General features: G+C 43.2%; 2 protein-coding genes and 2 long non-coding RNA genes across 6 annotated transcripts; 1 reads left to right on the forward strand and 3 right to left on the reverse strand.

Annotated features, from left to right (window-relative positions):
• Positions 1 to 1525: 1525 nt before the first annotated feature.
• On the reverse strand, positions 1526 to 44427 carry ZCCHC4 (zinc finger CCHC-type containing 4). 2 transcript variants are annotated; one of them, XM_084799535.1, is made up of 13 exons: positions 44127 to 44423; positions 43019 to 43137; positions 41534 to 41616; positions 29826 to 30101; positions 29178 to 29255; positions 21684 to 21756; positions 18838 to 18988; positions 17317 to 17417; positions 10000 to 10121; positions 9707 to 9782; positions 7289 to 7340; positions 6685 to 6829; positions 1526 to 2604 (listed from the first exon to the last, which is right to left on the reverse strand). In XM_084799535.1, the coding sequence occupies exons 1-13, from the start codon at positions 44248 to 44250 to the stop codon at positions 2535 to 2537; spliced, it is 1470 nt and encodes a 489-aa protein (XP_084655661.1). In that variant the 5' UTR covers positions 44251 to 44423; the 3' UTR covers positions 1526 to 2534. The 2 variants fall into 2 exon arrangements, with proteins under 2 accessions (XP_084655661.1, XP_084655662.1); XM_084799536.1 differs by lacking the exon at positions 1526 to 2604 and adding an exon at positions 2619 to 4329 and having other exon boundaries at positions 44127 to 44427.
• A 7253-nt stretch (positions 44428 to 51680) lies between these two features.
• PI4K2B (phosphatidylinositol 4-kinase type 2 beta) lies at positions 51681 to 83286 on the reverse strand. The gene is made up of 10 exons (XM_084799539.1): positions 82895 to 83286; positions 74770 to 74906; positions 71689 to 71889; positions 71001 to 71132; positions 69522 to 69675; positions 68078 to 68145; positions 64947 to 65046; positions 62117 to 62250; positions 59860 to 59919; positions 51681 to 53961 (listed from the first exon to the last, which is right to left on the reverse strand). The coding sequence occupies exons 1-10, from the start codon at positions 83142 to 83144 to the stop codon at positions 53788 to 53790; spliced, it is 1410 nt and encodes a 469-aa protein (XP_084655665.1). The 5' UTR covers positions 83145 to 83286; the 3' UTR covers positions 51681 to 53787.
• LOC311607633 lies at positions 75956 to 82696 on the reverse strand. The gene is made up of 3 exons (XR_014782673.1): positions 81948 to 82696; positions 77936 to 81502; positions 75956 to 77764 (listed from the first exon to the last, which is right to left on the reverse strand). It is a non-coding gene; the product is annotated as an uncharacterized lncRNA (long non-coding RNA).
• Positions 82708 to 110198, forward strand: LOC311607634. Of its 2 annotated transcripts, none has more exons than XR_014782674.1 (6): positions 82708 to 82822; positions 87581 to 87695; positions 100055 to 100159; positions 105891 to 105985; positions 109433 to 109569; positions 110142 to 110198. It is a non-coding gene; the product is annotated as an uncharacterized lncRNA (long non-coding RNA). The 2 variants fall into 2 exon arrangements; XR_014782675.1 differs by lacking the exon at positions 82708 to 82822 and adding an exon at positions 83385 to 83475.
• The last annotated feature ends 17202 nt before the right edge of the window (positions 110199 to 127400 follow it).

A 127400-nucleotide genomic window follows, 5' to 3' on the forward strand; every position in this document is an offset into this window, starting at 1 on the left:
AGCCTCTAGAAGAGCCAGGTGGGAGGGCTAACCCACAACACCCGGCTGAATGATGCATTTCATGACTGATAATATCTTAAAATTAAGGAGTATGGAGCTAGAAATGACTACTGGCCATCAAGGACCCAACTCTTCAGTGGTCATGGTCCCTGAAGTGCCTGGGTTTCAGAGAACTCAGTAGAGTTGACCATTGTTAGGTAGACACAGTAAAAATCTGACAGTGTCCCTACCCAGGCTGGAAACAGAGAGGGGAGGGAAGTGATCCATCCAGGTCATGTCTTAGACCCACCCCTTCCATCATCACAGCCATCTGTGTAACAAATGACAGGATAGGCCTGGCGATGAAGCACAGGGATATTCACTGTGTGTGTGTGTGTGTGTGTGTGTGTGTGTGTGTGTGTGTGTGTGTGTACATGTATGTGCATGTACACCTGGCAGCAGGGGAGCGTGTGCCACAAATATTTATGTAAGTCCTCTCCTTTCACCGTGTCTTGAATCGGGAGGGTCTCTCTTATTTCTGCTACCGCACAGGTAGCTTATGAGCTTCTGGCAATTCTTCTGTCTCTGCCTCCCATATTGCTATAGGAGTGATGGATTACATATTGGCCTTTTACATGGGTTTCAGGGATGGAGAACACTTTTGACCACTGAACCATCGACCTGTCTTTTGACGTCACCTGATGTTTACCGTTGTCCTTTTGATCTGTGCCATGCTTAAACATCTCACATCAAGCATCCAACAGGCCTGGCTTACAGGGAGTAGGTACAGTACTCAGAGGGCTCCAGGAACACCAAGCCAAGAGGCTTTGCAATGAGCTCCAGAGCAGCTGTTTAGAAACTGGAGAAAAAGTCATTATGCAAATTAAGCCATTTAGAACTATTCAGTCTTAAAGAGATAAAGGCAGGTAGCTGCCAGAGAAATGGAGCAATGAACTGCTTGTTCTAGATGGAACCACTCTCTTCAGTGCTAGGCAACTGGGCCAAAAGATGATGACCATCTGGCCTCTGCAGTTACACAGCTCACTTACCACAGAGAACTGAGAGCCGGGCATGTGTCTTGTTTAACCACAAACCAAATCTGACAGATATGAGATGCTCCCACAGCCATACTGAAGACACAGAGGCTTATAGAAGGGACCTGACCAAGGACACACAACCAGGAAGTTCAAGAAGAAGGGGTTAACCACTACCCTGCCTTTTGCTCCCTACTCCTTTCACACAGAGAGAAACTTAGAGCACAGGTTAGGACACTGAAATGTCAGCAGTCACAACCCTGAACACGCATCTGACATCTGAGTGATTCCATAGCATTGGAGGACAGCTGTGGTCTGGTGAGGTGGGAAAAGGCACATGGCCATCAAGCCTGCCAGCCTCAGGTCAATCCCTGGAACCCATATGGTGGCGAGGACAGACTCTCACAAGTTGTCCTCTCACTTGCACATGAGTGCTGTGGGACACACGGGTACACATGGGCACACACACAATAAATCAATTGTATAATAATGATGATGACAATGGGAAGAGGTACTAAAAAAATAAAAATTTAATAATAAGACAACAATTACAACATTTTTATCTTTCCAGCGCTTCAATAACAATTTCCCCCATCATCTTCAGATCCAATCAAATAATTATGTATCACACTTTTTGTTGAAAGAGTCTGGGCGTGTCCAACTTTTTGACATTGCAACATGATATCATCTACAAAGTTTCCACTCAAGGACTGTGCAATCAAGTTATGAAAAAGTCACACAAAAGTCTTTTACTGTGGGCTGGAGAGATGGTTCAGCGGTTAAGAGCCCTAGTAGCTCTTTCAGAAGCCCTTGGTTCAAATCCCAGCACCCACATGGCAACTCGCACAACTGTCTGTAACTCCAGTTCCAGGGGATTTGATACCCTCACACAAGACATACATGCAGGCAAAATACCAATGCACACAAAACTAAATAAAATCATTATTTTAAAAAAAAGTCTCATACTGTTTTTAAGTGTGCTTACGATTCTGTGTCAGGCCACACTCATAGCTATTCTGAGGCACATGTGGACAGTGGGCCACAGGCTGGATGTACCTTACTGTATTTCTTGGTCATTTAGCAAAATAGTTTCATATGTAAATTAAGAGCTCGATGTAAGGAAGACTATAGATCATTCGTATTTCTATCTGGTATCATATGTCAACGTATGCTGTATGCCCATTTTTCAGACAAAAGAAGCCAAAGTAGACTGGTAGAGATTTAAAGAGTGGGAAAAGCATAGACAGAGAGCCAGGGAACTGGCTGAATACTGAAGGCTCCCAGGTCTGCAGAGGCAGCTGAGGGGACTCAGCCAGCAAATGCCACCTGCCTTGTACAGGGCTTAGGAAGGGGCACACCTTTGAAAGCAGCTGGATTTAAGTCCAGTGTGGCACTTGGAGAAAATGGCATCAAAGGTTGGACTATAAATCTTCCTTATTCTCAAGTCACCGGACATTTAAGAGCGGGGATATTGATGGGCCTTTCCCCTCCTGTTCTTTCTTCTTGGAGCAGATGTGTGATTCATGGAGTGTCCTTTAGTGGCTCCGCTCTTATCTTATTACTTTTTCTTTGCTTCTGCTTTCTGACAGCTCTGAAAAGCAAGGTGCTAAATTATTTTATGGAATGAGCACAGTGAATTATGAAATTATGTTGCAGTTTAATTAGCTGGCTAACCAAATAGGAAAATAGAAGACACACAAGAATTTACTGTGTAGTAAGCATAAATCCCCGGTGTCCTAACCATGACAACAAGGAAACAGAAGAGGCCTGATCAAGCAAAATGTTTCCGAAGACATTTCTTTAAAAGATGGTTACTACAGATTTAGAAAAGCTATTCAGGACAGACACGCCACAGAAGTGAGCAGCCACACCAACGGGCTTGTCTCTCTGCCACATTTATACTGCTCAACTCAGCACTTCCATTTCCAAATCCCTGAATTACATTTTTTTTTTAGAAAGGGATTAATACATGCGGCAGTCAGCAGGGGCAGAAAAATGAAACAGCACAACAGGAAGAGAAAAACTGACCACATTAAAGAGGGCTCATTCCCTAAAGCGTCAAAGCTGAGCTTCCTTTCCCTCACAGGTGTGAGAGTGTCAGCAAGCACCTCAAGGGATGGCCGGATTTTGCATCCCAAGCTTCTTGAAAACAAGCTTCTAGCCCACCAGGCTGGCACGGCTCCTCTACAACACAACACGGGAGACAGAACGGATCCTCCGCCCTGCAGGTCTCTGAACAAGATACAGGAGGCAGGCCGCCTGTGGAGGCAAGAAACCCCCGCCAGCTTGCTCACTTCTCCACACTAGCGGAGCCAAGCCCCCTGGCGAGGGTTGGCTGGTACTCACAGCATGGGGCACACCTGGAAGTGGCCCAGGGTACCTAGCAGCATCAGTTGCTGAGAGTCGGAAGCCATGACTCCCGTAAGCCATGAGAGGCTGGGCCCTTCTTGGTCTTCCGAGGACAAAACCTGGGTAAAGGGCTCCATGAACAGCAGACTCTTCCCTGTCAGTCAAACCTAGGCCGCATTTCTCCTTCACTCAGCATGGTTTGTATCAGAAGTGGGGAGCACAAAGATGAGCGGGCTTAGTCTTGAAATTCAAGGACCTAGGAAACTGAGCTAGGGAGAGGTTTCTTTTTCCCTTAAAAAAAATTTTTTTTTCAGGTAAAAGATTTGAGGCTTTGAAGTGCTCGAATCATCCAAGGGCAGGGCCAGCCTGACTCTAGAATCTGTGGTCCCACTTGCCCAGCTGTGTCTGCTCAACTGGTAAATCCCGGCCCGCAGGATAACTGATAGACACTAGCTATTAGCAGTTTCACCTGGTGCCTTGGCAGACCTCTACCTGACTTCTGTACGATGGGCTGAGAAAACCTACCAGCCCCAAATAAAACTCACTTTATACTGTTTCTTTGCATGTTACATAAACCTCTTTCCTTAAAGTAGGATAATTTCCTGATAAGTAAGGACTTAGCAAATTTAATGAAGTAAAGTATAATCTCTAATAGGAAAGTCAATGAAGCCATGTGTCTCTATTCAAACTTTAAATTTCTCTTTGGTTCATCTATTCATAAGCAGGATTAACAACGAACCGGATTTCACTAGGGATAAGCAGAAGGAAAGAACTAAAGCATTCACTTGAAAAGTAAATAAAACCTTCAAGAGCTAAGTGAACTGCGGTGTGCTGGCAGTAAATTTGTCATTTCAGTTTGCCTTAAAAATCCCACTGACCTAGTATTTGTCCTCTAACCCTCAGGATTTATGTAGCTGACAGATGAGCTTTCACCACAAGAGGGAGCCAGCATCATTCCAGTTCACAGCTAAAGGAAAAATTCACCATGAGAAAACAAAATACAAAAGACAGCTGTAAAGTGCACAGGACTGAAAGACACTGCACGCCGTGGAATGCTCAAATGCACGGTGAACGCATTCCTATTTATAAGGAAAGGGCATTGCGTTTGCGGCTGGAGAAGAGGCTGGATGGGTACGAGGACTTGATGCTTTTGCAGAGGACCCAGGTTTGATTCCCAGCACCCATGTGGCAGCTGTAACCATCTGTGACTCTGGTTCTAAGGCGTCTTCTGGCCTCTGCAGACACCAGGCAGGCACATGGTTCACACAACTATGTGCAGGGAAAGCATATACACAAAGTAAGAATAAGCTCCCTTTCTTTTTTCTTTCTTTCTTTTCTTTTTGTTTTTTGAGACAGGGTTTCTCTCTGTAGCCCTGGCTGTCCTAGACTCACATTGTAGACCTGGCTGGCCTTGAACTCACAGAAATCCACCTGATTCTGCCTCTCGAGTACTGGGATTACAGGTGTGTGCCACCACACTCTGCCAAAAGTTCATTTCTTTAAAATAGTCAATTTCATTATTTGGTGGTTTTGGTTGCAGGGGTGGGGTGTCAAGTCTAGAAGAGTTCTCTGACTGAAGAAAGCAGCTCTACCCAAGGATCACCAGCTACACTGCACCCCAAAGGATTTGCTCTTTGAATCCAATACTGAAAGAGTGATTCCCCCACCCCCCAAAGGAGACAGAATGTTACTAAACACTCCAACAAAAAGACAAGGTTGTTGTTTTTGTTCTGTTTTTAACTTTTACAGGCAGGATCTTACTATGTAGCTCTGGCTGGCCTGGAACCCTGCCTGCCACTGCTTCCCCAGTGCTGTGATTCAAGGCATGCACACTATGTCAGTATAGAGCATGTAATATCAGTAAATGTTGCTCCAGTATGTAGCAGGGCCTGGAAGCCCCGCACCTGAGCCATACAGCAAAATTGCCTCAAAATCAAAACTCATAGCAAAATGAAATTTCACAGAATTAAAGGCTAAGCATACTAATGCCTGATTGTACCCAAAATTACACTGTAAATGATGCAACCATCCTGGAGTAACAGGGGGATAGCTTGTGTTTTATTACTGAAGGCTTCTAAGGGGGAAAATATATAATTCTTTTAATTAATTAAAAAATATTCTTCTACCTTGAACTACTCAGTAGAAATAATTACTGTAAATTTATTGTAGTAAATTTATAAAAATGACAGTCTAAATGGCTGCAGCTGAATGGGAAAAAAGTCCCACTGGGTATAAACAAACAAATAAATAAGAAAGAAAAGAACTATATATAATCATAGTAACTGAAGCCTCAAATACTTTTCATATTATCTGTTTGTTTCATCACAAATAATGATAGGGAACTTTTTTTTTTTGCCATAATCTTGATTTTTACATAATATTAAATTTAGCTATTTAGCAGTTTGTAGGTATTGTGTAACAAAGTTCTGTTTTTGAGGACCCAGGTTCACTTCCCAGCACCTACATGGGAGCTCACAATGTCTGTAACTCCAGCTCCAGGGGATCTGATGCCCTCTTCTGACCTCCTCAGGCACCAGGAGCTCACGTGGTGCGCAGACATACATTGCAGCAAACCACTCGATCACAGTTAAAATAAGAATATAGCTTTGGGTTGGGGCACACTTGCATTAGCCCAGTTGGTAGTTTTTCTAAACATGCCATAATCACCGGAATAATTTTAATCTGAGTTATCAATGCCAAATGTTGGTGGGAGACATGGAAAAAAAATCATGGAAAAAATGACATTTTAAGTATCTAAGTAAAAAGCATGTATGAATGTCCTTAAGAGCCGACAGAACTCAAGATCAAGATCAAGACGCAGTGTTTGTATCCAACATAAACCAATAACTCTTTTCTGTTATAATGCAACAAATTCAGCCCTTCTCTGCTTTGGAATTCACACTTTTCTGCTATGAAATGGCGAGCTCCTTCCATTTGAAATGCCTTCACTGTCTCCTCCTGCCACCAGGTGTCTGTATCCGACTGTCCCACAGACCTCGGCCTGAGCAGCATTTCCTTTAGTGAAGTCTGAACTTTCACCCTAAATTTATAATTTGGTATGAACCATAGGAGATGTAAGGTGCTGCGCTTCCTCTTTGGATTCTTTTGTCTAACCTGTCAAGGCGAAGCTCCTTGGAGCGCACTCTTTCCTTGCCTTACTGCCTTCCCCAGCAATCCAGCAATCCACGAAAATAATACATAATGGTGAGCCTAACGATTTAGCACTCCTGAGTCCTCTGAAAGCTTTGTGCTTTTGTAGATTGCACCTAGAAAGCTTGACACCAGCAATCTTTTTTCCAGAAGGTGAAAGAATTCAACTAACTTGTTAGCTCTCTTAGAGGTGCCGATGTTGGGACAATTGCTGCGTTTGTGATCCAGTGAACCACATATAAAGCAGCCATCTTTAGGGCCGGAGCAGGAGTGATCTGGCAGTGCACAGCGATTGCAGATGCTGCAATGGAGCCACGCTGTAAAAGAAATAAAAGAGGTTCATTTAACATGATTTTTCATTTTATTAACTTCTGAGGTAGGCTATATGAATAGTGTTTACTTCAAACATAGTGGCTGGTTTGCTTAGCTCATTTTAATTTCGCTAAAGAGATCACAGTGCGGTGTCTGAACCCCACCGAAACTGGCGACTTCTGTTCTGATATGATTTCAGCCCTTGCCCAGCATGTCATGACCTGACAGCTGCTGCCACAGTAGAGGCTGTCTGAGAGGCAAACAGCCCAACTGAAGTAAAGGAGCCGAATGCCACACTGACATGGGGTAGCACCTAGCTCTTCCTACAAAAGGCATGTGTTGGTAACTATAAAAGTCAATGTCGGTCTCTACATTATTTTATGAATATAACAAAAAATACTATTTAAATGAGCAGAATTCAAAAGTCTTTTCTCAGGATCTCAAACATCCAGGCAAACACTTACAAGGCTTCACACACTTTTTGCAGAGAAAGCAATGGTTCCATTTCCTTCCGTCCTACAAAAACAAATTTTAAAATGTTCAATTTGTTGTAAAAGCCAAGTTGCACAATTAAAAATTAAAATGTCTTATTAAAATATGTGTAAATTATTCATTCCCTATTTCTCCTTTTCCTGGGCTTCACAATTAAATACTTTGATTTTAATTTATGCATTTCTCCACTTAACTCAAATGCCTCCTTGATGGGCCTCAATTTCCTTAACTATGAAACTAGATTTATCCAAATGATCTTGAAACTGCACTCCGCTTCAAGCCATCCAATCTTCACAAAGAAGGACGCAAGTGAAAATTTCAAGAGAATTAATGATTCCATAATTTTATGTTATCTATACGACATAGTCCTTAATGAAATTCATATTTGAGAGCTCGTGTAATTTAGAGAGATGGATTACAGGTTACTAGGAGTAATTTTTTTAATGTGAAATAAAACATACCCAGAAAAGTACATTCAATACATGTGTGCACTTTCAAATATCAAAGCCACTGCTGGTCAAGATTTGAGGCCCCTTGCACCCCTAGAGACCTCACAGCACGGCCTCTCAGCGCAGCACTCCTTCCCATTGGGCAGTGCCTGCTCTGATGTTTGTGACCTTCCATTTCCCTGTTCTTGTTTAATTTTTACCGTCCACGTGGACATTTCTAAATAAGCTTTGTTTCAATTTTAACCTTCCTACAACCTGGGCATCACACAGAGCATTTCTAAACCAACAGTTACATGAACATAAACTTTTCTTTGGAAAAACAATTTGAGCTGTTTAGCCAAACTAAACTCGGTATGTTCTTTCTGACCACTAGACTTACTAAAACTGAGCAAAGTGCCTGGAAGGCCATCCTAGCGTCCTAAAAAGTAAGCAGGCAGCTTATCTGTAGCTGCCCAAAGCTGGAAGCATACAAGATGCCCTTCAGTGGCTGAATGGTTGCACACTGAGATACAGCCAGACAGCGGCAAGTCGTTAACAGGAGCGAGCCATTTAGGCGCAGAAAGACAGACAGCAGCTCTAAATGTACTTTCAAGTGGGAGAAGCCATCTGAATAGCAGTTATACGTGCTGTGTGACTCCAATATTATGACTCTCCGGAAAAGGTAAAACTCTAGAGATAGTAAGATCAGTTGTCTGAGGTTGGGGAAGGGAAGGGGGACCAAACAGTGCATAGAGGATTTCCAGGGAGCACAGTGAAGTCACTCTGCATGACCCTACAGTGGCAGAAGCAGGTCATTATAGCCAATCCAAAGACCACGCAGCACCAAAAGTGAACCGCGGAGTAAAATGGACTCAGGGGGTAAGGATTAGTGGGTACATCCACTGTCACACAAGGTACTTTCCAGTCCCAGGCACTGATGGGAGAAGGCTGTGCGCAGGAGTGGGGGTAGGAAGCATTCTCTCAGTACCTTCTGCTTCACCGTGCTGCAAATCTAAAACACTTTCAAAACCAAAGGCTCTTAAGAAAAACACAAGCGCTAAAGCCATCAACAGGAGACAGGGTTCGTGTGCTGCGGCAGCTGTAAAAGAGCAGAGAATAACCACCCCTACCTCAGGGGCTATTTTGAGGACTAAATGTGTTTGTTAACCCGTGCAAAGCTCTTAGGAACAAGCTTAGCACATAAAACGTGCACAGTACATGCTACTAATCATTACTTCATCAGAACAGCAATGGTATCTAATGGTCCAAAGCCTGATTTGAAACATCGTAATTTTACCCTTAACAGACATATAAATTCAGTACTTAGTGACTTATTTGAAACACTCTTGGCAAGTACCATATGAAAATGATTGAAATAGCTATTTACGATGATGAAAGAAATTAAGTACTTTAAAAAGCCTGTTTTAGGGCTGGAGTGATGGCTCAGTGGTAAAGGCATTCGTCAGCAAGCCTGCCGACCTGAGTTTGAGTCACGAAACCCACATGGTGGAGGGAAAGAACGGTCTCCTGCAAGCTGTCCTCTGACCTCCACCTATGTGCCGCAGCACTCCACACTCCACACACAAAAGGAAGACTTTTTTAAAGCCTCTTGAGTCTACAATTAGAAATAAGGAAAGCCAGGCCTGGTGGTGCACACCTGTAATTCCAGCACTCCGGGAGGCAGAGGTAGGTGGATCTCTGTGAGTTCGAGCCTGATCCAGGACAGATAGAGACACACTGTCACAAACAAACAAACAAACAAACAAACAACCCAAAAAAACCCAAAAGCCAAAACCAAGAAAAGATGAAAGAAAAAGAAATAAGGTGTTACTGTACTGAGGCATAGGAGGTGATACTTCATAGGAATGCAAGTGTCAATGAAATGTCCTAAAAGTAATAAAACTATCATACTAACATATAACAGTTGCTTATATAAAAATGAACTACAGAAGAGAACTATACCTTGGACGTGCAAGAATCACAATGCTCGCAATGCTGATTCTCAAGGGAAACGTATCTCTGACAGAGGGAGCAAAATCTAGGGAGAAACAGGGAAATGAGCTGCTCGTGTCCATTGGGATTCAGAACCGACAGAAGCGAGCAAGGAAAAATTGGAGGTGATTCAATTCAGTATGAAATTATGGACCACATCTGAGAATAATACAAGACCCACATAATTCAATATTGAAGCATTTTACTGTTAGGTGCACAGAACTGCACTTTCAGGTGACCTGTGAAGCTCGCAGTGGCCTTACCTGTACCCTTCTTCTGGAGGAAGGACTATTTTGTTGGGTGGAATGTTGGTGAAAATCCGCACAGGAGACTGTTTTCGACCTGTCTTTCCATGTTTATAAAGTGCGTGATTATCATAATCTACCTAGAAAGTAAAAAGAAAATTCACTCGAACGAGTCAACATTCACTAAGCTCCTTTAACCAATAAACAAACAAACCTAAAGGCAAGTTTCCTCATAGCCAACCTCATGAGGCCCACGGCAGAAGCATTTCATTACGAAAAGGGAAAGATGCGCTACTCCCATTCCTGTTGGTGCATCCTGAGAATGGCACTAACTTCATCTAAAATGCTCCATAAAAAAGTCTATTTTGTGAGCCGGGTGTGGTGATGCATGCCTTTAATTCCAGCACTCGGGAGACAGAGGCAGGAGGATCTCTGTGAGTTCGAGGCCAGCCTGGTCTACAAAGAGAGATCAGGACAACCAGGGCTCTGTATAACAAAGAAACCCTGTCTCAAACAAACAAACAAACAAAAGTCTATTTTGTAACTAAGAGCTTTATTTCTGATGCTAAACACAAGGCCATACTTTGAAGATGTATGCTGGAGTCCCTGAGATGCTCTACTTCCTTGGAGGAAAGTCAAGTGCGCCCTCTACTCTGTCTGTCCTCTCCCTCTCAGATGCTCAGATGCAACACAGACGTAGGGATCAGACCATGGCTGTCGCTTGCTGGTTAGATGACCTTAGAAAGCTTTTAAAAGGAGGTCATGGATCCTGACCTTGAGAGTTGCTGTGAGGGTCAACACACAGTGCAGAGTCTGGCATAAGGCAGGCAGATGGCGATGAAGAAGAGTCCATTCATGGTTCCAGTTGCCATGGCGACTCACTCAAACACTGACCTCCCTCAACACCCCAGCTGTGATGTCGGTGACTATCTTGAAGTGAGGCCAAGGAGCACTGTTTTACACTCCTGGGTTCCCCGTGCTCCTTCAGCAGTCACCCACGCGTGTTCTCAGTCTGGCTTCTGGTCTGTTGTGAATCCACCTGGTTACTAAACCCTTTAGATCAATAATACTCAAAGTGTTCCAGCGACACCACCATTACCAGGATGGATCCTGTTAGAAACGCAAATTCTTCCCCAACCGCATCTACTGTATGAGAAACTGTGGAAGTGGGGCCCAGCCGTTTGTCTTAGCAAGCCCGTGTGAGATGCACTGACTCGGATTATGCTCAAGAACACCATGAGGCTGATATGAGCTCAGGACGGATGGATCCCAACTTCCATGTAAAGAGTCATGAACAAAATATTTTGATGAAAAACAAGGATATACTAAGGAAGCTGGAACCAACCAGGATTGTAATCTGGCTATTAAATAAGGGAGGCCCAAGCAAGTAGAGAAACCATGACAGGGTGACAGAGAGACAGGCTTTTCTCTCTTTCTTTGGTTTTTTGAGACAGGGTTTCTCTGTGTAGCCTTGGCTGCCCTGGACTTACTTTGTAGACTAGGCTGGCCTCGAACTCATAGAGATCTGCCTACCTGAGTGCTGGGAATAAAGGCCTGTGCTATTGTGCTATCGAAACAGGCTTTTCTTAAAAATAAATTTTAAAATGTATAAATGTATCTTGATCATATCCTACCCACACTGCCTTCCCCACTCCTCTGACCCCATCCCAGTGTTTCCTCTTTTAACTTTCATGTCCTTTAAAAAAGACGTGTGTGTGTGTATATATACATATATACATATACATATATATATATACACACACACACACATACATGTCCTCTGAGTCCAGTTAGAGCTACCGGCATGTGCATGGGTGGGGGTGGGGCATTCAGCACGGACAACCTACCAGCAACTACACCCTAGAAGAAAACTGACTCCCCCTTCCCAGCAGCCATCAGTTGCCAACAGGCGCTCAGCTAGGGGCAGGTGCTCACAAGCCACCCTCCCATCCTCGGTGGCCATTGACAGGTAATCATAACTGCTGTGAGTGTGTGAATGCTTTCGTTGGGTCATGTCCAGATAACAGCATTTCCCAGCACTCCTCCCCACCCTGACTCTTATGTTCTTTTTACTCCTTCCGTGATGTTTCCTGAGCCTTGAGTACACTGATATAAATATCCCACTTCGCGCGAGTTAGGAAAAAGGTACAGGAGGGGTTATGATCCAAATACATCGTATATGTGTACGAGATCCTCAAGAATACATAAAAAATATTATATAAGAAAGTTCTATTTGGGGCTGAATACTCAACAGTCACTTATTCTCTACACTTTGACAAAATGTTAAGAGTCAGGCTTTCTGGTTTAACCCAATGCTACCAGATGTACAAGTAAATGCATTCACTGTGCTCATGAAAGAGCTTCAGCAGTGAGGAAAAGCTAAGTCGATGAGATGAGGGAAGGCAAAGGGCATGTGAAAAGCCCCAAGGGTTTCTGACTGGCTGCCAGCAGGGGCGTCCTCACTCATGCATGCCTGGACTGTGGTCCACGTATGCAGGCTGGAGGCCTCTACACATATGCAGTATCCCAACAAGGGAAGACTGGTAGATCCCGTTTGCAGCCCTGTGTTCAGTCCCCACATCTTAAGGATACTGACGGAGCATCATAAGGACTAGAAATCAGACTTATCCTTTATTGCCTTGGAGAATAGAACCAAGAGCGATGGTTAGAAGTTAATGGGGAGCATATTTTATCTCAATATGAGAAAATTCTCTAACGATTAGAGCTATTAAATAAGTTGAGTTGCCTTGTAAGGCTGTAGGACTGTGTGCCCTGAAAGCATCTGAGTGACGCTGGATGAGGGCTGTCATTAATTCAGCAGAGGATTATTACACTGGGAAGTCAGCCCAGGTTACCTCTACGTCTCTTTCCAACTTTCAAAATCCTATGAATTTATGTTACCTATTAGAGGCAAGACACAAAAATAGATTTTACTTAAAAAAAAATATCAACCTAAAATAGTAGTCTAAGTTGTTTTCTTTGAAAGGGATTTAAATTTACAGTTTCCCTAGTGCACTCCTTTGTGGAGTGGAATATATGTAGTACTTATTAAATTCAAAAAGATATTTTGCATGTAAACTTACAAGTGTCATAAGAAAAACCATTCTTCCCAAAGGGATGTGATGAAAACTTTGGAACGCTGGAGAGTTATAGTGTGGGAAGACTTGTACCGCGTGGGACACTGTGTGCACTACAACAGCAGATGGAGGGGGCAGTTTCTTTATGGTTTCCCAAGGAGCTGGAGAATGCATATGTCAGGAAGGTGGCTGATTGCTCGATTTTGCATAACCTAATTGAGATTATTATTATTTTTAAATGCGGGTTTGTTGTGCTAATTAACTATAAACATATGGTATGTAAAACGCATGCTGCTAGAGTAAATTAATGTACCTCTAACATACATCCATATTTCATAGCTTCCTCCATACAAATAAACCTCCCGTGGAAGTGCTGGAAAGCAAACACAATTTTGCAAATTGCCTAGCGCTAGCGCTAGCGCTGATCCACCATGTTCCCGTCATTATCCCTGACATCTCACTCACAATGATGATGAGAGGCATTTTCAAACAGAAAACTTCTCCCACGGAACTGATTAATGTGATGAAGTACTGTATAGGAATGAGGGGAAGCACACAATCTCTGCAATTCCCAACTTTTAATTTGAGCCCTACGCAAATGTCTTCTGCAACATGAGACTGAAACTAGTTATATGGAACACGGAGGCATCAGAGCACTAATTGTGTCCCTACTATGTTCCAGGCAAACATGCCAGGCCACACTAGCATTTGCACAACTCCCTGGGGACTATGGTCTGTGTAGTCTCACTAAGGTCTCAAGACCTTACCTCGGCTTCACCAACCACCTCCCACCACCACCACCACCACAGTTAGCCTCACATCCTTCACAACTTGACTAAAAATTCCCACGTGGACCACACCCATTCTTTACTCAACACTTATTAAGTCTTTATTGTATACTGAGTTTCAAGAATTTGGTTGTCATCTTTGAATATTCAATAATTTCCCAAAATTTCTATCGAAGTGTCTTTTTTTCTACTATAAAAATTAAGCTAAAAAAATGTTTCCTACACAGGCGGGTTATTAAAAAAAAATAATAGCTTTGACAAAGCAAACAGCTCTACTTTCAACTCGCAAGATATGTCCCATGTTAAGACATGAAGACACAAGAGAGCATTGCGGGAGGGTGAGGTGTGAAACCATCTGACGGGGGTGTGGTAACCTCATCCCTGCTCCCAGTCCCTCGTCCTATGGCAGGCATCACTCACGGATATATAAGTTTGCCAGGTGAGCCTGGCATACTCTGAACAAGTCTTCTATGATGTCACTCCTGAGTGATTCTCAGGCTCAGTACTGCGAGGAAAGCCTCTGGCATCCCCTTGCTCTTCCAAGCATTTGCTTTATAGGTAAGGCAACCACCTATCAGCTGGAAAGGCCGCTGATTCTCCAAGTCACATAACTCTAAAGGCAGGGTTAGGACTCAGACTTATAGCTCAAAATTGGAATTCCCCTCCTTCCTAATCTGCCCTTAATAAAGCCGCAGCTGGATGTCTATTTTATTGCCTGCATATCAAGCATGTTATTGCTTTAGTCTACATGGTTTGTGTCTCATGAAGCTTTGCAGCATCTGAACCTCCCTCTTATCTGAACAGGACCCTCCCTATCCCTACAAAAAAAAAATTCAGTGATTATGGTATTTTAAAATTTTTTTACTATACTATGACTTGAAGTCTTTTTTTTTTTTTTTTTTGGTTTTTCGAGACAGGGTTTCTCTGTATAGCCTTGGCTGCCCTGAATGCCCTTTGTAGACCAGGCTGAGCCTCGAACTCACATCGATCCACCTGCCTCTGCCTCCCGAATGCTGGGATTAAAGGCCTGCGCCACTACCACCCAGTAGGCTGGAGTCTTACTGTGGCTTTGGTGCTAGTCCAGGCAGGGGCTGGAGCTATGCAAAAAGATGTAAAGTGGAGGAGAAGGGGAAGCAGTTTTGCTTTATTTTGTCTGTGGTGCTGGGGATTGAACCTGAGGCCTCAGGCAGGCTAGTTTTGTCTCACGGATCTTACTCTTATTCTTCTCAGCAGCTGGCTTTTGCTTTGCTCCCGGACAGACACACATGATATAACCTGAGCATTTTTTTTAATAGTGAATTGTACAATTATTTCCAGTAAGCTTGGGCTGTCTACTGTTCCCCAAAGTTCTTTCCTAATGACACAGGTAGGTTAAGAAAGTGACATGTAAAAGTGCCAACTCTACATTAACATCATTGGCCTGCCCTATAAAAGAGCACTGACTTCCAGGAAACGTGTGCTAGCTAATCTTTTTTTTTTTTTTTTTTTTTTTGAGACAAGGTTTCTCTGTGTAGCCTTGGCTGTCCTGGACTCGCTTTGTAGACCAGGCTGGCCTCGAACTCACAGCGATCCGCCTGCCTCTGCCTCCTGAGTGCTGGGATTAAAGGCATGCGCCACCACGCCTGGCTGTGCTAGCTAATCTTAAGGTCTCAGATGTAGAAAAAAAAAGACTGAGAAAATGTTCTGCACTGTCTTGGAACTTCCTGAATGATGATCATGCTGAAAACAACAGCCTGGACTCTACAAGTGTCGTGTGTCAAGGACTGGGCTACACCTTTCCATATATTACCCCATGAGACATATCTGTCACCATTGCTACTGTCATTACTATGATTATCGTCATCGTATTATTAAAGATAAGACTAGCTTTTAGAGGTGGAACAGCTGAGCCAACACTAAAACCCAGAACATCTTACCGCTAGAGTTAGTGCTCACTTTCATTCAGTTCCTTTGAAATATAGGGACACCTACTGTGTGCTGACCATCACATGAGGGCACCACGTCCTCCAAAGGCAGCAGGTGCCGCTGGAGACAGGAGCCAGTTTAGTTAGCTAACGTCCTCTGAGAAGTCAGCTGCATCTGCATTGCAAATGCCAACTCTAGAAGCAGCCCTCCCTCAAGAAAGGCACAAAACCCTGCAAGCTTGGAAGGGAGGGTGGGCAGCTGTGGAGGAATCGTGGTGTGGGCTGTATTCTACCTAGAAGTCAAGGCTCACATGGCTTACACTACACGCTTTTGGAAAGGACACTGTTAGTATAGCTTAACGTCATAGAAACACCCATCACACCTGAGAAAATAAGCCCAGTTTTCAAAATCTAAACCGTGCATTAGAAATGCTTACAGCAGATTCATTTAAAGTACCTTAGAGGCAGAGGAAACATAAGACAGCACAGCCAGTTAAGGAAGTAAATTGAAATTATTAAAAGATTATGTAGCCACCTCTAAAAAGTATGTACTTATAGAAAACAGAGAAGAATTCAAAAGAGTCTTTTTAAACTGGCTGGAAATGTTTGATTCTGAAAACAAAGTGAAAATTTCAACTTGTAGTGTCTGCTTTCTGTGGCGGCACTGCAGGTGCATCTTCCCTTACGCTGGGTAACTATCATCGAGTCAACATATTCTTCGTGATGGCATATGCCTTTGAGAGAAGACAGATGACAGCAAGTGCTAGTTTGCAACAGCTGGTAAAGATGTTTACAATTTGAGGCCCAGAAAACTTCAATTATCCAAAAACAAAAGGGAAAAATGTCTTTGCAAAAAGAAGAAACAGTACTGACTTGGTGGCCACATCTAGTAATGGTGATAACAGGGTTAACTTTAGAACTCAAGGAAAGAATTAAGTTGCAGGGCAGAGTGGAAGTCCTAGGCTTTGGTGGGTATTTCATCTACGGCAGTGCCAGGAAGAAGTTCACACCAATGGGCCAGCACACTCACACACAGCCATCTGTCTCTTTAGACACACCACAGCTGGTAGCATGCCCCTTTAAAACTCTTAGCATCCTTGAGTGACACACAGAAAAGGACACATGACTTTCCGCTAGCCAGAAAAGGCTATTTAGTTTCCTTACCCTGTCAACGGAACAAAGCACAGTTCACACTGACGGTGCTGGCAGCTGGTGCTGGTGAAAGACTAGATGGGTTGACCTAAAACCCTTGCTGCACCCTGCAATCACCTGGGGCACTGTAGAAAGTATTTTCTCTTGGGGATTTACTCTCTGATTTTGTTTGACATGAGTGGTGGTGTTTGCTTTTTGTTTTGAGTGCGTATACTCAAAAATCTATTTTTAGCAAGTACCCTAGAAGTTGCAGACATTGAGCCAGGGACTAGCCTATACACAGTAGTATAATATAATATATGTTGATACAGTTTAAAGCGCTTTAATTTACTAAAATGAAAGGCTAGTCTTTTCAGAATATTTCAGCACCATACCCACTCCCCAACCACACCAGAAGACAGGCTGTTACTATACCTGGTAATCCAGCATGCAGAAGCTTGGGAAAAACTGAATAATCCGTGGCTCAAAAAAATAGGGGAAAATCCAGAAAATGGGCAGTTCTTTGTGACTGTCATCTAAGGGACCACACAGGAAACAAACAAACAAGCAAACAAACAAACAGATATATAGATAAATAAGAAAAAGAAATAAAGTGAAAACAAAATTAAAATTTTCAGTAGAAATTTCAGCTGTTCAACACATGTGTCTGTCATACAGATAGAAAATACAACAGAGCACTGCCCTTTTCCAAAGGTAATGGAAATGTTACATATCTAAAACACAGACTTTATTTGTTCTGATTAGTGATTGATTGATTGATTGGTTGGTTGGTTTTTCGAGACAAGCTGGCCTCAAACTCACATCGATTCACCTACTTCTGCCTCCAGAGTGCTGGGATTAAAGTCATGTGCTACCACACCCTGGCCTGGTTAATGATTTTTTTTTCAAAGATTTATTGTGTATAACATTCTGCCTGCAGGTGAACCAACAGGCCAGAAGAGGGCACTAGACCTCATTATAGATGGTTATGAGCCACTATGTGGTTGCTGGGAAATAAATTCAAGACCTTAGGAAGAACCAGCGAGTGTTCTTAACCTCTGAGCCATCTCTCCAGAACTCCTGATTAGTGGTCTTAAGAGCAGCAAATAAGTAATATTTAACAATGAGTCATGTTTCAAAATTCCTCTAAATTCTGTGCCTTGAAGCACACTGCTTGCATAGCTCAGCGGAGAAGTTTGACCACCCCTGGACAGGTGTCATTTATCAGCTCACAGGCCAGAAACTGTATCTAAAAGTGAATGTGCCGAATAATGGGGTTACTCTAGGAAACACTTGGAAGTCTCAAGCCACTTCAAATGAGCAAATGTCTCCAAATTATGGCCAATGGGACTGATGTGGGAGGGCTCAGCCCATTGTAGGTACTGCCGCTCCTGGACTGGTGGTCCTGAGCTGTATAAGAAAGCAGCTGCGCAAGCCATGGGGAGCAAGCCAGTAAGCAGCACTCATCCATGGCCTCCGCATTAGCTCCTGCCTCCAGGTTCCTGCCTTGGCGTCCCTCAGTGGACTGTGATTCAGGACAGATAAGCCAAATCAACCTTTCCTGCCCAAGGTGCTTTTGGTCGTGGACTTTATCACAGCAACAGAAAGACTTTCGGGGCAGGAAACATCAGGGCTACTGAGCTCACTTGTCTACTCTTAGCATCTAAATAACACCTGCACACAGCAGCCACTCGTCGAGTATTTTCTGAACAAACAACAACAGTTTACTGTTGTGCTTCGTAATGCGCCATAATCCTACAACCTCGTTACTGAGAAGCCATTTTAAAAACATGACTAGGATAAGAAGAAGTGTCCCACAATCACAGCAAATCAAACATGCTTTTAAAAAGAGCCGGAGAGCTGCATCTTCCACCAGTGCTGGATGTGGCTAGTATAAACAGAAAACAGATACATAAACATACACTCATTTGCAGTAATTAAAAAAGAAAAGGGCACCTTGGCTTTGACCTTCTTTCCACATAGCCATTAACTTCTTGAATGTAATAGCCAGAGGTTCAACCAAGCCACCAAAAGGAGGGTCTGTCACCATAATCACGCCTTCACCTCCCTCTTCCTGTAAGAATGCCTTGCACACTTCAAGGGCAGCCTGTAACAAGTAAAACGTCATTTCTGAATTAGAACCAGAGAGAGGCCCTCTATCCTACTGGGAGAAAGCATTAAGCTTGGTCTCACTCAGGACTGGAAACGTCACCAAGTCCCCCTGCCCCTGCAGAGTCCCTCCGGTGACATCCAAAGTCTCTCTTAGTGACTCACGTCAGATTTTATCTTTGGGCTCCTTGATAAGCAGGTTTTTAAATTGCAAATTCAAATACCATCACTATCAGACAACGACACATTTCAAATAGTTAAATCAAAAAACTAAATTTAGTAACCCAAAAAAAGAAAAAGCCATCACCCGTGAAAAACAACCTACACATTCAATCCAACAAACAGGAGCAGAGGAGGTGTCCTGAGGACACCGGAGGAACCGGCTGCAGTGTTTGCTGTCTGTCTTGTTGGTTGCCACTGCCGCAAGTCAGCGGGTTAGGCACGCACACACTTTGGAGCAGTAGGTAAGCAGCAGACATATTTGCGCATGCACAGCAAGTAAATAAAGGAAACCTACAAATGGCAAGACCCATCTGGTCCTGGAAACTGTGCCAGTAACACCCTTTCCCACCAGGCTGCCAGTGTTTCCGGTAGCTGCCAAACTGACAACGGCTAGGCTATTTATCAGCTTCTGCTTTGAGTGCAGTAAACAGGAGGCACAGCTACCGTAGTAGCACTAGTCTACTGACTTGGAAGTAGTTGGCAAAACAACACCTTCAGTATTAAAAAAAAAAAAACCCCACAAGATTTGAAGTTCAGTAGAACTTTGGCCTTTACTCAGGCCACTAACGCAACAGAAGCAGGGATGCAAACCCACTTCTTTACTCATTGCTGTAGCCACACACCTCCATGCACCCCAGTTTCAAATGGCCTTTGCAACCACTCCGCACCGCAGCCCACCAGCCACACCAACACAGCATCTCTAGACCTCGCTCCTGGCCCTGCCCTCCATTCCTCAGAGCGAGTTGACTTGACTTGTCCCTGGCATGGCTGCAGAGTCACCCCCTGCCTCATTCCTTCCAGTAGCCTGTGAAATGCCTTGTCTGCTGTCAGGTGACTTCAGCTCTCATCCTCCTCCACATGGACCCAATCGGTTCTCAAATGCAGTGACACCAAAGGAGGCCCTTTGGGGAACGGTGGCACGCACCTGACTCCAACTGTTGCTCATCTCAGTCCTTGATTTTGATGGTTCTCATGGCTGAGATACATGCATCTCAATGGCAAACTGATTCCAATGGAGGGAAAACTGTTTGCTCCAAGCCTCATTTTTCAGCCCTAACCAATAATTTAGTATTTGTATTCATTTCCTGAAAGCTCTGCCTTGTTTGGTTTTCATTCCATCATTAGCGAATATCTTGAAGGATATTACAAGGTTAAGCATGGGTCACAGTTTTTATGCATGCACCTCTGAGTAGGCCTCACTCCATTCTTGATAGTTTCCCAACGCCTCTGATAACCCTCCCTGTCAGCTGTGACCACTTGGCTAGTTAGATTTGACTCAAGGACTAAAAAGCCTCAGCCCGGAACACACATGTACATGCTCCGATCCATTTCTCCTCACTGACATTGTTAACATCACCTTGAAAGCTGCTTCTTCCCCGCCCCCTCAAACAATTTTCCTCTTTGTTAAAGAGTTTGTTTAAATTTATTTACTTATTTTGGTTTGTAGTCTTGGTTGCCTGGAACTTGCTATGTTAGCAGTCTGGTTTCAAACTCAGAGATCTGCCTGCCTCTGCCTCCTGAGTGCTAGGATTAAAGGTGTGAGCCACCACACCCAGCTCTTACTTATTAAAACAAAATAAAAACCCTTCAAGTTCAAGGAAAAGGAAGGGTAAGGTATAGATTTCACCTACAGCTCCTGCCCTAAAATATGCATTTTAACATAGGGGAGGCTGGAGGAAGTGATTTGGGACAGAGCTCTGAAAGTTATCAAAGCAAAGAAGCCAGGGGACCAGCAAGGCAAAGAAAGGCCCCGTGGTGCGGGTCACTGGTCTAAGCTGAAGGTGCAGGCTGTGCATCCTGAACACAAACAGGAAGGTGCAGAGCAAAGACAGATGAGGCAGGAAAGGCTCACAGAGGCCAGGCCACATGGAGCCCTATGAGCCCTGAGAAGTGTGGGACATTCACGTACAATTCTAAGGTGGAGACAGGAAGATCTCCATAAGGTCCAGGCCAAGCTGGCCTATTATATATAGTGAACTCCAGGCTGGGCCGGTCTCCCTGGATAGTGAGACTCCGTCTGAAGCAAAGACCAAAAGGGGAACAAGGATTCCCTTCTAGTTACTCAATAAACAGCCAGTGGAGGAGGTGGATGTAACTCAGTTGCAGAGCACTTGCCTAGCACACATAAGGCCCTAAATCCAACCCCCAGTACCATTAAACAAACAAACAAACAAACAAATGGAAAATTAAATACTGAAAAAATGATTTAAAAACAACAACAGCTGGGCATGATGGTGCACACCTTTAATCCCAGCACTTGGGAGGCAGAGGCAGGTGGATCTCTATGAGTTGGAGGCCAGCCTGGTCTACAGAGTGAGTCCAGGATAGTCAGGGCTACACAGAGAAACCCTGTCTCAAAAAACAGGAAAAAAAAAAAATCCAACCCAAACCAAAAAATAAAAACAAAAAAGATACTCTTGAATTTGTTAATCAACAATAACAGAAGAAAGAGATGATAGTCAAAAACCTACCTTTCCGTCAAAGAAATGATGGTTGAACATGTTATAGCGACAAAAGCTTTCTTCTAGGTAAAACTGTGAATATCTGTAAAATAATTCATTATCAGTGACATGCCCAGGCATACACATTCAGTACATAAACAAACACTAAACTGTATTTTTAAACTCCAACATCTCATTTTGATGAAATAAATTTTATCATCCTTTGGGTTTTTAAAAATAAAAAAATACTTTAAAACAATCACTTAAGTGAATCCATAGCAGTACATATTGAATTTATTTTCTCAAGTAGGCCAGTGGCAAACCCAAAGAACAATCATACATAAAAGATACAGTTTCCAAGTGGGCTGGTGGTACCACACTGTAAGCCCAGGTATTTGGGAGGTTGAGAAGGGAGTGCAAGGTCAAAGCCAGCCTAGGCTACAGAGTGAGTTCAAAAGCCACATGGTGAGACCGTGAGTCAAGTAAAAAGTAAGGGCTAAGAATATAGCTCAGTGATAGATAGAGCACGACCTAGTTAATACTCCCTAGGTCCTACGTTCACCTCTCTGAACTACAAACTGCAAACCAAAGACACATGAACATAAATTGGGCTACAGACATAGTGTGCAATTTAAGTTTGCAGAGTGTTTACAATGAAAATGTCTCTTCAGGTTACTATTTCTTATGATCTTATTTTTATTTTTGATTATGTATATATATGTGTGTCTATGTGTGGGTTTGTATATATCAGTGGAAAGTGCCTACAGGGTGTCTAGACTCTGTAGCTAAAATTATAGGTGTTTGTGAGGCACGTGATCTGGGTGCTGGGAACCACTCAGTCCCCTGCAAGCAGTAGTGTTCTCCTAAGCTGTCTCTCCAGCCCTGCAGGGTTAGTAATTTTAGGGAAATATTAAGCCAACATTTCTGCTCAACAGCTGTTATTTCTCCTGTGATTAAAGCACACGCGCGCGCACACACACACACACTCTTAGTGTAAAAGTTTTCGTTGCCTAATGCAAATTAGTTTAATAAGATATATTTCTCAATATAATACTGAAAGAAGCATAAGCATTTAGTGTTTTATGAATTTGTGCCAAGAGAGAGGACTATTTATTTACTGACTGAATTATTCTATTCTAACTACTACTTTAAAATGCCATCAAAAATGAATCAGAGTGTCAGCTTCGGAAATTAACATTTTATAATTTTTTTCTTTTACTAATTTGCTACGGAACACTCCTACCACATAATGGCTTAAGTCTGTAGTTACTTGAGTAGGAGACTGAGTCCTCTGTTTCCCAGATGAGCTATCTGTTTTCTCCTCTGTGCGCTGTGTCTTGCTGTCTTCATTACTGTGTTTCCTGCATTTTTCTTTTTTCTTTTTTTCCCTGTATTTTTCACACAGAAACTTTTGGTACTTCAAAAAAATCTTAAGCTTTGTCTGTCTTATAAATAATTCACATATGGACCATGCCACCCTATTGGAAAGGCTGAAAAAAATAAAAGTAAAAAAAAAAAAATCCGGAACACAGGCTTACTTCTCCAGCCTCTTGGAAAGACCACGAGGGTGACACTGTAGCGCAGTTCCCTCACTGTGAGTAATGACGTGGCTGTCCAGAGCCCTGGTTTAGTGTCTTCTCACTACACTGTGGTAAGAGTGGAGGCTCCGTGGTCTGAGGATCTGGTCCAAACTCTGGGACCCTTGTGTACTATGTAACCTTCAGAAGTAAAGCAGTCAACCTTTCTTCATCAACAAAATGGGAAAACCAAGTTTCCTGGGACTTCACAGAGTGAGACAATGGCAGCTACATAGCACACATTCAAGTGTGTGTTTATCTTAATGCATATTAGCCATGAAGACTTATGTCTTAACGCCACCAATACTAGACAGTTATGTTTTTATTCACCACATCATAATCTACACCCATTTCTTCTTGTTCTGTGAAGAGGGAAGAACAGCTGCTCACCAGTCCTTAATGGTATTTAAGACGCAGTCTACACGTCTCATAAAATATTAATTTGTACTGAGAAAGTAAAGAAAGGTTTGGGTACCTTAGGACAGCCAAACCACACAGCGAGCTGAGCGGCCATTCCCAGACTGTAGGGTGAGGGCGGGTGCTGTCAGTAAGCAAAACGGATCTTCCAATCTAACTATATTTCAAGGTTCCCTGCCCACCAAACGTCTTGTTTGTTGTTTGTTTGTTTGTTTTCATTTTCTGAGACATAGTAAGGTTCTGTAGCTCAGACTGCCCTGGAGCTCACTGTATAGCCCAGGCTAGCCCTGAACAGTGCTCTTCCTGCTTCAGGATCCTAAGGGAAAAGGTTGCACGGATGCTCCACTGTGTCCCACTTCTTTGTTTGTTAAGCAATACTGGTGCAGACAGCTGTTGGTCCACTACCATTTGAGGGTGTCCCATCTTTTAAAAAGGGAAAATACAATCCCCTTTTAATTCCATCTCTCTTTTTCATTGCTTCACGAAGGCAAAGCCACTTTTAAAAATGAAAGAGAGAATTTGATTCGCATAACCTCTGGCACAGCACACCTGGGCAGGGCATTCTGGGCAGCAGCGTGAGAGCCAGCGAGGGGAAAGGCCAAGATTTCATTCCAGGTTTCCAGCACACACAAACAAGGGAACATAATTATTCATATTTTAAATTATACAAAAAAAAATCACCCAACACTGCCCTCTTAAAATGAAATTGGCCACAAAGAATTATCCTCTCCACTGAACAAGGCAAACAAAACCAATCAGAAAAGTACGCACTTGAAAGCCGCTCAAAAGGACATTCGCTTAATTTGGCCATTCATTCTCTTTAAATGAGAGTCAGTCACCAAGTGTGAAGCACGCTCTTCACAGGAAATGTAATCAAGAGCTGAATAAAATTACTTCATAAATGAACCTAAGAAATGCATTTTTTGCTCTAACTTTATTTGGATAATAGTTTGCCAAATAGAGCCTCCCATCTTTCATGCTAAAATTAGAGCATATAGAAACTATCTTAGCAAATGGTAACTTCACATCGCTCAGCCCCACTATCTGTAGCCCACGAACAGAGAACTGCTGTTGAGGTACTTGGACAGCCTTAGACAGGCCTTCATGGGGCAAAAGGAAACTAGAGCACCTTGAATTTGTAGCAATCCCCCTGACTCAGGCTCCTAGGTGGTAGGATTACAGGTGTGAGCCACCAGGCCGGGCTTCTTGTGGGAGCTTCCAATGTGACCCATGAGAATTACCTTCCAGGTGGTTACCCTCCCATCAAGAGCATCCCATTAGGTCCCAACTAACCCTAAATGTTCTACAACACAACTGGGGGACACTGGGAAGCAAGCCTTTAACACATGGGCCACTGGAGGCAATATGGTATAAATAAAACATGGCATAATCCACTCATTGGAATATTACTCATCCATGAAAAAGAACTGTGCTGGTCCATGCTCCCGCATGGATGGACCCTGAAAGGCTGCCTACTCTATGACCCCATGCACAGGCAATCCATGAAGAAGACAGAAAGTGGTGGCCAAAGGCTGTCGACAGGAAGCAAATGCTCATTGGGAGAATATTTCTTTTTAAAGGTGAAAAGATGTTCTGGAATTAGTGATGTGGTATCACAATCTTAACGAGCATTGTTTTTGTGTGTATGAAATACATCTTTGTGTGTGTTTGTGTGTGTGTGTGTGTGTGTGTGTGTGAGAGAGAGAGAGAGAGAGAGAGAGAGAGAGAGAGAGAGAGAGAGAGAGAGACATCTTAATTAAAAAGAAACACACCAGCTGGACATGGTGGTGCACGCCTTTAATCCCAGCACTTAGGTAGGTGGATCCCTGTGAGTTCAAGGACAGCCTGGTCTACAAAGTGAGTCCAGGACAGCCAGGGATACACACTGACAAACCTTGTTTTAGGGAAAGAAAGAAAGAAAAAGAAAGACAGACAGACAGACACCTGAAATATAGGAAATTGAGGGGGGGGGACCACTATTGTGAACCTTTTTTTTTTAATGTTTTTAAAAAATTGGAAAAGCCAAAAATCTGGACTTGGGGAGGCAGCATCTACAACCCTTTCCTTTACAAAACAAGCCTAAGATCCTTGCCCTCTGAGTTCTCCAGGTGACACAGGGTGAATATTCCAGTTCTTTCTACCTACATCATCCCACAGCTACCTTCACAGCCGCTTCTCTTGGACGAAGTCAGAGTCTTATATGACAATGCAAACGCAAGGACGCCCCCGCCATTAAGAGCGGCACCATTCCTGCGGAGGGAAAACTCACCCAGGAAGGAACCCCTCTCTCTGCCTCGGTCTTAAATGCTTCCATTACAGACATCAGCTTCTCCTCTCTGGCACTTCTATCTCCCCTTCTCAGTCACGTTTCCATCCTGTACAGAGCATGCTCCATCTGCCTAGTCAGGGGCTGCCCACAGTGTCAGCTTCTAGAATGGGGATTGGCCCATGACTTCAAGCCAATCAGAGCACTCTCTGGAGTTATGCCGCCTTGGCTCTCAGGAAAGCCCACTTCCTTCTACCGTTGGGCAAGCCAGGGGGAAAATAAGCTTAACTCTGCTACCCACAAAGTCCACAGCAGGGGAAAGGCAGCTAAAGGAGCATCTGAGGATAAAAGGCAAGGCCAGCAGAGAGATGGAGGCCTCCCACCACGGAGTGCGGCCCAGACAGTGACTGGAACAAAGCTGGCACAGTGTCCTGGACTCTAGTAACTTAGAGCAAGAAATGCTTCCACATGAACTCATGCTGCGGCACCAATGAAGTACTTGCATCCAATTGGAGTGCCTTATTCTGAATATATAATTAACTTGGCAAAAGTCACTGGTTGCCAGGAAAACCTTCAGACAGGAGGAACCAAGACAGGGAATGCTGGGAAATGAAGCAGGAGCGGCCCAAGGAAGGCTCATCTACAGAGTCGAGAGGACAGTGTTTCCACTTGGAGGTAAGATGGCCTGGCTTTGGATTCTGGCTTGGTCACTTACAAGCTATGTAAGTACCTCAGCCTTTTCATCTTGAAAACAAGGATGAGTGCAGCACCTATTGTATACAGCTATTATGGGGAATGAGCTATACAGAACTTGACACTTGTCAAGAGTGCGAAAAAATACTAGGCACTGTTGATACATGATAAAAACCCTAACGTTAAGCTTTTACATATAAAACGATGCATTTGTATTGACAGAATACCTTAGAAAACAAGCCAGAAGCCAGGCACGGTGATGCATGCCTGTAATTCCAGCACTCCGGGAGGCAGAGGCAGGCGGATCTTTGTGAGTTCGAGGCTAGCCTGGTCTACAATCGAGTCCAGGACAGCCAAGGCTACACAGAGAAACTGTCTTAAAAAACCAAAAAGAAGAACCCCCCTCCAAAACAAAAAACCAAAACTAACCAAACAAACAAAAAACAAAAACAAGCCAGAAATGGTGGCTTACGCCTATAATTCCAACACTCAGGAGACAGAGGCAGGTGGATCTCTGTGAGTTCGAGGCCAGCCTGGTCTACAGAGTAAATCCAGGACAGCCAAGGCTACACAGAGAAACTCTGTCTCAACAACAACAACAACAACAAAAAAGAGGAAATGATCTGAGAGTGGACAGTGGTCTGTCTGCACAACCTACTGAACGCACATGCAAAATTAGTCAGACACACACACTTAAAACTGGTAAATGAGAATTACAACTCAATTTAAAAATACAGCTGAGGGCTGGAGAGATGGCTCAGAGGTTCTGAGCACATGCTGCTCTAGTGGAAAACCCATGTTCAGCTCCTAGGACCCACATCAGTGGCTCACGACCACCTGTGAGGCCAGCTCTGAGAGATCTGATGGCTTCTTTGGGCCTCTGAGGGCACCTGCACTTACATGCGCATACCCACACAGAGACACATAATTTTAAATAAATCTTTATAAAAGATATCTGTATTATCACTTTGGGAAGGATCACTTCTGTTAAACGCAGACAAGTTCTGTCAACAGGGATACATGACTAAGAGGCCAGTCCTGTTCCTAACGGCTAGAAAGTGGAGTAAGGAAGTAGGAACCGCTTGCTGCAGACAGTATAAAGTTAACTTGGAAGTGTAGAGAGGCACACATTGTAGAATCTATACATCTGGAAGTGACAGGTGTGCGGGTGTGTGAGGAAGTTCCTCAACCATTTCTCCACTTTATTTTTTTTTTTAAGATAGAGTCTCTACCTCAATCTGGTGTTCACGTTTCAGTGAGGCTGGCTACTCAGCGAGCCCTTGGGTGCTGCCATCGGCCTCACCAAGCCCTTGGGTGCTGCCATTGGCCTCACCGAGCCCTTGGGTGCTGCCATCGGCCTCACCGAGTCAGGGTTAACAGTTCATTCTGCCACACGCACCTCTGACCTGAACACAGGTCCTTGTGCTCACACCCTTCCCTCCCCCATGTCCCAGGCTTTACCCCTGAACCACCTTCCCAGCCCCTACACTATGCTGTTGCACGTGACATTTTGCTCTTTAAAACTCTGCTGTGGGGCGGCACAGATGCGAGTGTTTAAGAACCCTTGCTGCACCAACAGAAGACCTCCATTCAGTTCCCAGCATCTACATGGTGGCTCACAACCATCTTAACTCCGATGGGAATCCGATGCCCTCTTCTGACCTTCTCAGGCACCAGGCACCAGGCACACATATAACACGTAGGTAAACACATACAGACAAAATAATTTTTCCAAACCCTGCCTTATTTGCAGGTAGAGAAGGCATATTTAATGTCTCATATTCTAACAAATACTGTAGCACTGGTCAACAGACACTATCAGATCGAAATGAGTGATACAAAGCCTAGTTCTTTTAATATAGTCAGTAATATGTAGAAGTTTCCCAAAATAATTGTCTTATAAAGTTTCTATGAGGTAACTGCAAGCCATTATAGAAACTAAGGAGCAATTCGACTATGCCCACACAGGCAGAGATGGACGCTTTACCACGGATGCCACAAGCCAGCACTGCAGGAACATGCCACGGGAAGTGCCATCCAGTTCTCACACCAAGTCAGCGCCCACAAACATACCTGCTTTCTACCCTCAGCCCAACCCCTGCCTATCCCAAGTCAGCACCCCCTCTGCCCCTGCTACACCTGGGAAGCGGGGTGCATGTCATCTGGAAATATGGTATTTTAAAAACGCTGTATCACATGACCAGGACTTGAAGATGAAATGAAGGCCCCAAACTCTAGCCACAAATGAGGCGGTTCGGTTTACCTCGAAGCATTAGTACATAGAGAAGACTGCACTTAGTAGGACTCATCTCTAGTTCTAAGCCACAGACAAGAAGGCACACTCACAGAGGGGCATCTGCAATGCACAGTAGCACTAAAGAGAAATCAACTGCCAGCTTACTTGAAACCCCAAAGGTTGTGTGTTGACTTTGCATGCCCGACGAGGCACTCATAACCTGCGACTGCTCCTGAATGTTAGTTAATGAGTATGACAGGTTATGAACAGTTAAGAAGAGAAAAACACAGAAAGAAATCAGATAACGAAGAAGAAATATGATATTATAAACCTACCGAAAATCAATATCCAATAGAAGGCTTTTCATGTTGGACACCTCACCTGGAGCTGCCAGCCTGATCTGCTCATGTAGCCTGAAGCCAGGAATGAAAGCAAATTTAATAAGAAACTACAAATGCCACAGACAATCAGCAAACAAAACGTGCTGCTACTCTTCTCCTATCTCGGATAGTTCAATGAACACTGCAGAGAATCTGGCATGCTTTAGTTTTGCAGATATTTTTTCCAAAGGGCAGACCTTAACGGAGAAATTAACATAAAAAATTTCAATCTCAGCCGGGCGTGGTGGTGGACACCTTTAATCCCAGCACTGGGGAGGCAGAGGCAGGCAGATCTCTGAGTTCGAGGCCAGCCTGGTCTACAAAGTGAGTCCGGGACAGCCACGCCTACACAGAGAAACCCTGTTTCAAAAAAACAAAACAAAACAAAAAAAAATTCAATCTCCAATCAGAAAGCATCCACTATACATCAAAGGTTCCCTCAGACGGGCTAGGGACTGCAAACTCTTTGAGGAGCCACACTTTCCACTTCTTCTTACCTCTAGTGCTTGACACTCACTCCGCATACAGCACACAACTACTTCATGGAAATGTTCGTTTGCATAAGCTGATGCTGAGAGGAGAGCTTTTGACAGTGGACCGTACCTCGGTGTTCCAACACACAGCACTCTTCTGAACCCGAGGGTCGTAAGGAGGCCTGCCAGAAACCGGCAGCTCCTATCAGCAAACAAGTACTGGGCATGTGTCTTCTTGTTCTCCAGTGGGTAGAGCAGCTGACTGGGCCTGCGGAGCTGGGTGATGGAGACGTCAGCCAACAGCTGATGCTCGCCGTGCTCCCTCCAATCCTCGGGTAACAGCAACTTCTGGCAACTCTGACAGAACTTTCTTTGGGTCAAGGGCAACTGAATGAAACTTAGGTACCTTCAAGATACAATGAAAGACAAGGGAGTGTGTTTGAACTTTGCTGGGTTTTTTCTCTTTTTTCCCCCCATTTTTAAAGACAATGAACTTTTGCTATTTTTAGTATCCACAAAGCATTCTTACTTCCCAAAGAGTATTGCATAAAGAAGCGAAAATGAGAAAAAGGGATCTGTGGCATGTTGGTGAGAATTTATGTCAGGCTGTATACCTACAAAGTGGAAAAGAGTCAGCAATTTCATAGGAACTGAGATGCTCCAATTTAGTCACTGAATGAAGATCAATATCCATTTAAAATGTGAATATAATATATTACTCAAACAATTTAGTAGTAATGGCACCTACTAGCACATTTAAATTTATTGACAACCCATGTGCTCTAACTTTGACATGTTAAGCAGTCTGGTTCAGTTGGCAGTCACTTTAAAGTGAGAAATCAAGATCATTCTTCAAGTTCTTATGACATATTTAGCAAGAAAAATTACCTCCTATGAGGGGAGACGCTCCTACAGAGCTCTCTGCTCTTAGCAGTACTGACACAGGCTGTCAGCAATGCCTCCCCAAGCCAGCAGCGCAGTACTGGAAGCCTTTAAAAAGACTATTTCAAGCCAGGTGTGGCAGCACACGTGTCTGCAAGCCCAGCACACATAAACTGAAACAGGAGGATCATGTCCAGGCCCACCTGAGCTACACAGAAAAACAGTCTCAGAAGCACAAACCGGGGTATATTGGATACTCCATTTGTTTGCTTTCAAATCTGATTTCAGAGCTGTCCTGGTCTCGCTTTGTAGACCAGGCTGGCCTCACACTCAGAGATCTGCCTGCCTCTGCCTCCCAAGTGTTGGGATTAAAGGTGTGCGCCACAACGCCCGACTTCAACTTTTCTTTTTGCATTTTATTAAAGATTATTGGAGAAAGAAAATAGTCATTATGTTTTAAAACAGCAATTCTCAACCTATGGGGTCGTGACCCCTTGGGGGGGTCACATGACTCTTCTGCAGGGTTCACCTAAGAACACCAGAAAACACAGATATTTGCATTATGATTCATAACAGCAAAATTGTGGTTATGAAGTAGCAACAAAAATAATTTTATGGTTGGGGTCACGACAACATGAGAAACTGTATATATTAAAGGGTCAAAGCATTAGGAGATTGAGAACCACTTTCTTAAAGGCTGATAACTTTTATATATGTGGCACCAGTTACGAAATCAGAGTAAGGAACAAAAGGAAAAGAAATGAGCCCATTGAGGACAGACAGGAGCGGAGGTGTGTAAATGCAAGCACGGCACATGGCGCTGCCCTCCAGGACTCCTGCGGTCTGGCAAGTCAACAGCTCAGCTAATGTCAGGAGTCGCACAGTGGATGCTGTAAAGAGGCGTCCAGAGAGCATTAGAACGTTTGCTAAGTAATTTCACTTCAAAGGCCCCAAGGCGGTGACAAACACGCTAAACCATCACAGCAAGAAATCAGCAAGCTGCCTGGATGCACCTGAAACGTCTCTGGCCCCATGATGAGCGCCCCTCTGACAGCTTTATTCATGCCTACAGAGAAAAGAGGAGGAAATGAGGGAACTTCAGAGTGAAACGCAGTAAGATCAGCAAGGAAGGGCCCCAGGCACAGATGGCCAATGGGAAGACCCCAGTGCCTTCAGCAGCACTGACGGCCAATCACCACGGCTGCCTCTCCCCCACTGAGTGCTAAGTGTGCCTGGTTCCCACATCACATCCACGATGGACTCACTGAGTCCAGACTAGCCATCTGACCCTCAAAAAACCTGACAAAACATACGAACTACATCTTCAGATACCACCCAACTGCACACTCCAAACAGTGACCAGAGGGAGCAGAGGGAGTGGGCAGCTGGTCGCACACCTCCTGGAAGGAGCGAGTGTATCATGAATGAAGCATCCAGAAGAGATGTGTACCAAAACCAGAGCAGGAAAGCATCGCATATGCAAATCCCGGGGAGGGGGCAGCACTCTGAGAGGGCCTGTCTCAGGAGTGTGAGGGCTGGAAAGATGGCTCAACAGGTATCAGTGCATGTTCTGCAAGCAAGGTGGCGATTCAAATCCCTAGCACCTATGTGAAAAGCTGACCACTATTAACTCTAGCACTGGGGGGTGGAGAGGGGTTCAGGGGGAGGGCAAGACAGGCAGAGCCCTTCCAAAAACCAAAAGAAGGAATAAATTTCCACAGCCTTATAAAGCTTATCTAAGAAAACCTCAAGGCTGATATCTTACTGAGCAATGACTCAGTGTCTTCACCCCAAGCTTGAAGCAAGCTAATCTCACCCTTCCTTTCTACTCGGCATCTGCTAAGAGTTTCTCAGCCAGGTGTGGCGGCACACACCTTTAATCCCAGCACTCGGGAGGCAGAGGAAGGTGAATCTCTGTGAGTTCAAGGCCAGCCTAGTCTACAAGGTAAGTCTAGGTCAGCCAAGGATACACAGAGAAACCCTGTCTCGAAAAAACAGAAAGAAAAAAAAAGTTTCTTGTCAAGCTAATTAGACAAAATAATGGGCACAGATGGGACAGGGAACATTAAAATGTCTTTAACCTCAGTCAATATAGTCATATACGTATAAGGTTCTAAGAAAATCTTCAGAAAGGCTGCTAAAAGCAAGCTTAGCAGTGTTTGCTAAAAGCAAGCTTAGCAGGGTTGCGAAGCAAAAGCTAATGTAGAAAGTCAATTGTACCATTACAGACTACAGGGCTGTGAGGTTGGTCTCCAGGGCAGCCAAGGAGGAGAAAAATTAAAAACAGATCTTGATTTTTTTCCCCATATGAGCTACAACAAGGCTGCCCAGTGTGGATCCCACAGCGTTCTTTACAGAACTACAACTCCCACCTGCGTCTGTCACCCTTCCTAAGCACGAGGCAATGGTCATCGCTAAAAGCACCAGATGAAAGGCTGGTAGGAGATGTTATATAGGTTAACTAATATCAATCTAAATACCATAAAAAGGGAACAACTAACCAATATCTACGTCACGGTATATAAAAAGAAGAGAAAGTAGGAAGGCGTGGAGGTTTGAACAGGTATAGCCCCCATAGATTCATGGCTTTGAATGCTTGGCCATAGGGCGTGGCACTAACAGGAGATGTGGCCTTGTAAGACGTGTGTCACTATGGGGGCAGGGGCTTTGATGCTCAAGCTATGCCCAGTGTGGCACACAGTCGCCCTTCTGTGGATCAAGATACAGAGAACTCTCCCAGGACTACAGAGTGATTCCAGGACAACCAGGGCTACACACGGAGAACCCGTCTCAAAAACCAAACAAGCAAAAGACACAGAGAGCTCTCAACTCCTTCTCCAGCACCATGTCTGCTGGACACTGCCATGCTACCCTACCTGATGATAATGGCTGTAAGCCAGCCGCAGTTAAATGGTTGCCTTTATAAGAGTTCCCTTGGGCAAGGTTGTCTATTCACAGCAATAAAACCCGAATTAAGACAGAAGGTTAAATCTAAAAGTGCAGTGGGAGAGGGCAGTTCTTTTCGAAGCCCCGGGGCTATCTGCTTCCACTGCCTCAGACACATCTTTTAAATTGAGATGTAATTCACTGGCTGCAGTGTACACGTCACTGGTGCATAGGGTGGTCACAAGAGTGCAGCACGTTGCCACAGCTTAATCCCTAATCATTTTTTTTATTACCATAAAAAGAAACCTCGCCCTACTGACAGTTGCTCCCACTTTCCCCACTCCCAGCTTTGGCTACCACTAATCGGCCTCTAGTCTCCAGGAATTTGCCTACTCTAGACATGTAAAATAAATGGAATCACAGAGTAGCCACACACAGATTCTTTTTTTAATTTAATTTTAAATTTTCATTTGTTCACTTTACATCCTAATTGTAGTGCTCTCCCTCATCACCTCCCAATCCCACCCTCCCTCTCTCCCCTAGTCCTCCCCTAACAGCTGACCTCAGCCTATCAGGTCTCATCTGGACTACCTGTAACCTCTTCCTCTGTGGCCTGGTAAGGCCGCCCCACCATGGGGAAGATCGCACCCTCCCAAGTAGTCCACACCAGTGAGGAATGGGGTAGAATTTGCACCCTGACTATAAAAAACCACTGGTTTGTGCCAAACTGCAATCTGAACATCAGCTGTGTGTGTGCGAGCTGCTTCGGCCGGCATGCATTGCGGAGGAAGAACTGCAGAACTGCCCGCTTTCAAGCCCCGGAGTATCTTGGCCTCATTAATGTAGGGCTGGGGGCTTGTTCTCCAATCACTCTATCAAAGAAAGTGCATCACTCTGGGTCAAAGCAAAGTCCAGACCGTAATTTCATCACTGCCGAGAAGCACATGTGTTCACATTTGATTTTCAGCACATATGCTGTGGAGGTTGAATGGAAAACTGCTGCCCGCAGAGGTGGGGCTCAACCGCATGCTCATATGAAAGCGTGGTCCCGGTTCCCAATGCCATCTCTTATTAAAGTCAGCACTACACATATCTAGAATCCCTACGAAGAGCTGTCTGCCATCAAGCCACAGCTCAGCATGGAAGCACACGCTGGGCACATTTGGTATTGGAGATGAACACGCTTGTTGGCCACAAGGAACAACAGGCTTTCTAAGACCCAAAGAAAACAAGGAAGAAACCCGAGACAGCCATGACATCAACTTGATGGCACCAGCAATCAAGGCAACAAGCCGCCAGGTGGAGCTGAGGAGGTTACCTTGATTAGGTTAACTCAGATGGGCAACATCTTTCCCACGGCTGCTGTCCTGTGCGGCACACAAAGGAGGCTACTGAGCACCAGCATTTGGCACTGTTTCCTGATACAGACGTCCATGACCAGCTGCCTGAAGCCCTGGCTTCCACAATATCCTTGTCGAGATAGGCCACGCCCTCAAGCTGTGGGCTAAATGAAGACCTTTCTCCTTTAAGTTGCTTTTGTCTGGGTATTTTACCACAGCAACAGGAAGAGTAAAACGTCCACACGCAGTGCAATCTATTCTGATACTCAAGTGGTCAACCTGACTAACAAACACAAAGGAACAGCCAGCCGAAGGCAGAAGCTGTGGACTCTCTAGGACGGTAAGTGTGGTGGTTTGAGCGAGATGCTCTCCATAAGTATCTGAATACTTGGTACCCACTCGGCAGCTGCTTGGGGAGGAGTAGGTGTGGCCTTGCTGGAGGAAGTGTGCCACTGGGGGCCAGCTTTGAGGTTACAAAAGCCTCATGCCAGTTCCGGTTGGCACCCTCCCTCTAGTTCCTGCTTGTGGTTTAAGATGTGAACTTTTGGCTGTTCCTGCCACCATTGCTTTGGTCTGGTATCATGGACTCTGAGTCTCTAGAGCATAAGCTCAGTTAAATGTTTTCTATTATAAAGTCACCTTGGTAGCGGTGTTTTATCCCAACAAGAGAAAAGCAGCGACACGAGGATACGGCGAGCAACAGCGGGCAGGAGAGTAACTGCTATCAAAAGGAGGGAGGACGGCTACTGTGTGAGCCCGATGACCTCCTTCAAGGCCCCCCACACCGCTGTCAGAGGGCTCTGTCGCCAGCTCCTTACACCGCACGGTAGAAGATAACCTGAGATCTTAGGTTCAGCCCATACCTCACGGTCACAGCCACAGCAGTCACCTATACTGCCTTAAATGTAGCATCCACACAGGCCTTTCCAGCTGAGGGAAGAAGGGACAGGAGACGGCAGCGCTCAGGATTACTCAGCTCCTGCCTCCTGTTTACTGCACATGCCCTGAGGGAGAGGAAATTTCATTCTGCCGCATGGCTCAGCGTGATTCACAAATTGCAGGCTAGCATTTTGAAATGTCATTTTTATTGATCTCCATTTGATGTTCCATTTGCCTTTCCTGGAGTACACAAATTATGTTTATGGCATTTGTCTAACAGCAGACCCTGAAAATCTAAGTTTAAATGAGTTCTGGGGGAAAAAACATAACCAAATGAAATATCAACCAAACAAAATTATCTGGATGCACATAAATTAACACTGATCTCCACATTCAAATTTATCTTCCCCTCAGCCTTCATAGGTCACAATAAGGATGGAAGCACAGCATATAATAGAATATTAACACATTTTAAAGCATAACAGGCAGCAAAAACTATGAGGAAAAGCAAATCTCAGGCACAAAATGTAAATCTGTCAGCTGAGCATCTATGAAATATAACACAATTCAAAGACTGTGTTAGAAAAAAAATGCTTATCAATCCCGTTCCATAAACCAGAAATCTGTGCAACATTCCCAGGCCCATAACTGGGTAACAAAGATCTATTAATCTTACCGCCATCAGTCTGTCCTAACAATTTCAAAGCAACACGAGCCAGCTGGCAATCATGGCTCATGTTATAAGCCTAGCTCTTGGGAGGTTGAGGCAGGAAGAATGCAAGCTCAAGGCTAACCTGGGCTACATACCAAGACCTTCTCTTAAAGCAAAACAAGGCAAAAACAAAACAAAAACAAACAAAAAAACAAACAACAACAAAAAAAACCCCAAACAGTAGAAAGCTCTTCCTACTTAAAATGAGACCACGTTTGCTTTCTATACTACATATCAAGTTTAAATACAATTTATACTTGCAATAGAGTTCTTTAAAAATATAACTTATAGATGAGTTGACAGAATTAAATTACCCCAATTGAAAAACTATTACATGCTGAGTGCGGTGGCACAAGCCTGTAATCCCAGTACTCTGGGAGACAGATATCTCTGTGAGTTCAAGGTCAGCCTGGTCTACAAAGTGAGTCCAGGACAGCCAAGGCCACCCAGAGAAACTTTGTCTCAAAAAACCAAAAAAGAAACCAATTATAATCTCAAGAATATATCATCTTTAGGTTCATTCACACACAAGAATGAACTCCTAATCTCAACACAAAGGCACTTAGGGAACAGCCAGCCCCTCAGCACTGACTTTTAAAACACCAAGATCTCAACATGATTTATGCTGGGGTCAATTTTAGAAGAATGACCTACCTAGACTTTTACTCCACATAGCATATAACAAAACGTAGGCGCACTGACTAGGAAGCAACGCAGTGAAATCAGTTCAGCCTCTATGAATGTCCCAAAGCCTGCTAGACTCTTAAGACATCTTGGCACGTATTCATGTTCAAGCACACACACACACGGGCTCCAAAGCTAGCGTTTGTATTCTCTTTGAACTCTCAACCAAATCCTGCTGTGTGAACAAATGATTGGAGGGATGCATGTTTCTGGCAATAAAACCTAAGGTCATGGTTTATGAGATTAAAGATAATTTTATCAAAACACACTCTCAAGAGATCAGCATAAGATGGATGAAGTTACTGTTCCACCCAAAAATAAGCCTTTTGAAAATTCAATATCTCAAATTTTAGCCAGTTTTATATATTAATTATACATTTAAAAATTATTTAACAGCTGGGTGTGGTGCTGCATGCCTTTAACCCCAGCACTCCAGAGGCAGAAGCAGGTGGATCTTTCTGAGTTTGAGACCAGCTTGGTCTAAAAGCGAGCCCAGGACAGCCAAGGCTATACACAAAGACCCTGTCTCAAAACCTGAATGAAAAAAATTATTTAATAGGGGCTGGGAGATGGCTCGAGGGTAAGGTTGCTGTTACAGAGGACCAGGCTTTGGCTCCCAATACTCAAACAGTGGCTCACAATCATCCGTAATCCCAGTTCCAAGAGATCTAACACTGTCCTCTGGCCTGCCTGGGCATTAGGGACCCACATGGTGAATATACATACATTCAGGCAAAAGACACACATAAAAGAAAATAAAACTAAAAACAGATTTTAAAAATGTCTCTATCAGCTGAGTGTGGTGGCACACTCTTTAATCCCAGCACTTGGGAGGCAGAAGCAAGTGGATCTCTGTAAGTTCAAGTCTAGCCTGGTCTACAAAGTAAGTTCTAGGACAGTCAGGGCTATGACACAGAAAAGGCCTGTCTTGAAAAACCTAAATAAATAAATAAATAAATAAATAAATAAATAAATATTCTTTATCATGTCTGGAATCATATTTAAATGGTGGGTGCTTGCCTTGAATACACAAGGCATGTGTAGAAAATTACTCCCACACTTTGGCAGTACGGGGACAAGTACAGTACTCCACTCCCAGACTAGAAGTTTATTATGCAGAGAAAAGAATCACTTACTCTTATAGTCTAACTGTATCACCAATATCCTTATGTGACATGAAAACACATTTATCAGATAAAAATTGTGACAGAGGCGGAGTGCAAAACCAAGTACATAGTCTGACTACAACTCCACAAAACAAGCAACTTTTTGTTAAAGTTTATTATGTATACAATGGTCTCCTACATGTACACCTGCAGGCCAGAAGAGGGCGCCAGATCTCATTATAGATGGTTGGGAGCTGCCATGCAGTTGCTGGAAATTGAACTCAGGATCTTTGGAAGAGCAGGCAGTGCTCTTAACCTCTGAGCCATCTCTCCAGCCCCCAAACAAGCAAATTTTAAAGTCAGTTCCAACAAGGCCTCCCCAAATGGCTGTGCTGGTGACAATGTCCTAAACAGAGGAACTTTGGGTAAGCAGAAGGCTTGTTCCTGGGTAAACAGGGCTAAAGGTGGGGTTCTGCTTACTAGGAGCCTCCCTTAAACTACCCCCTTCATCTGCCCCCAAGGTCAGCTCCCTTGGGCAAAGGCATCCAGTCCTGGTCAGTCAGGCCCAAGACCCCACCTGCCCACTATCAAACAATTCTCTTGCTTTTCTGCCGTTTTGCTCTTCTCTCTTGCCCCAGCCCCACAGACAGCCTTGGCAGTTTGATCTCCGATAAACCTTTCTTTCTACTCATGGAGTGGTCCAGTTCAGTGGACTCGCTGTGCCCTCACTTACATTTAGCAGAGAAGAAGCCGGCACCAAATCCTACATGGCTGCAAAGGAGACGGGCTGTGGTGCAGAAGGAGCACAGGGCATGGTTTTCTATTTCCCAAACCATCAATACTCGGTTTCCTCAGCTGTGATAACCATATCCTAATATAGTTTTATCCCTACCTACATACAGTATATCAGAATAGATCTCTAATTATCTGCTTTCATGGCCAAAATGATACTTTGAATCAGACAGGCAGAAAGCATGCAGTCGCTGGAGCAGGATGAACTGCAAGCTCCTTCACTGCTCCAGGCCTCCATTTCCCAGCTAAGCTGGCCACCCTGCAGGACTGTCATCCCAGGTGAGATACCCTGCACAGCGCAGTCCCCCAGGAGTGCTCACTCACATGCACTCCCCTCTCTGCAGTTCTCGTTGTCGATTGCATTTCTCTACAGGCTAAGTACAGCATTCCTCTGGTTAAGTACAGAAGTGAAGGGACCATCCAGTTCTATTTAGAAAAGCACCCTCTATCATAAGCCTTCAAGTCTAAGAAAGTCCAGGCAAGACGTTTTATTTACTTATTCACTTACTGTAGTTTGGCTTGAGTTTGTTTGCTTGAGGCAGGAGCCTTCTCTGCTTAGCTCTGGCTGGCCTGGAATTCCCTAAAGAAACCAAGCTGGTCTGAAACTCAGAGTATCACCCATCTAGACTCCCAGAGCTGAGATTGAAGGGGTTCACAGCCACCCCCAGCCTCGGGCAAGACATTTTAAACAGGCTCCAGCACTCCTTTTCACTTGGCCAGAACAAGGTCCCACAGCACTGAACGCTGAAGCCCGGGCAGCAGAAAGAGGCACCATAAACGAGAAGCTGTCTGTCAGCAGCTGTCAGCCTCACGGGGCTTCTTAGGGGGCTTCCCCTGGCACCTGGCGCGCCCCACCTAAGAGTCAGGGCAGGAACGAACCTGTGTCACTGGCTTCCCATGGAACCGAATCTATGAATTCTAATGTACCCAGTGACATTTCAATAATGCGGGTCTTTAGGATGGTCACAGCCTTAAAACGATTTCACCTATAATCCTGCACCTGAGAGGCACAAGCACAAGGATTGTGAGATCAAATCTAGCCAGAGCTATATAGTTCAATCCTACCTTAAAAAAACGAACAAACAGACAAACAAAAGGGGGGGATGGAAAGAAAGACGACTCATCCATTAAGAACAACTACTGCTCTTCCGGTGGACTTGGGTCCAGTTCTCAGCATGAATGTGATGGCTGACAATCATTTCTAATTCCAGTTCCAAAGAACACAATGCCCTTTTCTGGCTTCCACAGGCACCAGGCATGAACATGGCACACAAACACACAGGAAGCCAAAACAGTCATAAAATGAAATCAAATAAATGAATCTCCATTTTTTGTTTTTAAGCCCAGGGCTAAACATAGCTTTGTAACATAGCTATGGAGGTGCTCAAGGTCTCAAGGACAAGAGGGCACTTAAGTTCATTAAGAAGAAGAAGAGGGGGGCGAGCAAGGTGGTGCATGCCTTTAATCCCAGCACTCGGGAGGCAGAGGCAGGCAGGTCACTGTGAGTTCGAGGCCAGCCTCATCTACAAAGTGAGTTCAGGACAGCCAAGGCTACACAGAGAAATCTTGTCTTGAAACCAAAAAAAAAAAAAAAAAAAAAAAAAAAAAAAAAAGAAAGAAAGAAAAGAAAAGAAAAGAAAAAGAACATAGAGAAGCTCTATCCGTTGCTGACAGGAATATTACAGTGTTTTCATCTACTGCATAAGTTTGGCAGTTCCTCAGAAACATGTAGTCACCATATGGCCAAGCAAAGCCCCATGTCTACCAGATGGAGGTGAAAACTCATGTTCAAACAGGTACTTGTATGCCTGTGTTCACTGCAGCATTATTCACAACAGTCAAAAGGTACAAGCAAACCCAGTGGCCATCAAAGATGGATGGATTTTTAGAATATGTTTCATACACACAATGAAATATTAGTAAAAAAAAAAATAAGAAAACTATTGTCATATACTGTAATATGGATGCGCTTTGGAAACATGATCAATGTAAAAATCACACATATCAAGAATAAATAATATATGAGTCCACTCACACACGCCCAGAATAATCAAATTCATAGCAGCAAAAAGCAGGTTAAGAGGCCACACCCAGGTTAGGGGGAAGTGGAATGGGAGCATATTATTACTTCATGATGGAAGAGTTTCTGTCTGACCAGATAAGAATGTTTAGGAAATAGCAGTAATGGTTACACACATTGCGACTGTAATCAAAGCCAGTAAATTATACACTGACAAATGATTAAAATGAAAGGCCTTGTATTAAAAATAAATATGAACTGGGCCAAATAAATATGAGCCAGGCCACCGTGGTGCACGCCTTTAATCCCAGCACTCCAGAGGCAGAGGCAGGTGGACGGATGTGAGTTTGAGGCCAGCCTGATCTACAAAGCGAATCCAGGACAGTCAAGGCTACACAGAGAAATCCTGTCTCAAAAAAAATTTTTTTTAATTAAAAAAAAAATAAATAGGAAAGTAAGCTTAAAGGAACAGAAAGGGGGGGGGGGAAGCAAATTACTGCCAAAATAATAAAGAAAAGGAAGCCATCACACCAGTACCTTTCTATGCACTGTGTTCGGGAGAGAGGAGGCTGGCATCTTTGGTTGTGAAGTTCTCGGGCAGCAAGTCTAGCTTCTGACAACTGGAAGACAGGACAAACACATGCACTTATTTATTTATCATCAGGAGAGCAGAACACACCACTAACACCACCCCAGCATGGGGCTTCCCAGTCTCCAGAACTCTTGAGAAATTAATGATTGTTGATATTCTTGTTACAAAGCAGAAGTAGAGAGACCCTGTCTCGAAAAACCAAAACCAAACAAACAAAATAAAGCAAAGTAGAAGCTGCCAGGAATGATGACACACTGTTTTCATCCCAGCACTTGGGAGGCAGAGACAGGTGAATCTCTGTGAGTTCCAGGCCAGTCTGATCTATATAGTAACCAGGACAGCCAGAGCTACATAGTAAGACAACAAAAATAAACCAAAAAGAACCAATAAATAAATAATTTGAAATTAATACACATAAATTGACTACCCAATACTAACACATCACATCTTATAGGTAACTAATTTTCTTTTGAGACAGTATCTGTATATATAGAAGACAGTATCTCGCATCAAAAATTTTGATAGGAGATGTCTGTATCAAAGTTCAGAGCTAAATATTAACTCTAATCTCCATAATTAAAAATATCCAAAGCATGGAAATTTTTTTGTTTTTGTTTTTGTTTTGTTTTTTTGAGACAGGGTCTCTCTCTGTGTTAGCCTTGGCCATCCGGACTTGCATTATAGATCAGGCTGGTCTTGAACTCACAGTGATCCGCCTGCCTCTGCCTCCCGCATGCTGGGATTAAAGGTGTGTGCCACCACGCCCGGCTCAGAGCATGGAATTTTCATCGCTCTTACAGTATTTATCTTGAGACTAGAGAGATGGCTCAGCAGCTGAGATCAAATACTACCCTGAAACCCAACCTTATTGGAAACACATACATCAGGAGGCTCATAATCTCAAGACCTCTCTGACATCACAGGCACTTGCACTTATACATACCCATAAACTGGTACACATACGTACAAACAATTAAAAATAAATCTTAAAGCCAGGCAACGGAGGAGGTGGTGGTGCACACCTTTAATGCCAGAATTTGGGAGGCAGAGGCAGGGAGATCTCTAGATTTTAAGGCCAGCCTGGTCTACAGAGTGAGTTCCAGGACAGGCAAAGTTATAGAGAGAAATCTTGTTTCAGAAAAAACAATCAATCAATAAATCTTAAAGCTGGGCAGCACTGAGGCACGCCTTTAATCCCAGCATTCAGAAGTCAGACAAAGCTCTGTTTGAGGCAAGCCTGGTCTAAAAAGCAAGTTCTAGGACAACCAGGGCTACACAGAGAAAACCTCTTGAAAAACAAAACAAAGAAAGGACAAGTCTTTTAAAAGCAGCAATGCATTAAAATACTTTTTAAAAGATAACATTTTATATATTTAAATTGTATGTTTATTGTTTCATTATCAATAGAACTGGCCAAAATGTTACCATACCTTTTCATCTTCCCATTGAAAAAAATTACAGTCTTTTCTATCTCTACAGGCTGAACAGGCATAAAACTTCCGTGTTTCTTCCTTCCCTTGGCTCACTTTTACAAAGAGAAGAGTGGGCCCTAGTTCCAGAATAGGGAAAAAAAAAATGTCAAGCAGTAGTCAACACCAGGTTATTTTGCTTTCTCTGCCTTAAATAAAACTTATCTAGGCATTTTGCATAATTTATAACTCAATGCATTATTCTCTTTGATAAACTTTACTTTCTTCCGTTGCAACACTGATACAATAGAGCATTAGAAATATTTTTCTTTTATATATATGTATATATTATTAATTTACTCATATTACATCTCAGTGGTTATCCCATCCCTTGTATCCTCCCATTTTCCCCTTACTCCCCTCCCCTATGACTGTGACTGAGGGGGACTTCCTCCCCCTGTATATGCTCATAGGGTATCAAGTCTCTTCTTGGTAGAAATAACTTTTAAAACTGCTCTCTCTAGAAGGAAAATGCTTGCTGTCTACGTTATTAAAGTCACCTACTTGAGTCCATAATGAAAGTAAGCTTAAAGTTACCTACTTGGGTAAAACAAAGGGAAAGGCCCAAAGAACTGATTTGGGGGTTGACTTTTTGATGAAAACATGGACTTTACGTTGAAGAATACCTCTTTCTCCAAGAGGGAAATTTAATTAGACTTAAAGGAATTTTGTTGTTATTGTTCATTCTAACGTAAAAACAAACTACACTCACACAAAAGCAGCAAATCAACAAATTCCCCTAAGAACTTGTTAACAGGAATCCCCCACTTCCTACCCTATCACCCAAAGCAGAGATGTTAACAGATCTGGAGCCAAAGCTCCAACAGTCAGGACTTCTTTAGGGATTTCTTTTTCTTTCTTTTTTAATGGCCGTAGACATCTAGAGGCTTCTTGAATACAGTTAAAGACACTTTCTGAAAACGGGTGGTATTCAAGCATCACACAAGGTGAAGAACAGGGTCAGAGAAAAGCTTTCTCTTTCAGAGACAAATCCTAAAAGCCCCGAGCATCCAGCCCAAGCCTTGCCATCGTCCCCAGCCGGCCAGGCTAGGCGCAGACGCCCACCCACCGTGTGGACACAGCGGGGCGGGAGCCGCGGGGTCCGAGGGCAGCGCCACCTCCATCCCGGACGCCCTGCGCCCCGCGCCGCCTTCACTCTCCAGAGACTCCAAACAGTCCATGGGCGCCGCCATCTTTCCGCCAAGGTCCCAATAGCCTTAGGCCCAACCAACGAGGCTAAGAGAGAGAGAGAGAGAGAGCCGCCGTGCCGTGCGGAGCACACAGCGCCCCGCGTGTCCGGGAGGAGCCACGCCGTCAGACTCAAAGCGAAGAGAGTGAGCGGGTCCCCAGAGGTGAGGCGGAAAGACCAGTGCCAAGAGCTCACCTATAACCAGAAGAGATGAATCTTTAGAACAAAGGTCTGATTCTGTTAGAGCTCCAAAAGAGCAACAAAGGGCTAAAACAATAGCTGAACTAGCTAACTGCTCAGCACCTCTGCTGGGTTTATAAAGCCACAGTACTGGCTAGACTCTTGTTTTGTTTGTTTTGCTTTGCTTTGCTTTGCTTTGCTTTTTGCTTTGCTTTGCTTTGCTTTGCTTTTTGCTTTGCTTTGCTTTGCTTTGTTTTGTTTGTAGCGTGTTCTCATGTACTCCAGGCTAGCCTCCAAATCCCTAGTAGCAGAGTGTGACCTTGAACTCACGATCTTCTGCCTCCACCTACCAAATGCTGGGATTACAAGCATGCACCACCATGCCTGGAGCTCACCTAACATTTACAGTTGTACATGATTAGTGGATTCCCATTGTCGTTTGTCCATCAGTAAAGGAGTGTCCCCGTTTGCTAGTGACAATTGTCTATGTAGAAAATACCAAAGAATGTACACTTTTTTAAAAAAAAAAAGCTTCTAGTTTAACTTGAGTTTCGCAAAGTTGAAGAATATGAGACTAATAGACAAAACAAAGATAACAATTTTAAAAATCAGTCAAGTTTCTGTATGCTAGCAGTGACCACCTAAACATAAAATTTAGAATACTGCTTAGAATTCCCAAATAAAAGAAACATGTATAAGTCTAATGTGCATAGGTCTCATGAGCAGAGAACTAGAAAATGTTGCTGAAAAAAATCAAGAAAGATCTAAATACATGTGGAAGCATAGTCTGTTCATTATGTGGGAAACGAACCACAGTAAAGATGCCAGCTCCTTCCAGGTTTACTGCAGACAGATTTAGTGCAATTTCTAGCGAAAAACCTCAGCCGGATATACAAAGTATTATTCTGAATTTTATAGGAAAAGGCAAAGAAATGGCTAGAGTAGTTTTGAAAGACAGTAACAGAGTGGGAGAAACCAGGCCATCCAATTCCAAGCATGGTGGTAGGCGTAATGAAGACCCATCCATGCACACACCTGACTATTGATGAAACTGCCAAACGTGTCATTGTAGCATCCCTAACACACACACACACACACACACACACACACACACACACACACACACACACACTGTTCATATGAATAAAGTAAATGAGGATGCACTGCATAATTATGAAGATAAAGCAGGCTTCAAAACTAATGCAATTTTCTCTTTCCTGAGGAAAGACTTCAGTGAGAGAAAAAACCCATGCCTTAGGTTTAGGTACACAGTTACTGGTTCACGATAGGCAGGTGTTCTAGAAAAGGTGGCACTAGAGAATTTTGTTAAACATTAGAATAGACTCACCCAACTAGGAAAGCTACAATGTCCTGAAGGTCCTAATCTTCTGGGAACACTGTTGTGTACATAGCCCACCGGTGATCGGAATGTCCCTATGAGGTGTTAACTATGGTTAATAGACTATTTTCTGAGAAGGGTATGATGATCATCGGTAACTTATGAGTGTTTTTTTGTTTTTGTTTTGTTTTGTTCTGTTTTGTTTTTTGCCTAATAGTGTCTTTTGTTCATACTGGGAAATCCTGGATGCCGAGACACACTGAAAGCCTTTGGGGGGATTCTGATGGAAACTGAAAGTAGACCTGAGCACTAGGATGGACTCTGGTCACATGGTCCTATGACTCAGAGCTTGTTCCTAATGCTAAGACCCAATGACTTCAGAAAGTCTTCCCACAGAGGCTCTGGACAAAGCAGTGAACGCCTACAAGCACCAGGAAGTCCATCCCTTTGTCCTCAGAGAACACCAATCCCCAACTTGCCTTCAGAGAATCTGAATGAAACCAAATCGTTCCGTAGAGGATGTCTTACTATTGTCCTTACCTTCTGGTAGTCTCCTAAAGCCTGTTGAGGAAGCTTGGTCCTGTCACTCACAACCAACAATGACGACGAACACTGCAGTCACGGTGGAGCTGTGTAGCCACTACTATGGCATCCTTGTCAAGACCCAAGCCCTGCCCTGCATTCTCTGCCACAGGTAGCTTCCCCCAAATCTTCCTGGTTCTTGGTAGAAAGTGACCCCAACAGCCTTTGCTTTACTACTTCAGTCTCGGATCTGGATTCTGATGCCCGCTCCCTGACCATAGATGCCCGCCCGCCCTCTCCCTCCCTCCCTCCTTCCCTTCCTCCCTCCCTCTCTCTCTCTCTCTCTCTCTCTCTCTCTCTCTCTCTCTCTCTCTCTCCCTCTCCCCCTCCGTCTCTCTCTCTCTCCCCTCCATCCCCAAGTTCTGAAAATCCCCAAGAATGAAAACTTGGCTGGGAAAGCATGGGGGCCACAGGAACTATGGGAGAGTTCTGGGATCTTAAAAAAAACAAAACAAAACAAAACAAAAAACAGTGAGAACACTGCAGGGCTATACACCCTGGAACTGCCACCCTCTTATGAGCTATTGAGGCTCATTGAACTTTTCTTTTTTTTGATTGTTTTTGTTTTTAGAGACAAGGTCTCACTGTGTAGCACTGGCTGGCCTGGAATTCACTGCTGGCTTCAAACTTGTGGCCATCTTCTCGCTTCAGCCTCTAAAGTAGTGGGATTACAGATGTGTGCTATCACATCTGGCTTTTACCTTAATAGGTCTGATGTACTAGGCAAAAAATGCCACAGAGTAGGTCTATAGAAAGCCAGAACAGCCCTGAACGCAAGGGTATGGTTCAGTGGCAGAATGATTGCTGGTGTGCAGGAGACCCTGGCTCCCACAAAGCGAAGGGAAAACCAGTCCTGCAGATATGGAAGTTGCCAAGAGGCCTTTCATCAACTAACATATATGTTATAAAGTACATAAATTTCAGGCAGTTATTCTAACTGCTCTGGGGTTTTTCTGGGTGTATAGAGGATGACGCACAGCTCTCCTCAAGAATCAAATGACATCACCTGTGTGGCATGCAAGACTCTCGCTGCAATCAGAAGACACAAAGTGAGGTACTGAGGGAGGTTTCGTTGAAGGGCTATTTTCTAAATTTTTTTAAAAGATTTATTTATTTATTATTATGTATACAGTGCTCTGCCTGCATGTACACCTTCAGGCCAGAAGAGGGCACCAGATATCATTATAGATGGTTGTGAGTCACCATGTGGTTGCTGGGAATTGAACTCAGGACCTCTGGAAGAGTAGCCAGTGCTCTTAACCTCTGAGTCATCTCTCTAGCCCTCTGTTTTCTAAATTAGTGGTAAACTAAACAACCAAGGAGCCTGATTGTCCTTGGGTTTGGTGACAGCCTGTGTTCTTTCTTTCTGGTTTTACATATGTTAATCCCACAGGATAAGAATGAGACTTTTTTTTTTAGTCAATTTTGAAGTAAACTTTATTAAATACTGGGCAGGACCATGGATACTGGGCAGGACCATACACAGAATTCCCAGAGTATGGTGCTAAACATATTAGACAGGAACTTATAAAGACAAAACCTACAAGGCTATGTACTTCCCACCTTCATCCAATCAGGGACAAGCACACACTCGCATGTACTTCCTGTCTCTGTGTGATCAAACACACATCCTGTGCAACTGGTACAATATTGATGCTGACAATTGAGCCTGCACTGTGGACTTTAGCGATTTGACAAGAAGGCCATTTAACCTGCTATGCAGAAAGTGAAGCAGACATTGTCCCGAGGAGATAAGAGCATTTTAGCTAGGGATCTGAACCAGCAATGCTCCTTCATCTCCTCCAAGGGAGCAAAGAGCAAGAGTGGCCAGATGCTACTCTGGCCTGAACCAGCATGTAGTTTCAGTGTGCACGTCCCATGATTCCAAGTGTTAGAGAATGTTCCCTAAACCACAGGAAGATAAAAGGCAGTGTTACTCACCCTAGTGGCATCAGGCACCCACGTCTGGTTAGACTAGTTCCCTCGCCTTGTTCCCTTGATGTTTATGTAACCCTCTCACCCAGGGGAAACTGCCTGCTGCTACCGCCTGGAGCTCTGAAGCTCAAGTGGGATTTCTCCAGGTGTCAAAGGGAGAGTACCTCTTCACCCACAGGGATTAGCTACTGTTTATTGACATCGTGCGCTCTCAATGTTCGGATCTTAAAAACTAGCCAGAGATCTCCCAGGAGCCACAGCCACTGCCACCACCGCCAGCTCGGGCTAGTTTTTCACAGACCAGACCCAGGCACAAGGAACCTGAACCAACACCTTCTGAAATGTCACATCTTTCCTGAAGGAGTCAAGTCTGGATAAAGCTCTTTCCAGTGACCACAGAGGCAGGGGCCTTCCCCCCCCCCCCCGGCCCCCCCCCAGACCAAAAAAAAAAATCCCAGGTTAACTCTCTGTTTCCTTTTATGAAATAACCCAAATCTTTTTTTTTTTTTTTTTTTCCGAGACAGGGCTTCTCTGTGTAGCCTTGGCTGTCCTGGAGTCACTTTTCTAGACCAGGCTGGCCTCGAACTCACAGCGATCCACCAGCCTCTGCCTCCCGAGTGCTGGGATTAAAGGCGTGCGCCGCCGCCACCACCACGACTGGCATAACCCAAATCTTAAACACAGATGCATCCCTGCCCTGATTTCTTTCAGAGATGGACTGTGATGTGGACATGTAAAATGAAATAAGCCTTTTCCTCATCAATTTGTGTTTGGTAATATTTTTATCACTGCAATAGAAACCCTAAAATGGTCAACAAGATCTCCTATTTGCTTCTAGAACTTTCAGTTCTCTTTTGTTGGTGGAGAAGGAGTGCAGGCTGGCCACTGAATTTGTAATCCCCTGCCTCTGGCTCACAAGTGCTGGGATTACAGGACTGTTCCCCTGTGCCTGGCCTTGACGTACTCTGGCAGGTCTACATATGAGGTGAAGGGCACCTGGGTGCTGATGTGTGTGTCCCTCTGGTATCTGGTTACTACTGTGTGGATCCTTTGTTGAAGAGGCTTTTTCCATGCTGAAGTACCCTAAAAACCAGCTTACCACATGGCTAGGATTGCCTTCTGAATTCTCTGAGAAATCAGATCTATCTTTCTGTCAGCACCAAAGTTTGAGACCCAAAAAATTACTTCCAACAACCATTCTTCTCCGGTTATTTTGACCAAAACATTTTCACATGCACTTTGGAACTACCTTTTCAATGTTGACCAAATATTCACAGTAGTTTGTGTTCAGAGGATATATTTGGGAAGTAGCTTTTAGGCCCTCTGTTCACGTGAGTATATCTTGCGTGATACTGAGAACCGAATGTAGAGACTTGAGTATGCAAGGCAAAGCTCTGGCACTGGCCTATAATCAACCCCCAAATTCTCCTTATTTTCAGTACTCTTTGGTAGCCTGGTGTGGAAATCTAGTACATCTTCAGGTGGATTTATTCCTAAGATCTAATGTGTCTTGATACTAATTGACAAAGTGTTTTAAATTTTTTTATTTTTCTTATTCTGCTTATAGATAAGTCTTTTAAAATTACTTAAAAATTTAGTTTTTAATCCTAACAGTTATCTGTGTAGATTGTTGACTTTTCTAATGCCTAATTAAATAATCTGCAAATCCCTGTATTTCTTCTCTGATCTTTACTCTTCCAAATGATCTGGGTTTGACAGCCAGAACAACATGGTAGCTCACAACTGTCTGTAACTTCAGTATGAGTGGATCCAATGGTGTCTTCTCTTCCACAGGATCTTGCACACAAGTGGAGCACATAAACGCACATAGCACACGTAAATACACATAAAAATAAAACATAGCATTCTGAATAGGAAAGGGACTAAGGATGTAGCTCAGTGGCAAAATGCGTTAGCATGCATAAGGACCTGGGTTCAGTCAGCACTAAAGGGGGTGGGAGGGAGACAGTGGCTCAGTAGGTAAAGCGCCTGCATGTAAAAAGCTGGGCATGGTGGGATATGCTAAGAATACACAAAGGCAGAGACAGGAGAATACCTGGAGTTAGCCAGCCAACTAGTTTTGCCCAGTGGGTGAGCTCCAGTTTCAGTGAGATGTTCCAGGTCAAAAACAAAGGCAGAGAGAGAGAGCATATGCATACATGTGTACATGTACCTGCATGCGCGCGCACACACACACACACAGAACACTAGTCTATCTAGGTGGGCCCTACATAATCACATGGTCTTTGAAAGTGAATTGTGCTGGCTATAGAGCCACACTCTTGCACTCGAGCTACTAAGACTCAAACAAAAGGGGTAATAAATGTAAGGTGCCTGGGCTATGACAAGATGGGCAACTCAGATCCTGTGAATTAAATAAAATCAGAAGGGCACTGGAGACGTAGCTCATGGAAGAGAACTTCCTCAGTACGTATGAGGCCCTGGGTTCAAGTCTGATGCCACAAAAACAGTAAAGGACAGTGACAGACCACAGCTAAGGAATGAGTGGCCTGAAGGAAAAGGAAATGGGTGCGTGCTCTGAGCCTCGACACAGGAACACGGAGGGCTGCCATTGCACTGCAACCTGACAAGACTTGCAGGCTGGAAATGGATAGCTGATAATCTAGATATTTCAACACTCACTATGATGGTTTTGCTCTGGCCTTTTGTGTTGTCTTATTCGTGTTCTATTTTACTTTGAAACATGTTTTTTTTTAATCGCTGTTCATTTCTATTTTATTTCTGAAATATATTTTTAGCTCTAGTATTTCCTTTGAGCTCTGTCAGCACTCATGTATTGAGAGCTTGCCTCTGTGGCTTACCCACTTCCTTTAGATCTGATTTTAATGTGATGGTGCTCTGTCTTTGCTTCTTATAATTCCTCTATCATGTTTTTAGACATCATATTGGCATGTACACCTGGGAGGCTGAAGGGATCACTGAGCGCACAAGGTCGAGACCAACCTGGGCAGCATGGTAACACTCCTGTCTGCTGTGCTTCACTGGTCAATCTCCGCGGTGTTTGCACTGCGGGTTTGTTATCAGATTATTACCTTGTGTTTTTGAGACCATGCTGGAAGTTATAGTCATGTTAACTGTCTGTTAAACATGTCAACTCCTGTTTTGTTTTATTTTTCAGGCTCCCCGTGCAGAGGGTGAGTGTGGGCCAGGCCCGGTTCTTGGCTGCGTGTTTTTGAGCTCTCTCCTCTATTTGCTGCAGGGCTTCCTCACTGTGGGTGCAGTGTGACCAAACCCCTCACCTCCCTGCCCCACGCCATCCCCACAGTGACGGACTGTATCCCCTTGAACAGTAAGTGAAAACGAGCCCTTTCTCCCTTGCTTACTTCTTGTTTATAAGCGTAAGTAGAAACAGTCTAAACAGTAATCCACAGGAGCAGTGTAGCCTCAAGACAATGATTTTTATTCCTTTCGCTTATCACATTTGACAATATAAATATGCTCATTAATAACCCTACAATATTTAAATAAGAATCAGGTTCATGAGTGTTTACAAAACAGAGCCTAAGTACTTTCACTTGTAATGTTTAAATTCCTCAACTAATCTAACATGGTCAGACATTTAAAAATAGTTTTGAACTATTTTAGACTATAAACCAGTAGCAATTTACTAGGTTGTTATAAAAACTAATCTAGCAATTCTCAAAATACTGAAAAAAAAAATCGTTTGTGAAAGCCGTACCCACAGCAGAGGCAACTATGACCACTCCTGCAGGAGACATCTCGAAAGGCACATCTCAGTGACTAGTGTTCAGCAACAGGCGGTGGTCTAATCGATGCTCCAGTCAGGTTTCCATTATCTCAAACCTGAGCTAATGGAAGGTCAGAAGAGGTAGGAGGACACAGGTTTCCAGCTGACTCCTCAGGGCAGTGCTGTGTTCATTCTTTACATCCAAGACGAAGGTAAACATGTGAGAAAGAGCATGTGTCTGCCACACGCTAACTTAACCATGTGGATACAAAAATAGCTCATTAAAAAAATCATAAGACAGCAAACTTAAAACTGAACGGTGAGCCCAACCAGCCACTGCCCAGGTGTTCCGAGCACGGGTGTTACTGGTTTTGAGCCCTAAGCAAGACATCAATGCTTTCTTCTCTGCAGTCTTGTTTTTCTTTTCGGCTCATTTCTGTTTACATCTGTTGGTGACTAACAGTGCTACAGATTCCAAAGAGCACACAGATGCTCAAGATGCAACAAAGAACAACAGTTTAAAGCCAGCATGGATGGTCTGAGTGATGTTTCCTTTCTGATTCAGAGCGGGTCTTCTTTTCCAAGGCTTCATGACTCAAGATCCCAAACTGAGGTCAGTACGCATGTCAGGGTATGGTTTACCTTGCAGTGTTGTTTAACACTAACTGCAGTACTAAACTGATTAAAGTTAGTGTTCGGAAGTACTAATTTCCAATTATTTGATTCCCATATGAGAAACAAACAGTAATTTTGGGGGCAATGTTGTAATTTTAAAATACTGGAGCTCTACCTTAATTAAATATTATTCCATTCAATTCCCAGTTATTTCCTTTTTTTAAAAAAAAAAAAAGAGAGAGGAAGGCCAGGTAGTGGTGGATTTGGCAGAAGGAGGAGGATCTCTGTGAGTTTGAGGCCAGCCTGGTTTACAGAGTGAGTTTCAGGTCAGCCAGGGCTATTAGACAGAGAAACTCCATCTCAAAAGCCAAAAGAGCACTGGATCCCAGCACTCGGGAGGCAGAGGCAGGCAGATCACCATGAGTTTGAGGCCAGCCTGGTCTACAAAGGAAGTCTGGGACTACCAAGATAACACAGAGAAACCCTGTCTCAAAAAGAAAAGAAAAATGGAGGGAGGACCAGAGATGTCATATTTTTCTCCCTCACTAAAACAGAATAATTCATCAACAATATACTAAAGTACAAAAATTAAAATGGTCATCTGTCATTTAGGCAAAATTTAACTTTCAGGTTCCCAGTGACAACCACCTTCGGCCACTTGATTCCAGTTTTAAAACAGCAGCTTTTTAAGTTAAGGTAAAGTTGCTTTATCCTTCCTGCCTGCCCTATCTACTGGCAACTCTACAAAAGCCGTTTCCGTCTTGGCCACCTTCAAAAGGTCTTTTGGAATGAATGCAAGAAGATTCTTCTCATGTTTAAAAAGTATATACAATGCTACTATAGTCAAAGACAACATTTCTCTTCTAGTTGTAATTCCATAGAATTACAGCCATGCTAGCATGTGTAAACCATAAAATTACTTTTTAAAGTAATAACATAAAATACAATTTGTTTATAAAAACACAATATAGGCGATATATCACTTCCCTGAAATAGAAATTTAATATTTGGACAAAAAATCGTAAACTTCTGATTACATTCAAAATATAGTATTATTTTCTATATATTTAAAGACTTGAATTATTTGAGGTTTTGGCAACTGGTGCTCTCAGCAGCAGAGTTACATTATTGTAATATTTTATCAGCACAGGAACACCACACAGCTGTTCCCCTTACATCTGCTACCAGCAAGAAAAGAACGGCTTCCTGCAGTGGACCGTCTGAGTGAAGGAACTGCCTAGGTGCACAACCCGCCCCCGCCCACCACTTTTACTGCACTCCACGATCACACACGGCATCTGCACCAGCTGCACAGGACTCTTCCCATCTCTCAGTGCCTGAGTGAGGTTTAAAATCTGTGGAAAGACAGAGACCCTCGTCAGGCTGGAGTAAGTACTATAAATACGGGCCATACGTATATACATTTGAATACACATATATACAAGATTAGAATTAGATGGCTTTTGCCACTTGGAACTTTAAACTACTGCAGAATGTACCAACATCCAGCAGCAGTGAAATCGGAGACTAAAGACATCAAAAGGTTGTATACACATTATAGAACTCAATGGCGTCTTCAATGTTTGACTTACTACTCACTCAACAAATAAAGGTACTGCCTTTCCAGTCTCCCAAGGCTTTCCTTCTGTGTGCTGGGACAGGACTACTGACATGAACACACATAATTTATGCCTTTATTTTAGCAGGGGACAAGGGTCAGCAGCATTAACAGGTAAGCTGTGTGTGATAAGGGGAGAACACGAAGCAGCCCCAGAGTAGAGGGGAGAAGCTAGGAAGTCATCCACTTAAAATGTAGCTTTTAAAGCCCTACTTTCAAATGGGGAAAACAAAACCAGTAAAAGTAACATATAAGTATATAGTACATGTATATAATATGCGTGTAATAATTTTATGTATATAATATATATTATTTTTACTGGTTCTGTTTACTGTGGCATCATGTCCCACATTATAGATACGACTGTAACAACTTATTTACTCTCTCCCCTGCACAGCTAAGTAGAAGAATGTTATGTATTCTGTGCTCTCGGCATGTCATTACCTCCTCTTCAGGGATCTGAACACATGTGATATGCACATGCCATGCATTTCTCTGGTTCTTAGGAAAGAAGTGATAAGCAGTAAGCTTCAACAGACAGACACACAAGCGAGCAAACTTCATAGGCCCTTGAATAGCATAAATCATGTGTTTCTAGATCAAACTATTTCAGCTATTTTATCAGGGAAATAAATCATTACTAGTAATTGTAGTTAGACTGTATTTTACAATCTCTTTAAAAGTTTCTAGGCTATTATGTAACAACTTACAAAGTTTAACTTTATAAGCACTGTCTGTACCAAGAACTTAAAAATGTAGACCACTATGACTACAAAAAGTAGAGTTCTGACTAGTTTCTTCTAATTAATTTGGATTAAAAAATTCTATTTCAAACTCAGCCTTTAATCCCAGCACTCAGGAGTCAGAGGCAGGCAGATCACTGTGAGTTCAAGGCCAGCCTGGTCTACAAAGCGAGTCTAGGACAGCCAAGGCTACATAGAGAAACCCTGTCTCGAAAAACAAAAACAAAAACAAAAAACCCCAAAACAAAACAACAACAAAAAACAAAAAACAATACAGCAAAAATCTATTCCAAACATGTTAATCCAAATGTAAATATACCATTTTAAGTAATGCATGATATTGCTGGACTCTATAAACAATATGTGATCGTTACAGAGAACCTGGGAGACAAAAAGATACAAGAAAATGAAAATAACATGATACCAATTTTCAGATCATTGTACAGCAGTGGACAGATTAATCCTCATCTGTCTTGACTATTAGTATTCTCTGGGAGTTCAGAAGACACAGGAAAGTCTTGCTTTATTACTAGAGAAACCTTTACAGAGCAGCCCCCCACCTGTGTTGGGAGAGGAACTGAACAGGAGGGAAAACCATGTGCACTCTAGAAGAACTCACAACCGAGAAACAAATGGCCATGTGAGCAAATGACGGCAACGCAGAGTGGCACACACCACTTCCAGGGAACAGTGCCCCCAGCCTCCCTTCCAACCCAGTCTCACCCTGACACACCGCTTGCTCTTTTCACTGCTCAAATGGTATGCAAATTTATATTATATGCATAAATCCAAGAGAATTATTTGAAAAACATCCATGTATTTTGTGTGTGTGTCACACATGTGGAAAGCAGACGACAACCTGAAGAAGTTGGTCCTCCCCTCTCCTTCCACCATACAGGTACTAGAACTCAGGTCAGCAGGCTGGCAGAAAGCACCATTACTCCTGAGCCATCTCAGCAGCCCAATAGGTCTCAGTCATGGCGGAGGCTGACTGCAAGGACCGCATTCCACAGATGCTCACAGTTCAGCTAACAAGGTTACTATGCTGCTTCTGCTTAACAGCACCCTGCTCAGCATGTTCATTTAAAAACCAAGTTTAATTTTTACAATTTCATTAATTTATCACATGTGTACTACTGCCAGAATGCACTGGATGTCAGAGGACAACTTGTAGAAGTCAGTTGTCTCATTTTAGCATGTGGGACGAGGGGAGTGACCAGATATGAGAGGGCTTGGCACTAAGCGTTTTACATGCGGAGCTGTCTTGCTAGCCCTTTAAGGAAAATTGACAAGAGTGTATTCGCAGAGAGCACTGTGGAGTCAAAACAAGTCCCTGGTAAAGAAACTGCCGAAAACCCAAGTCGCCCTCTAAGAGAAGCATGCACCAGGGCATCTCTGGGAAGCAAGGAGGAAGAGCACTGAGATGCTAAACTCGGAAAGAGCAAGGGGATTGGGTGCAGTCAAGCTGCCAGTGGCCTCGTTGGCTACCTCAGCAGCCTGGGAGTCAGCCATAACAGGGGAGTGAACCAGAACTCTCTTTATTTATTTATTTTTGGTTTTTTGAGACAGGGTTTCTCTGTATAGCCTCAGTTGTCCTGGACTCACTTTATAGACCAGGCTGGCCTCAAACTCACAGTGATCCGATCCGCCTGCCTCTGTCTCCTGAGTGCTGGGATTAAAGGTGTGCGCCACCACACCCAGTGCCCCAAATTTCACAGCCCCTGAGTTAAGCTTCTCCCACAGAAAATGCAGGTATGCTGTGAAAAGTTGATGAACATAAACACATCCAGTGAAGGGTCAAGTATTAAGAAGGAACTAAAGTTTTAGCTTTCCCTTTCCCTTCTCTTTTCTCTCTCTTTCTTTCCTGGAACTTGTTTGTGTACACCAGCCAAGCTGGCCTCAAACTCGCAGAGATCTGTCTGCCTGCTTCTGCTAGGAATAAAGAAGCATGCCACCACACATGTCCCTCCGCCATGCCTGGTTTTGCTATGTGATTTTCTACACCACTTTGCCGTAGTTCATAGAGACCGAGGCAGGTGGATCCCCTACAGACTCAAGGCCAGTCTGGTGTAAATAATGAGTTACAAGACAATCAGGGCTACACAGAAAGTCTGTGGCAAAAAAACCCCTCCCACCGAAAGACAAATGAACAAAGCCAAAAGCACTAGAGAGGGAATGAGATGCCAGAAACAACACAAACGTCTCGACTTGGGGAAGTGACAGAAGTCAGGGTACTGTTGTTTGGCATATACAAAACCACTGTCATTTTGCTGTTATTGCTGAGTCCCATTCCCACATGCAAACTTAGTTTAAAAGAAAGAATAATTCGTTTTTAGGATAGTTTGAAAAAAAAAAAAGCTAAAATCAGAGAGCCCCACAACTAGCTCTGTGGTCAAGGTATATTATGTTTTTTGGCTATCAGAAAGGTCAAAATTAAATTAAAAGTAGAAAACTGAGTCTGGGAGATGGCTCACTGGCCATGCAAGCATGAGGACCAGACAGATCCTGGATTCCCAGAATCTACAGAAAGCAGGTTAGGCTTGTAGTCCACCTGCACGGGCAAGAAAAGCAGAGGCAGCAGTGCCCCAAAGCAAGCTGGCTAGCCAGACCAGGCAAGCAAGCTCTGGGCTCAAGAAGAGACTCTATCTCACTGTGTAAGGAAAAAAGCAACCGAAGAAGATACCCATTGTCTACCTCTGGCTTCCACATGCATGTACATACATGTGCATGTGTGCACACACCAACATACATACATGTACACAAACCATATATATTGAAAAAACTAAATAAAATTAGAATATCAAATGAAGTTACATAATTGAGGTACTACCATTTTGCTCCTTTCTCTCTTCAGATCTTGACCTGTCATGTACTTTTTTCTCTCTTTCTCTTTTGGAGACAAGATCCTGCTCTACAGCCCATACTGATTTGAACTGAGTATGCTTTTGCCTCAGCCTACACAGTACTGGAATTATGAATGTACATTATCAAGCCCAGCTCTGCTGTACTTATTTGTGTCAGACATAACTCCTCTGTGGAGAGGCTATGAATAAATGAACTCAGGATAGCAGACACCACCTGGCATGTCTTATCTAACTTCAGAGTTCAATGTTATCATGTAGCTTTTATAGTTTTTGTTTTTTAATTCTTTGTGTGTGAACTTAAATGCATAAATGAATCTTACAACATTGTTCATAATAAAATGGCATCTCTAAGATAAACATATAAGAGTTCCCTCTTATCTATGGGTTTCAGTTACCTATCATAGTTAACCTCAGTTTGAAAAATTTAAAAGAAAAATTTAAAAAGCAAGCAATTTGCAAGTTTCAGTATATTATAATGATTTAGTTTTCTTACTGGCATTGCTAATCAAATTTTGTCATAGGTTATTTGCCTACACTGCTTAGTTTCAGGTGGCTGCTTGAGAACTTGGGACGGATCTCCAGAGGATAACAGCAGACTAGTCTACACGCACAGGGACAAAAGTCCAGAAGATGAACCATACTCATCTGCTGAGTTAATTTGTTGGGAGCAAAAAGTCAAATTGGGCCTTAGTTCTTTCTACCTAAACATGTAGTTCAAAATTGTATACATAATAAATCAATCTAAAGAACAAGAAAAAACCATGTAGTTCAAATCCATCTGGGGATGGCAACACTGTGCTTTGTGAGAATAACCACTGCTCCCTAATCCCCCCTACTTGCATGGCAGCTCCTAGCTGGGCTCCCGGTCCTGACTCATCTGTGAAGCGCATCAGCAAGACGTCCTTCACTTCACAGCGTCGTTGCTATTAGGAATCCTGTTGCTGAGACTAAGTCTTACCTGCCCCTCACTCAGCACACACACAGACACAAAACCTTACACACGGTTTCAGAGAGTGCACCAAAGCAGCCCACAGTAGTTCTCCCTTAAATTACTTCCATCCTGTCACAACTTTTCTCCAATGCTACACTCCTAACTTCTGTGACCCTTCCATGTGGATTTCATACTCTAGCTCTTAAGAACCTCTGCAGTCTAGCTCTATCTAACTAGTTATCTCTGTAAATATTTGATGAATTAATGAGTATCTGATTTCATTGTATTTACCATTATGCCACTGTATGTAATAGTGCAAAAACTAGACTCATCTTTGACACAACACAGTATCAAACAGCTGTATTATATTAAATATATTCTTTTAGAATGAGGCATTGGTTTGGAGTCACTAAGGCCAGTTTTTATCTCAAGTCTTTTCTTCTGGAACATAGGTGAAGCAAATGTTATATGGCTGGTAAGTGAGCATGACCTTTAGGCTCACAACAGACCTAGGGCCTTTATCTCACCAGGTGCTAAGGAGGAAAGAATAAAAGGACTGAGCTGAAATGATGTAGTTCTCTCACAGTCAGCACTCAACCTTGCTGATGTAACTGCTCTAGAAAAGCCAAGTGTGTTCCAGATGGAAAATTACCTACTGGCAAAAGAATCTGCTAGGGAAATGTTTGTACAAGTGTATCTGAGGAAGAGGAAGCAAAAGGTAGGCAGAATCACTCATAAAATAAGCATCAAAATGGGCACACATGAGACTGAGGATGTAGTTCAGTGGAAGACTGTTTGCCTACATGCACTGTGCAACCTGGATTTCATGTGGAGTACTTAAAGGGGCAGGAGGCAAGAAATTCTGCTGAGCAAACAACTGGCTAAACAAACAACACCTAAGGGGGGAAAAAACCAGCTAAGTTATAGGGCAATAGAGGTGAAATACTACTTAAATCAAAGTCATATATAGTCATCTGAGCTGTCTCAGTTCCACATCACAGGCAGCATTAGAGCCACACTTCCCTCACAGAGGGGGAAGTCAGTAACTGTCTCAAGGAGACATTCTTCTTAACAAACAGTACCAAACAGTGACCTACCTGGCCTCTCATCACAGACATCTGGCTCTCAAAAGTAGCTTTGTCAAATCCTTTGTCAATCTGTTATAGAAAGGGGGAGGCAGTTAATATAATTCACAACACCAACACCTTTAAAACAAACACCAAATTTTAAAACAAGTCTCTCTATGTAGCAAATAAAAGCTTTCCAATTGAAAACATAGTGAAAAAAACCGTTTTAATCTAGTGTACTTTTGAAAAGTCCCCAACTTGTTCCAGAAAGGATTTAATATGAGCCAATAAGTTTAGGCTTTTTATATGAATTAAGTCTTATCGGATCATAAAACATACATTACAATTAAAAGAGTAATTTTGTATACTAGGGAAGCAGAGGCAGGCGGATCTCTGTGAGTTCCAGGCTAGCCTGGTCTACAAAGAGAGTTCCAGGACAGCTAGGGATATTACACAGAGAAACCCTGTCTCGAAAAACCAAAAAGAAGAAGAAGAAGAAGAAGAAGAAGAAGAAGAAGAAGAAGAAGAAGAAGAAGAAGAAGAAGAAGAAGAAGAAGAAGAAGAAGAAGAAAAGAGTAATTTTGTAAAAAATTCAATGAACAAGGTCTTGTAAATATAACTTTTAAAATGTATGTATTAGAAAAACAAAGTTGTGGGGGCTGGAGAGATGGCTCAGAGGTTAAGAGCACTGACTGCTCTTCCAGAGGTCCTGAGTTCAATTCCCAGCAACCACATAGTGGCTCACAACCATCTATAATGAGGTCTGGAGCCCTCTTCTGGTGGTATACATACAGAGAGAGCATTCATCTACAATAAACAAACAAACAAACAAATAAAATCTTAAAAAAAAAAAGAAAAACAAAGTTGTTAATTCTTCTCTGTTGTGCCAGGCTATGCTGTAAGCACAAGTATCTGCAAATGAGGCTTAATGTCATATTTTTTGTTTTTTAAGATTTATTTATTTATTTTATGTAAATGAGTGCTGGGAATTGAACTCAGGACCTCTGGAAGAGGAGACAGTGTTCTTAACTGCTGATCCATCTCTCCATCCTGAATGTGGCCTTTTTTTTTTTTTTCTTTTTGGTTTTTTTTGAGACAAGGTTTCTCTGCGTAGCCTTGGCTGTCCTGGACTAACTTTGTAGACCAGGCTGGCCTCAAACTTACAGCGATCTGCCTGCATCTGCCTCCTGAGTGCTGGGATTAAAGGCGTGCACCACCACTGCCCAGCTAATGTAGCCTATTTTTAAAGACTACATTTTCTTTGGTAATCAAAACTAAATATTTTTAAATATTTTAAAATTAGCATATGGACAAATGTTTACTTAATTTTTCATCCCTAAAAACTATGCAAACATCTACCCATCTGCAGCCAAGAGTAAGCTATTGGCACTCAATGAAAGTCATGCTAGGCTGGAGAGATGACTTGGTGGGCAAGAGCACTGTTCGTGCTTCCTACCATCAGCATGGCTGTTCACAACCCCGTATAACCCCAATCCCAGGGGATGCAACACCCTCTTCTGGCCTCTTCCACTCTCTGTGGGCAACACACACACACACACACACACACACACGACACAGATTTACATGCAGACCAAACACCCATATACACACACACACACAAAAAGAATATTTTTAAAATGCTGATATAATACAGATCTATGTTTACATTCCAAATCTGGGCAATAAGCTTGACTTTTCTCAACATTAATTTCACCAATAGATGATAAAAATAGTACTTCAGGGATACGTTTAAAGTTAAATATAAATAAGAAAGCCTGGGTTTATTATGGCAAGAAGGCGTACGCATCCCAGTGTGATGACTCATCTCTGATGTTATGCCATTGGACATGAGGTCTCTGAGCAGCAATCACATCATGATGGTGGACCTCCCAGGAATGGGGTTAGTTCCCTTAGAAGCAGCCTCCCCAGAGCTAACCTGCTCTCTTAAGCATTTGAGGATGTAATGAGAAGTCAAGGAATGCAAGCTGGAAGAAAGCTGCCCAGAAGCTGTTCATGCCCCCACCATGACCTCAGACTACTAGCGCCCCTAAGCCATGAGGAAGATATGGGCACTGCATTGAGTGGGCCAGCCATAGTCCTAACCGCCATTTGAAACAATTCTGGGGCTGAAGATACAGCTCAGTGGTCAAATCCTTGTACAGCAAGCAGAAGGCCCTCAGTTCAACCCTTAGCACCACAGAAATAAAAATGAAAAGTAAAATTTAACATGGAAAACAAATGTATAGCTGTAAAGCTAAAACACCACCAAAATTAAATGTCTGTTTACCTTAAAAAGTTCATAAAGATCTTCACACAAATCTTGTACAAAGTTCATGTCAGAAATATAGGGTAGAATCAAGTTTCGGGTCTCTTCAGAAAAAGGAACTTTAGCTTGAGGAAGCCAAGCCCAGCGAAACGGATCTAGTGGGAGAATAGATGTTACTGAGCAGTGAGTGATGGCTTATTCAGCCTACATTTATCCACTTCTCTCCTTAAATTCCCAGCTTCTCCCAAATAAAGGAAAGGAAAAAGAAAGTCTCAGAACACAGTCTTCCTTTATAGTACAGGCTTCTCAGACCCTAGGCTCAGAGGGCCAGTCAGGATGCCAACACACAGGAAGGTCTTGTCTGAAGTTGTTCTGTTTCTGAGCTTTACACAGTAAAGAGGCAGGATTTGATAGTGAGTCTAATTCAAACAGCCCTATCTCAAAAAAACATATCAGAACACATCACATTTGGGGTTAAGATATTGATGGAAACCTACAGTCATTTACACACCCAGATCTAGTCCCATGGATGACATCTCCTATCTTCCATAGCTACACATGGTCAGGAATTGAGGAACTTATAAAGGAAGCTCCAATACTTTAAATAAGTAAATATAAGGCTTTAAAGGATTAAAAAAAAAATCATTCATGAGCCTAGAACTGGAAGTAGCTTAGCAATAGACTACAAGATTAGTGGATCAGTGGACTCTTCTAGAAAGTGAGGAGACAGGTAGATTGATTCCAGAACCATCTAGATAACTCTACTTGTTATAGTTTGAATGTGATACAGCCCTCACAACATCATGTGTTTGAACTCCTGGTATGTGGTGATGTTTGGAAAGCTGTGGAACCTTCTGGGCATGGGGCCTGAGCAGCAAATGTAGGGCTACAGAGTGGAGTTAGGGAATTAGAGTCTAGTTAAATGGTTAAAATGTGAAGCAGCTGCCTCAGCTTCCGTTCCCCTCCCCCACAGTGGTTTCTTGCTATAGCCCTACCTAGCCTGGAACATGTCATACAGATCAGGCTGGCCTTGGCCTTGGAGATCTGCTTGCTTCTGCCTGTAGAACGCAGGCTACAGGAGCACCGCCATGTAGGCACAGGCCCACTTCCTGCTTTCCTTTCCCTATTACAGGTGGACTGTATCCCCTTAGCCATGAGACAGAAGAAATCCCTCCTCCCTTAAGCTGCTTCCACAAGGCATCTGCTCACAGAATGAGGAAAGCCAAGCGCCCTTAGATCCATCCCTTAGCTCTATCCATCTCTGCACAGTGTGAGACTTGCACTGTGTGTTTTACAGGTATGGCCCACATTTCTCTGAGCTATTTCCTCTCTTCATTTCCTTAACAGTCTCATTTTAAAAGCTCTTATTCTTTGTCTCTGCTCCTATCCATGCCCTTCAGCTACTCTCACCATCCGCCACCTCCCGCACCCCCAGCCTGCCTGCGGACCTCTCATAGCCCAGGCGACTTAACCCTAGTCATGTGCCGTGCTCCACCCCTTTTATGACTTTCTTCCACTGTGGCTTTGTGAGTGCCACTCTCTCTCTCTAAGTTTTCTGTCTTGTCTGCTGGCTTTCTCTCCTCTCTTTTAATGTTACTGTTCCCTAAGTCTCTATTAGTCCTCTTTTCCCTTCATTCATTGGGCACTCATCAAACTTTTATTGTGTATTTATGTTCCTGGCACTGTATTAGGCAATGGTGTTTGTTCTCTATGACTTCCCTGGATGACAGTAAACAAAGCCATGGCTTTCACTATAAAGACAGCAGCTAAAACATCCTTACACCCTTAATACCAATTCTTCTGTAAGTTCCAGACCCTAGATCCCCAACCACATGTTTGACAAAACTTCCCAGATGTTTTATAGGATGTTTATAAACCTACCACTTGAAAAAAAGCAATTTGCATAAAGGTTTCAAATAATTAGTGAAAAAAATAAAATGCAAGCACAAGACAATTCAAATCCGTTCCATAGAAAAGAGAAGGAGGCAAATTAGAATTTATGGTAAATTTTAAAAAATAGGTAAGTTCAAAAGCTACCTATTAAAAGACTAAGACTGGCCGGGCATGGTGGCGCACGCCTTTAATCCCAGCACTTGGGAGGCAGAGGCAGGCGGATCGCTGTGAGTTCGAGGCCAGCCTGGTCTACAAAGGGAGCCCAGGACAGCCAAGGCTACACAGAGAAACTCTGTCTCAAAAAACCAAAAAAAAAAAAAAAAAAAAAAAAAAAAAGACTAAGACTGGGTTAAAAGAAATCAGCTGTTGTTTTATGTTGCATACCTACAACAAAATGGTGGAAGTTAAATATGTCTCAGGAAAAAAGAGAGAGAGAGAGGAGAGAGAGGAAGAAGGGGGGAGGAAGAGGACTCGGTAGACAGAGGCAGGTGGATCTCTGAGTTAGAGGCCAGCCTGGTCCACAGAGTGAATTCCAGATAGTCAGGGATACACATAGAAACCCTGTTTTGAAAAACAGAACAAGAAAACAAAAACATCCCCAAACTGGCCCCAAATGTATCAAAAACAATTACCTGGCCCAGGAGAGTCAGGAAGGGTAACTAACGCATCGTGAAGAAGCATGGGAGGTCTGAATCTTGCTAAAGGAGTGGAGCCCAAAACATCACATACATAAAACCTTAAAAATTAGAATTACCAAACCTATTTCCAAGACTAAAACCAAACAATGTCATCCAAAAGTACACAAACAATATGTGGCAAGACCCAAGTCACTCGTCCCTTCAAAGCCCCAGGGCTGGAATTGAGCCCTAATGAGTGATCACACTGGATCCAGTTTCCTTTGCTATTCCCATCTGTCAGTTCTGTACCCTTCCCATCTGAGAGAACTCTAAATACTTACATGTTCTCCACTCATCAGGGTGTTTAAAGGGAAACGCTAGCCCATTATCAATTGCAGCTACTTTAATGAGCAATTCTTTATTATTAATCCAGTTTGATTCCTAAAGGGGAGAAAAATGATCTATTGATACATTCTATAAAAAATTTTCAAAGGGATCAATTGCAATAATTACTGAGGTTTAAGGGCATGCTCTCTTGAAAATGTATAAAATTAGAATTAGGTTTCCAGAAAGAATAAAAAAAAAATCACACAAGAAAGAAGAGACAATCTTTATAAACAGTGAACATTTCATAATTGCTATTTTTTCAATGATTTATTTATTTATTATATATACAATGTTCTACTTGCATGTGTGCCTACACACCAGAAGAAGGTACCAGATCTCATTATAGATATATTTTCTGTGGTTGCTGGGAATTGAACTCAGGACCTTTGGAAGAGCAGCCAGTGCTCTTAACCTCTGAGGCAGTTTTCCAGGCCCTGTTACTTTTCTTAAAATAATTATTTGATTTTATGTATAGAGGTGTTTTGCTTCCATGTACTCATGGTACAAGCAAGGACCAGAAGAGGGCGACATAGTTCCTGGAACTAGAGTTACAGAGCCGGCTGTGAGGCACCTTGTGGGTGCTGGGAATTGAACCCAGGTTATCTGGAAAAGCAGCTAGTGATCTTAACCACTGAGCCATCTCTCCAGCCTCCATCACAGTTTCTTTTGCTAAGCAAATTTTTAAGTTACTTTATGATTAAAGTTTGTTTTTTGATACAGCTAAGTGCTATGCATACCAATTTTCAAATTTCCTGGATAACTACTTAAAAGTACAAACATCTCAAAGTGATGCAACAGCTTAAGTGGTAACTTGAGAACAGAGTGTAAATATTGAAGAAATTATTTTAAAGGTTCTACAAAATATATATTGTTCTAAACTTTAAAACCGTGCTAAAAGTGTTTTTTTTTTTTAAATGTAAACTATCTAAAATCTAAGCTTGTGAATGAGAATGATCCCCCACAGCTCACATGTTCGAATACCTTGTCCCCAGTTGGCGGAACTGTTTGGAAATGATTGGATGAGGTTTTGTTGGAGGAGGTGTGTCAGTGGGGTTGGCTCCAAGTTTCAAAAGTCCATGACATTCCCAGTTAGCTCTTTGCCTTGAACTCTCAGCTACTGCTCCGGCAGCACGCCTGCCTACCCACTGGCATGCTCCCTGCTGCGACACTCACAGATTCCAATCCTCTGAAAGCCCCAATAAACTTTTCCTTTCTGTAAGTTGCTTTGTCTTGGTGTCTTTTCACAGCAATACAAAAGTAACGGTACCCAAAATTGATAGCAACGAATCTGAAATCTGTAATTCTGATAACGTAAAACATCTATACAGTCTATTATTTCAGTTTAAGCCAGTTTGTTATAGGTAGAAGTATTTTCTAGAAAGTTCAGAGGAGAGTTTAGAGAGATTTTTCAGAGGTTAAGAGCATTGTCTGTTCTTCCAAAGGCCCTGAGTTCAATTCCCAAAAACCACAAGGTGTCCCACAACTATTTGTAGTGAAATCTGGTGCCCTCTTCTGGCGTGCAGACACACATATGGGCAGAATACTGTATAAATAAATAAATAATAAATAAATAAGTAAATCTAAAAAAGTTCAGAGGATATGATTCACAAGTAAAACACGTATTCCATTTTGTTATGTAATGTTGTTATTACCTAACACTAAATTAAAACACTCAGAAAAGAAACAGAATCTGGAAATACAAACATGTCCCTAGATATCAGAAGCCATTATTGCATAAAAGGTAAAGATGGTGTGTCTAAAAATGTCAAAAGGCTTACAAAAGTACTGAAGGAATACCATACGTGGTCGCCAATACACATAGAAAAGAGACAGGAGCCGGGCGGTGGTGGTGCACACCTTTAATCCCAGCACTTGGGAGGCAGAGGTAGGCAGATCTCTGTGAGTTCGAGGCCATCCTGGTCCACAAAGTGAGTCCAGGATAGCCAAGGCTACACAGAGAGACCCTGTCTCAAAAAAGAAGAAGAAGGAGGAGGAGGAGGAGGAAGAGGAGGAGGAGGAGGAGGAGGAGGAGGAGGAGAAGAAGAAGAAGAAGGAAGAGGAGGAGGAAGAAGAGGAGGAGGAGAAGGAAGGAAGGGAAAAAGGAGGGGGGTGCATTGTTCCAGAAGTGGCTTTGTTGGTAAAATGCTTTGCAGCACAAAACCAAGACCCCGAGTTTTATACCCACGACCCTTGTAAAAATCCAGGTATGGCAGTGCACACCTGTAATGCTAGTGCCAAGAAGACAGAGAGAGATCGATTCCAGGAACTCAATAGCCAGGCAGCCTAGCTTACTTGCCAAGCTTCAATGAAATATCATGTCTCAAAAACAAGGGGGATGGCCTCTGAGGAATGACACCCAAAGTTGACCCCTGGCCTTCACATATAGTTAGTTGCTCATAAGCATCCAACTCGAAACACACATATAAAATGCAATGTGAACAAAGTGATAGAAGAAAAAAAAAAACAGAGAGAAAGGATCAGAAACCATGAATCTATCTGGGTGGGCAGTGTACACATGTAATCCAGCATTTGGGAAAAAGAATTAAGAATTGAAGGTCAACTATAGCTATAGAGCAAGTTTGAGGCCAGCCTGGGCTATGTGAGACCCTGAGATAAAAAAGTAAAAAATAAAACCAAGCCGGGCAATGTGACACACACCTATAATCTCAGCACTCAGGAGGCAGAGGCAGACCTCTGTGAGTTTGAGGACAGCCTGGTCTACAAAGTGAGCCCAGGACAGCCAAGGCTACACAGAGAAACCCTGTCTTGAAAAACCAAAATAAATAAAGAAATAATAAATAACCAAAAAACAAAAATAAGCCCCCATTACCAGCAGCAACAAGGTAAAGAACTTAAATAAATTTGTTTTGTTTAGTTTTTTTAAGTTTTTTGAAACAGGGTTTCTCTGTGTAGCCTTGGCTGTCCTAGAACTCACTTTGTAGACCAGGCTGGCCTTGAACTCACAGAGATCCATCTGCCTCTGCCTCCCAAGTGCTGGGATTAAAGGTGTGCGCCACCCACGGCCCAGCCAAGAAATTTGTTATATAAACTGAATATATACTTTTACTCACTAAACTTTCCTTACCTCACTTTCAATTTTCTTCGCATATTTCATGTTTTCATATTTGACAAGCCAATTATCATTTCCCCTGTCTTTCAAAAGAAACAAGTCTGTTAGTTGATATTTGCAGATAAGTGTGGCTTCATACTAAGGGGCGAAATCTAATCCCCTAGTTTTTGAGATTTTTGTTGGTTTTCTGTAGCACAGATTTGGTATGAATATGGTGACTAGTCTTATGTCAAACTGTTATCTGAAAGGAAGGAACCTTAATTGAGAAAAATGCCTCCATAAAATCTGGCTGTAAGGCATTTCATTAATTAGTGGTTGTTAGGGGAGGGACCAGCCTATTGTGGGTGGTCCTGGGTTCTATAAGAAAGCAGCTGAACAAGCCATGGGAAGCAAGCCAGTAAGCAGCACCCCTCCATAGCCTCTGCATCAGCTCCTCCCTCCGGGTTCCTACCCTGTTTGAGTCCCTGTCCTGACTTCATGTGATGATGAACAGCAATTTGGAAGTATAAGCCAAATAAACCCTTTCCGCCCTAATTTGCCTTTTGGCCATGGTGTTTCATCACAGCAATAAAAACCCTAGCTAAGACAACAGAAAAGTTATGATTTAACACAACTTTAAAAACATGGTCAGTATAAGCTGATTTTTACTAAACTTTCCTCTGTGCTAGATTATTGTCTTAAGTGCTTCCCCTGTATTAACTGATTTGACCCTCAGAACCACCCTGTAAAGTAAGGGCGATGGCTAGGTCAGGGTTAATTTACTTGAGGAAGAAAGCACATTCACCCTGGCTGGTAGGCACACTCAAAGTTAGCCTCACCCAATGTCAACATTCGAGTACTCTGGACCAGTTTTAATATTAACCTAAGACCATTTAATTAAGAAAGTCAATTGAGAAAATTATATGATGCCTTTCAGAAGCTAATATAACGAAAAACAAACTTAAAAGAAGTGGTTCCCAAGCTGTAGGCCACTCAGGAATCACAGGGGGCCTTGTGAAGCAAAGGCCTGGCCCTGACCTGTAATTTCCGCAGAGGGTGGTATTTGAGAAGATGCGTATTGAGTAAGTTCTCCTGAAATACTGACGTGAGAGTCCAGGGAGCCAGTTTTGACCTATCTACACCATTGCTCCTCACAGTACAGCACAAACAGAAAGCTTAATGTTTCACAGTCAAAATAATAGTTACCAACATCAAAATAAGAATTTTCTCATGTACGCAGATAGCATGTCTAGTCTCTGGCATTGTCCTGCTTTTAGGCAACTCCACCTGAGGGGACAGGAAGTGTTCTCTGTGCCCTAATATCAATCAGGCCCTCGGCACAGGATTACCTGGCCAGGAGGGTCAGTGCTGCCTCTGTTCTCCAAGATGGAAGAGGACTGGGCCTTGCGGTTCTCTTGAACCAACACTTATGGCTTTGGTTTACAACAGAAGGGACTGAACAAACGAGAGAAGTCAATACCTGTGTTTCTGATGACGTAATCCAAAATCACTAATCTTTCAAATTGCGACTGAAACTGTTTTCTAATATTTTCAGGCAGAGGCTCAGCTTCAAACCTCCTAAGCCAATACTCAGCCTCCTTGTAATCTTTCATAAACAGCTGAAAGGAACCGACCTGTAATTTCAAGAACTATAGTTAGAGAGGAAAGCACAAGCATAAGGCGCTGGCACACGCCTTCAATGCCAGCACCAAGGCAGCAGAGAGAGGTGGATCGCTGTGAGTTCAAGGCCAGCCTAGTACACAAAGAGAATCCAGGACAGCCAAGGATACACAGAGAAACCCAGTCTCAAAAAACCAAAACCAAACAAACAAAACCCCAAAACAAAACACCAACAAAAAGAATGCAACTTCATAAAAATAGGCATCAAAGTGACATTAACTGAGAGGCCAAACTGTACACTGTCTTGGTTATTCCATGACACTGTAATTTTCTCACCGAAGCAGCGTTTCTGTATTTATTTCATAACATCAGGTAAAAGAATAAAATAAAATTTAAAATACAATGGATTCTTTAGGCAGGTCAAAGCTCGTGTTATAAATTTTAAAAATTTAATTGACTGACTGTAGCCTTTCTAATGGATTTTAAAAGTCTTTTCCTTGAATATATGCCTATTTGAAGATGCATTTTTATTATTAAAATTACAAGTTAAATACATTGATATCAGAATACAAATTTCATCAGCAGATGACATACAGTAATGAGTGACCTACTCTGTCTCATAAACGTAAACAAATAAATCACCACAAAGAAGCTTGCTGCCCAGCTTAACATTTTAAATGCTTGTTAGAAATTTTAGCTTCCTTTAGTCACACTTATTTTAGCACATCCAAGAAAATAGTAAAAAAGTTCAAAATAACTGCCTGGAATACAATTAAACAGAAAAATAGGTAGTAAATTTTTACTCAATTCTTTAGACACTTGCACAGCAACAATAAAATTATAAGTGAAATGTATTTTAAAAATATGCTAGATATTTTTCTGGGATGCCTTTTTCATTAGTTTAGCCAGGTACCAAAAGATCCTCGGGTTTATTTGAAAATGGTAAATAATAAACCTGGCTGGTAGAGAACACACACAGTGATTTTCCTGAGTCTATGCTACTTGCCAACTACCTGATGTGAAGGTCTTCAGTATCCTAGCAACCTGAAAGGCAGCTGTTGTTTTCATCTCACTTTATAAAAACTAAGATTGGAACCTAGTTCTAACTCTAAGTCTAGACCTGTGCTTTTCACAGCAACTTTACAAAGCCTTTCACACCACTTCTTGACTCGTCCTAATTCAGTAAGCTCCCCTTCCAGAAAAGAACTGAGTACAGAGCATGCCCGCCAAGTGCTGGCACCCACACTGTCTGGGCATCCTTTTTCTATCCCCTCAGAACTCCTTAGGAAATACATATCCCGCTGCAAAGCTGAAAGCAAAGCTCATTAGAGTGGCTTACCTTAGGAGGAAGTCCTATCCGATGGAACTTTCTACCTACTTTTGGCACTTTCTCTAAGGCATACTTTTTGCCTCTTGATTTTGCACGGTCGATAGCACTGTAGTTAAATGTCTCACTGACAAGCCAGACCACCTGGAAAAATGGTTAGAGTTGGGATCAAAGTGTTTCTGTTCACATAGACCATCAGATTCACTCTAAAGCTGTAAAGGAGCAAGGTCTAATCCTGTAACAAAGCTCACAAAGGTCAGAGAATTTTAAATGGCATATATTTCTTTCAAAAAAGGTATAAAAAGACAGTTGAAAGTTTTCAATGGAAAAAAAAATAAGAGCCTTGAAATACAGAACTTAGAAAGAAACATTTTGAAGAAGGTGTCAAATGAAATTACATAAAGGCCCCAAAGAACACAAGGGCAGTATTATGGTACCAAGAGGTCTCTAGAGCTATCTCTGACTCTTTTCTGCTTTCTAAATACTAGCCCTTTCCCCTTTTTTGTTAGCATCCTGTGAGCTCACAGAAACAAGAGATATCTCCCTTGGCTACTGTAGGGATCTATACCAGAGGGCAGGCTACCAGCTGCTCCAGACTTCTGAATTACCACAAAGGGAACTCCACTTTAGGCGCTATCACTGGGAATTATCACTCAAGTGTCCACAAGTAAGTAAGCTCTAAAGGCCAATTCTCCTTTACCTTTGTCTTAGGCACAATGCCCAGCCGAAGCTTGGCATCCACCAGGTAGGCACCAGCTTCAGACAGGTAGCCCTGGTTAGGAAGCAGGCAGCTTCGGCCAAAGCAGCAGGGACAGCAAACCTTATGGAAGTACTTGGTCCACTTTGGGTTCAGCTGGCTGTAAGGCTCTTCTGATTTGGGTTTAAACACACCAATAATATTCTATGGGGGCGGGGGTAAAGGCAGAAATCCCATTAGACTTTTAAGGACAGGTGGTTAACAATTACCAAATGCATGGCAATAAATAAGATTCACGCATAACTCAAAAGTACTAAGAAGACTGATTCCAATCACACTGTAAGAATTAACTGGAGTTTAAATTCAATAATCCCTAGTATCAGTGTTTTTCAAACTTTGCTCTAACAAACTTTAGAGGCCTCATGCCATTTAATCAGATTAATTTCATGTGTTTTGTATTACTGTATTTACAAAATAACATTGGATATGCCCCCCTTTCTCCACTCACCTGACCCCCTGGCTAACTGATTTCAAACTCACAATCTTAAGAGGTTCTCCTGCCTCAGGCTGCTTTTTATAACAGTGTTGTATATTACTTATGATCTGCTAAATATCCAATTATACACTCACTCGCTATGCCTGCTCTGCTAAATATTCTAAAAAGAGGAGTCCATTATAGTTTATCTCCAGTACTCAGAATAGAACTGTAGACCAGGCTGGCCTTCAACTCTGCCTCCCAGAGTGCTGGGATTACTAGTGTGCGCCACCACGCCCAACTCAAGTAATTCTTAAAAACTGACTTAAAAATAACAAACTGAACATCTATACAATCAGCAGCCTTTACCTAAGATTTCTCCCGTTATGTTTTTCAGGAACCTACCTTAAGTCTCTCACGGCAAGAAAATCTTTGGCCATGGGTGTTGTCACACACTCGTAATCCCAGCACTTAGTGGATTAGCTAAGGCAGGAGCACAGTGAGTTCTGGGATGGCCAGAAACATGTAACAACATTCTTTTTTTGCTTTTTCTTTTTAAAATGTATTTATTTACCACATAAACAGTGTTCTGCCTGTACGTATGCCTGCACACCAGAAGAAGGCACCAAATCTCATTATAGATGATTATGAGCCACCATGTGGTTGCTGGGACTTGAACTCAGGACCTTTGGAAGAGCAGTCAGTGCTCTTAACCTCTGAGCCATCTCTCTTGCCCCAAAATTCTTGTTGCAGAATAAAAAATAAAGAATAAAAAAATCTTTATAGGTGTCCAAAAGTTTCTACAATTGTTAGTACTAATCTAATAAAATATATTCATTAAATTCAAGGCTCAACTATCTCAGACAAATAAAAATACAAGCTGGGTGTAGTGGAGCACACCTTTATCCCCATACTCAGGAGGTAGAGGCAGATGGATCTCTGTGAGTTTGAGGCTAGCCTGGTCTACAAAGTAAGTTCAGGACAGCCAAGGCTACACAAAGAAACCCTGTCTTGAAAATAATAAAAATAAAAATTTAAACATAGTTTCTTTATAGTGCAGTAAATTCTAAAAACTTTAAAAAAAAAAAAAGCAAATTAAAAACCCAAGCCAGCTCCATACCTATAACCCTTAGCACTTGAGAGGCTGAGACAAGATGAATGCAGCTATACAATGACCTCTAAGCCAGCATGAGCAGCAAAGGAAGATTGTCTCAAAACGAAAAACCATCATCAACAACAATACACTTGAAAGTAAGACAGTGCCTATGCTGGGCGTGGTGGCACATGCCTTTAACTCCAGCACTCAGGAGGCAGAGGCAGGCAGATTGCTGTGAGTTTGAGGCCAACCTGGTCTATAAAGCGAGTCCAGGACAGCCAAGATAACATAGAGAAAGCCTGTCTCGAAAAGCCAAAACCAACCAACCAAAACCAAAATACAAACAAACAAAAAACCCCAAAACAACAACAACAAAAAGGTCAGTGTGCAAATGACAAATAAGTTTTTTTTTTTTTTTAAGAAATGGGCAGGGGAGCCAGGCGTGGTGGCGCATGCCTTTAATCCCAGCACTCAGGAGGCAGAGGCAGGCAGATCTCTGAGAGTTCAAGGTCAGCCTGGTCTACAAATTGAGTCCAGGACAGCCAAGGCTACACAGAGAGACTCTGTCTCGAAAAAACAAACAAACAAACAAAAAATGGGAGGGGGGCTGGTTTGGATGTGACCCAGCTGGTAGAGGCTTGCCTGGCACGCCTTGGCTTCTAGCACCAGAACCACATAAACCCAGGCAATACACACCTGTAAGCCCAGCACTCACAGGCAGGCAGAGCAGGTGTTCACCAGCCTGCGACACATAAGATCCTGTCTCTAAAATTCCTACTCCCCTATAAAAGAAATGTGTGTCTGACCATGGCACATAAACCCAGGTATTTGTTGTTGTTAACAAATAGGATTATGTTTTTAAAAATCACTTTTAAAATATAACTTCAATTATTGGAAGTGGGGTTGAAATGAGAACCCTTCTCCCTCATGAAGAAGGACTGTAGGTTATGTACCACATGAAGCTTTTAGGAAAGAGCACCATCTCTGAAAAACACTGGACTCAGTGGAAGGAAGTGCCTATCCACTTCTCTTGTCCACTCCAGAGTCAGAGCGCACTTGTGGTTGCTGCACTCCAATGCCTCTTTTCCTTGGCATTCTGCTAGGAAATTATTCCTGGGGCATAAACTATACCTTAAAAAAATAAGCCAAGCACTGGGAAATGGCAATAGACAGGATTTGAAAGTTCCAATTTCCACTGTACTTGGTTAATATGGTATTATGGGCTATAAAGAAGGGACTGTGAATACGAATTTAACAAATCCAAAAGTAAAAATGGGTATAAAATTAAATGCTTGAAATCAAACAGAAAATATCAGAATAGCAGACTACAATGCAAACTATCAGTTCCATTTCTATATTATTGAGTGTTTAGTAAAACAACAGAAACCACTGACCTTTATTTTGGAAAAGAGAGAACAAACAGATGTAATAGGAAAATAGTTTTAGAAACTCAGACATTTCACATTTAAAGCAGTGTCTTCCAAGATTTATATAACACATGTGAAGTTCTCACCATTTTAGAATCCTTCACAAAGTAACTTCCACTTGACCCTTGAGAGATTCTTTCTGGTAAAACTCCAACGTCTATTGCTTGCTCTGCTCTCAGTATAAGATCAGCAAATTCTGGATCTCCCACGAATGAATTTATTTCTGAAATAACATCAATCACTGCATTAGACTAGCTGTATGCATATACATCCTATGGACTTGTGTGAGTGGCTTCAGGATGTAAGTAAGGTACAGATAGTCAGCTTTGATTCTCTTGGCTGACTGTGTGTGTGTGTTTTCTCTTGTGTGTTTTCACCCCAGGGGTGCATCTGTGTGCATTTGGGTATACACACATGGAGGCCAAAGGACAAACTTGGATGTTCCTCCTTTTAAAAATATTTAGATGTTTTTCTTTTCTCTCTTCTTTCTCTCTTGATGTCTGTGGGCATTTGGCAGCACATATGTCTGTGCCTGGTACCCTGGGAGGCTAGACATGCTCAACAGACAGCCTGCAACTGGAGTTACACAATCCATGTCTTCTGGAAGGTCAGTCAGGGTTCCAATCCATCTCTTGAGTTCCTTCTCCTTAAACACCCATTCGTTTACTCCTTTACTGTTTGGTATGTGTTCATGTTTTCATGCATGGAAGCCAGAGGACAACTTTGGGAATCTTTTCTGTTTGCACCACATGGGTCCTGAGGATCAAACTCTGGTGGTCAGGTGTGGCAGCAAGCATCCTTACCTCCCTGAACCCAGCTTTTTTGGGAGAATGGACAGGGTCTCTCTTTGGGAACTGGGGCCTGCCAATTAGCCGAGGCTGGCTCCAGGGATCACAAGAGCATTTACCTCAAGGCCCCACCCCTCTCCACAGCCTCCCCACCTCCCACCCCCAGTTCATGCTGCCCTGTTTTCCTTTATCAACACTCACTACCCAGCTTCCACCCTGAACCCCCACTACTGTACCCAACCTCTTTTCTTGGCTGCTGAAAGATAGCTCAAGATTCACTCCCCTCAAAACTCAATTCCCTATCTCTACCACCTCTCCCAAACACAGCCACGCTGCCCTTCTCCGGGTGGTGGTGATGCTATATCTTCAAGTTGTCTGGGCCAAAAACCTTGGATTCAACAATGATCTGACTCTCACTTTCCACATCTGACCTATCAACAAGCTGTAAGTATCCAAAAACACAAACTCATAACCTCTACTCCTACAATGACATCACCCCATCAACTCCTTCCTAAATTGTATCAACCCAATTCACAGTCATATCACTCCTTTGTATCCACCAAAGTTACAAAGGATTTCCCATTTCACTCTAAGCCTCTACCCTCCCTGGCCCAACTCCTGATAATCTCCACTTTATCTGAGCATATCTCCTGATTTGTTTTGTGCTCTGAGCACACAAGAATTTCTTTTACTGTTGTGTCCCCAGAACTTGTAGTTCCCAGAACATAATAAGCAGTCAACAATCACCTGTTGATAAATTAATAAGGAATCATTTAGGATGCAAAGACAAGCCGAAAGCAACTTCCACCTTAATTTGGAAGGTACTTCAATTTCCTATATACATTATTATGAAAATTCAAAACATAATCTACTTTCTTTAATTCAGACAGAAATAAAAATGTCAACTATTTTTTTTTAAGTCTTTGCTGACAAAAAAAATTACAAAAAAAGACTATTTGGACATATTTTGCCTACTCAAGAGAATAAGCAAAATAGTTTAATCATGTCTATACAAGCAAGATGCTCATTCCAAACAATCCTTAAGAACGAAGCGATGAACCTTGGTGACTCTGGAGAGGGATCAATGTGTAGTGGGCATCGTATTTATTTGAATAATACAGGCACCAGTAACCATTAGTCAAATGATGTATCTTACACATCAGAAATTTACAGGTTCCTTAAAAAATATTTATAATCCCTGTGCATGAGAGTTTTACTGCATGTATGTATGTGCAACATGTGCACACGTGGCACCTGACAGGGCAGAAGACAGTGCTGGATCCCCTTCAGTTGGAACTGGTTGCAAACAGCCGTGTGGGTGCTGGGAACTGAACGCATCCTCTCGTGAGCAGAGCCATCTCTTCAGCCCCAGTGGATGGCTTCTTAACAGAAGAAGAATCTTGAAAAGTTATTTACTTCAATCTTATTCCTAGTGCTAGGGTGCCTTTCAAAATATATCCCCAGCAAGTGATCATGAGAGGAAATGTACACAAAATGGTTTCAAAGAACTATCATTCCTTTTTCTTACTGATTTTTTTTTTATGCGTGAAAACAAACGCAAACCTCTTTTTCCAGAAATGAAGTCTCTCGCAGCTTCACCCTCTACCCTAGACCTCCCATCTGGAGCAAACCCAAAGTCTACTTCCCCCTTCTTGTGCCAGCTCTTCACCCCATGTTCCCCCAAGTCTCTCACTCTTCACTTCCACCTCAAAGTGTTCAGGCTTTCCATGGCCTAGTTTCCTACCTAGTTCATGACTCCATTTTTCTTTTCTTTGAGATTAAAAAAAAAAAAAGCTGTATTTATTTTTATTTTACATGTATTGCTTGCATATCTGTATGTGCACCAAGTGCCTGCTGCCTGCGGAGGCCAAGGAGGGCTTGGAGCCTCTGGCCCAGGAGTTACAGACGGCAGTGAGTTTGACATGTACTGATCTTACACACTGAGCCGTCTCTCCAGGCCCATGCTTTAGTTTTCCACGGCTTCTCCGTAAGACAGGGCTTCCAGAACCAAGAAACCCACTGCAGAAGAGAGAGACGCTCTAGTCTTGATAGCAACTCAAAACAAGAGGCCTTAGGATGCTGCCGTGCACTGCCAGTTTATATTAAAGTGGTCAACCCTCAGACCACCGTGGTCCCTCCATCTTCAACAGACCCTTTGCATCCTACACGTACACAGTTACTATTATATGTTACTTAACTGGCACGTGGGTTACACTTCAGAGTTTATCATAACAGATTCTCCTCTGTGCTGTCAAGGAACTCACAACCACTCTCTAAATATTTAGTAATTCAGCTTCAAACACGTGTGGCGCACGCCTTTAATCCCAGCACTCGGGAAGCAGAGGCAGGTGGATCACTGTGAGTTCGAGGCCAGCCTGGTCTACAAAGCAAGTCTAGGACAGCCAAGGCCACACAGAGAAACCCTGTCTCGAAAAAACAAAAACAAAAACAAAAACAAACAAACAAACAAACAAACAAAAGATAAGCCAAGAGGGATTTCTGCCCAATAAGCCAGGATATTCTCAGCCTCTTAATGAAACAGTATCCTTCCCACTGGAAATGGCCATTCTCTTATTTGAAGATGCCCTGGATTTACCAACACAATCTACAAAGGTATTTATATGTTAAAAACAAACAACAACAAAAAACCCAACCAACCAACCAAACAAACAAACAGACCTGGTCCTTCTTTTATTATCATGAGAAAAGGCTACTTCTCAACTATTTTCAAATCAAAGCAATTGGTTTTCAGTAGCTAATTTTTCACTAACTGTGTCCTTGGCAATTACATCCTACAGCTCCTCATATTTTGGTGATTTAAGTACACATCAATAGTTTTGTTTAACTTGAAGAACACCCACAGATATCACATTGCTTTGTGCCTGATGTGCTATGGATAATCTGGTTGGAGTGTCAGTAGTAGAAGACATAGTTAATTGTATTTTCTTTTTGGGAAGGGCTATGTAAGGAACTACACTTAAGAGTCCCTTGAGTACCACATACCACTATAGTACACTCCTGGCTCTTCTTGATGAAATTATGTTCATACTTTTTGTTTGTTTTTGTTTTCCAAGACAGGGTTTCTCTATGTAGCCTTGGCTGTCCTGGACTCCCTTTGTAGACCAGACTGGCCTTGAACTCACAGCAATCTGCCTGCCTCTGCCTCCTCAGTGCTGGGATTAAAGGCTTATGTTCATACTTTTAAGGAATAAACTTATTTTGATTTGTGTCCACATTAGAAAATTTTCAATTTTTTCTTTCTTCTTTTAAAAAGGATTTTTAATTAAGAGTATGTGTGCAGGGTGTGTGTGTGTGTGTGTGTGTGTGTGTGTGTGTGTGTGTGCGCGCGTGTCCACAAGAAGGCACTAGACCCCTAGTGTTGTGAACTGCCCTACCTGGGTTTCAGGAACTGAACTTTACTTGGGTCCACTACAAGAGCAGTGAGCCTTCTTAACTGCTCCAGTCATCACTTTGGTCCTCAAAAATACTTTCTAAGGAGAACCTCAATTTTATCTTTTCAACACCATTTGGGTCACCTCTGAGAGGTGCTGGCCTCGTAGTCAAGTTCCAGCCTTTCTCGGGTTTCTGATTTTCAAAGGCATCCATCCAGCTTACTGGTTGACTTGTCTTTACTGTTCCCACAGAAAAGCAAGCTTCCCACAAACTCCCATTCACTGTGCAGTAAAAACTGTAACAAAATGACCTAAAATCTGGGAAAGCACAGAACTTTGTTCTGATTTCTGATGTGTTACATGAACAGACCTCAATAAATCAGTCTAAAAAGTTAACAAAGTGTCCATATGACCACACCAAAGGCTATTGTGGGTGCTCTGGAAAGTTCAGACCCTAAGAAGCTCTTGCGTTACCTTTTACAGTGAGAGGACGTCAGCAGGCATGGTAACAACATGGTTTCATTCAAATACGGCAACAAGAACTCATCCATCCCTGAAGATTAAACTACATCTTACCGACTAGTTAGAATTTCTTCTAGAAAAAATGCTAATGAGTTCTGTGGTTAAACAAGCCTCAAAGGTTCCATCTGATGCCACTCCCCTGGTCCTCTCCTCTAAGACCTGTGTCCCAGGCCTCCCAGGAACCTTCAGCTTTTCCCTGTCAGGTCCCATACGCAGCCCATCAGAATTGTGCTAATGACCATTACCTCCACTGGGCTACAGAGCTGTGTTGGGACACAGATAACCACAGGCCACCATTTGATACAGGTCACTATTGTTTCCTCAGGGCCTGCATTCTACTGGCACCCAATAAATAATCAAATATTTGAGAACGGTGTCCAATGGATAAGAACAGCCACAAATTTTGTTTTGTTTTGTAGATAAGGCCAGGCTGGCCTTGATCAGCATGTACCCAAGACTGGCCTTAAACCCACGCTGGATTCTCCTTGCCTCAGCTGTCTCTGCGCTAGAATTACAGGAGGGAGTCAGTATATTCAGCTTGTAATAACTGTATTTTAAGCACTGGCTGAGCAATAAACTTTATTACCATAATTGCTTGCTTTCAAAGCTCAGTAATGGTGGACTGTCAAGACACAGGAAACACGTATCCTTATAAAACTTTCCCTAAAATAGTTAAGGCCTCTTGATCCTTGACCAGGCAACACAGCTATCACCAGTTATCAGAATTCCTTCCTCTGAAATGGGCTTCAGGAAAGTATATTTCTGCCTTTTTATATTTATTTATTTCATCTTATGGTATGAATGCTTTGCCTTTGTGTATGTGTATCATGCGCATGCCCGGTGTCATGGAGATCAGAGACTGCATCCAGAGATGCCAAGGAAGAACTGGAGTAACAAAAGCTGTGAACCACCATGTGGATACTGAGTCCTCTGTTAACTGCCAGGCCCTCTCTCTAACCTCTGCTTCTTTCTAAATCCCTTTATTTTTACCTTTTCTTTCTTTCTTTTTGAAAGGGTGAGTGAGTGAGTGAGTGAGTGAGTGAGTGAGTGAGTGGGACTATCTTGCTATGCGACCCTGGCCAGCACGGTACTTACCGTATACAGCCCAGGTTAGCCTTGAACTCATGACTGTCCTGTTGTCCCCACCTAACTACTGAGATTACAGGTATGTACCACCAAGCCAAGCTATGATCTATTATTACACGTGATGTGCAGAGCACTATGCCCAGCATGCACAATCAGCACACAGGTATTAACTACCATCTTTATTACAATCTGATTCACTGACATGGACTACTGAACACTGACTTAACACTACACTTTATTCGACTTCTAGACTTTGCCAACTACACTGTTAATATAAAGTTAATAGATGCATGACATTCTCCGCTGGCTCAAGAACACAAAGCTCAGCTGGGCACGGTGGCGTATGCCTTTAATCCCAGCACTTGGGAGGCAGAGGCAGGCGGATCGCTGTGAGTTTGAGGCCAGCCTGGTCTACAAAGCGAGACCACGATAGCCATTAAAGGTGGTTTTCATGACAACTGAATAGTGGGTAGGTAAACAGACAAAAAAAAAAACTTTTCAAATAATTAAACTTAAAAATCTAGTTAAATTATTCAATCATAAACCCTTTAAAAGTCTTAAACAGTTTGATTAGTTTTTAAGTTTAAAACTATTTTAATATCCTATGAAAACTAAAAACATATATAACACACCAAAGTAGCAGTTATTTTATAACACAAAGTTCTACAGCAAAATGGGCAAAGTTCAGGACCTGGGGGGGGTAGGGGGAGGAAGAGGTAGGCTGTCTTAGTTTTACCACTTCCTGGATATCTGACTTTGTACAAACTATTTACTGTTTAAGTTCTACCCAGTCATTACAATTTTATTAATTTTCAGCTCTCACAACAACTAGCCTACTGTGTGCTGCTGTGAGAACTGATGTAATGTCAAAAACGCACCTTAACAAACAGTGAACTGTGATATAAATATCACCACTGGGAAGCTAGGAATTCTGATAATCCATTTGCATTCTAACTACTATATTCTTACCCTCTTTTGACTTTTTCAAGCCTTACTAGTATTTACAACAAACAACAGGAGGGGGGAAAGTCCTGTCAAACAATAAAAGTGCTTTTAAGACCTTAGGCTTTATTTAAATCTAACACACAAGGTAACTCTGGGGCAAGAAAAGGCTAGTAGCAGCCATATGAATCTCAGCTACCTCACAGACTGGACTCTACATCATATATGGCCAGGTGTCCACTGCAGCTGGCTGAACAGAGGTTCATTTGTAAACGCAGAAAACTTCTCATGGCTTTGCTCTGTTAGTCTGTCCATCTGCCAATGCCGTGGTTATGACTGGCATGTACTTAATGCAGGTCAGAGACAGATTCCTTTAGGTCTCTTATTAGAGTGTTTGTGTTTGAATAAAAGTTCAGTTAGAACTCCTGACTTGCTCTGTCCAAAATCCTTTCAAGTCCCTTGAAAGTAGCTTATTAGTAGGTCAAGTAAAACTTAGCAACATCTGTGAAAATAAGCAATAGAAATAAAAACTACCTTCCCCGTGGCTTTTTCATAAATGGTCGCACATGCCACTTCTTTGGATCCATCCTAGCATCAATAAGTAGGACGGTTGTTTGTTTGTTTGTTTGAATAAGCCCATCTAGTGCCGGGTGGTAGTGCTCCTGCCTTTAATCCCAGCACCTGGGCGGCAGAGGCAGGCGGATCTCTGGTCTACTGATGAAGTTCCTGGGCAGCCAGAGCTACATAGAGAAAAGCCTGTATCAAAAACGAAAACAAAAACAACAACAACAAAATAACCAAACCAAACCAACCAAACCCACAAATAAACAAAAACAACAAGCCTGTCTAGACGCCAGATGATCTACTCATGTCAAACTAGCCAAACTCCACTCCTCCGGCCCAAACTCGTCACACATGATATCGAGACCTGCAACAGCATGCCTTAATTTTAGTTTAAACGTCGTCTGTTAGCCTCCCTTTCAAAGGAAACCAGTCCACTTAAAATGAGCCCACATGATAATGAAAAGGTATTTTCCTTTTGAACCGCATAAATCTATTTTGCAGAGAGCTGGCTGCAAGATTTCACCCGCCTCTGCCCCCTCTGGTTAACGTCATAATAGCAACATTTAGCAGAAAGTTTTGAAACTTGTCCGAGCGGCAAATGGTCATTCTTTCTTTTACAACTCTAAGCTGTCATCCACCCTGTAAACTCACAACTCCGCGGCGAACTTTCTGGATCCTTGTCAGTTCTTAATTCGGAACTTAAGTCCAAACTTGAAACAAACAACTTACGGCACGGTCCTGGGTGCAGTTTCCCTCAATATTTGGTTCCCACTTGGACTGACTCTTTTGGGGAGCCTCAAGTGCGAGACTTTAGTGGTCCCTGTCTGCCTGCCACAGAGGGAGAGGTGAGAGGAAACTGAGGCAGGGAAGGGCGGGCTGCACGCAGAGCTCGGGCTGCGCGCGCACTCGGGTCGCACCTGAGCACGGGACGCGGGTCTGGTCCAGCTCGGTGGAGGAGCTTAGAGAGGTCGACGTGTCTCCGGACGTCGGCGACAGATCGTTGGTGGAGGACTCGCTGGGGACGACCGCGCCCTCGTCCCGCTGCAGCCTCAAGGCGCTCCCGGGCGCGCCCCTCCGCGGCTGGGCCCAGGCGACTCGAGGCAGCAGCGGCTCCCGCTCCTCCTCCTCGTCTTCCGAGGGGCGGGTGGGCTCGCAGGCCTCCGCCATGGCCTCCGCAGGCGGATCGGACGCTCAGAGCTGCCGAGCTCCGGGCTGGGGCCTCAGCATCGCGCCAAACCGCGGCTGACCGCTCGCACCGACGCCACCTCACCAGTCCACCAGCCCGCGCCCGCCACGCCCAGCCGCCGGCCACGCCACGCCCCTCGAGCCCCGGGACGCCCGCCTGACGCCTGCGCAGAAGGACCGGGGGTGGGGCAAGAGAGGGTGGGGCGGGGCAGGGCGCGGCAAGCCACCTGTGTCTCTGCTCAGAGGTGTTGTGTGCAGTTGCTGAGGATCCAGGATCCAGCATGGAGTCGGGGCCAGCGTCGAGTCTTCGGAGGTGCATCCCTTCCAACCTAAATAGTCCTCCCTTATTACTATATACATTGTATACGTTTATTTCACTAGCACTTTCCACTAAAAGTTCATGAAGGCTGGGAGCTTCTCCTGTTTTTATAGCCCATATGTTATGTATATTATTTGACTAAGCGCTTGCAATAGAGCGGGGAGCATCTCTCTAGACATAACCTAAGCCTCGTTACCATAATCTATACATTAAATATATTTATTTGGAACTAATATCAAGCAGGGAATTTCTGCTTAGATGTACTTAGTACTTAGTAGTGGTAATTTAAAGTTTTCTTTTGCTTTGACTACTCTAAATTAAGGTGTATCATCATTTAGAAATCTTTTTCAAAGGCCATATTTTGTCTGTGTTAATTTTTTGTTTTCTACTTCACTTTTTTTTGCTTCTTAATAAATTATTTTCACTTTTCTTTTTCTAGTTGTTTAAAGCATTATGTCTTTTAAATACAATGCCTTTAGAGCTATGAGTTGCCCTCAGAGCTTTGCTTTAGCTGCATCCTACTGTTTTTTTTTAAAAATATATATCATGCTTTCATTTTTGACTCAGCTGAAAATAGTTTCTAATTTTTCTTAGGATTTTCTTCTTTGACCTACTTCTTTGAAATGTGTAAATTTTCAAATATTTAAGGGCTTCCCAGAAACTGTTATTTCTAGTTTAAGTGTTGGTCTGGTTAATTTTTGTCAACTTGACACAAAATAGAGTCCCCTGGGAAGAGGGACCCTCAGTTGAAGAATTGGCTCCATTGGATTAGCCTGTGGGTGTATCTTTGAAGCATTTCTTTCTCTTTTTAAAAAAGATTTACTTATTATTATGAATGGTGAGCCACCATGTGGTTGCTGGGAGTTGAACTCAGGACCTCTGGAGGAGCAGTCAGTGCCCTTGACCTCTGAGCCATCTATCTCTCTAGCCCCCTGAGGCATTTCTTAATGACTTCTATGGAAGTACACCACCTACTGGGCAGGTGACCCTGAGCCAGCCATGGAGAGTAAGCAAGTAAGCAGTGTTCTTCCATGGTCTTGAGTTCCTGCCTTCAGATTTCTGTTTGAGCTCCTACCTTGACTTCTCTCAGTGGTATATTGTGATGTGTAAATGTAAGCCAGATAAACCCAATTTTCTCTGGGTCGTGGTATCTATCACAGCAACGGAAAGCAACCTAGGACAAGTATGCTGTGAACAACAAAGATACAAAAATATGACATTTCATAGCCCAACATGGTATATCACTGACAAACATTCTATTTGCATTTTTATAAAGAAAATATATTCTACAGTAGAATGGTTTTATTTTGCTTGTTGGTTGGTTGGTTGGTTTTTTTCAAGACAGGGTTTCTCTGAGTAGCCCTGGCTGTCCTAGAACTCACTATGTAGATGAGGCTGGCCCCAAATCAGAGCTCCTCCTGCCTCTGCCTCAAGCGCTGGGATTAAAGGTGTGCACCACCATCACAAGGCAGTTGGGTGGTTTTGTTCTCCCAGTTGATTCTATAAATAATTGAGTGTTGACAGTGTTGTTCAGGTTGCCCATTTGGCCAGAGGCTTTCTCATCTGGTACTAAGAGGAGGTTATTACAATCTTTATTACTGTGGATTTGTCTCTTTTGGATGGTTGGCTTTTTTGACTTCCTAATAGATTTACTTTTTTAAGTAAAAAATTACATGTATGTGTGTGTGAAGGTCAAAGAACAATTTGCAAAAGTTAGCATCCTCTTTCCAGCCTGTAGGTCCTGATGAATAAAGCCCAAGATCAGGGTCAAGCCCTGCACAGCCCTAATTTGGCCTTCTTAATAACTATTATAAGCTATTTTTCTTATCTCGAGTTATTTTCCTGCCTTGAAGTCTATTATACTAATTGTCATAAAATATAAAAACCCTGCAAAAAAAAATGTAGCTACTTTATCTGCCATCTTTTTTTGTTTGTTTGTTTGGTTGGTTTTTTGTTTTTTTCTGAGACAGGGTTTCTCTGTGTAGCCTTCGCTGTCCTGGACTCACTTTGTAGACTAGACTGGCCTCGAACTTAGAATGATCCGCCTGCCTCTGCCTCCCGAGTGCTGGGAGTAAAGGTGTGCGCCACCACCGCCCGCCTGCAAACCTTATTCTTAGTTCTGGAACCTCCACACATTTCTCTGCTGAGATTCCCGTATATTGTTAACTCATCGCAACCATGTGTTCTGTTTTGTTTTTTAATTAAAAAGATGTTATTATTATTAAGAAACAATGTGCATCTTTTTCTTGCTAAAATGACAGACATTGTATTGTTTGCATTCTTGTTTTGGGGGACAGAGTTTTTCTGTGCATCCTTGGCTGTCCTGGACTTGCTTTGTAGATCAGGCTGGCCTCAAACTCAGAGAGACCCAGCCTCCTGAGTTTTGGAATTGTGGGCCTGGCCTGTGCCACCATACCCAGTTCAGACATTGTATTTTTAACAAAGATTTTTTAAAAGTTTTATTTATTTAAATACTTTAGAGCCTGATCCCAGCCCCTTCCCATTTCTTTTCCCAGTTCAATGCTTATTCCCACTCGCCTTTGTTCCCCTGTATTCTCTTTTTCTTTTTTGTTTTGTTTGTTCATTTGGAAACCGAGTTTTTCTATGTACCCTTGGCTGTCCTGGACTCACTTTGTAGACCAGGCTGGCCTCGAACTCACAAATATCCCCTGTCTCTGCCTCCCTGAGTGCTGGGATTGCAGGTATATGCCCTGCCCCCTGTATTTTCTTAAGTCTCTGAAAACATAATGACTGTTTAAATGAAGTCTAGGATAGATTGCAATCAGTTTCTTCTATTTCTTTTTTAAAAATAATTTATATATATTTTATGTGCATTGGTGTTTAGCCTGCATGTATGTCTGTGTGAAGGTGTCAGCTCTTGCAGTTACAGACAGTTGTGAACGGCCATGTGGGTGCTGGGAATTGACATAATCTTCTGGAAGAACAGACAGTGCTCTTAACCACTGAGCTATCTCTCTAGCTCTCTTCTCCTACTTCTTGACTACAAGCCAAAACTTTATATTTCATACTCTTTTATGTGTACACACACACACACACACACACACACACACACACACACACACACACGGATATATATCCATTCATCCATCCAGTGGGTGATATGCAACTGAGCTTCTAAATTCTGTCATCTCCTTTAATGAGTGTTGTTCAGCAGGTAATTGGACTTGTCTCAAGTCAGACTCTTGATAATGTTTTTCAACAATCCAGCTGTTGTTTCCTTGGACCTCTTGTATAGTCTCCCCATGGCAGCAAGGATTTGGGTGGAGTACCTGTGCAGATTTGGGAGCTCTGCACCTCGGCAAGTCCTCAGAACCCCCCTCCTATATGTCCAGCTGCTTTGAGAATGCTAGCTGCATCCCATAAGTCCTTAACCCAGTAAGATGGTAGCTTTCTGAGTGAGCACCAGCTGCCTTACATCGTACATAGTAGGAAGTGCCCTCAAGCAAAATGTTTGAACACAAATCTCACTCATTATGTTAACATCCTTTGAGGAGTAGCCATGCCATCAGTTTCTGCCTGCCTGCTTCTGGCTGGATGCCAGCATCTTCAAATAATTGCTTTTAGATTTTTGTCCAAAGTTTATAATTTTGATCCATTAGAGGACTAGTCTGATATAATCTCCCATGACATATTTTATTACAAATACATCTTTTAGTGAAATGAATAACATAATAGTTTTTTTCCGTTCATGAGTTCGTAAAGAAATACTACCTCTTATGTGAGACAAGATTCAGTATCAATTTTGCTCATCATTTTATTTTCTTAGAGATTTATACACTGAGGGAAACAATCTTTCCAAGTATATAGATGAATTCTGCAAAATATTTTTTACTAGCAAAATCATGGCAATCAGCTGAGCAGTGGTGGTGCATGCCTTTAATCCCAGGGTTCAAGAGGCAGCTGGATCACTGAGTTCGAGGCCAGCCTGGTCTAGAGAGTGAGTTCCAGGATAGCCAGGACTACACAGAGGAAACTCTGTTTCAAAAAACCAAATAAATAAATAAATAAATAGTCAATCATGGCAATTTTTGTTAAACTCCAAAATAAATGCTAAAATGTTTTTATGATTTATCACCAGGCATTCCATCTATATCCTCTTTGTTTCTGGGATGTATACCAAGAGGCTTTAAGACTACTCATCAAGCAACAAAATTTGTCAAATTGCTAATAATTATGCAATAACTTTTCTCAAGGTACCTTATTTTTTTAACCCAATTGGGAAAATAGAAATTTTAATATTTTTATGGGATTTGTGTTCATTCAATGTTTTTTAAATGTGTATTTAATATATACATTGTTTTTACCTGCATGTGTGTTTGTGCACCACATGTGTGCCTAGTGCCCAGGAAGCCCAGGAAAATGGGAGTTGCAGTCAGTTATAAGCCACCATACAGGGGCTGGGAAGCAAGCCCAGGTCCGCTGAAGGAGCAGCCATTGCTCTGTGATGAGGGTGGGTGCTGGGAAGCAAGCCCAGGTTCCCTGGAGGAGCAGTCATTGCCCTGTGATGAGGGTGGGTGCTGAGAAGCAAGCCCAGGTCCTCTGGAGGAGCAGCCAGCATCCTAAGTGCCAAGCCATCCTCCAGACCCTCATTCAGTATTATGCTTTTTGCAGGAGTGCTTTTACATCATAATGAGCTTTATACTCATTTTTGTCAAAGCCTTTGGAATTGCGCATTTGTCTTATTCCATGTAAAGAAAACATCTAACTTGTGAGTAAATTAGCAATGCCTGTCTACACTGTCAAACGAGTCCGCCAGGACAGACTTGCTTCCTGTTCAAAGGAACATGTTAAATATATCCCAGTGTCATACATACATACATACATACATACACATAACACATATATATATATTTCTACTCTAATATGAGTTATTGTACCCATATAACTCAATTATAATACAAGGTTTACTTCCAATGCTTTGAAAGTGCTATCAAGCTGTTTAGGAGAAATAAGTTATACAAATTAAATGTTAGTAGATTAAATCATGGTCATGTCAATTGCTAGTCTACCTACATCACAAGAATATACATTTTAGGTACAAGAGATCGATATGACTATCGAAAGACAAGGTCTTCAAAAACCCCAGAGACATACAGAATATGGCATTTAAAAATGTTTCTAGTACTTTAAAGATTCATTGACAAATGAGACAGGTTAATTCCTGGCAACACCCAGCCTACCTCAAAGATGATGAGCATCAAAGAACCTTCTTGTGGAGATGGCTTCAAATGTGGCAAACAAGCCACTGAGAAAAAATGTTCTCATTTCTACCACAGACAGAATTCTGCCTAAAATAAGGGCAAGCTTGATGCAGGCAGAGTCGACAGCCAAACTCTGCCAAGACAGGGTAAGCAAGTCCTCAAAAGTTCCTGCCTCACAAATATGTCTGTCAGATATATTGGGCCAGAAGGCTGAAGAAGATGCTCCAACATTATAGAGAGTTTTGCTTGACTATACAGGTAGCAAACTGTCTCTGTCATCTTTTCATTTGGAAAACTATTAACCTGCACTCCCAGCATACTCAGATAATCAAGTTTACTCCTTCTCAAGTCTCTGATGGAGTTGAAGACCTGGTAGCTTAGTTTTACAATAAAGCTTAATTGCTTAGGGGTTAAGATGTTTTTAGGTCTACATAGGTCATCTAAGTTGATAATGACAAGATATGATAGAGATTGATTTACATTCAGAAATTTAGATGCGCCAAGATAGGAAAGATGTCTTCTTCAGGGCTGTCAAATACAAATAGCCAAAACAGTAAGAATGTAACATTTATATAATTCCTGATTGTGTCATGGTTCTTCTTGCTATAGATAGTTTATTGTATATATGTGTAATAATATAAATGTATATGTACAAAAATAAAATCATTTTTCAAATTAAAAAAAAGATAAAAAAACATATCCCAGTGTCAAGCTAAGGATACATCCTCATGATAGGGCACTTGCTTAGATTGTATGAATGTCTAAGTTCAATCTCTAGCAACACACACACACACACACACACACACACACACACACACACACACACACGGTGCACACATCTTTTTGTCTGTCTCACTGTGTCAACACCTCATGTTTGAACTCTATAAATTCTATCACTGTTCCGGGGCCCCTGTAAGAAATCTCAGATCTGGAGTCTAGTGGATCAGAATGAAGGTGTTAGGAGTGGGCACATGCATCCTCTGAAGGTACCTCCCTTAATTTCTTCTCACAACCAGGGGCTCCTGCAGCTGTGTGCTGAAATTTCCTGAAGAAACTGATCCTATATTAACCCTGCAGGCTGTCTGACTGACCTGGACTGACTAGAACTCGGTAGTTGTGTAGAGGTGAAATAATTGTGAACTGTGCTTAGTAAATGTAACAGCCAGTCACCATACCTTTTGTACCTAACGTGTCATTCTAGTGATTAATAACACCATTAGGATGTAGCGCTAAGCTTAGCCGACCCTGGCTTCCACCAGCCCTATACCTAAGAAACATCCTAAGCTGTCTAAGGAATCAGCCTGCTTTGCTGTAGCCCCGCCTACCTGGTGCTCCCACCTGTATAGCTGGGAAATATCTTGATTTGTGACTTTCTTTTGCTCTACAGCTGCACATGTCCCCTCTTCCATGGTGGAACATGTTGTTAAGGAAAGCATGAAACAGTATTTCTAGGCCATGATTACTCATAGTTGCTCAGAATAAATAGTTGCTCCCATTTCCTTTAAAGCAGGGTCAGTTACTTTGTATCACGTCCTCGGATACTGATCTCTGTCCTTTCTATCAGTCACTTGGCTTCTCCTCTAGGGATTCCTATGAGTCCTCTCCTATTCTGTTTGTTTGTTTGTTTGTTTGTTTGCTTTGAGACAGAGTATCTATATGTAGCCCTGGTTGTCCTGGAACTTGCTATGTAGACCAGGCAGGTGCTGAACTCTCAGAGGTCCACCTGCTTCTGCCTCCTAAATGCTGGGATTAAAGGGGTGTACCTCCAATCCTCGTCTATCTTAATCTTTGTTGCTGTTGTTTTTGGTTTGTTTTTTGTTTTTGTTTTTCGAGACAGGGTTTCTCTGTGTAGCCTTGGCTGTCCTGGACTCCCTTTGTAGACCAGGCTGGCTTTGAACTCACAGCGATCTACTAGCCTCTGCCTCCCGAGTGCTGGGATTAAACGTGTGCGCCACCACGGCCAGCTCTGTCTATCTTACTCTCATCAGGACACCAGACACTGGATTCACCTTAACATCTTCAGAGATCCTATATCCAAATAAGTTGACATGAGTTGGGGAGAAGGATGCTCTCCAGCCCATTATAAAGTGATGGAAGGCCTCGCTGTCAAGCCCCAGTGTGTCTAAAAGCATCACTTTCCCAGAATCTGTGACTGCCATGAAGAAGGAATCGTGGAGGTGGAGAGAAGGCTCAGTGGCCAAGAGCACATGTTCCTCCTCCAGAGGACCAGAGTTCAGTTCCCGCGCATCCAAGTCAGCCAGCTTATAATCCAGCTCTAGGGGAATCTTACATGCTCTCCTGGCCTCCACTGGCATGTACACACAAAGACACACACATATACATACATTAAAAAAAAAACTTTAAAAATGAACAAACCTAAGAAGTGGCCACAAGAAGACAAAGCACAGGGGAGGCCCCCATTTCTATGTTTAAACAAAGGATAAAAATACCAAACTCCTTTTTTTTCTTTGTCATGTATACATTGTGTTTTACGTGTGAGCATGTAGACACATGTGCATGTGCTGAGGTGTTTGTGCACCTGTGGGTAGAGGCCTAAGGTTGGTGCTTGGTGTCTTTTTTCAATCAATCTCCACCTTCATTGAGTTAGGGGCACTCATTTGAATTCAGAGCTCACCGATTATCCAGATTGTATGGTTGCCAATTTATCTATAATAACTAGCAAAAGTTATACCTAGCCAGATTGCCCTGAGGTCCTCCATTCTGCTTCCCAAGCTCTGGAATTACAATGCTCCCCTGGCATTTATGTGGGTGAGAATGCTAGAGGGATATAAACTCTAGTCCTAGTCCTCGCATTTACACACCAAGCATTGTACCCACTGTCTCATCTCACCTGACCCCACCAGCTTCTAAATCTCCAACAAGCAACGACCTTTGTTTAAAAACCTTCCCACGGAACACCACATGCTAAATATATTAAATGTATGCTTTCCGGTTATCTTGAATGTTCTGGACCTTGCTAGAAGGTCCCTTCCTCACCAAGTGGGCAACAGGTCCATCAGGACTAGGGACAGGAGGCAGTGTACAAACTTACCCACAAGTCCAAACCTCTTGGATCCACCCAGTGATCCGTCTCACCTACAGTAACATTCCACGCGTGACACCTTCTTGGAGTTGCTTCTTTGCCCGCCCGCCTTCCTCAAGCTGGCCTCAATTTAAAGTACCTCACCGGTCCAAGGAAGTCCTACCAATGGGAAGGTATCAGTTCTGACTCTGCAAACACTTGCATGTGACTGAATAGAAGTTTCTAGTCCCTGAGTTTGACTCTGGGATTCTAGTATGTGATAATAAACTTTTGAAAGCCCTCACATGCTGATGCTATTTTTAGCTTCTAATCTCAAGAGTTGGGATTGTTGGGCAATAAATGAGATGCAAAAGAGCATCCGAAGCACAGCCACAGCCCTTCCTGCCTGGAAAGAAAATTGCAAATGTCACATTAGGCTATTAAGTAATTGTCAGTGTGTACTTGACTTTGCTAATGATTTAGTCTACACGTCCTTCCATTACTCCATCCTTCACCTCATTAGTTCGGCTTCTGAAGTGGCTCTTAAATCATCTGCTTTTCTTCCTTTGTACACTCCCACCATCGTTTACACCATCGTGCTCCCTGAGAATCATTTGTTATCATTATAAAGGTATTTACGGCCGTCCACTTTCTCCTCCCGTGTGGTGTGTGTGTGTGTGTGTGTGTGTGTGTGTGTGTGTGTGTGTGAGAGAGAGAGAGAGAGAGAGAGAGAGAGAGAGAGAGAGAGAGAGGTGGGGGAGGGGGCTTGTATAGCTCAGTTGGTCTGGAGCTGAACATATAACTGCAGATGGCCTTGAACTTCTGGCCTTCCTGCTTTCATCTCCCAGTGCTGGGATCACATGCAGGTGCCACCATGACTGGCTCCCCCTTTATCTATGATAAAGGATGTTTGAGCCTCAACCAGTCTCTTCCATGCTTCAGTAGCTCCCCATGCATGTGTGCATGTTAACAAGGTTTTGTGTGTGTGTGTGTGTGTGTGTGTGTGTGTGTGTGTGTGTGTGCCTTTCAGAATGCTTTGTTTTCCAAATTCTCAGAAGGAGTCTGAGCTTTCTACATTTATGTAGACATACAAGGCCCCGTGGCCTTTGCCCCTCGCTGGTGGAGGCAGTCCCTCTGGCTTCCTCTTTGTCTTAAGACTTGGATGTACTCCTGCACCTAGCTTGCATCAGTCAGATTCTCCAAAGAAACAGAACAGTAAGGTGAGTAATTTTTAAAACTTGGCTGTTGAGGTGGTGGGACCTGAAAAGTTTAGCGTTTCCAGGAAAGGCCTACAGGATGGACATTCAGGAAGGAGTAGATGCCTCAGCTAGAGGCAGAATTGTTTCCTTGGGAAATTTCAATTGTTTTGACCTTTCAACTAATAGCATGAGACCAATTTACCTTGTTGAGAGCAATCCCTATTACTTAAAGTTAACTGCAGATGGGAACCATATTTTTACACAGTAGCTTCATAGTAACAACTGTATTGTACTTTATCAAGTGAAAACTGTAGCCAAATAGGCATAAACTGTTACATGGACCACTTTCTCCCTCTTCAGTTAGAACACACCTACTCTCAATATGATGGATAAACCTTATTCATCCGGATCTCAGTATTCTCCAGGAGTTTTTAGCACGGCGCATCTGCCCAGCCCAAATTAGACATCATTCTTCTGCATGTAAATACTTACCTCTAACGTAAGTGTGATAGTTAGAGCTGATTGTCAGCTCAATCGAGAATCATCTCAGAGATGGACCTCTGGATTTGCCTGTGGGAAATTCACCTGATTACATTTAGGTGGCAATGCCAGTCCACTATAGGTGACCTGAGTCCCTGCCTGGGACCCTGAGCTGTGTAAATGAGAAAGGGATTGGAGCAGCACAATGCGCTTGCTCTCGTCATCATCATCATCATCGTCCAACTCCCCCACCCTCCTCCTGTTCATTCATTATTATTATTGGAGAAGAGGATGTGCATTCCACCATGCAAGTGTGGAAGTCAGAGGACAACTTTGTGGGGCTGGTTCTTTCCCTCTACCTTAAAGTGGGTTTCAGGAATTGAACTCATGTCTGTTGTTTTAATGAACAAAAATCTCAAATGTTCTGTGACTAATAAAGACTCAGGAGCCAGACACTGGGGTGAAAACCTGCTAGCTGAGAAAGCCAGAGAGAAAGCACCCAGCTTGACCTTCCTACTTAGCTCACTTTCTGATGGAAAAAGGCCCAAAAGGCTCACTAGCTCAGCTGACAGCCCAGAAGGAAAAGGCCAAAACACCCAAGACTACCGGCTTGCTAGCTCAAAAAGCCAAATGCCAAGGGGCTCAGGAAGAGCTGAAGAGCTAAACAGCTAAAAGCTAAAAGCCCAAGAGCTCCTTCTACTTCTACAGCTGTTTTAAGTATCCCTCAACTCAAAGTTTCTCCTACTCTTGCTGTCAGCTGGTTTCTTGCTCCACTTCTTGACCTGAGGTTGACTTTATTAAATCCTGTATACAGGAAGCTCTTGGATTAAAGGTGTGTGTTAGGGCTCAACTGCACCAAACAAAAGACAGGCTTTGGCAGTGCACAATCTCAGAGATCACAATGGGATCAAAGATCCTGCAACACATGTCACTAGCTTTGATCGGCAATACCTTTATCCTCTAGGCTACCTTGCGATCTCCCAGTCTCTGCTTCTTGACTGTGGATGCAAGCTGACTCAAGTTCCTGCTGCCTTGATTTCCCTCACCATGATAGAATAAACCCTTTCTCCCTTAAGGTGCTTTGGTCAGACTGTTCTTTCACAGCAACAGAAGAAACTAAGACAACAGGTTAACATGACAACCGTAGAATAACCTACTTGCCTCTCTGTATTACCAGCATGATCCTAAGAGCCAAAATCTGGTTAGTTCACTGCTCCACCCCATTAGCCAGGACAGGACTTGTCACATAGAGGACTCTCACTAAACACCAAGTTAATGCATCTCATCCGACTCCATATTTGTGGTAGGGATAGTGGGTTTAGTGATGTTAAACAGCTTACCCATAATTACTCCATAGACAGACAGTGGTCTATGACACTCAGCTCCTTTTTATAGAGGCACCACATGTGGTGAGGTTCAAACGTTAGAGATGTGGGTACTCGGGGCCAGGTCACAAGGTCTCTCACTGAACCTGGAGTTTGACAATTTGCTTACATTGGCTGGGCAGCAAGCCCTAAAGATCCACCTGTCTGCCTCCGTACACTACGATTGTGTGTGCTGGCCTTTGCTTCAGGCTTTTTAACCAGGTCCTAGGGATTTCATCGGGTTTCCATGCTTGATAAGCAAGAGCTTTGCAACTAGGCCATCTCCCTATCCCCAGACTAGCTGTCTTTACCGTTGATCATTACCATTGATAATGATAATGAGAGGCTAGGAGGCAGGCAGATCACATGGAGAAGAATGTGTTTTCTGCATAGACACCATAGGGGCATTTTTTTCTTATTCCTGACTGTAAAGTAGATAATAACATTGACCTATCCAGGACAGTAGAAACCGATAGAGTTCTTCAGCAATAGTCTTCTTAGGCCATGCTCCATTCCTGTAATAGAACAGCATAGACTGATTAATGCATGAGGAATAGGGGTTTACCTTTCATATGGTTCTAATGATTGGGAAGTCAAAGAACACTTGGTGATGGCTTTCTTGGTATGACATATGGCAGTACGAGCTAGAGTTTCTCTTTTTCCTCTTATCAAGCCACCAATGTGTCACAGGAGGCCCATCCTCATGACCTCATCTAACTCTAACTATCTTCTAAAACCCCCATATTCACATATCATCAAATTTCTCACATGAACTTTGGAAGACACATCCAAACTGTCCAAAGCAATTTCTTAGAGAGACGTAGTAATATTTTTAAAAGGATGGAGGTCACTCATTTCTGGCTTATGGTAGTTCCCTGTTTTCCTCTTCATGTTAAAACGTTTGGGGTAAACCATGCTTGAGTGGGATGGAGAAAACAGAAAAGACCTGAAAATGGCAAGGAATAAAATAACACCAAGATTTCCGTCTAATCTGACATAGACAATGACAAGTGAATAAGCTAGAGGCTGCCTCTCAAATGATGTCTATGAAAACAGACAGCTAAGTTTTACTTTCTCTCCTTGTTCTTAAAAAAGATTTTAATCTAATCTCATAGAGTAGAAGAAAATAACTCAATGTTCTGAAAATAAATTTCCCCAAGGAGGCCATTAAGGCAGCCCCTTTGTTTCCTGTCATACTCTGAATCAGTTACAAGGACAAACTCTATTTGTTTGGGTACATTAATTTTGCTCAATGGCCTTTCTATAAAATGAGCATCAAATTGATGCGACTGGACCTCAGTAAAGAAGAAGTTCCAATTTTCTCTGGATGGATTGTTCTGGACGTGCAGTGGAAAATTATTATTAATGGCAACTCATGTTTACCATCCAGTGAGCATGAGAGAAAGATGGAACTTAGAAAATGTCTGTGTCACAGCACGGAGTACCATGAGCAAATGAGAGCAGCATCCAGTATTTGGCTCTTGCCCTGGGAGTCTTCTTGGGCCCTTATTTGGTGACTTGTATCTACTTTTTCTCACATTGTGTAGGGTTAAAGACTTCAGAGAAGCAAGGAAAGTTTTCATTATGAGCCAGTCAGAGCTCTGCTCATGCGAACATCTTCTCCTTATGAGCTAACACGGTGCACCTGTGTGTTTATTTTAACCCATCCATTGGACCCATAGTGAACAGTTCAACATATCCCTTCCCTGGTGGGAGCTTATGATCAAGGCCTGGAGAATCTGGCCTCTACAAGTCTGGAAAGCTTCACGGTGGAAGAAGAGCAGTGGCTGTCTCCAAGCAGGGCATCCTATGTAACTGGTTTAGGGAACATAACTTTCTCTGACTGGGGACAAAAATCAAGGAAGATATCCATTACTGATAAAATCCTGGCTGTTTATCTGCAAGGGTTGTTTTGCTTTGAAGGCTGTTTTCTATGGACTATGGCCCTGAGTTTATTGTTTCCTGTGGTCTGGACATTGTCTCATTGCATGTTTAGTTTCTCCCTTGTTGTCTTCCCTAGGCGGTTTCCGGGTCTGTCTTTGTAAGCTCTGGGGATGTGTCATCTTCCCTGCTGTTACCTCTGTTAACTGCTCTGTACAATGGCAACGGAGTGATTCTGGACCGTCCTTCGTTGTTTCATTCAGCATTCTGTCATCCATTCAACATTTGCAGGTGCCCACAGGCTCTGTCATAGGCAGTGCTTGCTGCTGGGTGACACAGCCCATGCACACAACGTTCCCTTGCCTTCGAGGCTCTGTGGTTGTAGTGGGAAAGGCAGCACACAAGGCTTCGCTCACTCTTCTTGTGACAGCATGAGAGACCCAAAGATGTAGGCCACTTCCTAATAAGGATGTTGTGTGGCTGGAGAAAGAAGCACCTGGGTTTAAGGCTCTGGTAACCTGCTTTGGGGGAAACCTTGAGCTCTTCCTTCTCAATGACCTCTTAAGGAGAATGTGGATGTGGTCATGCATCAATGAAGGATGGCACTATGTCCTGAGGAATGTGGTCTTGGTGACTACGCCATTGTACAAGTGTCATAGCCCTCATTGGTAAGATTGCTGCACACACAGGCTTTATAGCTTGATGCTTTAGGCCTCTGTGATAGTCAAGTTTCATTGTCATTGTGACGGGGTGGAGGGAAGCCTAAGACACATTAGTAATGCAGATCTCTGGGTGTGTCTGTGAGGCCATCGCCAGAGACTGGAGGGCTCTGACTTGATAGAGGGGTGATAGGGCCATAACATGAAAGTCTGAGTAGAAATGAGCCTGCTCAGAGGAGATGTCACCAAGAGCATGTCCCTGGTGCCTGTTTCTCACCCTGGACTCCTCCCTGGATTTCCTTTCTCTCTGCTTCATGGCTGCCATAAGATGGATGCTTTGACTCCTTCACTCGCTCCTCTCTGTGATGGACAACCATCTTGGAAACCACAAATCAACTCTTTCTTTCCTGAAGTTGTTTGTGTGAGGTATTTGGCCATACTCTCAAGGATATAGCCACTAATTAACACAGAAAGAAGTATGTAATAACAATATATTAGAGATAGCCAGGCACTGAGGAGACAGGAATGGTGGAACACACCTTTAATCCCATCCCTCAGCAAGCGATGATAGGCCTGGTCTACAGAATGAGTCTCGGTCTATGGCCACATATTGAGAACCTGCTGCCAGTATACCACAACAGGCTCTTTTATAGTACTTTTTTTTTTAATAAGTGGGAAAATACCTGAAAATGCTATTGAAATAAATAGCAAACATATAATCTAGTATCATCATAAATTATCATTTGCAGTATTGTGTACCATACAAAAGTGTATGTGCGACACTGTCACATGATTGGCAGTGCAGTAGGTTTGTTGATTCCAATATCAGCGCAGACTCATGGGACATTATCATAACTACCACATCACTGGGTAGGCAATTTTCAGCTTCATTTGAATTTTCTAGGACGTCCATGGTTATACAGGGTCCTCATAATAAAATGCCACGACGTAGTACATGATGAAATGCTTTCTGTCTGGCTTACTATCCAGAACTGCCTAGGCCAGCAGTTCTCAACCTGTGGGCCACGGCCCCTTTGCGAGGTGAACTACCCTTTGACAGGTGTTCCCTAAGACAACTGGAAAACACAGATATGTACATTGAGATTCAAAGCAGCAGCAAAGTTACAGTTATGAAGTAGCAACAAAATAATGTTATGGTTGTGGGTCACAGGAGCCATAAAGACTGGGAAGATTGAGAACCACAGATTTAGACAGTAACACCTGTTCACAGTTTATATCCACTATCTCAATTAAGTGAAGTCACCAAAAGACATTTTCTCCTAAGAGCCTTTTATAAACTCTAAATATATCATAGGGCATTTAAAATGCCCCCCTTTAAAAAAAAAACAGGGTCTCTCTCTCTCTCTCTCTCTCTCTCTCTCTCTCTCTCTCTCTCTCTCTCTCTCTCTTTCTCTGTATAGCTCTGGCTGTCCTTACTCACAAATACTTACCTTTCCCTGCCTCTGTAGCTCTGAAATTAAAGGTGTTCACCACTATGCTCCACAAAGTTCTTTTTATACAAAAGAAAGGAGAAGGAGGAAGGGGTAGGAGGAGAGGGAGGAGGAGGAGGAAGGGGGGAGGGGAGGAGAAAAGAAAAAAGGGGGAGGGAGTAAGAAGAGGAGGAGGAAGAAGACAATTTAGGCTGATTCAAAAAAAATGAAAAAACACTATTTCTTAGTTAGAGAGTTAAACTTTCCACAGACGCCCTGTACCTCTTCTGTGCCGGCCTAGAGAATTTATCCACAGCGTCAACCTATGTCTTCACTTTTCACCACGCTGAAGTATTGGCACTAACCAAGAAGCAGTTAAAGAGTACCCACACACCGGTCTCACCTGAGGCAACTGAGTTATAACCTCTGCAGTGGGGCTTTAAAGAATAAAACGCCCTCGGAGATTCTGAAGTACAGCCAGGGCTGAAAAGCGAAGCCCCAAGAAATGCTTTTCCAGCTCGGTACCTGGAGTTCTGCCAGGGACGTATGACAGTTGCTCCGTGTGGGTGGTAGTGGTTCACCGGGCTTCCCTCCCACTTTCTGGAAGGTGCCGGTGGCGCGTGAGCTGAGCGCTCTGGCAGGTGGCTAGCGGATCCGCCCCCTGCCACAGCGAAATGGCATGGCCAGCGTTTAATATCTTTTACAGTTGTAATAAAATTGCTTTTATACTTGAGCACTTCACAGGGTGCAGAGTGCCTTCAAGAGCATCGTCTCCTTGAAATAAGTGTATGTTGCCACTGCAGATAAAAAGAAACATGCGCTTATCAAGGAGATACTAGAAAGCATGGAAAAGCGGAAAAAGGACATTTCAAGCCGGCAGTATCCCAGAAGGAGTCTGAGGATGAAGCATCACTGAGCCAGCCTAGAGGGTGTACCAAGAACCCCATGTCTTAAAAACAACACTAATTTGAGTCTGAGACCAAAGTGGTCTACACATTGAGTTTCAAGACAGCCTGAAATTGTCAGAGAAACCCTGTCTCAACATCTACTTCCCCCCAAAAACCCACTAAACCCTTTTTTAATTAAAAAAAAATTCTCAAGTCCTTTTACCCAAAGACAACTATACTTAATATTTTATACAATTCAAGTTGTTTATGATGAATTAAAAGAGTTGCAATAAAATTATGTGTTCATAAACATTATGTATTGTAAAACAAAATGCAAGTACACATGACACAAGACACAACATACTTGGGTTGTAGAGCACAGAGAAATCAAGCTGGAACTAACATGGAAACATCTTCCTTGATTGGCAGCTGGTGGTGCTGGATGGTGTTATGCAGACCACTTGTGGAGAAAAGTTATCAATGGTCTTACCCAGCAGTGGACCCCGAATGCTACAATACTGTCCTGCCAGGCAAGTTGATCCCACTGGTGCAATATTGTCATGAAGGTTATGGAGGTAACTAATCACCTTCTAATTAGGTTAGCAGCCTGTTAGACAGTAGGGAATCCATGTCCGGTCCTGTAAAAACTGGTACACGGTAAAGGAGATTGTAGGCCCGAGAGGAGAACCTATTACTGTTGTTTTGCCGAGGGGACAATGGTGTCAAACGGCCTCATAAATATGTGCTTCTATATCCATAGACCAGTACTGCTTTCAACTTCGACCAGAGAAACAGTGAGCAACAGTCAGCGAAGAGACTCATAGCTGGTGAAAGTGCTGAGATGAAGTGCTTGTCTCTAAAAGAGACATCTACGTCAAACCCTGGGAGGCTCAGGGATCATCTTGGAATAGGGGAGAGAAAGGATAGAAGAACTGGAGGATTGGGGGGGAGGGGCGGTGCTGCGATATGCCGCTGTCTTCTGGACAAGACATGGCTCTTACTCTCATGAACTCAGAGTAGCTATTGCCTTCATAAAACTACACAAAAGCCAGTCGACATCCTTGCATGGGTGGGACAGGGGCTTATGAGGTCCCACCCCTAGCTGAGAGGATATTGGTGACCACTTGGGGACAGGCATTTTTCTTCGAGGCCTTGTCTGCTGGCAGGTTGCCAGTCACACCCATGTGCACCTAGCCAATGCTACCTGGACTCAGTTGGACTCAGGTTAAAAGGACTTGAAGGTGGGATGAAGTAGTTCATTGTATACTTCAGCGAACTTCTCAAAGAATAAACAAAATATTCAAAAACGATGACAATGAAATAAAAAGAAAATCAGATAAGGAATTTGTAAGGCAAACAGTGAAAGTTCCTCTTCTTCCCTACCTTTGCCCCTACATCACCTTTCTCCCCACCTGCCAAGTTGCCTCCATCAGAGGCACATGCCTTTCACCCCAGCCCTTGTGAGGCAGAGGCAGATGGATCTCCTCATTTGAGGCCAGCCTGGCTTACAAAGTGAGTTCCGTGACAGCCAGGGCTACACAGAGAAACCCTGTCTCGAAAAAAATCAAACAAACAAAATAAAATGCCTTATAGGCTTGCTTATAGCCAAATCTTACAGAAGCATTTTCTCAGTTGAGTGAGGCTCTTTCCTTTCAGATGACTCTAGCAGTTTATATCAAGTTGACATAAAAACTTACCACTGCACAGGGTCTCACTTAGTCCCAGATGGCCTTGAACTACCTATGTATCAAAAAGTGACCTCCAGCTTCTGATCTGCCCTTTGAGTGCTGGGTTTAAGAGATATATATATATATATATTACAAGCATGGGTCCAGATTTTCACTGTTATGAATTCTGCAATTACTATTTTTGCATATCTATTCTTTTCTTGCCTATGTGGGCAAGTTCTGTGCATAAATCCACAGTCCAGGAGAGAATGTTCATAAAAGTTCTCTGGCTTTTAGTTACTCTGGCCACTGTTGCACACATACTTCGTGGACACCGGATTCGTTTCTCTTGAGTATGTATACTTATTTAGCTTTGGTACTGTGTCCTTTCTCTTCTAGGAGGATGGACTTTGAAAGTCACTGCTACAGTTTGGATGTGGTTTGTTTTCCTGTGAGAAGCTTGTTCCCAGTGTGACCATGCTGGGAGGCGACAGGCCTGTGAAGATGTGGGGCCCAGTAGGAGGTGATTAGGCTGATGGGAGCATTGACTGCGCATAGATTAAGGTGGTGGGATCCAGTGGGGTTCTGAGAGCGCAAGTATTATAAAAATCCTGGGCCTTGAATCTCTCTGGCTTCCCTTTTTACCATGTGATCCCTCTCTCACCCATGCACTCCTTCCACGCTGTCATCCTCTATGTTGTAACACAGCTCACGGGAGACTTTATCAAAGGCAGTTGGGCAATTCAACCTTTGACTCCAAAACAGCGACATGAATAAACCTCTTTTCTTTATAAAAACAAAACAAAACAAAACAAAACAAAACAAAACCACTCAGACTCTCCCATTTTGCAATAGTAACAGACACTGGAGTAATACCTATTCAACAAACGCTGGGTGTGTGATGGCTAGTTTCAGCTGTAAACCTGACACCTTCCAGAATTGCCTGGGAAAGGTCTCAACAGAGACGTGTCTAGATTGGGTTGTCCTGTAGGGGGCGCCAGTGAGGTGTTTGCTTAATTGGGTTAATTGAGGTGGGAAGATCCACCCTGAAGGAGGGAAGCACCATCTCATGGGCTAAGGACCCTGGACCAAATGAGAAGGCGAGCTGAGGAGCACTAGCATGCAAGCCCTTCCTCTGACTCCACACTTAGGTTTCCTGCCAAGCACCCGGAACCCGGAACAAATCAACCCTTCCCCACCCCCCACCCCCCTGCCCCCCTAACGTTGTTTTTGGCAGGGTGTTTAATCTCAGCAACAGGAATGAAACGAAGACAGTGCACCAGGCATCCCCTTAAGACCCAGGTAGTTAACTGAGAGATCAAAGGTGTCATCTGGGTTCACTTCTCATGATGCTCAGTGCGATGTTGACCTTTATCTATAGGCTTGTACCCCTGTGGTCTCAAGATAGCTCCTGTATGTCATTACACGACTGCATCCAAAAAGAAGAAAAAGGAGAGTGGGAGGTTCTCCTCATGTGCGTGCATTTTAGTTTGTTGTTTCATATGGAAGAAATAATCTCCCTAATCCCTAGCACGCCTTCCTTCTGTGTCCATGGCTGGGTGGGGTGATCAGCTTGGGCCCCAGCTGCAAGGGTAGCTGAGACAGCAGAGCAGTAGTTTGAACACCCTCAGTGAGTAGCGTATGAAGTCTGTGGAGAGTAAAGGAAATTGTTATCAGCCCACAGCTACCGCGCCTGTCATAGCTGGTGACAACATTTTAAACTTGGCCAAGTGATATTTTTTCTCCTGTTGCAGCTTTCTCATCAGGAAAACAGAGACAGTTAACACTTGGCTTTGAAGACTAAAGTCAGTATTAAATGAAATGACTAACATTGGGTGTAGGGGCACATAATAGGCGTAAATGTTGACACTCTTTCCTGATACTCATCCTATGCCCACGGTGCTCCATCTTTGTAGAGATTTCACTACGAATTGCTTAAGCAAGAGGCCAGTGGACAAAAGGCAAAAAGAGACAGAGAATGCATTTCATGTTAAGATACAAGTCTGTACAATTTACCGATGATGCGGCTGAGGAGATCATAGTTTATTAGTGCAGGATGCCAGAGAGAATGTGGAAATTTGAGTCAGTTACAGGGAGATGGATTGCAGTTAACTAAATTGTGCTGCTCCACGTACAAATGAAAAAATACGATCGGGCAAAGGATATCGGCTACCAAATGGGCTTTATTTTTAACTGTTTGTTTTAATAGTTCATGAAAATATGGCGGCGCCTTTTATGGCTGTAATGAATTTGAGGCATGTTAGACTTCCTGGTGGCTTTCTAGTGCTAAATCTTTTTAGTGGAGCAATAGGAGGCTTCGTGTGCAGTTGTCTCCCTGTCCCTCCTGGATGCCAATTCCTTCTGCTTCTCAACACTGCAGGGTGTTAGTGTCGGGGGAAGGGGTGATTGGTTCAGGATTTAGGGCCCCGGGAACTGACAGCATCCCTAATGAGTTTACTTTGCCTTCTTTGGGTTGAGTCTCATTTTTTCTATACAAATCTTTCCCCTCCCTCTGTGGAAGGCACATGGCTGTTATTTTGGCTTTGGAACACTAAAAGGGCAGATGATATGTGGTTCACAGAGTAGGTGACTAGTTAGCACTGGTAGCTAAGTCCTTTATCTTCCAGGAAGACGCAAACTTGAAAGGCTACTGTCATTGATCTGATTTATGGCGTGGAGTTTCATGTGCTGGAAGCTTGGAGGTGATCGGCTCTAGGGTGAAAGCGGAAGGGAGGGAGGGAGGAATGGGAGGATACAAGGGATGGGATAACAATTGAGTTGTATCACTTATAACTGGACACTAGCCCAAGGGGCATGTTCCCTGAAAGTCTTCACCTACTAGGAAAGTGGGATAGATGTGAGGACATCCTATTGGGACTCTAGGTAAGAGAAGTATGGGAGAATGGGGAAATAGAAGGATCCAGAGGGTCCTAGAAATCTATAAGAACATTATGACAGGTGGATCTGGGCCCAGTGGTTCTGCTCAAACTATGGCACCAACCAAGGACATTATGTGCAGTAAACATCGAATCCCTACCCAAATCTAGCCAATGGACAAGACATTCTCCACAGATGAGTGGAGAGTGGGAACTGACTTTCACATGAACTCTGGTGCCTCATATTTGACCACATCCCCTTGATGGGGAGGGAGGCCCAGTGGCACTCAGGGGAAGGATAGCAGGCTACCAATAAGAGACTTGATACCCTATGATCATACACAGGAGGAGGAGGAGGTCCCCCTCAGTTACAGCCATAAGGGAGGGAAATAGGGTGAAAGTGTGAGGGAGTGAGGAATAGGAGGATATAAGGGATGGGATAATAATTGTGATGTAATATGAATGAATTAATAAACAAAAAAGAAGCTCCCCCCAAAAAAAACCAATTGAGTTGTAATCTGAATAAATTAATAAAATAAAAAATAAAAATTAACAACAACAATAAAAGAAATACAACAATTTTCTCTTAAATAAAAGCTAGATTTAACAGTTCTAAAATGTATAAATTCTTCAACACGTCATGTTGTATAAGGTAAACACATGCAATTTTGCCTGTCAACTTAAGTAAAATTTGAAAATAAAGTATATTAAAATGAAAAAAAAAAGAGAGAGAGAGAGAAGTGAGGCTTGGTGGGAGGCAGTTATGTCATTGGGAGCATTGCCTCTGGGGTTCCAACACCAAGATGCTCAGCTTAACTTCTTTACTATAAAAAGAGAATTGATTGGCCCCAACAACCAAAACGTGTAGGTTACACTGACTGCAGATACGGCTAGATCTAGAGCAGTGCTTCTCAAGATTCCTAATGCTGCTCCTTAATACAGATCCTCATGTTGTATTGACCCAACTCATAACATTATTCTACTGGTACTTCATAACTAATTTTGCTACTGTTAAGAATCCTGATATAAGTACCTGCATTTTCCAATGGTGTCAGGCAACCCCTGTGAAAGGGTCTTTTGACCCCCGAAAAGGGGTCACAACACACAGGTGGAGAACCTCTGTTGTAGAAGGATTAGTTTGCATGTTTCCCGCCTTGCCTGCTTTCCTCTGTTTTGGCCCAAGTCTCAGATAATTCAATCCTCAGTTCTGACCGGATACCTATTAGCACCTACTCTTAGCAAATTCAATAGGAATAAAACAAACATAAACACACATAAACAAATGCCCTATTAGAGCCTTTTCACTATTTCCAGGAGAAGGTATCCACTGTAGGTGAAAGTGGTGAGGACAGAGCAGATGCTGAGCCAGTCAGTTTCAGTGCGGGAGTAAGGCCAATGATTGACAGTTGGAATCAGGCAGGCAGTGCTGCATTCTGTTCTTCCTAACTATGTGGAGGCCAATGACTGGTCCTGTTGGCTCTTTAGTAGCACCTTCTTCCTCCTCTTCTTCATTTCTCTTCTTTGCCCCTGGAAACTCTCAAGTAGCAGCTGAGTGAGAGGTGACACTGGTTGGGGTGGATGAGGTTGGCAGAGCTGCAGAAGAGGAGCCCTGTACTTGAAGTGACAAAGGAGAACGTGTGATGTCATATGCACTGTCTAGTCAGCGCTCCTTTGCCAGAGGCCATGTAAGTTGCCTGGATATTTCTATTTGAAAACAGAGAGAACAAAGATGTCCCTGTGTGTCTTAATTGAGAGAAGAGAATAATACTCAGAGGTGATGGAACTCAGTTTCGCTCTGGAGGGAAGTGTGTAAAGAGGTAAGGTGTGTCCCATGTCAGAAGAAAAGCCAGCCTCCAAGGTCTTCTGAAACAGACCTATAGGACTCCAGGAGTCTCCCCTCAAGACACTCTCAAATCATTGGAGGGAAGGGAGGGATTATCTAAATTGAGGGAAAGGTTTGGAAACCTTCTGACTGAAGGCTCTTTGTATTCTGCTTAGAATTGAGTGTTGTGTCTTTTTAATCCTGAAATTTCTACATTGCAATGAGTCTTAGGAAAGCATGACATTGTGGTCAATGTGGAGATGACCAGGCTGAACCTTAATATATACTGATGTGCTCAGGGCTGTGGTTTGTTGTCTAAAAACTCATAATGCTGGAAGCTTGTCTCTGGGCTAGTAGTGAGAAGATCTTTAGGAGATGTGTTTAAGTGGAGGGTCAGTCAGACAGCCATCTTTATCCTCAAGAAGAGAATACTGTTTTCCTGTGCATCTTGATTAGTAACTAAGGAGATAGACTGTTATAGGCAAGCCTGGCATCTCCTCAAATCCTTCTTACACTGGTTGCTCTTCCAAAGCTTCTGAATTTAATTCCCAGCAACCACATGGTGACTCACAACCTTCTATAATGGGATCGGATGCCCTCTTCTGTCATGCAGGTATACCTGCAATTAGAGCACTCATATAAACATATAGATAGATAGATAGATAGATAGATAGATAGATAGATAGATAGATAGATAGACAGACAGACAGATAGATAGATATTTAAACAAATTAAGCCCTCAAAGAAACAAATAAAAACCCCATGATAGCAAAAGGCAGATCAGAGGTTGTCCACAGCCAAAGTAATGGACTAAATATCTTCTAATCAGCTTTTTGTCATTGTAATAGGTGCCTGAAATAAACTAACTTATCAAGAACAAACATACATGGCTCATAATATTGGAGGGTCCAGTCTGTGATCAGCCATTGCATATGGCTGAGAAGCAAGAGAAAACAAAGTTGAAGTGACTGGTAGCTCACAACTCCCTTTGAGAGCATTGCTTCGACTACTTGAAATCTTTTACTAGGCTTCACGTTTTAAAAAGGTTCTGAAGACAATAAAGGCCAAAAGTATGAAGCAAAACCCTCCGCGCTCTAGTAACCACAACCTGGGCGCTTTGCCCCTGACCCAGTGATGCCCTATATGATCAATTACAGCCTAACTTCCAATTGTCCCTAGTGCTTCACCCCAAATGGCCAGTCTCTAGAAAGACAAATGGTGTCATAAAATTTATTGCCTGACAAGATAGGCTGCCCACCTCTTCTCTATTCAAGTAAAAAGCCTGGGAGTCAATGACAGGTAACTTCATTTAACTGCTATAAAAGGAACCCCATTTCCTCAGGGGACTCTCCTCTCTCTCTCCCTCTCTCTCTCCCTCTCTCCCTCCCTCCCTCTCTCCCTCCCTCCCTCCTCCCTCTCATTTTCACAGCGTCTATTCTTTCTTAAATCTTTTAAGTCACTTCTGGTCTGGTAAATACTCCTATTCCTATGCCTTGAATTTGTTCTCAGCACAAGTTCTAGCATTTTCCAATAACTGGGGACCAAGCATTTAAAATGTGGACCTTTAAGGGACTGTCTATGTTTATACACACACACACACACACACACACACACACACACACACACACACACGTATATATACATACTTATGAATGTGTGTATATATGCAGATGTAAGCAAAGTTTCTTCCAATTTTGATTTTTTCTGAAGTATTGCTCAAAAATTGTGGTGTGTGTGTGTGTGTGTGTGTGTGTGTGTGTGTGTGTGTGTGTTTGCAAATGTGTGGAGGTCAGAGGAATAGGTTCTCTCCTTCTACCATGTAGGTTTTGAAGAGTAAACTCATGGGATTAGTCTTGGTGGCAAGTGATGTTACCTGTTTGGGCCATCTTGCTGGCCCTGAGGTATATTTTTGTATGTAACAGCAGCATTGTCAGAATAGCTTTTGATTCAGTTATTCTGTGTATATATAAAAATATGTACAAAATTTGGCAAGTACAGTTTTTGTAGCTAAAATTATGATTTTTAGAGCCATAAAACAGTTTTATAATGTAATTATGGATTAGATATGTGCCATATCCGATTTCTGACCTCTCTTTTTAGTAAAAAACACCAGATTTTTGAAAATATGTGTTTGTATTAGAGCCATAAAACCCTTCATTCCTTCACTTTTGAAGATTTAATTAATTGTAGCATACCAACCACAATTACTCCATTTTTTAACCTTCAAGAAGATAAAATTTTTTAAAAGCTTTTAAGTCTATGGACTGAATGGGAAAAACATGAGCAGTGATCAAGGTGGGCTGGCTTTTATCTGAGGTAAAAGACAGTGGCACATATGTGACACCACAGACATGTGTGGGGTGGTTGTGCTTACTGTTTTCAGACAGGATCCTGCTACATAGCCTAGGTTGGCTTTGAACTCACGAACCTCTTACTTCTGCCCCCAAGTGCTAGCATGCACCTTCATGTCCACTAGGTTTTCCTCTTTTCACATACTCCATCACTTTTTCTACAAGCCCGAGAGTAAAAAGGAGACGATAATGAAGATGTCTATCACAGAGCGATAGACAAGTTCTGCTGCAGCTCTTCACTCTGAATGCCATATTGGAGGTCTTCACATAGTCTAAGTACAAGTCTTTGTTAGATATACATGTCACAAAAATATTTGTCACAGGCTATGGCTTCCTTTTCATTTCCTTAATTGTGCCTTTTAAGAGCAGAAGTATAGAACAGTAAAATAGGTTAATTTTACACTTAACACTTTTGGTGGCCTGTTGAAAATGAATTATTTTATTTTTTTAAAAAATATCTATTTTTGTGTGTGTGTGTGTGTGTGTATGTGTGTGTGTGTGTGTGTGTGTGTGTGTGTGTGTGTGATCAGATACCCTGGAGCTAAAGGCGGGGGTAGGCTGTCTGACATGGGCATTAGGAACTGAATTTGGGTCTTCTGGAAAGAGCAGCAAGCACTCTTGAGCCATTTCTCAAACCCCTAGTGTAGGTCACTTTCTTAAAAGCACTTGGTGATAGGAATGGAGTCCAGGCTGTAATTTTTTTCTTTTAAAGTTAGTGCTTTTGTGTTTTTTCCTAAGAAAGTTTGCCTACCCCAAGGCTAGGAAGCCATTGTTCCATTTTATTTTCTGAAAGTATTGTAATTCTGTTTGGGCATCTAATTAGTCTCCCTCTACTGTTTGTGAGTAATGTGAAGTCGGGATTGGAGTGGTTAACTCTAACCCACAGCAAGCAGCTTGTTTTAGGCCTGTGTCTCATTTACATATCAGCAGAGAATTAGCAGTCTGCCCAAGAGCAGACATGGAGTTCAGTAAGTCAGCCGAATTTGTCATATAGTAGGTTTTGAATAAACAGTCCAATCAAGGTCATCTTGATTTTCATGCCTCCCTGGCAAATGCTCCAAAATCATCCCTTCTCATGTTTCAATTACTAGGCAAGACCACCAATTACTATGAATACACTCCTCAGGCCTTCCTCTGAGTACCGGGAAGGCACTTGCTACACCCCGCACCTGCTGTACCTTGGAGGCGGTACAGTCTATGTCGCCAAGACAAAGCGCAACAAGAGTCAGTGAGTATCGGACTATTGTGCCCAAAGGAGTGGCCAGCAAGTGTTACGACTCGGTTCCTGACTAGATCGAGTTCAATGCTCACCACCTTTCCTAACTTCATAGCTGGACTTGACATTTCACCTGCACTTTTGGAACCCTTTGAACATGCTACGATCAGTGTCTATCTCTACCTAGATAGGGATGCTCTGTCGATGATGCTGTGCCGAGCTTAGGTCCCTCCTCTGATGCCTTGAGCTCCTCAATCACGTCTTTTCTCACATTCCCCTTCCTCACCCGTTAGCGGTCCACACCTAGTGAAGCAAATCGTTCAGGATTATTTGAAAATGCATGGGTGCATTTTACACCAACTGGTACTGGGCGGGCAAGACTCGGCCTAAAATTGCTGCTCAAGACCCTCAGGATACAGCCTCCAGCCCCAGGTACCACGAGTTCCGCCTCTAAAATGTTGGTCAAGTCCTGATTATCTCTAGACTCATTTTGACCCATCTCTTCTGCCAGGGTTTGTGCCCCAGCCTCAGGTCACCTCTCTGTGGAGGATACTCCTGTTTCCCTACCCTCCTTTTCTTCTTAGTGTGAAAAACGCCTGTCAACGAACATTGGAAGCACTCTGGCCTCGCAAAGGATGTCTGCCAGCAAGCTCTACCCAGACTTCCACGATGCTTCCTTTGCTGAGTCAAAAACTGGTCTAACAAAGCTTCGATCAGTAGAGCTGTGGGGATTTCTTTAGAGGTTGTATCCAAGAGAGAAATGCGCAGTGGCTTTTCTGTTAGACTGAGTATAAATATGTACGCTATAGGTACCTGTGAGAAATCTGGGAGCAGGGGAAGTGGGATTTGGGATTTCACCGGCAGCTGACCCATGTCTGGGGTGCTCCGGACGGTGGCAGTCAAGAGAGAGCAGAAACAAACCTCTGGTCAGCACTCCATTCCACTCTAACAGTCAGTCACTGTGATTCATGTACCAGGCCATTAATCCAGGAAGAAGCCATGAAATGGGAAGAAGAACAAAGCCAGGAGGGCCTTCTGAGAGCTGTCAGTCATCTCTCCCAGTGCCTTTACATACTTGAAAAGTGAAGGGTATTCCAGGATTGTGTGGAAAGTCCACCGAACCCAGGCTCTAAGAGCAACCTGGGAAATATGATTTAACTGCTAATTGGGGGCTTAGTTTGTACAAGTGGTTGGGCCGGCCTGGGGATGAATACAAGGAGTGAGAGTTCAAACACGGGGAAAACTCAGGACTTCTGCCTTTCCATGCTTTGCTTTCAGCCAGCCTTCAGTTAGAAGCAACCTTTACTGTATCCGTCAGCCGCTGGCTGATGTGTCTTTCCTGATACCTGGAGGATGGCTGTGCCAGCCTCTTTCTTGCTTTCCCTGAGTAGTCCTGCCCCATCCTCTGTTTTTAGCACTGGGAATGGAACCCAGGCCCTTGCACACACTGGGGCATACACTCTACCACAGAGCTGCACCCCAGGTCTTCCTGTCTTGTTCTTAGTGAGAAGTGAACACCAGCAGGTTCTCTTTCCTTAAAAACATTATGATCCCATCAGAGTTACCGGCAGGAAGGCTCTCCCCGGCTCCCTCTAGTTTTAAGGAGGAAACTCAAGACCCTTCACCTTCATTACCCGGTTGGCTCCCCCGGCCTTCCCATAGTGGACTTCTTTAATCCAGGCATCCTCTTGCTGGTCTCTAGATTGCTTAGGTCCTTTTCCTGTTGCCATGATAAAATAACCCTGATGACAACAGCTTAAGGGAGAAAGGGTCTGTTCTGGCCCACCGTTCGAAGTCACAGTCCCTCATGGTGGGGAAGTCACAGCGGCAAGAGCTCGAGGCTGCTACTCACATCGCCATGAAGCAGAGAGCAGTGGAGGCTTGTGCTCTGCTCACTTTTCCTTTGTATACAGCCCAGGGAATGGTACCACCTGCAGTGGCAGTGAGCAAAGCTCCTTCCATTTAACCCAGTCAAGATAATCCATCCTCCACAGGCAAGTCCAGAGGTCCATCTCCCATGTGGTCCCAGATCTCGTTTATAAACATCACATCAGACCTTTATGTTCCAAGAAGCTGCCCCGCTCCCCACAATCTACCCCAAACCCTCATCCTGCTAGCCAAGCCCTTCAAGACACCCCCATGCCTACCTTCTTCTGCTGCACCCCGGGGTGAAGGTGTCTCCTATCTGTGCTTTCTCCTCTATCACATGCACTACACCTGAGCCCTGCTTGTCTCCGTTAACTTTTAATTGTCTCAACGGGACTGCAAGAACTCTGATTCCTCTCTGCCCTCTCAGCACCTGGTGGAGTCCCAGGCACCTGCCAGATGCACTGTGTTTGCTGACTGTACTTGAATGAGTGCTTCTTGCAAGGTCGTAATAAATAAGGCAAGCACGGGTTATTCAGGGACAACTGTAATGTGCATTTATCTCTGTGTAATCTCTGCTTTCCTTCTAATACCGCACCTAGAAAAATTGTCACGGACAGCTGAACACCCCATTGTTCCTGATTGATGTATGGGAGTGGTACATTCTCAGAAAGGACACAAGGTTTATTATCTGTGAGGAGATCAAAATACAAGTCTAAAGAGTAATGCCGCCTTTCAGTAACATGAACACTGCTGTTCAAACGGCACATGTGCAGCAAGTCTAGGCCCTGGAGGGTTAATATGTACATAAGTACTTGAGTTTGAAACTTTGTGATTTTAATAAACAATATGCCTTGTTTTGACTCAGTTTTGCTTAACAGGATATGTATCCATTTCCAGAGGATGCTATAAAGGGGATGCCACAACTTGCTAAGCTAAAGGCTTATTCTTTGGGGCTGCAGAGATGGCTCAGCATCAGTAGTCCTCGGTGATCTTCCAGAGGACCTGAGTTCAGGTCCCACCATCTGTGTGGGGCAGCTTGTGGTCACCTGCAACCTCCCCTCTAGGAGATCCAACCCCCTCTTCTGGCCTCTGCAGGGCACCCACCCACATATGGCAGATACTCACACATACACATACGTGCACACACTCCTACAAACAAACAAAAACAAACAAGCAAACAAACTATTCTTTCACAATTCTGGAGGCCAGAGGCTCAAAATCAAGGTGCTGGCAATCTGGCTTTTCCCATGAAGGAGCCAAGAAAGTTCCATTGCTTCTTCCAGCTTTGATGACTTCAGGCAGCCTTTGGCCTATGACAGCATCACTCTACTATCTATGTTTCTACAGGACTTTCTCCTCTTCTGCTCTGACAGGGACACTTGACATTGGACTAAGGTAATTATCTGAATAGTCCAGAGTGACCTCATCTTGAGACACTTAATTACACCTGCAAAGTTTTTTTTTTTTCAAATGAGGTCACTTTGACCAGAGTTACAGTGTGGACATATTTTGAGGGCCACAATCACCCCTTTACCAAACATTAGTCATTTTTTGTTTGTTCATTCGTTGGCTTGGTTTTTGAGACATAGTTCATAGCCCAGGCTGACCTTGAATTTGCCGTGCATCTGAGGATCACTTAAGCTTCTTGTCCTCCACTTCCCACCTCTCGGGTGCTGGAACTGCAGGTGTCTGCCACCGCACGCAGCAAGCAGTATTCATTTGGAATATTATACATCCGTCAAGGCCACAAGGTTGGTGCCAGTTTGCCTTATTATTTTACCTGGATTTGTGAAGAACTGCCTGACACACTTGAGAGTACTGGTCCACAATTTGGAAGGGGCCACAGGTTGGGAAGCTTGTAGTGTCAATAGTAAATAAGGATGCTGCCTACTGGTTGCTAAGACTCCCACATGGCAGAGCTCAGAGATGACTCTGAAGGCAGAAAAAGGCAGAGCAGCACAGATGAGAAACCAGAGCCGGTGGCACCTGTCAACATAAGCGGCTGGTCGGACACAGCTCCTTTTCAGTGTTGAGTTTCAGTTTATTTACCTGTCAAGGTCGGGGCTCACATGCTCCTTCATTCACTGAAGCACTCTTATTTGCTCCTCTATGTGATAGCAGCTGGGAATACAATGGCAAGCCAGCAGGATCACGGTCTCCTTCTGTTATTAAGTCCGTTTTGCTGGACTGTTGTATGAGTAAATGCACTAACTCAAATAAAGGGTCTCCTGTAGTAGTTACAGCGTTATTACAAGCCGTAAACTCTGTTAGTCCAAATGCCCAGGATGCCTGGCACTTGGTTTTATTTGTTGAAGATCTTCAGGTTTGAGGTGACTGGGACTTTTGTTTTTTGTTTTTTTATTCTTGTTACATCTAGCTTAGGTAACTTCACATCTGAATATTTATCAAGTCCCTGGATTTTCAAAGCAAAAAAGAAGGAAAGGGAAATTCCAAATTTTAATTCTAAACTCAACTCTAAACTCTAATTCTAATCTCGAACTCTCTTGGAAGAAAGCTGTTCTTTGCTGGGTCTTGGGACACCATTGCATAGGTCTCATGATATATATAATTTCCTGTGTGTGAGTGTTTTACCTGTATGTCTCTGTGTGTATGTGTATCACCTGTCTGCCTGTGGCTACCAGAAAAAAAAGACATCAGATCCCCTGAAACTGGAGCCTCAGATGGTTGTAAGCTTCCATGTAATGCTGGAATTGAACCTGCTGCAAGAGCAGCAAGTGCTCTTAACTACTGAGCCATCTCTCAAGCCTCTTCAGGTCTTAGGATTTCTAAACACAAACACAATTGTTTCTTCTCCTTCTAGCCAAAATCAAGTGTCCTTTCTGCACTTATCTGCGGCGCCCTCTCTCCAAGGACAGTATATTTGAAGAGCTAGAAAGGTTTGCCCTGATCCAGATGTTGCTTAATGCTTTCCTGAATACAGAGGACATGCACCATTCTGATGTATACGTTTTTAAAAATCTAAATGCAGCACAGTTTCACATGGGCTTGGAATATTCTCGAATATTTATTTTTATCCCCTGCCAGTGAGCTTTTTACCTGCACTCATGCTCACTTGTACTTCAGCTCCACTCCCCTTAACATCAGATGTTCCTAAGCTATAAAGAACATGGAATGTATTTTTCAAAAGTACATTTTCCAACATTCAAGACATTTCCTGAACCTCGCCATTTGCCTAGGGGCAGATGACTTAAGCATCTCTCCTGTGATAAACGAGTGACTGGAAAGCTGATGTGTGAGCCCACGACATTGTTATGCCACAGCGATGCTTCCGAGGAGGAAGCTGGCTAGGGGAATGTTTTTCTCCTAACATTTTATGCCTGCTGAAATAAGTCAAAACACCCAGTGTTCTTTGTATTTGAAGGTGACACCGGTACCAGCACGACTATCGGCTGCTGTCAGTCCCCAGCTTTGGAAGCAATGTCATCATGCTTTTAGTTTGCTCAGCATGTCTTCGAAGCATGGCTGGGCTGTCTCTTCCACAGCTCAGTGTTCAGCCAAATTGCACTGTTTCAGCAGGAAGTCAGCTAAGTACTTAAAAGCTAGTGGGGCAGTCGTTTTCTTGTTGAAGATTTAAGCCTGTGCTTTTCAACGGGTTTCTCGGAGAGACAGCATCAACATCCCTTGAGGGTCACCGTACGCAGGAGATTCCTGGACCTCATCTTCAGACCAATAGACTCAGAAGCGCTGGGAACAGACTCAGGTGAACTGCGTTTTAAACAATGTTCCATGGCGACTCCTATACGCTAATGGGTTTGACGTTTGAGCTAAGGGATTCCACGCTTAGCACACATGCTTGGTTGTCCTCGTTTACACATGGGCCATCAACAATTTTCAGATGCCAGTTGCCTAAGTGTCTCCACAGGGAAGGCACACTCATCTGATGTAAGCCTTTCTCCCAACCCTTTTTGTCTTAAATGAAATCCTGTACAATCAAATAATGTCTTCCTAAATGGCCAGGTAGATCCTGAACAAAGAAAACAACCGTATTCAAAATGTAAATGTATTCCGAAAGAAGACAAGTTTGAATAGTGGGAGCTGAGCTATATGCAGTCTTCAGCAGCAGGGAAAAGGCCTTCAATTTGGCTGATAGATAGAACTTTTTCTGATATACATTAAGAAAACACAAACAGTGACTCACTGGGATCATCCTTCTGAGATAAGTGGGCCACAGGTCCAGCCAGGGCATGTTGCTATGCCTCCTAGTTCCTTAGATACCATCCCTCTGGCTTAGAGCTCCATTCCCTACCACAGCCAGGAGAATTTTGTTCAACCAGTGTGTGTGTGTATCTGTGTATGTGTGTGTGTGTGTGTGTGTATGTGTGTGTATGTGTGTGTGTGTGTCTGTCTGTCTGTCTATGTATGTGTGTGTATATGTGTGTGTGTCTGTGTGTGTGTGTCTGTGTGTAAGACAATCTTGGCAGTCAATATCTAGATGTGCCTTTTTTCCTCCTAAGACAGGCCTTTCCAGGCCGATCTCTGTGAGTTCGAGGCCAGCCTGGCCTGCAAAGTGAGCCCAGGAAAGCCAAGGCTACACAGAGAAACCCTGTCTCAAAAAGTCAAAAAACCAAACCAAAACAAAAAGAAACCTCACATGTCCCTGCCTCCCCAGGGTGGGAACTACAAGCCTGTGCTACCATGATAGGCCTTTCATATAAGTTCTGTGGGACTGAACTAGGCCCTCATGCTCACAAGGCAAGCACTGTACCAATTGAGCTACCATTTTAGCATCCTCAGATACCAGTGCTCTCAACCTCTGAGCCATCTCTGCAGCCCCGATTTGCAGGGACTTTACAAACAACAAAAGCAGTAGTGTATAGAGACATTTCTTACATCCATCTTCCTCAATAGGAGTTGGTCTGACTATAGTGTCAAGTCAAAGTCAGGAAATATATTGGTCACTAGAGTGACCCAGAGGGCTTATTAGTTTTACTTAGTTTTGTGTGCATGTATGGTGTATTCTTGGCAATTTTATCACAGGCGTGGGTGAGGAGAGCCACCAAAAGGTCTCCTTCATAGTCATGCCCATCCTCTGCCACCCCCATGCTTAGCCCTAGCAACAACTAAGCTATTTTCCATCCCTGTAACTTCATACAATCACTTTAATAGCATTTTAATAGCCTTGAAGCAAACTCTAACCAAGCAGTGCTGCCTGCCTGGGCCATCCAAGCATCTCTCAAGATACCAATTACTGTTTTTGTTAACACTCTAGTACAAGTTGCATAAAATTTTAGTGGTCAAACTATAATTCCTAAAAGTGTTCTTTTTAATGTATAATTTTGCTGAGTGCATGGTTTTCAACCATGTCAACTCTGTGTCACGGGAGAAATATTTGCATAGCAGCTGAAACAATAGGTTAGTTTTTATTCATAGAAGACTTAAAGGGAAATGTTTAGCAAGCATCTTGTCTTCTTTCGTTGTCTTTATTTGTCTATTTATTTTTGAGACATGGTTTCTTTGTGTAGCCTTGACTGTCCTGGAACTAGCTCTGTAGACTAGGTTGGCCTTGAACTCACAGACATTGGCCTGCCTCTGCCTCCTGAGTGCTGGGATTAAAGGCGTGTGCCACTACTGCCCAGTTGCTGCTGCTCTTTCTTCTTTCTTCTTTCTTTCTTCTTCTTCTTCTTCTTCTTCTTCTTCTTCTTCTTCTTCTTCTTCTTCTTCTTCTTCTTCTTCTTCTTGTTATTGTTATTTTTAAAGTCAGGATCTCACGTCACATTTGCTGTGCAGCTGAGCCTGGACTTGAACTCCTGATTCTCCTACTTCCATTTCCTAGGTGGTGGATTTACAGAGGTGCACCTCTGTGCCCACTGATGGCAGGCAATTTTTTTTTATTGCTATTCTTTTTGTTGTTGTTGTTGTTTTGTTTTGTTTTTGAGACAGGGTTTCTCTGTTTAGCCTTGGCTGTCCTGGACTCACTTTGTAGACCAGGCTGGCCTCGAACTCACAGTGATCTGCCTATCTCTGCCTCTGCCTCCTGATTGATTGCTATTCTTGCTCATGGACTTCCAGATGTGTTCTGTATTGATGTAGTCCATTTCTGTTGCAATAACAGAATGTCAGAGGCTGGGTACTGTATGGAATGCGGTTTATTTTGGTTCTTGACTCTGGAGGCTGCCAAGTCCAAGGCTGAGGAGCCATGTATAGCAAGACCTGATAATGACATGCTGTGAGGTCCAGACATGACAAACAGCATCCCATGGGGAGTGCAGTGCATACAAGAAAGAGAGCCAAGATGGTCTTAAAACAGACCCCCATACAGATAACCCATTAACCCATTAATCCATTAATCTTCAAATGGATTAATCCATGATGGGTGGCAGAGCCTTCCCAAGCTAATCCTCTCTTAATGGGTCTACCTCTTAATACCTAACAATGGGGATTACATTTTAAATATAAGCGATGGTGGGGGCCACTTAGACCATAGCAGTTATAATTAACTTCCATCGCAAACTCTAATATACTTTAAAAACCTCACAGATGATGGCAATCTTCAGTTTCCGTTTCAGCAGAAGTTCACAGCATGAATCTGTCTTCACCGAAGAGTGTTTCTAAACAGCGTGGCTCTTAAGAAAAGTCTAACCGTCTAAACTTCTAACAGTGATGGTTGAGTTTTCCCTACCACTGTAACCACTCACACACCGTAAACATCACGGCACTATTATTGAGCTATTGATTCTGATGGTGGTGATGTTGGAGGTCAAACCAAAGCCTAGAGTGTACACTGGGTGCTGCTGAGCTACACGGCGCAGTCCCTAGCGTTTTCCTGCTACACACACTCGACTTTGTTACTTCGCTCCAGCCCCTCACTCACTCCTGTCCAGGCCTTTCTTCTCTCTGTTGGGGAAGGCAGCTACTCTGCCAGTGGGAAGGGGAGGGACAGCACTGACCACAGGAAGACTGTCTAATCAGAGGAAACCCATTTGGCCAAGCCTCTAACAAACGTTATCAGATAAAGATAGCGTTGAGACCTAGACTTTCCTTCTCCCCAGCTCCTCTCAGAGTCTTCTGTAGCCCAAGATGATTCTTCAGCTCCCAGTGTGTTGCGTTATGGGCCCGGAAGGGGGAGGGGAGCAGTTTTAAAATGTCTTAGTGCTGGTGAAATGGTGAAATGTCTGAGGATGCAAGCCTGGCGGCCTCAGTTTGACCCCCCAGATCCAACTTACAGGTCAAAGGAGGTAAAGGACTCTACAAAGCTGTCCTCTGACTATGCACTTTGGGGCATGTGCACCTCCCACCCTCACCCCCACAAGTAGTAAAATTATTTTTTTTAATTGCTAAAAAAACCTGCATAGGGAAAGCAATTGTATTTGTTGGTTTCTATTAAAAGTTCCTAAGAAACAAACAAACACACACACACACACACACACACACACACACACACACGCACACACAGTGGTGCTGGGGAGGAGGAGGGAGGAAGACTCTTTCAAGGAAAAGGTAACTGCTTTGTTTGATTTTTTTTAATTTTTTTTTTTTTTTAAGACAGGGTTTTGCTGTGTAGCTCTGGCTGTCCTAAAGCTCACTATGAAGACGAGGCTGGCCTTGAACTCACAGAGTTCCTCCTGCGTGCTGGGATTAAAGGTATGCACTGTCATGCCTAGTTTTTTGTTTGTTTGTTTGCTTGCTTGCTTGCTTTTTGCTTTTTTAAAAATTAAAATTACAAGCTAGTTGGTGGTGGCGGTGGTGGCAGCATACACCTTTAATTTCCAGCGGTTGGAGGCAGAGATAGGTAGGTATCTGTGAGATCCAGGACAGCCTGGTCTACAGAATGATGCAAGCCTGGACAGGCCTACACACAGAGAAACCCTGTCTCCATAAACAGACAAACAAACAAACAAACAAATTTTGGTAGGGAACAAGGCAGAAGGAGATACCTAAGCATCGAAGTAAAGAAGCCTCATGAGTAAAAAGATGAGGTGACTACTCAGTGTGGTACTGATGGTATCTTAGGGATTACTGCTTGCCACAGGGTAATAATGGCTAAGAAATTCACAAGATCATAAAAGAGGTGTGGAAAGACTAAGAGCCAGAGGGAGTAGGTGTCTATAGTGAAACAGTATTTGCTGGACATAACAGCATGGCTGCTGCACACGCAGACTCACCAGCTGCGTGCACAAGGCATCCTCCACATCCTCCACATCCTCCACATCCTCCACATCCTCCACATCCTCCACATCCTCCACATCAAACCAACCAAGTCCCATCCTGGACAGGTGAGGGGCTCATGAAGTCCAGGCCCCCAACTGAGAAGCCATTGCAGCTGATGACAGGGGGAGAGGCAGTTTCTTCAGGATAGAGGCCCTGAGATGCTACTTATGTTCTGTAGAGGGTCCTACGCCCCTGCACGTTGAACCAGCATTCTATGAACTCAGTGGGTATTTGAAAGACAAAGAGACAGAACACATGAATTTGGGAGGGGGAAAGTATGGGAGAGAATGAGGGAGGGATTGGAAGGTCGAGAGTGGAGGGTGGCGCTCATCCAAACATACTGTATGCATGTGTGAATATTAAATACATATTTAATAAAAACAATCAGATCTGGAGTGGGGCTTAGTGATGCAGATGCCTTGAGTTGAAGGCTGAGTTATCCTGAATTACTGTCCTCATCCTCAGGAATCACTTGCCAGCTTGTTTAAGGCAAGTTTACATTGATAATGATTTTGATGGATCTGCTTATGATGTGTGTCGAGTTTCCTAAGTACAGGGACATCTGGATAGCATTTCACCCTCGCTCCTGTGGCTCACCTGCTCACACCTTTCAACAGGTCCCTGTCAGCAGCAAGCTTTTTAGGTGGATGTAGATGAGTGTGTCTGGTGTGTGTGTGTGTGTGTGTGTGTGTGTGTGTGTGTGTGTGGGTGCACTGTGTAAGCAGGCGTGTGAAGGTCAGAGGCTGGATTTGGGGTGTCTTCCCCAGTCGCTGCTCCTATCTTATGTTGGTTTTGAGAATCTGTGATTTAGCAGTTAACTCCTCTAGACTGAGTCTGGCCAGCCTGCGCCAAGGATTCCTGTCTTTACCTCCACAGCTCTGAGACTGCAGAAGTTAGCCACCCACCCAGCTTCACACAACCCCCTGCCACCCCGCCCCCCACACCCAGAGAGACAGGGTCTCTCTGTGTTAGCCTAGGCTGTCCTGGACTCCGATTGTACACCAGGCTGGCTTTGAACTCACAGTGATCCACCTGCCTCTGCCTCCTGAGTGCTGGGATTAAAGGCGTGCGCCACCATGCCCAGCTACACACCCAGCTTTTTACATGAGCACTGGAGACCTGAACGTAGATTCTCATGTTTGCATGGCAAAGTCTTCACTGACAGAGACGACACCCTCAGCAAGCTCTCAGCTCTTTCCTTCTTTCTGTCTGTCTGTGTTTTGTCTGTCTGTCTTTCTGTCTGCCCGCCTCTCTGCCTGCCTTCCTTCCTTCCTTCCTCCCTTCCTTCCTTTGTTTTCCAAGATAGGCTTTCTTCATGTAGCCTTGACTGTCCTGAAACTCATTCTGTAGATCAGGCTGGCCTCGAACTCAGAGCTCTGCCTACCTCTGCCTCCCGAGTGCTGGAATTGAAGGTACGCATCACCACTGCCCAGCTTCTCTCAGTTTTTTCAAAAGGTACCTGAATAATTAATAATAATAATTAGAATTAAAAAGAAAAAGAAAGGAATTGTGACAGCTCCTAGATAGAGTGGAGGAGAAGGTTTATTGTACATAAGTGGGAGAGCGTAGTTAGAAGCAGGGACATCTGGGAGGGTCCATAGTGGTCATGACCAGACTGAGCTGTACCATGTGTGTGTGTGTGGGGGGGGGGGGGAGCCAGGAGGCCGAAAGGTACAAAAAGAGCAAGTAACCAAAATGGTTGGATTATATAGGGAAGAGCAGCCCAGCGCCTTGGCCTGGAAAGTTCAGGGTAGGGGGCGAGATATGCCAGCCAGGAGGGCCCTGTAAAAGGTAGGGGCTGAGGGATTACACAGAGAAGCTGGTGGTCAGGTCCACCCTGGCAAACAGGCACCTCAGCCATTTGTCCCAGGCTTGAAATCTAACCGTACTCGGCTTAGAATGAGCGCCATTGATCTGGTCACAGTTCTGGCTAGGGCTCATGGAGCAGTTGTACAGCCCCTGACTGGGATCCCCAGTGCACCTGTGGCCAGCTATAGGCATGGGCTGCTGTGACTGTCAGTACTGCCTGTTGCCTCAGAAGTTGGGGTCACAAGGTTCCCATCACCCTACTGTGTAGAGCAGGCTTGTTCTCATGATGGCACGATGGTTCCAAGTAGGCCAGTGTAAGCCCTTATGTGCAAGCTCTTTGTTCAATTTCACTTTCATCCTGTTAGCCAGACACAAAGGCATGGCCAGTGTCAGTATCAGGGTGGGACAGGGAACAGAATTGCCTAAGGACGTAGATGCTGCCAACAGGAAGTCTTTGCTACTGCTTTTGAAATCCGACTAGGCAAGTTCAAGTTGTCCTTTGAAGCTGACCCAGAAAGGTCTGTCAGGCTTGTTTTTAACCACACACTTTCACTTCCTTTTTCCTGGAACTTTCTTTTTCCCTGTCTTTGGCCAGAACCCTAGTATGTTTTAAAAATGCTTCCTTGATACTGGTTTTTAGGTTTTTAGTCATGTGTCACAACTCTCTACTCAGGCCTTGTAAGCTGGCCACATTTATTTTCCTACAGGACCCCAGATATTTCTCAAGGATCTTGCTCATTTTGCATACTTAAAAGGCCAAGCAAATACTAATTACTATTATTTTATTTTTATTATTCACACATTATATTTTGGTTTTTCCATTTCTCCAACTTCCCCCAGAACTTTCTTACCTCCTTACCCACTCAACTTTATGCCTCCTCTATCTCTTTAAAAAACAAACAAAACAAAACAAAAAATCCCACAACCAGGTGTGGTGGCACATGCCTTTAATCAGCACTTGGGAGGCAGAGGCAGTCAGATCTCTGAGGTTGGGACCAGCCTGGTCTACAGAGTGAGTTCAAGGACCAAAGCTACATAGAGAAACCCTGTCTCAGAACAACTAACCAACCAGCAAAAACCAAAAGCCAAACAAAAAACAAGAATGAAAATCAAAACAAACAAACAAAAAACCAGTAAGAGAAGAAATGGCAAAACAAAGTGGAAAGTTCACAAAAGCCCAACAAACACAAAACCAAACCAAAAGAACCCATTAACAATAAAACCACCACAGAGTTAATTTTGAGTTGGCCCTAAACATTGCCCAGTTGTGGGCCTCAGTGATAGTTCCCATATAATGCTAGAAGCAGCTTCTCTAACCAGGGTTGACTGATAGGCCCTGATCTATGACTATGTCATTTGGAGTCATTTTACTTCAATGCTCCTTAGCAGACCAATAGTATTAGGTTTCCTCCTAGGGCCCATGACCTATCTGGTCTTAGGTTCTTGGCCTGATGGTAAGGTCCTATTGCTGAAGATAATACTTACGTCATCAAACATGGTGAAGTTGAGCTGGTGCCTAACTAGAATCTTCACCCTGACTGATGAGTGTTCGTGGCGCTGGAAGGTACTCTGCACGCTACGGGAGGAGGCAACTATCATCCAGCTACAAAACCTGTGACCCACAACAGTGACTTGCCTGCGAGATATACTTGTACAGTAGTGGCACAAATGTTATGGGAGTAACAATGATGTCTAAAGAAATTCCATCTTATGCTAGGCATACATCTTGGTACCCATTAATCATCTGTCTCTGACTCTAGTCCCTGGAAGACAAGCTCTTGGCAACCCTGACTCAGTGACCCCCCGCCCCACTATCTACTTGTTAATGTACAGCATAACTATCTACTTGTTAAAATAGGACTAGCTGCTTATTTTGGTCTCTAACTTGCTTACATAGATACCCAGAGGTTGTTTTGGGATACTTGGCATAACAGACCAGCCTTTGCTTGCTTGTGTAGATATTAAAGGTCTTCTTGTGGGTTTCCCCTTAAAAAACAAACAAACAAAAAACCCTTTTCCTCACCTTGCTTCTAATAGCAATCTCAAATTTTACTCAGATTGTTTGCTAGCAGCTGATCAATATTTTTTTTCTTTTTTCTTTTTTCGAGACAGGGTTTCTCCGTGTAGCCTTGACTGTCCTGGACTCATTTTGTAGACCAGGCTGGCCTCAAACTCACACTGATCTGCCTGCCTCTGCCTCCCAGGGTTTTGGGATTAAAGGTGTGTGCCATCGCCACACCCAGTCAATAATCTTTTAATTATAATTGAATTGAGTCTATGGTCTTTTCCTAGGGGTCACAAACTCCATAACAGTAACCAGTTATTTTTACTTGGATTTAAGGCTCACTCCATGAGATCCATATGCTACTAAAGTAAAGAACTAATTCCCACTATTTAGGTTCGTTGTTTTATGCTTTTGAGACAAGCTTTCTCTGTATAGCTCTGGCTAGCCTGGAAAACTCTCTGTAGACCATCTGCCTCATCTTCTGCATTTTTAGCTCTGTATAAAGAAGGTATTCCGGGGCTGGAGAGAAGGCTCAGAGGTTAAGAGCACTGACTGCTCTTCCAGAGGTCCTGAGTTCAATTCCCAGCAACTACATGGTGGCTCACAACCTATATGTGATCTGATCATACTGTATACATAATAAATAAAATCTTTAAAAAAAAAAGAGAAGGTATTCCTACCAATTCCTTTAAAGGACAGGGAACTGAGGCACAGAGAATTGAAGTCACCTACCCAAGATCACTAAGCTAGGACATCAGGGCATGTTTCGAACCCCCCACCCTTTGATCTTGAATCTGGCTATTTCAGGTAGGCAGCTACTTGAGTGAGAATAATTGCTTTCGAATAAGCCACATGCAGACAGCTAGGAGTTTACCAAGGAGCGTGCTGTTGTTCATGTTTTGACTGCGAGTCAGGCTCGATGGGCGTAGAAGACAATTGGAGAGCTCGTGACTTCCCACCTCAACCTCAGATTTTGGATTTAGGTTTAAAGTGTGATTAGGGTAAAGCAAGGAGTTAGGGACTTAGGAGAAGAGGCAGATTCTCAAAAAAGGTAGCTGAAAACTTTTCAAATGCTAACACGTCAGCATGCAATTCTCAAATTGCTTGTCCCTGGTTAATTAAAAAATGAGCAGCTTGGGCCAGATATGATGGGGCACATTTTTAATATCACTCTGCCACTCAGGAGGCAGAGGCAAGTGTACCTCTGTGAGTTCCAGGACAGCCGAGAGTACAAAGTGGGGCCCTGTCTGAAAAGGACACACACACACACACACACACACACACACACACACACACAGCACCACCACTGCCAACAACAACAACAAAAAAGCCCTAAACCAGCCAACAAGTTGATACTTGTGCATCAACTAGACATTTCCAGGTGGCAAGGATTTGGCCCATTTCCCTACAAAGGTTAGCAGATTCAAATTCAGAAACGCAATTGGTCTGATCAATATTCCAATAATAATATGTTTTTATTTTTTTCAGGGAGGGATGGACACAAGTGAAGGGACTACGCTGAATTGCTTTTGATCACTTGCTCATATAATTGCAAGTGGTCGAGATTCCCCTCTGGTCTTGTTTAATGAGGTTGAAATTGCTTGGGTGTTTTAACGATGCGGTGAGTGATGGGTGATCTGCGTATCAGTCACTGGGACTGAGGGAACAGAACGGCGTTAGCGTAAGTCTGCCTTGGCCGGCACCAACACAAGAATAAAAAGAAAAGAGGCCCAAAGCCAGGGTCTATCTAAACCAAAAAGGATGTGAACAGATTTTATAGTTAAAACAAGTAGATGGGGACCTTCGTGTAACAGCTGGAAAGGAGCCATCTACCTTGAGGTCATTGGCTTGTTCTGAAGGGCCAGCGTAGCCTTTGGCCTTAGAAGATGGGCTGTTTATCAAAGATCTCTTTAAAACTCTCAGGTTGAAGTGTCTTGTTGGGTTAACTTTTCACTCTGACATAATTCTGATCTGCTTTCTTTTCAGTTAAAAAAAAAATTAGTACACAAAGCAGTGGGGTTCATTCTGATTTTTCCATACGCTGTTCTTGATCTTCCTTTCCCTCTTGCTTCCTCCACGCCCTGCCCCCTTTCGGTGCTCATTTCTTTTTTTCTTTTTCTCGGTGCTCATTTCTTTTTTTCTTTTTCTTTCCTTTCCTCTCCTTTCCTTTCCTTCCTTTCCTTTCCCTTCCTTTCCTTCCTTTCCTTTTCCTTCCTTACTCTTCCTTTCCTTTCCTTCCTTTCCCTTCCTTTCCTTTCCTTCTTTCCCTTCCCTTCCTTTCCTTTCCTTTCCCCAGGAGCCCTGTGTGCATGCATGTTACATGCATTCTGTTACTCCTCTTTCCCAGCTCTGTGACAGGGCAAGACAGTGCCGAGTTCTTCCATCTGTTCTTTCTGAGGCCATTTTAGGTTTGACTAGAATTTGACTTCCTTGATGGAAGTATGTACCTTGGTCAGTATCAGGATTTTTTTTTTTTTTTACACAAGCTAAAATAAAATCAGATAACTTTCAGAGACTGTAAAGGCTGTGTCTTTGGTACCCTGAAATTAGGCATACAATACCTAAAAGGTATTTTTAAAAAATCAGTCTAAAAATGGTGAAAAGACTGTTGAGGTCATGTTTCAGTCCATTTTTGGTAGATTTTTCTAGACTATGCTGGAGGGAGGCAGGTTACATTGATCCTCAGTTAACCTCAAAGATCTTTGGTCAGCTTCACAGCTAATGTTGACTTAGGAGAGTAACCAGCTTGTCTCTGTCACAAAGAGTGGCTCCACAGAGACATGTGACACCCTTTTGAACTTATCTGGTAGCTCCAAGCAAATGTCCTGGAAGACTCAGAGATTAACTGAGTAAAAGGTCCAACAATACCCCCCCCCCAACCCCATTATTTCTTTTCAAGGCAGGAACTAATCACTGGAATTACACAATGGTGTCTTTGGATAGCTGTGGCCTTTATGTGGTCAGGGATTAATTGCTGTGAAAAGACAGTGGTGTGTCTGTGCTCTCGCAGAGCCTTTTTGTTATTTTCCACATATCTCCTCTTTTCGTTGAGCCTTTATTAATTTACGTATTTATTTATTTATGTTTCTCAAGACAGGGTTTCTCTGTGCAGCCATGGCTGTCCTAGGCTCATTTGGTAGACCAGGCTGGCCTTGAACTCACAGGGATCTGCCTGCCTCTGCCTCCCTGAGTGCTGGGGTTAAAGGTGTGCGCCACCACACCCAACTGAGCCTTTATATTTTTATATGGATTCCAACCTAAGAAATAGGAGTACACTGTAGAGTCCCTTAACTTCTTGTTCATTTTTTGTTGTGGTGTCCAAAAGAGATGAGGAACTCTGCTTCCCTCAAACACCCCAAAGTCATATAGAATTTGCAGGCCATGTTTGCTCTCTTACTGGCATACAAGCACAAATCTTCTACCACCAGCGAATTCTCACATCAAATAGACTGCTACGTTCTAAAGATACACTATTCATGAACAAGTAACATTAGTACAAGGTTCTCACAGGAATTCTGTAGGCCTAAATGAAGTACAGAAAACCCCAGATCTCAGGTAAGACGCTCATGAGGCTCCTTTTCTAATGATAGGACGATAGATTCAGTTATGGCATAATTTGAAATGTAAAGAGCAGCTATCATGTCGGGCGTGGCGGCGCTCGCCTTTAATCCCAGCACTCAGGAGGCAGAGGCAGGTGGATCTCCGTAAATTCAAGGCCAGCTTGGTCTACAAAGAGAGTCTAGGACAGCCAGGGCTGTTACACAGAGAAACCCTGTCTTAAAATAACTAAAAACAAACAAACAAAAGTAGCTATCATGAGGTAAATTCGCTGTAGGAGTAGGTCTCTATCATTTCATAAGGTTGTCTGGCAGTAGGAAATGTTGAGGTGTATCAATGTATAGATGTGAAGACTGAAACAACATGGCCAGAGCAGGTAAAACAAACAAACAAACAAAATACTTCATTTCTTCAGAAGCTTACACAATGGCAC

Source organism: Acomys minous (assembly GCF_964271855.1).
Source record: "Acomys minous genome assembly, chromosome: 10".
Classification (NCBI taxonomy): Eukaryota; Metazoa; Chordata; class Mammalia; order Rodentia; family Muridae; genus Acomys; species Acomys minous.

Coding starts and splice junctions, on each gene's coding strand:
- PI4K2B (XM_084799539.1), bottom strand. CDS start 83,144: ATGGCGGAGGCCTGCGAGCCCACCCGCCCCTCGGAAGACGAGGAGGAG. Junction 71,890..74,769: donor TTGTGAAGGATTCTAAAATG/GTGAGAACTTCA, acceptor CCGCCCCCATAG/AATATTATTGGTGTGTTTAA. Junction 71,133..71,688: donor GCATTGTGCCTAAGACAAAG/GTAAAGGAGAAT, acceptor CCATTTTTCCAG/GTGGTCTGGCTTGTCAGTGA.
- ZCCHC4 (XM_084799535.1), bottom strand. CDS start 44,250: ATGGCGGCGCCCATGGACTGTTTGGAGTCTCTGGAGAGTGAAGGCGGC. Junction 41,617..43,018: donor TTCAATGGGAAGATGAAAAG/GTATGGTAACAT, acceptor CCTGTCTTCCAG/TTGTCAGAAGCTAGACTTGC. Junction 29,256..29,825: donor CTGTGTGTTGGAACACCGAG/GTACGGTCCACT, acceptor TCCTGGCTTCAG/GCTACATGAGCAGATCAGGC.